The sequence below is a fragment of the Anabrus simplex genome, chromosome 8 (genome assembly GCF_040414725.1).
Source record: "Anabrus simplex isolate iqAnaSimp1 chromosome 8, ASM4041472v1, whole genome shotgun sequence".
Classification (NCBI taxonomy): domain Eukaryota; kingdom Metazoa; phylum Arthropoda; class Insecta; order Orthoptera; family Tettigoniidae; genus Anabrus; species Anabrus simplex.
In genome coordinates, this window is record NC_090272.1 from 65,484,602 (window position 1) to 65,606,497 (window position 121,896).

General features: G+C 40.5%; 1 protein-coding gene and 2 non-coding genes across 3 annotated transcripts; 1 reads left to right on the forward strand and 2 right to left on the reverse strand.

The window, feature by feature from the left end:
* The first annotated feature begins 57,883 nt into the window (after window positions 1-57,883).
* Window positions 57,884-121,576, forward strand: LOC136879128 (probable phosphite transport system-binding protein PtxB). Its single transcript, XM_068228920.1, has 6 exons — window positions 57,884-58,132; window positions 77,524-77,725; window positions 100,463-100,613; window positions 102,350-102,489; window positions 103,250-103,435; window positions 121,115-121,576. Exons 2-6 carry the CDS (start codon window positions 77,533-77,535, stop codon window positions 121,294-121,296), a joined length of 852 nt encoding a protein of 283 aa, XP_068085021.1. The 5' UTR covers window positions 57,884-58,132; window positions 77,524-77,532; the 3' UTR covers window positions 121,297-121,576.
* LOC137501924 (U4 spliceosomal RNA) lies at window positions 86,370-86,510 on the reverse strand. The gene has a single exon (XR_011018684.1). It is a non-coding gene; the product is annotated as a U4 spliceosomal RNA (small nuclear RNA).
* LOC136879429 (U4 spliceosomal RNA) lies at window positions 96,119-96,259 on the reverse strand. The gene has a single exon (XR_010860925.1). It is a non-coding gene; the product is annotated as a U4 spliceosomal RNA (small nuclear RNA).
* Window positions 121,577-121,896: the final 320 nt, after the last annotated feature.

The window sequence follows — 121,896 nt, forward strand, 5'->3', positions numbered from 1 at the left end:
ATCTTATTCCTCTTCCCACAAACGAGTATTTGTCCTAATTTGTGCTCTTGAACTCCAACTCTTTCTTCATATTATGATTCTCCCTACTTTTAAAAACTCCATTCTGGCTTATTCGTTTACTAATGTCATTCCACGCCACCTCTCCACTAACATCTCGAAACATACTGCTAAATTGCAAACTGTCCTGGAACCATTAATATTCTAAGCTGTATGTTTCATCGAGATTCTAGTAGACAACACCACAACTATCCCTTGTCCGTGGTCACCGAAGTTGAGAACCTCCTGATGAGCAAGAGATATGCACAAGAAAAAATGTGAAGTTAATGTTACATGCCAGCCCTTTGGTAGCCCCGTGGTAGCTCCTTTCGGTACTTCCTGGAAGGGGCTAGTGAGACAGATGACCGGGGATCTCTCAGACGGCCTGGGAGGTGCGGCCGGCCTTTCCATGTATTGTTCTCGTTGGCTGAGTTTCTGGATGAAGCAACGAGAATGTTCCGCCTCTAGCCAAATCGCGAATATTCTGGTACGTATCATACGAGCTATAAAAAGGACGCTAACCGCGGACAGTCGGTCAGTGTTGGAGTCCGTGATGGAGTCAGTATGAAATTCACTTTGGCAGATGTGCAGAAATACCGGACGCCACGACTGTGTTTTGCTAGTGGCACCTACGTTTCGCCTCCCCCCCCCCCTCCCGAAAAAAATCTTTTTTTCCGTTTTTTTCATATTCATTCTTGTACTTCCCATGAATCTGCAACAAAACCCATATGTCATATGAGTTGACATCACTGAACAAATGCCATGATCTTCTCGAAAATAATTAACTGCGAGACCAAAGAGAACTTGCTTTTCTCTGCACAAGACCATCTATGTATATCGATGAACGAGAGACTTAGCATTAACAATAGTGGGTAGTCGATGTGCGTAACGCATTTAGCCCTCTTCTGTTACAGAAGCAGAGCTTTTGGCGGAAGAATTGAGAACTAATTACTTCACTGTCATATGTAGTCAATATACCGCCGTCCGAGACAAACGACCAGGCAAGAATTAGATCATTGTCTATGATCAGGATCTTGAGTTTTGTAAAACAAAGTTGAGAGAAGCGATTACAGTGAATAGTCCTACTATAGCTCTTTAATATTTTTGGACCGTTTAAATGTCAAGATTAGAAAAAAAAAATTATCGCGGTCAACGCTATGTAGCGCAACTCGATTATTTATAGGTATCAGGTTGGTAGGATTCTTGCTGGCTCCTAAACTTTTGGACTGTCTCCTCAATTCAGAGAACATTTCTGCACCCCTGCACTGTGGGACTCAGTGTTAGAGTCAGTGTTGGAATCGGAGCTGGATTCAGTGTGTTAGAGTTCGGTGGCTGGGCTGAGGGCGACAGAGGTGTTGGCTCTCGCTAGTGCCCCACCGAGGTCTGTAAAGGCCCCCATACACGATCAAACAGTTTGCGGAACAAAGGATTTATGCAACGTCCTGTTTGCGCAAACTTGATACATACACGTTGCAATGATTTATGCAAACCTCAGTTCATATTGGACATTTAAATGCTTACCTTTTCATTAATTTCCTCCATTTCCTTGTCATCTTCATTGATATTGTCCATTGTGAATATTTCCTGCATTTGAGTCTCCTGGTCCCTCAGAAAATCTATATCGGTGAAATACCATAAATTGGGTACATACACATCTTTACTTCCTGCACCGGATTTTTTGCTGCTATTGAGTTTCTTAAGTTCTCTACGGTACGAAGTACGAAAAGTATTATTTTTGGTACGCATTAGGGCCTTATCTATTTGGGATCAATCTCCTTCATCTTCTCTACCAGTTTCTCATACGCTGTATCCTTCATATTCCTATTTTTTATACACCCCATTCTTCACTTTCCACAGTTCAGGTAACTTGCGATAAACTGAGATCAACTCACGTCAGAAATCTTTATTAACGTTTTTTGTTGACGCCAAACTAAACTGGACTTAGATGCAGAAAAGGTCTTCACACGGTCAACTGTCGTCAAACACTGTCATAGACGTTCACACCGCGTGTCAAGAGAGAGTGTTGCGCAAATTATTTCGGTCTGTTTGTTTCAAACAGTTGTGCAACTAGTCCGCCTGTGCCATACACCATCAGAATGTTTGTGCAAAACACTTTGCTGCGCAAGTTGCTTGACCGTAAACGGGCCCCTTAAGAGGAGCTGTGGTGGTTGTTGCGTTGGAGCGTCTAGTGAGTAGCTGGACTGAAGACGGCGTACGGGACAGAAGACTGTGTAGAGAGTACTGTGTGTGAGTACGTAATGGAGTGAGTCAGCGATGAAAGCAGATATCTTGAGTGTAATTGGAACTGTGTTAATAGTCGTTTTATGAGTAGTACTGTTCTGCTGTTTAGCACTGTTGAACTGGTGATGTTTAGTTGTTCACTGTATGTGACCAAGGAACAGTCATCGTATGTTCTGCGCCCAGTAGCCTGCGTTCAAACCTAGCTGTCTGCACGCAGCTGCTGTGTGAGGTGACAACTTGGTGAAGTGAAAGTAAGGTGAATCTGAGAATAGGATTGGCCCTTCTCAGGTAATTCCAACGAGCGGGACCGCCTGCTGTGTGAATAGAACATAGACTTATAAATAGAGAGCAATTAGTGACTGTGACCATTCATGGTTGAGTCTGTGTACGTTTATTGGGTCATCCTGAAATAAATTAGAGTGATAAAATAGACTGCTGGCCCCGTGGTGTAGGGGTAGCGTGCCTGCCTCTTACCCGGAGGCCCCAGGTTCGATTCCCGGCCAGGTCAGGGATTTTCACCTGGACCCGAGAGCTGGTTCGAGGTCCACTCAGCCTACGTGATTAGAATTGAGGAACTATCCGACGGTGAGATTGCGGCCTCGGTCACGAAAGCCAAGATTAATGGCCGAAAGGATTCGTCGTGCTAACCACACGACACCTTGTAATCTGCAGACCTTCGGGCTGAGCAGCGGTCGCTTGGTAGGCCAAGGCCCTTCAAGGGCTGTAGTGCCATGGGGGGGGGGGGATAAAACAGACGGTGTTTTAATCTAACAGTAACATTAAATGTAAACTGTTACTGCCTTAACACTCGCTGTCATACCAAAAGTCTTAAACCAAGAAAGATCAGTTCGAATGTCGGCTATTATTGTAATATTGTACGACATGATGTTTTCCTCTTACGACTGATGCCACGTGATCCTGTAGGGCATGTTGTAGAAAACTCATGAAATATCTTCAGAATTTATACGACGACTGGCCTCTATACCAGACGAAATGTGTTCAGACACGTATTCTGGGCCCGTATGCCTCCATTTCCGGAAAGGATCAGGGTACTGAGAGGAAAGGGCAGGTGCTAGGATTCATTTCTCCTTTTATGAGGGCAGCGGAAAGAATTCAAGAGAAAAAAGTTAACGCTGTTTGGATGAAGGTATATTATGTCTAAAAGCAAATACATGCTTAGCCCCATGTAGCCAGTGAGCTAGGGGAGAATAAGAGTGATTTTGGGAGATATCATGTTCGAGTACAGAGGATATCATCTTTTCAACTACACTAAGCTGTTCTCTAAAGATATTTGTAACTGAGTAAAAACTGGTTTATGCTTGAATTTTAGGGACATGAATAAGCTTCATTAAATCTATGCGCAGAATCTACACCCCGCTCTTCTATCGAAACCGGTCCTTAAACAAGAGTAAAAACACAAACATACAGCAGACAGTCATACAAAACCGTTGTATATACTACTACTAACTGCCCTGATAGGCGTTGGCGTACAAAGCGATCGCTGCCCAGCCCGAAGACCTGCAGATTACGAGGTGACGCAATGTCAGCACGACGAATCCTCTTGATTTTGATTTTCTAGATCGGGGTCGCCATCTCATCGTCAGATAGCTCCTCAATTGTAATCAATAAACATGTAGGCTGAGTGGACCTCGAGCCAGCATTCAGACCCAAGAAAAAATCCCTGACCTGGCTGCCAATCGAACCGGGAGGCACGCTATTCCTAGACCGCGTGGTTGTCAATAATAATAATAATAATAATAATAATAATAATAATAATAATAATAATAATAATAATAATAATAATTTCACCAGGGTTACACCTTCCCCGGCCAGTTAAACTTCGCGCCTTTTCTAAGGCCATGTATGTAAACAAACTTGAACTGGAGTACTACAAGATACTTTGGTCTTCAACTGTTAGATGTCTCTATCATCGGTTTAATTGCTCCCTCTAGCGGGATGAACTCTAATTATTTCATAATGGAATGTTTATTTTTGCAGTTGGAAAACCTTAGGGTTTGAGGATTGTTTTGTTTATGTATCGAAGTTGTCAACACTTCAGCTGGTTCCTTCTCCAGTCGTAATCAACCTATCAGAAACTTGTAAATATTTTCTCTAGCCAATTAAAATTGGATGTGTGTGTACAGGAATCCAGCCTATCAGTGAAGAGTTCTGGAAGCTTCCCCCTATACTATAAAATCCGGGCGCTTTAGGGCCATATTGCTCCAGTGTGAGGAGAGTGAATTGACGTGAACCAGGAGGCAGGGGCGCGGGATGCGTGAGGAAGGCCCAGAGACTCAAGGTAATGGCAGAATTTTCATAGATATGTGATAGCTCCTGCGGATAGAGTGAGGAGAAGGTTTCAACCTCTTTTATGTAACGTAAATTTAAACGTAAATTTACGAATAAGTTTGGATGGTGCCTTTAAAAGTAGGAAAGATCACAATATGAAGATAAAGTTGGAATTCAAGAGGAAAAATTTGGGTAAGTATTCGTCTATAGGAAGGGGAGTTAGGGATTGGAATAACTTACCAAGGGAGATGTTCAATAAATTTCCAATTTCTTTGCAATCATTTAAGAAAAGGCTAGGAAAACAACAGATAGGGAATCTGCCACCTGGGCGACTGCCCTAAATGCAGATCAGTAGTGATTGAATTGAAAATTCCCTCCTGGGAAATATGTAATGTAAGGGAACAAAGAGCGATTACTCTCTGTTGGTTCCCATTCAACTTGGCATGGGGTGACTGTTTTTTTAAACCTCTAAAATTCTTAAAACATTTTGACATTAATGTTTCTTATTTAGTCCCCCCGGCGTAGAATAGGATTATCCTCTGTATCGTTGGGCCATAAGCCCACTTAGGGTTTTAACTATATCTATAAGATGTGTTTCGCCTCCTAGTCTTTTGTTTATGGCCAGTCATGTTCAAACTTTTCTTTTTACACTAAGGCCACTTAGTATGGGCAATTACGCCCCTGTACATTTATTGGTGTGTGTAGAATTTTTCTGGTGTTAGTTTCCCTTTAGGAACGGTGAACTCTATAATTGCTTAGCAATAGATAAGCCCATATCGGGGCAACGGTGTGTAAATTCTTCAATTGAAGGCAACCGATAGGTTGTCAGGTGGAACTTAAGTGCACCATAAGAGAATTGAGCCTCTCCGTGGCTGGACTATGAGAAAGTTGCAGCGTAGACTCCTACAAAGTGTATTTTCCTGGAACATTTCTTGCTCATAAAATTTTGTATCTGGCAAGAGCAATTGAGCTCTTTTCTGTTTGTAATTCTCTCAAGTTTTTGTATCTGATATTCGGACTTCTAAGTCCACTATATTGTTAGTGCTGACGAGCTCATTAATATTGTTGTTATTCATTCAGATTTTCTATTTTCCAGTGTAAAACTCAGAAAAAAGAGGAAAGAAATACAATTTCGAAATTTGTTGTGTTAAGTTCTGCTCAAGTTAATTCCTTATCCAGCCATTCAAACAAGGCACTTTCCAATCCTCTCTGAGCCACAGAAACCCCGGAATAATAATAATAATAATAATAATAATAATAATAATAATAATAATAATAATAACTGAAAAGATAGCCGTTCGAACAGAAATAGGAAATTACAGTTTGCCGAGTAAGGTGACTTCTTAGGGGAACGTTCCACAGCAGTACGTCTGTGAGTAGTGTTCGTTGCCGCGTACCATTTTATCACGAGTACTTCCTGATTCACGAAATGTATTGGCCAATCTGTGAATCGAACTTCGACTCGGAAGTTGAATATCAGGAAATCTCTTGAAATAATCACCGTACAACACGAGTCGATTCTGTACACTCGTACGAATAGTTGATAAAACTAAGAAGTGCCATAAATATGTATTTTTTCTTCTATTTCCAATTTAAAAAAAGCAACTTGTGACAACATTTAGAATATACAGTTTTTCAATATTTACTTTATTATTTCAGAATGTGTTGATTGTTGTATGTTTTCATTTAGATAAAGCATCTTCAATCCTCAGACTGGAAAATGTATTTTTTTTACAATTGGCTTTTCGCCGCGCCGACACAGATAGGCGGCGATGGGATAGGAAAGGATTAGGTGTGGGAAGGAAGCGGCCATGGCCTTAATTTTGGTACAGTCCCAGCATTTTTCTGGTGAAAATGGGAAACCACAAAAAAACTTCAGGGCTGCCAACAGTGGGGTTCGAACCCACTGTCTCCCGAAAGCGCACAGCTGAGATTTTCCCATACCTTTGGGGTCGCAGGTGTGTACTGTGTCGAGCATGAGGATTCTTCTCTGTCGTAATTTTTATATTGTTTCTCTGGGTAGTAGATGGTGGTGGTGATGATCATTATTACTGTCATTTTAAGGGGCCTAACATCTAAGTCATCAGCCCCTGATGTCATGAAATGAATTTATACATTAAAATTTACACACTGAAAAAATTGAAAATGTACATTAATTTAAAATAATCAGCGGATTTGATACAAAATATTCTATTTTCATTAAAAATGATTAAAATGTTAATTAATGTGTAATAAAATTCAATAAAGCATTGTCTCGAGAGTAAAATGTGTACGTAGTGTAAAAGAAAATTGAAAACATAAACAGGGTGGATAAAAAATACAATTAAATGATAAAAGACAAAGAAAATTTTAAAATAATGTCCACCTCTGTGGTGTAGTGGTTAGTGTGATTATCTGCCACCGCCGGAGGTCCGGGTTCGATTCCCACCTCAGCCATCCTAGAAGTGGTTTTCCGTGGTTTCCCAGTTCTCCTGCAGGCAAATGCCGGGATGGTACCTAACTTAAGGCCACGGTCGCTTCCTTGCCCCTTCCTTGTATATCCCTTCCAAACTTCCCAACCCCCCACAAGGCCCCTGTTCAGCACAGTAGGTGAGGCCACCTGGGCGAGGTACTGGTCCTCCCCCAGCTGTATCCACCGACCCAATGTCTCACGCTCCAGGACACTACCCTTGAGGCGGTAGAGGTGGTATCCCCCGCTGAATCCGAGTCAAAAACCAACCCTGGAGGGTAAACAGATTTAGAAATAAAGAAAATGTAATTGAAAATAAATTTGTAAAGTAAATTTTCAATCAAAGAAAAGTTAAAATATAACTAGAATAATGTTTTACTGTAAAGATTCATCTCATTTCACATCAACTCTGTACAGAAGCGGGACAAGGATTCCGTATACACATTTTGAAGAACTTGAAAAATGTACTTCAAAAACATTAAGAATTTCGCATGTCGTTACTAACTGAAAACAACTTTCTACAACATGGGAAGGACATAACCAATTGTACTGTATATTGGCATACTTCACATGTAATGCAAATGTTGGAAGTTACACAATCTAATTATACGGCAATATAAAAATAACGCCACTCCTCTAGAGGAATTTGGCGCATTTACTATTATTTTAAATAAAAATGGCAGCACATAAATATCAAAGAATATCAGCTCGATCTCCGAAGACCAGAAACTGGCAGGTGAGAACAGAGATGGATAACAGACCAAGTTCTGCTCTGGTTGACTGAGGAATGGCTCAAGTTCCCGTGAGAACGGAAATTCAATTAAGAGCGGAGAAGATCTAATACATACAGTATATACGAGAGTACAGTACCGTGTTGATTAGCTTGTTGGTTCATGTGACCAGAAGTATAGTCGGAAACTTTCTTAGTCAGAAGCTTATTTATTTGGAGTACTACCTACAGGGTGATTCACAACGAATAAACGCTACTTATCTTACTGTTCTGGAGACGTTATTGTCTAATCGTATTGGAGAATTTTACTACGGAGGATTTGAAGTAGAAAATTAAAAGTCTAGGAACGACATGCCAATAAGGACCTAAAAATAAAACTGAGAAATGCGAAAGGTCCAAAACCGGTGTAGAAAATTTTGCAAGCCTTCGTTGAATAGGTTTAATTTAATAGAAGTAATGTCTAACTATTTACAGTTGTCAAATAAGACTCTGTAACCTACAGTTTGACTCTCCAGGGTGTAACACCTCACACTGAGGGATTTAGTTAGCAGTGACAACCTAAGGATGGCATATTTTGGTCTCTTCCAGACAGACATTACTTATGGGCTGTTATTATGGGGGTATCCTTCTTACGTATATAATATTCTTCTAACGCAGAAAAGGTTGTCCGCACAATGTGTACGGCTGGTGCAGTTGACCATTGTCGACCTCTGTTCATTAAGCTAAAAATATTGACAATTATACATTTGTATATCTCTGTCTCTTTGACATTATGTTAAAAGCAACAAAAAATAATTCAGTACTAAGGAAAATATTCACCTTCATGATACTCGGGGCAAAGTAGACTATGACACCCCAATTCATAGGCTGGCAAAAACTGCTCACTCACATGAAATCAGTTGTTAAGATTATTTAATAAATACGCAATTTTAAAAGGAAATTGTATGATTGGTTAATAGAAAATCCATTTTACAATATCTCTGAATTCTTAGAAATTCATAATGTTTTAATAAAAAGTGCTTTTACATTTGGCCTTGTTAATATTAAGTACTAAATTATTATCAGTTGACGAAGCCTATTTCATTGTAGGCCTATACGATCAATGGCAAATACAGATTCTTGATTCTTGATCACATCAGTGTGTTTGATCTCTTCATATCATTGCCCATAAAATCTAATTTCGTGTGGCTATTTCTAGTCGAGTGCAGCCGTTGTAAGGCAGACCCTCCGATGAGGGTGGGCGGCATCTGCCATGTGAGGTAACTGCGTGTAATTGTGGTGGAGGATGGTGTTATGTGTGGTGTGTGAGTTGCAGGGATGTTGGGGACAGCACAAACACCCAGCCCCCGGGCCATTGGAATTAACCAATGAAGGTTAAAATCCCCGACCCGGCCGGGAATCGAACCCGGGACCCTCTGAACCGAAGGCCAGTACGCTGACCATTCAGCCAACGAGTCGGACATCATTGCCCATTAAATCGCGTCAATGCATTCAGGAGATATTCTTAAACAACCCCTGCATCTTCGATAGTCTTTTTAAAACAGTGTTGAACAGCGATGTGTACTTCACCCTGCCAACCATTTTCTCATCCATAATTCTCTTTCCCAGTTTCCTCACAAACTGTTTCTACAAACTGTGTACGCAGAAATCTTCACGGCCTTATAATTAGTTTACAATTCATCGGCCCATTGTGATCACTTGGCACTAGACACGGCACTTAGTTGTAATATGATGGTGGTGATTATTGTTTTACGAGGAAGTACAACTGAACAACCATCCTCTAATAGAACTAAGGAAAAATGAAGAGATCTAATTCTTCAAAAAATGAAGGTATCGGTAAAAGAAAGTGAAGAGCCGTGAAAGAGACGTGAAAATGAAAGACTCCCTAGCCCTCGTAAACCTAATACCGTCCAGGGTCAGAAGAGAACAGGAGTTAACCAAGGGAGGTGAAACAGGCAAGATTAAAGTGAGAAGACAGGCATACATAAGGGGAACAATGCCAGGCTCAGCTAGGGTACCGTGCTTTCCACCCACGCTCCCAAGTTGAGAGCCCCCTTTTTAGTCCCCTCTTACGACAGGTAGGGGGTGCCGTGAATGTTATTCTTCCGCCCACGGCTACGGAGGGGGTAGTTGTAGTGTGAACGCTTTTCTCCTACCGCAAGTTCTACAATTTGCTGTACGTCGCACCAACACAGATAGGTACGAAGGTCGATCAAATATAAACGGGATTTTTGTACCTGAACACCAACAGTTGGTGGGACTCGCCCTGCGCTTCTGTTATGCTTAGTCGGGACCGTTAGGAGTGGGGAGAGCATGTTGTTAGATATTTCCCGCCGTTTCGTCAGTAACGCTCACGATGTCGGAGCAATAGGTGCACCCCTCGATTGCGCAACGCTTAATTATAAAATTTATTGCTCGTGAAGGAGTTACAGCGGCGGAAATTTGCCAGAGATTGACTGCACAGTTCGGTGATCAAACATTGTCAACGACGCGTGGGTTTACCTGGCATAAAAAGTTCAAGGAACGACAAGAACGTGTGGAAAATCAGCAACACGATCGCCGTCCTCGGACCAGCATTACAGACGAAAACATTCGTGCGGTTAAAGACATTATTGACGACAGTATCAGAAATTGCAGAACAAGTCGCAATCAGTTATGGGATCTGTCAAGCAATCATCACAAACGACCGACAGTTTCGTAAAGTGTGTTCCAGATGGGTCCCTCGCCTTTTGACCGAAAATAGGAACTTGAGACTTTTGGAGGTCTGTCAGAGGCTTACAGCAAGGTTTGCAGAAGAAGGTGATGCATTTTTGAGTCGGGTCGTCACCTGTTACGAAACATGAGTCCACCACTACACTCCCAAATCCAAAGAAGCCAATAAGAATGGTGGAGAAAAGGGGAGGCAGCACCAGTGAAAGCCAAGACTTGACTGGCAGCTGGCAAGGTTCTTGCAACCGTTCTTTTTTGGATCGGCGAAACATTTTGCTGATTGATTTTTTGCATGAGCGACGCACAATCAATGCTGCTTACTACTGCGAGCTGTTGAACAAGGCGAGGGTTGCTTATCGCCGCAAAAGACAAGACCAACCTATTCGACAAGTCATCCTCCTCCACGATAATGCGCGGCCCCATACGGCAGCTCTAATTGTCTCCAAGCTACAGGAAATGCACTGGACTACACTTGATCATTCCCCTTACAGACCGGACTTATCGCCCTGCGATTTCCATTTGTCCGGGCCGTTTAAAGAAGGTCTAGGAGGGCGGAAGCGAAGCGTGGAAGACTTCGTGCACAACTGGCTGGTGACACGACCCTGTTCTTACGACGAGGGCATCAAAAAGCTGCCCATACGCTGGAAAAAATGCATTTCCAAAGCAGGAAACTATGTGGAAAAAGAAATGTAATTGCCTTGTGTTTTTCAATAAATGAAATTAATTTTTTTAAATCCCGTTTATATTTGATTCCCCTTCGTATTATGGTGACGATGCGATAGGAAAGTGCTAGGAGTGGGAAGGAAATGGTGTTGATTATTGTTTTAAGATGAAGTCCAACTAGGCAACCATCCTCTCTATAACACTAATCAGAGAGAGAGAGAGAGAGAAAAAATGGAACGGATCCGACATTTCGGGAAATGAAGATATCGGCCAAAGAAAGACAAGGGCCACGAAGGGCGTGAAAATGAAAGACTCCCTAGGCCTCGAATGCTCTAGTAGCGTCGGGGTCGGAAAACAACAAGAGTTGACCAAGGGAGGTCGGATAGGATAGATGAAAGTAAGGAGCCTGGCACAAGTAAGTGGAGGCAATGTCAGAACTCAGTTAAGGGTCCCGTGGTCGCCAACCCACGCTCCTAAGTTCAGAGCCCCTGGGGCCCCTTGTAGACGCCTCTTACGACAGACAGGGGATACCGTGGGTGTTATTCTAACCCCACCTCCAACGCCACCCACATGAGGGCCTCTGGACCAAAGGCTAACACGCTAAACATTTAGCTATGGAGTTCGACATTATTGAGCTGTGAGGGATATTGAAAATACAGACGACCACTTGACTCCCGGCTCTGCTCAAGACATTCAAAAGACGTCGAACGTTGGGAAATACTGAAGAAATCTCTTTTTTTTTTTTCCGTCCGAATCTGATCGGAAAATAGAATATCATTGAATGAGTGTTAAATGATTTACCGCCTCTTTTATTTCCGTAACATAAATTGTATCGTATGCACGAAATTACCTGCTAAACTATGCCAGTAAAAGTCGCCTAGTTATTACTACATTTCGCTGTATTAGAATAAATTATTTGACAACTGCGGTCAGTGGCGCAGCCAGATTTTTTTTTTTTTTTTTTTTTTTTTTTGAAAGTTGAAAACATTTCTTAGCAGACAAAATAGAGGTCCCCATACTACAGAAAATGTAAAATTAAGCAATTTCCTCATTTGTGCCGAAAATTGAAGGGTTAAAGGGACCGGAAATATTTCAAATTGTGAGTTTTGAAGAGCTAGCTATCAAACTAAAAAAAAAACAAATTATCACAATCACTTCCAGCCTAAATGCAGTTCTGGAAAAACTGCCTAAAATCGCTTGTTTCTTTACTCGTTTTCGGTTTTATTCAAATCCTAGCCAAATTAAGTTACTGTACTTACATAATTCTTTCTGTAATGTGTTCCTTTGTTTAATATCCTCAGGTGGATTATGAACTTTTGTAAAATGTCCATAGCGAATGTAGTTATAAGGGCTTAAATGAAACTCTAAATTGACTCACATTAGCACTCGTAGTGGTGCTTTAAACAATGCATTGACTCACAGTAGCGCTCGTAGTGGTGCTTTAAACAATGCATTGTCTCACAGTAGCGCTCGTAGTGGTGCTGTAAACAATGCATTGACTCACATTAGCGCTCGTAGTGGTGCTTTAAACAATGCATTGACTCACGTTAGCGCTCGTAGTGGTGCTTTAAATAATGCATTGTCTCACAGTAGCGCTCGTAGTGGTGCTTTAAACAATGCATTGACTCACGTTAGCGCTCGTAGTGGTGCTTTAAACAATGCATTGACTCACAGTAGCGCTCGTAGTGGTAAAAAAAGGCAAACTGCTAATCTAATCGACCGGATAACGATGATTAAGGAAAGGATTGTAATTTTTAGGAATAAATAATACATTCCCACACTTTATTATATTTTATTTACCTAAAATTGTAGCTCATATCCCTAGGATGTTTTCAACATTGATTTGCTTGCCTGAAGGGACTGCGGATTTTTTTAAGACCACTCATTTTTAAGTCTCCGACAGAGAAATAATTAGCACCCGACAACGACGGTTGTGTTGTGCGCGGAAAGTGACAGTATCGCCAAACGGTATTGCTTACTTTCCTTAAATTATGCTACATATCGATCAATGTGATGATTGACTGACTGATGCTTTAGCGTCATTAAGCAAGAGAATAGACATTGCAAGAAAACCTTTTTATGGTACACTACTACTAAAAAAAATGTCACCGGGCGAGTTGGCCGTGCGATTAGAGTCGCGCAGCTGTGAGCTTGCATCCGGGAGATAGTGGGTTCGAATCCCACTGTCAGCAGCACTGAAGATGGTTTTTCGTGTTTTCCCATTTTACACCAGGCTGGGACTGTGTCTTAATTAAGGCCACGGCCGCTTCCTTCCCACTCCGAGGCCTTCCCTATCGCATCGTCGCCATAAGACCTATCTGTGTCGGTGCGACGTAAAGCACATAGCAAAAAAATGTCATTCCTCCTCTGAAGGGGGAGGCGGGCCTCCTAGACGTTGACGCAGTATCTCAGGACAGAAGATTCGTAGTGAAGGTGAGAGGGCTGGCGGCCGTGGCCTATACTAGGAAGTGTCAAGTGTCCCAGCATTCACCTTAGTGCAGGAGAATGGAAAACCACGCAAACCATTCTCAGGACAGCCGACGATGCTGACCAATCTCACTCCATCTCCCGAATACAGAGGCGTAGATCGACGGTAGAGCCGCGGCTATCCCTTCTCTGTTCAGTCGGTCGGTCGGTCGGAGTGCAGAGCTGTTGGACCACTTGTAGGCCGAAGACCATTATGCAGCCGCCGACGGTACATATCAGGGATATGCATGTGAAAAGCATTTTATTCTTAAACTGCAACTAAGTTCCTATGCTAATGAAAATCCACAGCCTGTTTCCAGTCATTCAACCAGGTCAGGAATGGAGTGAATGAGGCCCCATCTAGCGGCGAGTATAGGAATTGTGCCGGATGCCGAAACCTGTTGCACTCGTCTGGGGCAATGATTAATGACTGACAGATGAAATGTTAATGGGGAGTGTTGATGGAATGAAATATGACAGGAAAAACCGGAGTACCTGGAGAAAAACCTGTCCCACCTCCGCTTTGTCCAGCACAAATGTCACATGGAGTGACCGGGATTTGAACCACCCAGCGGTGAGAGGCCGGCGCGCTGCCGGCTGAGCCACGGAGGCTCTCCTATGCTAATATTTGTTTGAAAACTGTAGAATTTCTTTAAAAGTGAAAGATCTTTCTTACACTTGTCTTCTGCAAAAATTAACCATTACTTGAAAAAAAAGGAAATATCTACCAGTAAGGGGTGCTTATTCCCTTTAGCCCCTCCCAATAGTTTAATAAAATATCAAATTATTGAACTGAAAAACTTTAATTGTAATCGGTTTTAAGAACTGACTGCTTCATATTCAATTCAATAGTTTAATAACAAAGATTTGGAGGCCGTAGTTGAGACGTGTACCACTTGAACTTCTCTCAATGGATACTTCAGAAACTAACCTGTTCTTTTCCATTTCTTTTCAGAAACACAAGCGGGTTGGAAGTTCTACGCGACAACAATTACTCCGGGAAGGTCGACCACTGGATATTGAACTCCTCGGATATTTTTCATACTGATGGTTGGTAAATAATCAATTTATTACATTCCTTCTGGCTGTTATTAATTTCTCCTTCTTTCACCATATTTCTCATATTTTGGTGGACTGTGTGCACATCTGGGCATGGTTCTGTTTTACCATTTGATGCCCTTCCTGACAGCAACCCTATGTATTCACTTTTGCGTGTTTCTATTATAGTTGTCGGTGTTATGTGTTTATAAAGAAGTGTGTGTTGCAGATACACAAACACCCAGTCATCGAACCTGAGGAATTATTCGGACGCTGTAAAATCCTCGACCCGGCCGGGAAACGGACTTGCGTCCGCTGAATAGAAGGCCGCGACGCAGACCATCCAAACAACAAACTGGACTGAAAGTTATAAATCTGAAACAATATACAAACATCAGAGCCTCCGTGGCTCAGATGGCTGCGCGTCGGCCTCTCGCCGCTGGGTTCTGTAGTTCAAATCCCGGCCACTCCATCTGAGATTTGTGCTGGACAAAGCGGAGGCGAGACAAGTTTTTCTCCGGGTACTCCGGTTTTTCCTGCCATCTTTCATTCCTTTCATTCCAGTAACACTCTCCACTATCATTTCATTTCATCTGTCAGTCATTAATCATTGCCTCAGAGGAGTGCGACAGGCTTCGGCAGCCGACACAATTCTTATCCTCGCCGCAAGATGGGGCCTTCATTCGTTCCATCCCTGACCCGGTCATTGACTGGAAAACATGTTAAAGGTTTTCATACAAACATCACTTAATCGTAAGGAAAGGAGTAGCAGCCTTGTGTAAACGAGAGTTTCTGGAAGTTAAACTTCACTCGGAAGAACGCCACTTCGATATCCCATCAGAAAATTCAGTCTTTTAAGAATAGGCATATAACTTTGTGGTCCGTTTAGATCAGGGCCATCCAAACAGCGCTCCCCGAGCGCTAGCGCTCTGGCCGCGCTCTAAGCCAGCGCTCCGAGCGCTTTGGGGGAAGGTGGTTTCGGTAGTGGTGGGAGGAGCTTGGCTGTCTGAGCGAGCAGCCAATCCCTCAGTCGCTAGTCTAGTCCAATACGCTTTGTTGACAATGTGTAACTAAATCAGTTTCGCAGTTGTCATGACTGAACATCATACAAAGAAAAGGAGTAGTGAAGCAACAGCCTTGAAAGCAGAATGGGAAATTTCATTTTTCTATGCAGGTAATAAATGGCATGCCAAATGTTTAGTGTGCCGCTAAGATTTAATGTTTAAAAAACACAATTTGGAACGGCATTACAGTGCCAACCACAGGGATGATTACGGTGATTTGACAGACGCCAGTCGCCAATCGAAATTGGAAGAACTGAAAGAAAATTTCAAGCAGCACTGTTCTGCAGGTATTATTGTTTTAATTTGAAAATGCTTGTTTACAAATGGGAATGAAGAAATGATTGAATTATCCGAAGAACACTAAAATTGTGACTTGCCGCATTTTTGTCTGACAGGAGATAGAGGAAAGTGAGGTCGGTGGAGCAAGCTACAAATATTCGCTGCGAATCGCCAAAGCTGGGAAACCCTTCACAGAAGGGAACGTAATCAAGGAGTGCCTTAATGGATGTGGCGGCATGTATTTGTCCTATGGAGCTAGTTGAGAAATTTGACAAAATCTCTCTTTCTCCTCAAACTGTTGCTCGCAGAATAGACGATATGGCCGTTAATATTGAACAGCAGTTAATGGAGAAGGCAGCAAATTTTGTATCCTTTTCCATCGCCCTCGGCGAATCAACCGACACAGGTCAGCTCGTTATTTTCATCCGAAGGGTGGATGACGATCTTCGGGTCACCGAGAATTTCGTAGACTTGGTAGCTCTCAAAGACACCGCTGCCAGTTTTGATATTTTCCAAACTGTGGAGGATGCTTTTGAGTCAATGGGATTAAAATGGGAGGGGTTCCCGAGCGTAACGACGGATGGAGCTCCTGCTTTACTCGGTATACGCACGGGGTTCCTCCGCTATGTAAAATTAAAAATGGCTGAGAGCGGCAGTACCCTAATGGCGGCGATCCATTGCTTGATACAGCAGGAGGCAACCTGTGTAAAAGTCGCCAAGCTTAATTAAACACGTAATGGGAGCAGTTGTGCGAATGGTAAATTTTCTTCGCTCCCATGGACTCACGCACCGTCAATTCAGAGTTCTTGGATGACATTGAAGCAGAGTATCCGAATATCCCCTACCATGCAGAAATAAGATGGCTGAGCGAGGCGAAGGTTCTTCATCGTGTTTTTTGCTTGTGGAACGCAATATATACCTTTTGTTACATGAATTCCTTTTGCGTGATCCTAAGTGGATGGCGGACTTGGCATTTTTAACTGACATTACTGCCCATCTGAATACTTTGAACACATCGCTTCAGGGCGAAAAGCACAATATCTGCGATTTGGTGGGGAAAAATGCAAGCGTTCAAAAGAAAATTGATTTTGTGGGAAAACCAGTTGCGTGCAAGGAACATAGGACATTTTCCATTGCTTGAAACAGTGAAAGAAGGTGTCGACTTTGATGAGTACTTGCAGGTAATTCGCCAATGACAAGAAGATTTTGAAAAGAAATTTTCAGAATTATCAGAACTCCAAGCGGTGTTAGATGTATTTGTTCGACCATTTTCTCTCAGTGCAGAGTGCTCCACAGGTATTTCAATTAGACTTGATTGAACTGCAGTGAAATGTTCGTCTTAAAGACCACTCTCTAATGTCACGAAGTTTAAAAGAATTTTACAGCGGCTTTCTGCAAGAAGAATACCCCCCTTTCGTATAAACGTGCATGTGAAGTTCTGTCAATGTTCGGCTCAACGTACATTTGGGATCCTTTCTTTTCGGTTAAGTTTACCAACAGTAAACATCGTGCAGCGATGAGCGATAGAAACTTGCGCAATTGTTTAAGAATAGCTGTACCCAATCTGGAGAAAAGTCACTCAAGGTCTGTATTATCTGTTCGTATTGGTAAAATTTTGTTGAATTTTCCTCTAAGAGATGTTCAGATTTCAGTTTTGAAATCACACTATTCTTTACTTAACACTTGATTTCGTTTCCTGCATATTCCATACATCGGGACCGGGCGAGTTGGCCGTGCGTGTAGAGGCGCGCGGCTGTGAGCTTGCATGCGGGAGATAGTAGGTTCGAATCCCACTATCGGCAGCCCTGAAAATGGTTTTCCGTGATTTCCCATTTTCACACCAGGCAAATGCTGGGGCTGTACCTTAATTAAGGCCACGGCCGCTTCCTTCCAACTCCTAGGACTTTCCTATCCCATCGTCGCCATAAGACCTATCTGTGTCGGTGCGACGTAAAGCCCATAGCAAAAAAAAACATACATCGGAATACCTTTCGATTTGTATATGCGGTATATTTGTTATGGCAAAACAGCCCTATCAATTTGATGTCAACAAACCCACAAAAGCCATCGGCCGCACGACTGTACGTACGGATCTAGTCAGCACGGTCCGAACATCGTCCGTCTGTATCAGGTCTCCTCGCTGCCACCCTGTAGTGGTGGTAGGGGAAGGAGCGCTTGTCTGACTGCCCAGTGCTCCCCGAGCGCGGGCGCGCTCTCGGAGCGCAATTGCTGGATGGCCCTTCAGGTAAGATGGAAAACAAAATTATTTTATTTTCGGTTGGTTAAGCTTTACAAACAATACATAAAACCCAACCCCGTGGCACTACAGCCCTTGAAGGGCCTTGGCCTACAAAGCGACCACTGCTCAGCCCGAAGGCCTGCAGATTACGAGGTGCCGTGTGGTCAGCACGACGAATCCTCTCTGCCGTTATTCTTGGCTTTCGAGACCGGGGCCGCTATCTCACCGTCAGATAGCTTCTCAATTCTAATCACGTAGGCTGAGTGGACCTCGAACCAGCCCTCAGGTCCAGGTAAAAATCCCTGACCTGGCCGGGAATCAAACCCGGGGCCTCCGGGTAAGAGGCAGGCACGCTACCCCTGCACTACGGGGCCGGCTCAAACAATAAATAATTATATTTTTTTCAGTAATGTTTTAACTTCTGACACATAGTTTCCATATCATTAATTAGGCATACAGAAATCTGAAATAAGTGGGCAGGGGCGTGATAGCTGAGTGGTATAGTCTCACCAAGGTGGCCGCGGTTTGAGTCCCGGCCAATGCATCTGGGATTACTGAAGTGTGGTTCACGTAAAACTGGGAATCCCATGGATATGATTAGGGCAATTTTGCTCATCAGTCCGTCTATTTGAAACCATGGGAAGCAGGGCTGTCGACAGTGGTGTTCGAACCCACCATTTACCAAATGCAACTTTTCAGCTAGACAACTCTTACCAGGCAACTAACTCGAATAATGTTAATAATGTTTTAACTGGTCCCATTCACTGCTCTTACGGTAACCAACTTACCAGGTGGACTTTGTTTTCAAAAGTGAACAAGTTTTGATGCTCATTACCCAGTTTTCTAAACTGGTAGAATAATTATTACAATAATTACAATAATTATTATTGTTCGGTAAATCCTGCATTTCATGCTCTTGGCTAGTTATTTTGAATTTAAAAGTTGACTGACTGCAAATTAGCATCTATTTACATTTGTGATTCTTGATTTTTACTCCAACTTGGCAGGTTCGATCCTGGCTCAGTCCGGTGGTATTTGAAGGTGCTCAAATACGTCAGCCTCGTGTCGGTAGATTTACTGGCACGTAAAAGAACTCCTGCGGGACTAAATTCTGGCACCTCGGCGTTTCCGAAAACCGTAAAAGAGTAGTTGGTGGGACGTAAAACAAATAACATTATTATTATGATTTTTACTCCTGTTTGTTCGTCTTCTTCTTCTAAAACGAGTTCTTTAACTTTCACTCCTAGATACGTGAAATTCAGAACTCTTCAATATGTAGCAAAGTGCATAAGTAAGTGTTTTAAAAATGTACAGTCAAAATCTACGTGGTAAATTTCCTAGGTTGTGAAAGTCCATTGTCCGTCAAAGGTATGAGAGAGGATTTCTTGGAAGAAGAAATATAGTTATATTTTTCAATTTCCAGCAAAACAAATTCATTTTTAAGACGAAAAACATAGAATGCCTAATGTTTCTTTTGTGAGTACTGTTCGAATTTATTTTATTTATTATCCATGAAAATGCCCTACTTTGTCTAGCATGTTAGGGCTGTAGGTTATAACTAGTTAAGTACAAAGTTATAATACAAAATGTTTGAAGTGAGTGATTACACACACAAATTAACTAAACTGGGAGAAAAGAAAAACTGTTTTTTTTGTTTTTTTTTTTTTTGCTATTTGTTTTACGTCGCACCGACACAGATAGGTCTTATGGCGACGATGGGAGAGGAAAGGTCTAGGAGTGGGAAGGAAGCGGCCGTGGCCTTAATTAAGGTACAGCCCCAGCATTTGCCTGGTGTGAAAATGGGAAACCACGGAAAACCATCTTCAGGGCTGCCGATAGTGGGGTAAAACTGTTCTTAAATTGTTTCTAAAGTAAACTGCATGAACTTTAAAAAAAATAATTCAAACAACAGATCTTGTGAAACATCCTAAAAACAGGTTTGACTAACATTACTGTAGAATATGCTGAATGGTCAGCATGTATGCCTTCCTTTCAGAGGGTATTTCAGTGCTCACCAATCCTCTATCCCTTAGTTTCCGTGCTCCATCTCTCTGAGATATAAAGTAGATGTTCATTTTAGCCATTACCAAAAAAATTAACCGGGCAATTTGGCCGTGCGGTTAGGGGCGCGCAGCTGTGAGCTTGAATCCGGGAGATAGTGGGTTCGGAACCCACTCTCAGCAGCCCCGAATATGGTTTTCCGTGATTTTCCGTTTTCACACCAAACAAATGTTGGGGATGTACCTTAATTAAGACTACGGCCGCTTCCTTCCCACTCCTAGGCCTTTCCTATCCCATCGTCACCCCAAGACCTATTTTTGTCGGTGGGACGTAAAACAAATTGCAAGAAAATTACGCATATGCGTCAAATTCTCACAAACCGAGAAACTCTCAAATATAAGATAATGGTCCGTACTATGTCAGCTATTCTGAGGAGATCTGACTGAAGAGTCGGATACATGCGGTCGATATGATGTACTTTCTGGTGCCTGGGTCTGCGAGTGTGGTGTTCGACCCACTTCCTGTATCCGGTCGGCATTCCTCAGACCACAGTCACCCAGCGAGCAGACACAGACGAGCACGATCAGACAACTAAGTAGAAAAGAGAAAGATAACTTGTCTCTAAGAATAAGACATCCTAAAATAGTGCTAGAGGATTTAACGACAATTCAATTGCTGGGGTATCAGAGATTTACTATGAAAAGGATTGTTAGGTTTTTTTTTTTTTTATCTGGTTTACGCCGAACCGACACAGATAGGTTTTATGGCGACGATGGGAGAGGAAAGGCCTAGGAGTGGGAAGGAAGCGACCGTGGTCTTATATTAAGGTACAGCCGCAGCATTTGCCTGGTCTGAAAATGGGAAACTACGCAATTCCATCTTCAGGGCTGCCGACAGTGGGGTTCGAACCCACTATCTCCCGAATGCAAGCTCACAGCTGCGCGCCCCTAACCGCGGGGCCAACTCGCTCAATTATTATTATTATTATTATTATTATTATTATTAGTAGTAGTAGTAGTAGTAGTAGTAGTAGTAGTAGTAGTAGTAGTAGTATCATTTAATCTGTTTATCGTCCAGGGTTAGTTTTTCCCTCGGACTCAGTGAGAGATCCCACCTCCATCGCCTCAAGGCCAGTGTCCTGAAGCGTGAGATAGGCCCTATTTGGTCTGGGATACAACCGGGGATGAGGACCTGTATCATGCCCAGGCGGCCTCCCACGCTAGTCTGAACAGGAGCCTTGTGGGTAATGGGAAGATTGGAACGGATAGGTAAGGAAGAGGGACGGAAACTGCCGTGGTCTTAACGTAGGTACCATCCCGGCAATTGTCTGGAGAAGAAGTGACAAACCACGAAAAACCACTTCGAGTATGATTGAGGTGGGAATCGAACCCCCTCTACTTAGTTGACCACCCGAGGGTGAGTCAACCCCGTTCCAGTCTTCGTACCACTTTTCAAATTACGTGGCAGAACCGGCAATCGAACCCGGGCCTCGAGAGGTAGTAGCTAATCACACTAACCACTACACCACAGAAGCAGAACTTTTTTAAATAATACACACTATTAAAGACAATCCAATTTTAAAATGTTGCAAAATTATTTAAGTATATTTACTAATATACAGTACCGAATATCCCATAAATACTTCTTCGATGTATCTTTAGCTTTTGAGGTAATTCCCATCTACATATTTCTCTCGGATCATTTTTGATTCTTTACAGTATTTTAGTATGGTTTTTTTTTTGTAGTTGCTTTACGTCGCACCGACACAGATAGGTCTTATGGCGACGATATTTTAGTATGTGTGCCATTCCATATCTTTATTGCTATAAAATGCATCGACATTCTTCACTGTTTTGTTTGTCTTGTGACTTTTTTCTTGTGTACTCCCATCAGCCACTAAATTATCCCTCTCATTTCTCTTTTTTCTTAAAATTTCAGTCCTTATTGCCGCCCTGGCTCATTTTAGATTTGGTCTGGGATTTGAAACCTAATGCGGTTCCTGACACTGCGTGGTTCTTGAGATGTAAATCTCAACCCAGGATCGATCGGGATTTGAATCTCGGCCTTCCGGGAGGGAGGCTAGCAGATAATAACGCTCCCACGATCTTGGGATCAGGATATCGACACTCTACCACTGATCCATAGAGGGTTTACTTTCCGTAAGCCAACGACGCAGAGTTGTCTTCTCTGAACATCCAACGTCAGCATGCACTCTCCCCTTGTAGGTGTGCTTAGCAGTATACATGCACGGGATCCGCTGTCAGTCGTAACAGGCATGTAACCCCATGAGCTCGCAATCTATTGTTCCCAGCTCACTCTGGCATTGGTTCCCCTTCCTTTTGTCGGGCTCCTCACTTTCATTTTCTTATTCGATATCTATTGTTCTCTTGCGACTCCACGACCAATGTAGCTCTTACAAAGAGCACTAGGAAATTTTTGTAATACGCAGAAACGGTTGCCTGGACACCCCTGTTATGGCGAGGGATGAAAAGAGGGGTGAAAACCGGTCTAGAAGACAGCATTGCGCGACCTTCACACCAGTTGTTACCAAGCAGTGGGATTGAAAGTAAGTTAAGATGTCAGTGTGGTCTAAAGGTGAATATCGCGCAATTATCCGCTACAATTTTGCTCGTGGATTAACTGTTGACCAGTGCCTGGAGAAAATAACTCCTGTGCTGGGGAAAGACTGTCCACATCGGACAACAATTTTCCACTGCTACAAAGAGTTCCAGAGGGGAAATTTCGGGGTTGAAGACGATCCTCGTTCTGGGCGACCGTCTGAATCAGTGACTGAGGAAACCATTGAAGCTGTGAGGAAAATGTTGCAGCAAGAGAGGCGGTTGGCATATCGGCAGGTAGAAGAGACCCTCCACATCCCTACACCAGCTATTCATTTAATTCTACACGACCATCTCCATGGTAGAAAGGTTTGTTCCCTTTGTGTGCCCCATTCACTTTCAGAGGAACAAAGGGCACATCGAGTGAAATGGTGCCGAAAAATGCTAAAACAGTTTGAAATTGGGACTTGGCATAACGTCAATAGCATCGTTACAGGTGACGAAACTTGGCTTTATTATTACGATATCCCAACAAAATCCCAGAACAAGGTGTGGCTGTTTGAAGATGAGGGTACTCCTGTGACTGTGCGAAAGTCAAGGTCAGTGAAGAAAAGGATGATTGCAGTATTCTTCACTAAACGGGGCATCCTGACTCGGGTTGTGCTAGAAACACAAAGGACAGTTACTGCGAAATGGTACCGTGAGACTTGTCTGCCTCAGGTCATCCAGGCTCTCAAGCCGCTCCGTCCAAGGTCACGGCTCAACACTTGGCTCTTTCATCACGACAGTGCTCCAGCATATCGTGCTATTGTAACAATGGATTTTCTTGCCAGATCAGGGTTGACTGTGCTTGATTACCCTCCATACAGTCCTGATCTTGCCCCATGTGACTTCGCACTCTTCCCAGAAGTGAAGATGAAGCTCAAAGGGCGGCGTTTTGCTCAGACGAGGAGCTTCTGGCAGCATGGGATCAAGAGTTTGAAAATGTAACCGAAGAAATGTGGCAGAGTTGGTTCAGTGACTGGTTTCGACGTATGGAGAAGTGAATTGAGTGTGGTGAAAATTATTTTGAAAAAGTCTAAAGCGTTCACTCACATTGCAGAACTTTCCTAGTGCCCTTTATATAACTGGGTAGACTGGGCAGATGCCCAGGGGCTCACGAGGTTTGCGGGCGCAAAGAAAGGAGAAATTTTAAATTAAATCGAACAGCGAGTTTAGTGAAACCGGGTTTTTTAATGAACTGTCGATCAAATACAGTTAACGTAGTTGTGAATACTGCCCAGTACAGGTCTACTTTAAATTTCCATGGAACTTGAAACATAAAAATGCACCGAGGAAGTTGTCCGTGCGGTTAAGGTCGCGCAGCTGTGAGCTTGCATTCGGGAGATAGTGGGTTCGAACACCACCGTCGGCAGTCCTGAAGATGGTTTTCCGTGGTTTCCGATGTTCACACCTGGAAAAGGCAAATGCTGGGGCTGTACCTTAATTAAGGCCACTGCCACTTCCTTCCCATTCCTGGCCCTTTCCTATCCCATCGTCACCATAAGCCCTAGCTGTGTCGGAGCGACGTAAATCAAATTGTAAAAATATCATAGAATGCACGGATTTACAGTATAAACAAATTAAAAATACATTAAACGTAATAACAATTGAATATTATAGAATTAACGGAATTAATAAACAAACCAAGATAACATTTACGAGTGGAGATTATTATTATTATTATTATTATTATTATTATTATTATTATTATTATTATTATTATTATTATTTCAGCAACCTACCGGATTAGCTCAGCGGTGGGGCCGTGGGCAATTAATCCGAACTCAGCCGTTCTTGAATGATTTTCCATTTCACCTCCAGGCTAATGCCGGAACGGTGCATTTTTTAAGGGCCATAGTTGCTTCATTCCCAAATTCCTACTTTAAAAACATCCTTTCTTTCTTCACCTAAATCCAAATTAGTGGTCGCCTCTTATATTGCAGGAATGAGAGGTCCGCCTTGGTAGCTGAGTCGTTAGCGTGCTGGAATTCGGACACAAGGCTCCCGGATTCGATTCCTAGTTGGGTCAAGGGATTTTTACCTCGAATGGAAGACTTTCTTCGCTCGGCGACTGGGTACTTGTATGTGTCTCGCCTTTTATTTCAGCCTTCTCACCGCTCTCCATTGGAGGGTTAAGGAAGAAATCCCTCCCTAACCAAAGCATGGAATTAGCATATATCGTTCATTAATGAATGGGGTGGGGTGGGCGGGGGTGGGGGTGGGGAATTTCAGAGTCTGCCCAGGGCGGTATCAGGTTTGTGGGGTCTGGGCTGTCTTTTTCATTTTCACACCCTTCGCTGCCCTTTCTTTTGCCAATGTCCTCATTTTCGAAAAGGTGGGAATTCTTCCTTTTTACCTCTGATATTGTTAAGAGAGGATGGTTACTTAGTTGTACTTCCTCACAAGGCAATAATCACTCCCACCACCAATTTGCACTTCTTCTATCTTACTTAACCACTCTCCCTTGGTTTACTCCTTGGTCACTTTCCATTCCAGCATTAGTCTCAGCCTTCCCTTCGGCGTGGCCAAATCACGTCACTCTGCCTATCTTTATTCTGTCCTGAAACTTCACCGTCCCAATCGTTTCCAGTATTTCTGTGTTTTCTTTAGGACCCTTCCTTGTTTACCTCGGTGCGATTCTCAAAAACTCCACTTCAACTTCCGGGACCCAACTTTCCTCTCTGGATGCTATAGTACTCTCTCTTCGTCTCCTTCTTCCTCATGTTTGTCCCATTTAATTATATGGCCTATTATACAAATCTGTGTTTTAGGATTATTGATGTTTCGCTATTTGAAAAGAGTTGACTCATGTAACACTAGGACAAGTTTTTGTGCAGGTTGATCTCGCAAAACGAAACGAAGGTCTTGATTTTGCGCTGCGTCCGGTCGATAGTTTTCACCGACCGGTAATTGACGGGTCGGTGGGACTTTCGTCCGTTTGCATTGCTTACCAAACATCGCCAGAAACGGACTACTGTACTACCACAATGCACCACTCTAATTGATTCAGCAGGCAGGTAAGGTACATTCTAGTTTATTATATGCAACATACCGAATGAAACTCAAATAAGCTGATAATAAGAGTTACCATTCCTTTTAGAAAACATATTTTTCAACTTGAGCAATAGATTATGAACACTTTGAGTCCTAGTCTTATTTATGTCAAGTGGCCCCTAGGTCTGGCCATATTTGATAGCGGTTTCTTTTTTTAAGTTGCTGGGTTTTTGTTTATTAACATTAAGTAATACAACTTTTCTATCATTTCTCCTCTCCTTACCTAAAATTTCCGAAAAAAAATGATCTTGTTTGATAGCATCTTAAAAACATATCTGGTACATGTCCAAATATCAAAATCAAGAAGTTTTCTATTTATTACCTTAAATAATAATAAAAAATGTATTTATTAATTTATTTATTTATTTATTTATTTATTTATTTATTTATTTATTTATTTATTTATTTATTTATTTATTTATTTATTTTTGATACTGTTGCAGCTACAATTTACCAACCACCTCTAAAGTAGCTGGGTCATCACTAGAAGCAGTCGTTCTTTTAAAGAGGAATAAATATCGATCCATTATCGGTAATTACGATTTCGTCACGTTTGCTGTTGAAACGTTCGGACCATGGTGTTTGGAAGCAAAGAACTTCGTCTCTGAAATCGGGACACTGCTACAGGACATCACAGATGTTTCCCAGGATACCGAGTATCTCCTGCAGCGCATCAGCATTGCTATGAACTGCAAGTGTCATCGGGACGTTCCTCTCCTTTCTTGGAAGGAATGTTTTATTGTTAAGTATTATATTGTTAATTGATTTATTAATGAATAATGTTAATAAATTGCCATAATTTTAATTTATACCGTTATGAGGGTTACGTGCCAGAAGCGACCGTGCCGGATGCGATCACGCCAAAATCGTGCCATTAGCGACCGAGTGGATGAAGCATCATGCCGTATGCGACCAATGTCACTCAATCAGTCAGTCACCATTGACCGGTATTTACGGCAGTAGCTGCTTATAGGAGTGGTTCAAGTGACATTGCACTTAGTGCTGGTACTTCGCAGTAAATTCTTCAAAAGCAACTTACGAAGATGCTGCTCTGTCATTTCTGTTTCCCGAAAATCCAGGGACTGATCCTGATGATCCCCAAGGACTGTATTTGCAGATAAGGTACCTGTAAAACAAACATAATCTTCGTTCAAATGTATATGAACCTGTTTTATTCTAGTATTCAGTATAGAATTACCTGTGTGTACATTTTCCCGCTACATTTTTAGGGTTTTGATCTTGCATTATTTATGATCCATCTATGTTTTCTCTGGGGAAGGAATATCCCTGTTTATGGCATTCCAAATTAAACAATAAACTGATTTCGTTTTCAAGGATGAGTTCGTGAGTTGATTTTATATACAACATTTGTGTGTGATACTGTATTAAAACTTCCATCATATAAATGTATTCATAAATTATTATTTATAAACCTTTCACTGAATCGTTAGGGTTGTTCTCCGTGAAGGCTTTTATAGGCTGTATTTGCCGACAACTAATTCCGTATACTCAATTAAATGTTGTGCAAGGTTTGCGGTTATAGTAATTCGCTATTTGAATAGAATTTGAACAGAACAAAGTACATTTTCATTCCATACCCGGTAAGCAGTGCTATACATTTTTGGCGTGTTTTCTATCATTTTCTAGTTCCGATTTAGCTTACCTTACCTTGGATGATGACAAAGTGTAACGGTTCAAATCCCGTTACAAGATGATATCTGTATTTTTATTATTGTATGATTTTATCTGTATTTTATTATTATTATTATTATTATTATTATTATTATTATTATTATTATTATTATTATTATGTCAGTATTATTATTATGTTATCTGTGATATTGTACTATTATTGTAATTATCCGTTTTATTCAATTTTGCAATTGCCTGTTGCTTGCAAGATTGCACTTAGATGTATGCATATATACGTATGTGTAGTATAACACTCAATACCTGTACAGTGAGAATTGTTGTATACATCAGAGATTGGAAGTGACGTTGTTATATTGCGACACCACTGGCGATTCTGCCAAGTCATCGCCGCGCCTTGGCTACGTCATCGTATTTATTTAGATATGCGCGCACGGAGTCGATCGCCGCGGGGCTATTTCACCACTGTATGTAATATCTGTCGCGTAGGTGGGAGTATGTCATTGTTATTTCTGGAGATTACGTAGCTGTGTCAACCAACGTCTATATAAGGTGGGGCCATATTGTAGCGTCAGTCATTACTTATACGGATGCAGTACAGTGAAGTAGTCTACTAGATCAAGAGGCCTTAAGTGGTCAGCCAACCAGTGTGAACGAGAGATGGAGAAGACTCAGTGAGCCATTAATTATTGGTCATTGAGAGAGTGAGACCAAATGGTTGGTCCGTCACTTAGTGGAAGACGCGGATGCAAGGCTTACCAAGGAGTCAGAGAGGGCAACCCTGGACCTGCCAAGAGGTCATACCATATTGACTTACAAAGAAGTCAGATGATATGGAGAAGAAGCAGTCTCAAGGATGTATCACCACGTTAGGCGTGACACATCTACAGTAAACACCAGAGCAATGGATTACGTCGTAATTACACTCAAAGTGTTAAAGGTACAGTCAAGTGAATCAGTGAGGGAGATATTTCGTATAAATTGTTAAATGTCCGGTCAAGAAGAATTCAAATTCATGCCTAGTTTCTATAAGTTGCAATGTCATAATTTCACATTCTCATCTGTTTTATCGCAACAAGACTCACTATTTTTTGATATATTATTTAAAGAATATATATTGTTCTATCAAACGAATTCATAGTTTCATTTCATTGACAGTAAAATATCTTAACCTCAAAATTAATGGGGAAACCGAACGCCAATCTCCTTTTCCCAGAACTTATATGGTATGTTATCAAAAGTAAGCTTATTACCCCACACCCTAGAGATGGTCAAGAGTCTCATTCTATTATTGCTGTACTGAGTGACAGCTGGCGCCCTTCAAATAACGTATGTGTAAGTAAGCAGGTAACAAGTAAGTGTGAGTACAAGGTCAGACGAGTGTGTATTTTATTTAATGAATGTTAATTTTCAGATTTTCCATTTTAAATGCAGATATTCAGATTTTGCAATATAAATGCAGTTTTAAATATATATATGTTTCAAAAGTTAGTCAGCAGTTTAGGAACATGTTTACAAAAGCTTATTAACATGAAAACTGGATTATCAACACTGGTGGCTTCCGGCCCTCCACGTCCTATCCATTTCCCTGGCAATTCATCGTTCAGATGGTTACGAACGGGTAAAGTCGAATGTGGTGTAGCTCCATCCTGTTGCAACCACATCGTCAAACGATCGTGCAAGGGCACATCCTCCAGCAGCAGTGGGAGTTCCTGACGCAGAAAGTGCAGGTAGCGTGGGCCAGTCCAATGGTCCTCAAAGAAATAAAGTCCAATGAGACGATCCCCCAAGATTCCACACCAAACATTCACTCCTGAGCCAATACCGCACTCGTATCCCGGAAAAAAGGATAAAAGAGAGAATTAATACGGGAAAAGCGAGGAAACGAGTGCACGAATAACACGAGGTCCGGCGATCGCGATAGGGAAAGGCGATCGCATTATCAGCCTTGAACTGGAGATCATTCCTTTAATAATAGTGTAAGCTATAGTGGGACAGAACTGGAACTGGATGTTGTGTGTTGCAAGAAGTTGGAGTTTGGAAATGTAAAAGGTTTTTTTTTTTTTTTTTTTTTTAAATTCAACATATCTGAAGGATTTTATTTTGTTTGTAACATTTTGAGAAATGAAGAAATAAGAACTCTGGACTCTACTGGAATTATTTTATGTAACTGCAAGAAATATTAATTTAAATATGTGTGTAATAATTTTTCTTTTAGGCAGTAAGCAAGAAATGTTGAACTGTATGTACATTGAGAGATGCAAGAAGTATTTTGATTCAAAAATTATGTAACTAGTAAAATGTAATTTAAGAAAACCTCAAGATTGGATTGTTAACATTGCAAGAGTGATAAAGTGATCTGTATATCATGATGTAACTGGTGACATTTAAAAAATGTAAAGGTGCTTTAATTTGAAACAGCCTATACCACACGCGCGTTTATGGATGTTCAAATAAGTGATGTAATTTCTCTAGCGTCAGTAGCCAGGAAATGACCATATATGGTCACCGAGCTCGATAGCTGCAGTCGCTTAAGTGCGGCCAGTATCCAGTATTCGGGAGATAGTAGGTTCGAACCCCACTGTCGGCAGCCCTGAAGATGGTTTTCCGTGGTTTCCCATTTTCACACCAGGCAAATGCTGGGGCTGTACCTTAATTAAGGCCACGGCCGCTTCCTTCCCAGTCTTAGCCCTTTCCTGTCCCATCGTCGCCATAAGACATATCTGTGTCGGTGCGACGTAAAGCCAATAGCATATATGGTCATGCGAATCTATTGGCGAACGAGAATCTAGTGGAAATTGTTTCTTATTGGTTAATTGTAATCGAGCCATATCCGGTCTTCTTGCCGGCTTTGGAAAAATGATGCGTATGCTCGGCGTCATTTTCCATCCGACCGCCCTAGCGAGCGTTCGCGCTCGAGGGCTACCCTCGGGAACTCCCTGCCTTTCCGAGGTAAGTGTTATTTCAGTGCTATTTTCATGTTATTATCAATGTTTTCTGATTTCGTTTGATTTAATTTAACTCCTTTGCGTTTCGGTATTTTCTTGCTTTATGTAATTTTCAAAGTTTAATATTCAACGTGTCTGAGTTTGCCCTAGATTCTCGCTCTCGTAATTTAAAGTCTTTCTCCTGTCTTTTAATCAACTACCCTTTCATTTGTGTTTTGGTTTCGTAATTATTCCGTTTGTCAAATGTGTAAAGTATCTGCTGCTCTGTTATGTAACTTAATCTCTTGTAAATTCTTTTTATTTGTTATTTTAATATAATTGAGATAGAGGATGCTTCATCTAAGTCTTTTCTCCCCCATAACGTCATACGTTCCCATGGACCTCATAAGGGCTTCCCGCACCTTCCACTATCCTGTCTTAGTTGTCATTTTTAGGCCTGTAAGTGTTCCCTGTATTTGGTTTAATATTGCGTATCGTAGGATACTTGTCACGTTTCGATATGAATACTCCGCCTCTGCGTTATTTACAATTTCCTTAGTCATATTATTAAGTATTATATGATTTATTACTGGTATTATTATTATTATTATTATTATTATTATTATTATTATTATTATTATTATTATTATTATTATTATTATTATTGGTGTAGCCGTAATTGTCCCGAAAGCGGTTACAATACTAACGGACTAACGCAACTATAAATCAAAAGCAAATTCGCATACAAATTCCCAATTTATTGAAAGAGTAAATTAAGAGGAGAAAATCGATCAATGGAACAATAATAATGTTATTTATTTTACGTCCCACTAACTACTTTTTAAGGTCTTCGGAGACGCCGAGGTGCCGGAATTTAGTCCCGCAGGAGTTCTTTTACGTGCCTGTAAATCTACCGACACGAGGCTGTCGTATTTGAGCACCTTCAAATACCACCGGACTGAGCCAGGATCGAACCTGCCAAGTTGGGGTTAGAAGGCCAGAGCCTTAACCGTCTGAGCCACTCAGCCCGGCGATCAATGGAACATGCAAGTAGGATATTGAATATGAAATGTTAAAAAGAAATGCATTAACACAGAGTTTTCCTCGGCCGAGCTTCCCACCACATTGCGGACGGTAATAAAGCTCAAATTAAAACGTTCAATTACACAATACTTTCATGCTTCTCTCTCCATTCTTCCCAAGAAACCCACACAGTCGATGTTCACTCATTTATACTGTTACTCTTAGTTCATTATAGCATTCATTAGATGACCCATCAGGAAGGAATAAAATTCACGCGTCAAAGAGGTCAAAGGGGACCGAGAAAATCAGTTATGAACCTCCATGGCTGAAAGCCACGAGATGCGCACATCAAATGTCAAGTAAGCAGAAGAATAAGAAAAAGAAAACCGAGAATGAGAAATAAAATGCCGGCCATCAAAAATAATTCAGATACAAGGCCCGGTCAGGTACGAGCAAAAATGGAGGAGCAATATTAAAAAGTCATCACATGAATTAATAAGGGCAAAATATACATAATATAGTGCGGCTTCTGCTCCGTCCAATCCATACACACACCCACGCACGCACAACCAACCAGCAGAACATAATAATAAATATGTGGCGCGAGGCCATCGGCCTGTCCAAAGGACAATTTCACACACAACGGTCTCTTCATCACGTCGGGTTACCAAAACAGACTGCCTCAATATAAGGGATAGTATTCCGTAGAAACGAGAAGCAACAAACACGAGGTTCATGCAATAGGCAAACTAAGACACACGAGGTGTACAAGGTCACAGTCCGTACAGATACAATTATACAGGTTCTGACACGAATGATCAGCACTCATGTAATCGAAGAATAAATGTAGAGGCACATAAATTCAAAGCACTGCGACCGTACATCAGATAGGCAAATAACTCGCCCAACACATCAACACACAACACACATAACCGTGCGCTCAAGGACAGAACAGCCAAAGTATTTGGAACAGCACGCATCAACAGGTAAAATAAAAATGAACGTACCAAACAGATAAAATAAAATGCACGTACCTGAGAAATATAAAGGAACAATTTAAATAGTCAGATAGGGATAATCATAGTTTAAATCTGCTAAAAACCTTCTGATAGGTCAGAAAAGCGGTCTCGTTTAGTGTAGAGTCCATCTTGTAGTTTTTACTCCTAGATTCCATTGAAAAAACAAGGAATAACTATCATTACATCATTACGACAGGCAGCAAGGCCTGGAAATTAAAAATGGCGTAGCACTGCCATCTGACGACAAATCTCGGAAATATTGACTTTTGTAAAGTAACTGAATCAAGCATAAGAAGGACAGATATAGCCTACAGGTTCGACTACGAACCAGAACACGAGTAATGAATAACGTGCCATGAAAAATGGCGCACTCCCCATCGTACCTGATGGGCCGCCTGTCGCACCCAGTGAGGATTGTCCGAACTCCAATAGCGCATGTTGTGGCGATTGACGTTCCCATTATTGTGGAAGCTCGATTCGTCCGAGAACAAGATATGCGATACGAATGATGCATCATTGTCCAGCCTGCCTAATAGCCACCGACAGAACTCCATTCGAGCTTCGATATCCCGCCCATGGAGTTCTTGATGTAGCTCAAGATGGTATGGGAGAAATTTATGTTCATGCTGTATTCGCCAGACGGACGGCTGGCTGGTATTCACCTGTCGTGCAATTGCCTTTGTACTGATGTGTGGATTATTACAAGCTGCCTCCAGAATGGCTCTTCTGTTTCATCCGATGTAACGGAGGTATCGCGGACTGGTAGCTGGTTGGAAATCACGCCTGTTATCCTAAGCGTCTTTCAACACGGCGGAATGTCGTATCAGGCGGGTGTCGCCTGGCGGGATACCGTTCCTGATACAGACGTAGTGCCTCGCACGCGTTTTGCCTTGCTTCCCCATGAATGAGGAGCATGTCAACGTATTCCTCTGTGGAAAACATGCCGAATGGTAGCAGATATCACAGTACATTCAGGCCCTAACCAGCGGAGTATGCGCAGGGCAAAAGATGAATAACAGCGTAATTCTACTATTTGAATGTGGCAAACGTGGGTCTGTGTTTGTTTGTTTGTTTGTTTCTTTCTTTCTTTCTTTCTTTCTTTCTTTCTTTCTTTCTTTCTTAATCTGCTTACCCTCCAGGGTTGGCTCTTTCCCTCGGACTCAGCGAGGGATCCCACCTCTACCGCCTCAAGGGCAGTGTCCTGGAGCGTGAGACATGTGGTCGGGGGATACAACTGGGAGGATGACCAGTCACTACACTGTTACCTAGTTTTATGCATTGATTCCCCTCTTCGTTACATCCGGTCACGAGGCACGAAACATGAACATAGTCACATAGTAAAAGGACATTGCTACATGGTTTCAAGGAGTCATGTTTTGCGAACGGATGGTACAACATTTTGCTAGAATTCAAAATCGTGTGCATAATATGTTCACTGAACAATAGTACCATACAGTACGCCTGCAGGGGAATAGCACCTCTATAACCATGTGCACGTTAGTTGGGCTGCAGCAAACGATATTGGAAGGGGCTGCTGAATCACACTGTATAAGTATCCTCATAAAAATAATTCATCACTTTCTTCACTTCTTTTCACCCACCCGTCCCCCTTCAGTGAATTTTCCGAAAACAAAAAAATACGTTTCTCTCCATTTTTAAATAAGGTTCCAAATAAAAAATGTCATGTCTGTAACATCTTCAGTTTTTGAAATATACGTATCCTCATAAAAAGAATTCAACGATTTTTCAGTCCTTTTTACAATCCCCCTTAAGTGAATTTTCCGAAAACAAAAATTACGTTTTTACTTATTTTTAAAGAAGATTCCAAATACCAATTTTACGTCTTTAAACGGTTAAGTTTTGAGATATAGACACACTCATTTTTAAAATTCACCTCCTTAGCGACGAAATATCCAAAAATTCTCCCTTAGTAAGCACCTAAACTGTGTTTTACTGGGACCTTGAACATTTTCTCTTGGTCTACTGTTAATAGGCTGGACACATCTGAGGAGCTTGAATAACAGGCATGACAATACATTCTTAATACGAAGATTTTCACGACCACTAAATGACATAATAATACTGTCGTATATATAAACAAGTTTTCTTTATTGCACTTCACTTCGTACCAAGAGAAAAACATAGTGATGTCAAAGAAGATACAAAGAATTCACACACAGAGAAAATAAGGGCATCGTTAATCCTCCACATCCTCCCCACCCTGGTCGATCTCCAATGGTACGACCAGCTGTACCGGTCGGGTGATCTCCGTTCCATCTCTGAGTCGGAGGACGGGAGTCCTCGCCTTCCCGTCACGGCCAGGTCTCACTCCAGTGATGCGAGCTCGTTGCCATATGTGACGTGGACGCAGATCGTCTTGAAGCAGGACGACATCCCCCTTCCGGCACTTCGTCGATCTTCTGTTTGGTTGCCGCACCTCGTGGAAACTTCTTAGGGCGAGAAGGTACTCCTCCACAAATACTTAATTTTGGGATTTTAGGTCGCGTAATGTTAATAATTTGCTAACACGTTTCGACTGCGACCAGGATCGTCTTTAGAGCAATAACAAATAATGTATTGGCAGCTGTCACTCCATAGTAACTAGACTCAAGGCAGAGAGACCCTGTTAGAAATATAGTTCATTCCAGGGCCTCCAGAGTCGAGGAGAAAGATGTTGATGCGTAAACTAAGGAGGGTAGCCAAGATCTCACTCAGGATTTGGCCGTCACATTTCTTAAAATTATTCGGGTGTTTAGCAATTTCTATCGCCTCACGAATGAGTCTAGGTATAAAATGTTTTTCTTTATAAATGACAGAAGTTGCATCAAAAATCATTTCATGGGCATAATGTATGGCATGTTCTACCAGAGCAGACTACTCTGGCTGGCAAAGACCTAAGTGCCTGGGATGTTTTTTAACCATCGCTGCTACCTTGATGCAACTTCTGTGATTTACAAAGAGAAACATTTTATAACTAGATTCATTCGTGAGGCGATAAAATTATTGCTGAACACCCGAATAATTTTAACGAAGGTGACGGCTATATACTGAGGAGATCATGGCTACGCTCTATAGTTAACTCGTCAACATCTTTCTCCGTGACTCTGGAGGCCCTGGAATGAACTATATTTCTAACAGGATCTCTCTCTATCTTGAGTCTGGTTACTATGGAGTGTCAGTTGCCAATACATTATTTGTTATCTATATATTTTTTTAAAATGAAAACTAAAGTCAGTCAGTCCGGCCATTCTATCCGGTCGATTTCCTTCATTTTTTTAATTGAGAGATATTCATGCTCAGATTTGTCCTCAGGTACTACAAATCACTTAACTTCCGCCTTCCTCAAATTATTGGATTTTTTCAGTTTTTTGTCTCTTTGAAGCAATCATATCTTTGGTTCTAATTGAAGTACGCAGTTCGTTTTGGCCTAAGAACACTCATGAATCAAGCGCTTTCTTTTGAGGAATTAACTACTTAAATTGGTAGATTCTGAGATAAGCTATGAGTATATTTGTCACCATGACGAAGATCTCTGAAGGACTTTTTAAACAGTTCGGCGCGTAGTGTTGTTCCAAGGAACGTTTAATTCAATTTCTTTGAGTGATGTATTTTCAAGTGTTTTGTTGACATAATATTACATTCTATTACCAGAGCAGATCATGTGCTTTATTTCATTAACTCGAAACTTTGCAAATACATCTGTGAGGATAGTAACGAACAACACCATACATTGCGGGCGGAGCCAGCGGGAAAATGCTAGTTGCTCTGAAGACGATCCTAGTCACAGGATCGAAACGCGGCAGCAAATTATTAACATTACGCGACCTAATATCCTCAAATTAAGTATTATTATGACAATACATTCTGTTGGCGTTACTGTTAACAGGGATGATGTCCCTGAGTAACTTTAATAAGTGATATTGTTAATACGGACAATGTTGAAAAATGTTCTGACTTTTGAATTCAATGTTGTTGTGTGAAAGGAAATTTAAAGATGAAACTTAATTACATAATTAAAGTGTGATATGTAGTGTGCTTAAATGCTGGCAAGCATTAAACAATCACCGGGCGAGTTGGCCGTGAGGTTAGGGGCGCGCAGCTGTGAGCTTGCATCCGATGATAGTGGGTTCGAATCCCACTGTCGGAAGCCCTGTAGCTGGTTTTCCGTGGTTTCCCATTTTCACACCAGAAAAATTCTGGGGCTGTACCTTCATTGAGGCCACGGCCGCTTCCTTCCCATTCCTAGGCCTTTCCTATCCCATCGTCGCCATAAGACCTATCTGTGTCGGTGCGACGTGAAGCAAATAGCAGTACACAGTAATAGCAGTACGTATTAAACAATCTCATTTTGTTATATTTTTTGCTATGAAGAGTTTATTTATTTGAGAAATCACACATGCCCAGTAACTTTCAGTCCACATATCACACTTTTTTGAAGACTTATTTTTTCAAAAATGATTAAAATTATTACAAAAGATCCGATAAATAATTGATATGAAAACCTGACACAAACTCAAAACATTAGAAGCTGTAGACAGTTTTTTCCACTTTTCTCAAAACTAGTAATAGTGGACATGTGTGTTTTCTCCAAGGTCCACTCAGCCGACGTGATTACACTATTTTTTGTATTTGTTTTTTTTTACGTCGCACCGACACAGATAGGTCTTACGGCGACGATGGGACAGGAAAGGGCTAGGAGTGGGAAGGAAGCGGCCGTGGCCTTAATTAAGGTACAGCCCCAGCATTTGCCTGGTGTGAAAATGGGAAACCACGGAAAACCATTTTCAGGGCTGCCGACAGTGGGGTTCGAACCTACTATCTCCCGAATACTGGATACTGGCCGCACTTAAGCGACTGCAGCTATCGAGCTCGGTGACGTGATTACAATTGAAGAGCCATCTGACGGTAAGATGGCGGCCTCGGTCTAGAAAGCCAAGAATAACGGCCGAGGGATCCGTCGTGCTGACCACAGGACACCTCGTAATCTGTAAGTCTTCGGGCTGAGCAGCCGTCGCTTGGTAGGCCAAGGCCCTTCGAGGGCTGTTGCGCCATGGGGTTTCACATGAAAGACGTATGACGCCAAGAAGCTGCAATAAACCTAACACAGTAAATGGTATAGCTGCAATGAGGGGTACTTTAGGTAAGAAGAAAGTGAGATCGCAGATCTCGAAGTCCGTACAACTTCAGACCACCTTTGTTACACGGGAGTGAAAACTCAGTTAATGAATGTCATATTATAACTCCCCCAATGCTTTGCTGACTGACAATTTATGGTATATCTGTATATGTTGATATCGGTATCTATACTACTATATAAGAGCCTATAAGTTTGTTTGTATGTAAGGGGTAATCTCAGAAACTGCTGAACCGATTATGACTTTTTTTTCACCATTTGAAAGATAATATCATTCCGGTCAAAATAATCTATGTAACATCCCAGAGTAGGGAAGGTTCCCACGATAAGCGAGACTGAAGAATAAATGGCAGCAATAACAAATCTGAAAGTCTCTAATTTTTCACGTAAAAACGACATAACTAATGTATTTCAACTATTCATGAGATATTTTTTGGGCTTATGCCGTGTAATTAATTATAAAAACACACTCAACGCGTTTCGAAAGGAACCTTGCCTTTCTTCATCAGGAGACAGAGAAATGAAACGACGCATGACAGGTTGCTAGAAGAAAGCAACAAGGAACTTAAAATGCTGCCCTAAGATGTAAACGGGACGCCATTTTAGTCCCAGATAGAGACAACGAATGGCAGCAGTAAAGCATTACTCTCTAATGGTTCTGATCTGATAATAGGTAGCCATGATTCACTGAGGTTGTAGCCTGTACCGCGGTTGAAATTATCTGGGTGTTTACGTATTTCAACCGCCTCCCTGATAATTCTTGGGCGATATTGCTTTATACGGGCAAGAACATCCACTTCTTGGAACAAAACATCATGACCAGGTGTTAAGGCATGATCAGCAATAGCTGATTTATCAGGTTGGTTGAGTCTGATACATCTGGTATGTTCTTTGATGCGAGTACATACCGTTCTTGAAGTCTGACCAATATAAACCTTGCCACAAGTACAGGGAACTTAGTAGATACCAGGTTGTTGCAATTTAGGCAAACTATCCTTAATTGATGTTCCAAAAACAGTTCGTACATGGTACCTACGTAAGATTTTGACAATACGATCCATCGTATTATGTATGTAAGGTAGGTAAGCAGTTCCTTTTACATCTTTTTCCTTAACAGACGTCCGATTATGTGTTGATTTAAGAACCGTTGAGATCAAACCTCTGCTGTAACCGTTGCTCTCAAAGGTGGTTCTCAAGGTGTTAATTTCCTCTTGTAGAGCTGACACTTCACAAATCCTCCTGGCCCTGGTAGTCTGAGTTTTAAGGATACCATATTTCTGGGCAGGGTGATGGTGAGAATCTGCGTGGAGATATCTATTGGTGTGTGTAGGCTTACGATAAACGCTGTGTCCTAAGGATCCATCCTCTTTCTTGGTGACGAGAACATCTAAAAACGGTATTTTGCCGCCAGATTCCATTTCCATGGTGAAACAAATGGAAGAGTGCTGGCGATTAAGGTGATCCTGAAAGTGACTAAGATTGTCTTCACCTTCCGTCCATACGACGAACGTATCATCCACATAACGCCACCAGATCTTCGGTTTGCAAGGTGCCGACGAAAAAGCTTTCTCTTCGAAGTTTTCCATGAAGAAATTAGCCACAACAGGAGAGAGATGACTTCCCATGGCCACGCCATCTGTCTGTTCATAATATTTCCCATTCCATAGAAAGTAGGAGGAGGTCATCCAGTGGTAGAAAAGCCTTGCGATCTCTTCAGTGAAAATATCATTAATGAGAGACATAACACCATCAACAGGTACTTTTGTAAACAGAGACACCACGTCGAGACTCACCAAGATATCGCCTGGCTGAAGTGGTATAGTTTTTAACTTCTCAATGAAATGTGTGGAATCCTTAATATAGGAAGGGGTGTTACCCAGGTGTGGTTGAAGTAGACTACCTAAATATTTAGAAATGGCATATGTCGGGGAACCAATCGTACTCACAATAGGCCTAAGAGGAACACCTTCCTTATGTATTTTGGGAAGCCCATATAGTCTCGGAGGAATAGCATTCCCTGGAAGGAGACTCTTCGCTGTATCTTCTGGAATAGAAGATTGCTTGACCAATTTGAGGGTCGCATTTGAGTAGCGAGTTGTGGGATCACGACTGTTAATCCTGTATATGGGATCAGCTAACAAAGACAAGATCTTGTTGTCATAATCATCCTTATCCATCACCACTATCGCGTTACCCTTGTCAGCGGGGAGAACGATTATATCAGAATTGACCCTTAGATCTTTTAGCGCCTGGATTTTACCTTGTTTTAAGTTGGACTTAGGTGGATTAGCGGTCTTGAGAACTCTGGAACATTCTTGTCTAACTTCTTCAGGTGTGAGGATATGTACCAAGGATTCTATAGATGTAATAAGTTCATCATCATCATCATCATAATCAGTTTTCCACTCCAGTTGCCCGGGTGTGGTTTACGAGCACATTCCACTTCTGTCTGTCCATGTACCACTCTTCTCTCAAGACGACATCCCAGCTGACTCCTCTTGTTCCTATGTCCTCTTCAACTTGGTCCAGCCATCTCTTCCTAGGTCTTCCTATCGGTCGTTTTCCGGCCACGACTGTGTGTAGCCATTGTTTTGCTGTACTTCCATCGTCCAATCGTTTGACATGGCCAAACCATTTCAAACGGGCCCTTGTCACTTTTTCATTCAGGGATGGGTACGCACCAGCTTCCTCCCTTATTCTTTCATCCTTACCCTGTCCCTTTTTGTCTTCTGTACCATAGTACGTAGGAACTTCATTTCTGCGGCTTGTAGTTTGCTATCCACTTGTTGGGTTGTTGTGCAGGTTTCTAGGCCATATGTTAGTATGGGGGTGAAGTATGATTGGAATAGAATCTGCTTTGATCTTAAGGGAACTTCTTCGTTCCAGAGGAGGTTCCGAACTTGATGGTAAAACTGAGCTGATTTTTTAATACGGTTGTTAATATCATGCTGTATTCTGTTATCACTTGAAATGATGCACCCAAGATATTTATATTGGTCTACTGTTTCCAGCTGTGTACCTTCCAGCATTATTTTTCCTTTCTTCTTCTGCCTGTTGACATAGTAAGTATTTTCTCAAATATTTTCAAACCATGAGACAATAAAGTGATCCCTCTATAATTGCTACATTTCTTCCGGCTTCCTTTTTTGAAGAGAGGCATTATTATTCCCTTTTTCCAATCATCTGGGACTTTCCTATCCTTCCATATTGCATTAATTACTCTATGAAGCCACTGTATTCCTATTGCACCAGTTGCTTTGATCATATCTGCACTGACTTCATCAAATCCTGTTGATCTTTCTTTGGGCATACTATTAAGGGCAGTCTCTACTTTCTTCCATGTTGGCGGGCTCTCTTGGTCAGGCTCATCATTGCAGCTTAAACTGACCTGCATGGTTACATCATTGGAGTCTTTCCCAGTACAGTTGTATAAATTATCAAAATAGAATTTCATGATCTTCCTTATTTCTGTCTCTTCCCTGACTATGTTACCATCTGGTTCCTCTATTGCTGTTATGTATTCATTGTCTCTTCTTATATTTCGTATTGTTCGGTAAAGTAGTTTAGAATTAGCTTTGCTGTCTTGCTCTAGTTTATCCGTGAAATCAGTCCAAGCTTTCTGTTTTTCTTCGGCCACAATTTTCTTTACTCGTAGCTTCTGATCTCTGTATTTCTGCTGCAGTTCGTTTACTCTAGATTCATTCCTTTGACTTCCTTTTTGCATTTCTTTGTCTCTGGCTTTCCTGGTTTCATTTTTCGCTTTCACAGCAATCTTCACCCGATCGTTCCACCAAGGAGTTTCTTTTGCCTTCATTTTGCTATTAGTTTTACCACAAACTTCTACTGCAGCTCCGACAATGCTTTCTTTGAATCTAGTCCACTCGATGTTGCTTTCTTGTAGTGCATCTGATGGTAATTTATTGGTCACTTTTTTGTGTATTCAGCTTGTTTCTCTGCCTTCTTTAGCTCCCATGTCTTGATTTTTGGATTCCTGTATTTCTGAGGTCTGTAAATTTTAATGTACTTTATTGTTGCGAGGAGAAGTCTGTGGTCACTGTCCAGGATTTCACTTGGTATAACTCTGACATCACATATGGTCTTTCCTGCTTCATTGTCTGATATAAAATAATCTATCAGAGTTTTAGTATCTCCATTCCAACTGTATCTTGTTAGTTTATGACTTAGCTGCTTCTGAAACCAACTGTTGTTTATTCTCAAGCCATTCCTTACACATAGATCTAGAAGACTTTCTCCTTCTGGGTTCCTGTCTCCATAACCATGTGGACCTAGTACATTTTCATATCCAAGCCTGTCTGATCCAACTTGAGCATTTAGATCTCCCATTACTATGATATTTTCCTCTCTTTCTATAGCTTCTTCTAAATCAGTTCGGAATTGTTATTTTTCCTCTTCGTTACACCCAGTCTGTGGGGCATACACCTGGACTACTGTCAGCACACTCTTGTTAAGAGAGATGTTCAACTTAATAATTCTTTCATTAACATATATTACCTCACTGATGACATCAATGTCCTCTCTTAATATAAAACCTACACCATTTTTGGCTTCTGTTTTGTTTCCATTCCAATGTAGTTTGTATCCTTTTCTTAGCTTTCTTGTTCCTCTTCCCTTCCACTTTGCCTCACTCAGGCCAAGAATACAGAGGTTCCTCCTTTCCATCATATCTGTCAACTCCTCGCTTCTGCCAGTCAGGGTCAGGATATTTAATGTTCCAATTCTGTGTTTTGGACTCTTTCTTTTGGGCTTCTTCTCAAAACATCGTACTTGAACATCAGCCTTACGGTCATCATACGTTGCAGATGTTTGAGAAGATGTGTCTATCCGGTATTTGTTTTGCGACCCGAGGCTCGTTTTGTAGTTGAAAGCAATCGATATAACCCTTCAGTTGACTTGCTAAGCTTAACACTGCTGGGGATTTTCTGTCAGGGGTATTCTCCCTTAGCCTTTGGCAGTCCCCTACCTCACTGCAAGGCAGCAGCTGATGAATTGCTGTGTCATTTCCTACACAAGGGTCACATCAAACCTTCTAGGGGAAACTCCTCTACCCGTAGCTGTTGGTCATCCCCTAGTTTGTCGGGTTTGGTATCGGCCGCCCAACCCTCGGCCAGACAGTCGCAGGTAGTACCGTCTACTGTCGCATATGGTAGCAGGATCTCTCCTGACCTGACATTTGTAATAAGTTCCTCAATTGGAATTCTTCTAGGCGCTATAGCAAAGTTTAGACCTTTAGCGAGAACTGCCTGTTGGGTTTCATTCAAAGGCATACTGGACAAATTTACAACAACTTTGTTGGCATTAGGTCTAATTGCATGTGGTTTCTGCATCGGACATAACCTTTCATATTTGGAAATAAGCCTGCCCCTTACCTGATCTAGTGTGTTGTTGCCTTGCACTGCAATTATACGATTCCTCATTTACGAAGTTTGAGAGGCGTAGATGCAGCTGAAGCAACTCCTTCGAGATTAAATCCAACTCCTTAGGCGTCTTCTGTATCCCCTCTATCAATAACGCCTTGCTTGTACGACGATAGATACACATAGCTTTTGGTGTTCTGAAGGTATGCTTAAACATAACAAAATTTGGTAGTATATCGCGGTTCCGGCATCTTAGGAGAAAAGTGAGAGAGGAAATAAGACACACCTTCTTGCGTCGTAATCTACCAAATTTAGACATTGATCGAAAAACGTCCTCCCCATAGAGGTTTCTAATATTATCATTTAGACTTTCACGGCCCGTGTAACTGTTCATGAGGTGTTTGGGCTTATGCCGTGTAATTAATTATAAAAACACACTCAACGCGTTTCGAAAGGAACCTTGCCTTTCTTCATCAGGAGACAGAGAAATGAAACGACGCATGACAGGTTGCTAGAAGAAAGCAACAAGGAACTTAAAATGCTGCCCTAAGATGTAAACGGGACGCCATTTTAGTCCCAGATAGAGACAACGAATGGCAACAGTAAAGCATTACTCTCTAATGGTTCTGATCTGATAATAGGTAGCCATGATTCACTGAGGTTGTAGCCTGTACCGCGGTTGAAATTATCTGGGTGTTTACGTATTTCAACCGCCTCCCTGATAATTCTTGGGCGATATTGCTTTATACGGGCAAGAACATCCACTTCTTGGAACAAAACATCATGACCAGGTGTTAAGGCATGATCAGCAATAGCTGATTTATCAGGTTGGTTGAGTCTGATACATCTGGTATGTTCTTTGATGCGAGTACATACCGTTCTTGAAGTCTGACCAATACAAACCTTGCCAAAAGTACAGGGAACTTAGTAGATACCAGGTTGTTGCAATTTAGGCAAACTATCCTTAATTGATGTTCCAAAAACTGTTCGTACATGGTACCTACGTAAGACGTCCGATTATGTGTTGATTTAAGAACCGTTGAGATCAAAGCTCTGCTGTGACCGTTGCTCTCAAAGGTGGTTCTCAAGGTGTTAATTTCCTCTTGTAGAGCTGACACTTCAAAAATCCTCCTGGCCCTGGAGTCAGAGTTTTAAGGATACCATGTTTCTGAGCAGGGCGATGGTGATAATCTGCGTGGAGATATCTATTGGTGTGTGTAGGCTTATGATAAACGCTGTGTCCTAAGGATCCATCCTCCTTCTTGGTGACGAGAACATCTAAAAACGGTATTTTGCCGTCAGATTCCATTTCCATGGTGAAACAAATGGAAGGGTGCTGATAATAATGTAGTTCAAATTTGGCAAGATTATGCCTGGTTCCTTCATAGGCTACTTACTATCACGCTATATTTTAAATGGGGTATATAGTGATAGAAAATGTGAAGTTAGAGGAAAACGTACGCTTGCAACCCTTAAAATTGAATACGCTTCCTACTGGTCTATTGAGCTATGTAGCCCACCAAGCAGTGGCGGCGCGTGACTTTCATCACTGGGGGTTCAAAAGAAGAAAAAATTGCCTCCCCCCAACCTCTCCTCTCCCCATCTCCGCCAGCTTCTCTTTCGTCGTGGGCCGTAACCTCCTAAACTAAGATGACATACGTTCTAGAAATGTGATCAAATACGAGAGGAGCAGAAAATACGGTAGGCCTACATGCCGAGTTTTACCACATGCAAAATAAGAAATAACTGCTTCATTGAAGTCCGCAGAGTCTCGAACAAAGTTCCTTTCAATTGACAACATAGCAAGAGCAATAAGTCTATCCTCGGTCATTGCGCCTCGCTAGAAAGTCTTTATTCTCTTCAGGGTAGAGAAACGCCTTTCTGCTTCCGATGTCATGGGAATAGTAACAACTATATTTAAAAGTTTTCATTGGTATAACCTTGCCGCTATTCTTTGCCTCAATGATTTTTGAGTTAAGTTTCTCTCCAAAAGGTAATTATTCCAAAGAAGGCAAATTTATAGATGTTTAGTAAGTAATGATATATTTGGCACAAGATATTAATTAGAATTTGACAGTTTAATGTGACTTTTGGTAGTAACGATGCTTTTCAACACTAGCGCTAGTTACGTGCACTATTCTCTGTTGCCTAGTCAAATTCCCGTAAGGCCAACAGATGTCAGGCACATAGCCCAGCCCCAACAACACGACTAGCTAGTCTTGAGACAGTGGCCTATTGCGCATGCGTAAAGAACAGAGATCCGTTTCTGCGATATCCTGGTCTTGCCTTAGTGCTGGCTTTCGTCCCCCCGCACCACGCCACTCCCTTCGCCTATGTACGGACGGAGAGTTCGCCTTTGCAAGGGGGTTCATTCAAGACAAGTATCCAGCCACAGACCTTGCGCAGCTCACATGAATTGAAAGCCAGTACTAGTATATTACGGATAGAGGGACTTAGCAAGAGCTTCGAGATTGACAAGGGAGTTATGAAAATTACGTAGTTGAGTACAATTTGATATCAACTGGAGGTTCATTGCTCCATTGCGCTATACCAGAAACCGCCACTGCCACCAAGTATACAAAAAATTCGATTTCTCAGAAAAACGTTTATATACATTTTCTTCTCACCACTAATACTTTTTTTTTTTTTTTTTTTTTGGTGGGGGGTTGTTTTTCTGTGTTTTGATGCATGCTCGTCTCCTTTCTCCCAGTAAATCTACTGACACGAGGTTGAGGTATTTGAGCACCTTCAAATACCACCGGACTGAGCCAGGATCGAACCTGCCAAGTTGGGGTTCAAAAGGCCATCGCCTCAGCCGTCTGAGCCACTAAGCACGGCACTTAACTTACTATCGCAGTGTATTTTAAAGGGGCCCCTTGTAGGAAAATAAAATGTGAAACAAGTCATAGGAAAGTGTACGCCTAAAACCCGTAAAAATGAATACCTCTCCTAAACGGTCAGTCCTATTAAATGCATTCTGGAGATGGTGGGTTCGAATCTCATCGTCGGCAGCCCTGAAGATAGTTTTCCGAGGTTTCCCATTTTCAAACTAGGCAAATTCTGAGGCTGTACCTTAATTACGGCCACGGCCACTACTTTCTCAATCCTTGGGCCGCCGAAAACCGTCGATGTGGTAGTACGACGTTAAACCACTAACAAAAAAATGACCTATTAAATAATGGAGTCAGCGAGTAAAACTTTTGTGACTGACTGTAGACAACGAGGCGCGTCATTATAATAAAAACTCCCCGAATCGACTGTGGCAGGCAGTAGGCAAGAGGGCCTGCCATTTCACTGAAAAATCTCCAACCCGAACTTCACATGAAAAACGACGTATGGGGACCTCCCCGTCGTGTTTCTCGGGTAACATTAAGAGCTATGCAATTTAATAAAATCTTACATCATGTACACTACTTCACTTATTCTGTATGAATGTAGAACTTCGTAGCGAAGCACAGGTAAATCAACTAGTATGTAGATTGTACAGTCTCTCAAGAAAACAATGAGCGCCTGGTATTATATAAATTCCTCGCAGGTACACTTTTTTCAGAAACAATTGAACCTATAGCACATAGGTTTGTTGTCGGTATCCACAGGGTTTGTGTCTACACGGAAAGTGAATTATTTAAAAAAAGTCTGATTAAATATGAAACAAAAATACTATGCGTCGTTCGGTTGTTTTTTTTTTTGAGCGACTATGCATATGTTCTGTTTTTTTTTTTTTTTGCTATTTTCTTTACGTCGCACCGACACAGATAGGTCTTATGGCGATGATGGGATAGGAAAGGCTTAGGAATGGGAAGGAAGCGGCCGTGGCCTTAATTAAGGTACAGACCCAGCATTTGGCTGGTGTGAAAATGGAAACCCACAGAAAACCATCTTCAGGGCAGTCGACAGTGGGGTTCGAACCCACTAACTCGCGGATGCGAACTTACAGCTGCGCGCTCCTAACCGCACGGCCAACTCGCCCGGTTATACACATGTTGCCATAAGTTAAATAAATAACGGAATATCTTGTGCGTAAGCTATGGAAGTGACATTAGCAAGGCGTAGGGGTATTTGTAAGTATAGGCTTAAGAGCACTGGTTGAAACTGATCGTTGGTCAAGCGCAGATTATTATTATTATTATTATTATTATTATTATTATTATTATTATTATTAGGAGTGTTTGAAGAGCCTTCTGATTACGCTTACCTTGGGGATCGAAACATGACCAGCCCGATCAATCAATCAATCAATTAATCAATCAATCAATCGATCAATCAATCAATCAATCAATCACTACTGATCTGCATTTAGGGCAGTCGCCCAGGTGGCAGATTCCCTATCTGTTGTTTTCCTAGCCTTTTCTTAAATGATTGCAAAGAAATTGGAAAATTATTGAACATCTCCCTTGGTAAGTTATTCCAATCCCTAATCCCCTTCCTATAAACGAATATTTGCCCCAATTTGTCCTCTTATATTCTAACTTTATCTTTCCTGCTTTTAAAGACACCACTCAAACTTATTCGTCTACTTATGCCCTCTCACGCCATCTCTCCTCTGACAGCTCGTAACATACCAATTAATCGAGCAGCTCGTCTCCTTTCTCCCAAATCTTCCCAGCCCAAACTTTGCAACATTTTTGTAACGCTACTCTTTTGTCGGAAATCACCCATAACAAATCGAGCTGCTTTTCTTTGGATTTTTTCCAGTTCTTGGATCAAGTGATCCTGGTGAGGGTCCCATACACTGGAACCATACTCTAGTTGGGGTCTTAACAGAGACTTATATGCCCTCTCCTTTACATCCTTACTACAACCCCTAAATACCCTCATAACCATGTGCAGAGATCTGTATCCTTTATTTACAATCATATTGATCTGATTAAACCTATGAAGATATTTCCTTGTACTAACACCTAGGTACTTACATCCCCAAAGGGAACTTTCACCCCATCAACGCAGTAATTAAAACTGAGAGGACTTTTCCTATTTGTAAAACTCACAACCTGACTTTTAACCCCGTTTATCATCATACCATTGCCTACTGTCCATCTCACAATATTATCGAGGTAATTTTGCAGTTGCTCACAATCTTGTAACTTACTTATTACTCCGTGCAGAATAACGTCATCTGCAAAAAGCCTTATCTCTGATTCCACTTCTTTACACATATCACTGATATATATATAAGAAAATATAAAGGTCCAATAATACTGCCTTGATGAATTCCCCTCTTAATTACTACAAGGACAAATAAAGCTTCGCCTACTCTAATTCCCTGAGTTATATTTTCTAGAAACATAGCCATCCATTCAGTCACTCTTTTGTCGAGTCCAAATGCACTCATTTTTCCCAGTAGTCTCCCATGATCTACCCTATCAAATGCCTTAGATAGGTCAATCGCGATACAGTCCAATTGACCTCCTGAATCCAAGATATTTGCTATATCTTGCTGGAATCCTACAAGTTGAGCTTCAGTGGAATAACCTTTCCTAAACCCAAACTGCCTTCTATCAAACCAGTTATTAATTTCGCAAACATGTCTCATATAATCAGAAAGAATGCTTTCCCAAAGCTTACATGCAATGCATGCCAAACTGACTGGCCCTTTCCTTTATACACAGGGGCTACTATAGCAACTCTCCATTCATTTGATATAGCTCCTTCAAGCAAACAATAATCAAATAAGTACTTCAGATATGGGACTATATCACAAACCATTGTCTTTAGTATATCCCCCGAAATCTTATCAATTCCAGCTGCTTTCCTAGTTTTCAACTTTTGTAGCTTACTGTAAATGCCATCGCTTCGCACTGACCAGCTGAGGCAACAATGGTGAACAGAGTGCAACGCAGCTTAGTATTGATACCTGGTAGCCTTCACACGTTACATGAGCAAGATAAGATGTTACGTGGTCTTCACCAGAGGGCAGCACCTTCCATTCTCAGTTTTATGCAATGTGAAACAATAGCAAATTAGCGAAACAACAGGCGTGCACATCAAGTGGTGGTGTAATAGTATAGATTAGTCATAAAATAATATTATATTTCTGTAAGCGGCGATTACTGACGCACCGCCACTAGGTATTCGTTATGAAGAAGAAAAAGGTATAAGATAGGAATGAAACTAAACATACGGACCAGTTTCAGCGATGGGGTTATGTGAAGCGAGTGGAGGAGGATAAGTTACATTGGGAAGTAATCAACTCGACCGTGCAGGATAAAAGAATTAAGGAGAGACCTACGGGATGATGGTTAGACTTGGTATTAAAGATTTTAAAGTAAGAAACACAGAGTTCGCTAGTATTATATTGCCGCATGGCCATGGTCGATCCCCTAAGGCGACCTGCGCGTCTATGAAGATGCGGGCCTTCCTAAGATGATTTATAATGTTGAAAACGACACAAATAGAGGATTATGTCGGTGCTTTGTTCATTGAAGGAGCCTTGCTGACTAAACGATGAAAGACGCAACATTCTATAATGAATATGTGTGTGTGTATGTATTGAGCCCATTGTATGCTATTATTATTATTAGTATTATTAACAAATACATCGCAATTGGGAAATATATCGGTGGCAATGATGGAAAGAAAATATTACAAGAAATACTACCCTACTAGTTTAAAATTCTAAATCCAACATCATCCTACACAAATTGACACACAACTTAAGTACAGTATTTCTAGTACTTAACACTGCGACTGTACATATGTTCCTTAGTGCACAAAACATGCGCAAGAATTCATCATCAATACTTCAGTTTTCCCACAGCTTAAGTCTGGATATTATGTACACATTCAGTGACCAGTCTTTACCTAAGTCATGCAGCTGGCCGGTATGTGGTTCAAGGCTGACGTTATGAAACTCGCTACGGCATTACTACTCCATGAAGGTACGGCACTACCATTCTTGCGAGCCAGTACATGCGTTTTTCAGAACCGACTGCAAGCTGCAGATTTTTCAGTCACCATGAGATTGATTTCGACTCAACAAGCACCCATAAGGGCACGAAAGAACATGGACAATGTCTCATTTTGTCTAGAAAAATCGCCAGAAAATACGCTGATACACTGATTAAAGAAAATAAACAATCCCAGAATGTTGAGAAAATAATTCGAATAAATAGTCTAGAAAATAACATACATACATACATACATACATACATACATACATACATACATACATACATACATACAGTACATACATACATACATACATACATACATACATACATACATACATACATACATACATACATACATACATTCTCATTTCAGACTGTTATGCCTTTCAGCGTCCAGTCTGCAAGCCTCTGTGAATTTATCAAACGTCGCCACAATCCTCTATTTGCAACTAGTGCTGTGGCCACAGTTAGTTCTACACCCCTTATCTTTAGATCATTAGAAACTGAGTCTAACCGTCGTCGTCTTGGGTCCCTCTACTTTTCTTACCATCCATAGCAGAGTCCATTATTCTCCTAGGTAACCTGTCCTCCTCCATTCGCCTCACATGACCCCACTACCGCAGCCGGCTTATGCGTACAGCTACATCCATCGAATTCATTCCTAAATTAGCCTTTATCTCCTCATTCCGCGTACCCTCCTGCCATTGTTCCCTCCTGTTTGTACCAACAGTAATTCTCACTACGGTACTTTCATGTCTGTTACTTCTAACTTACGAATAAGATATCCTGAGTCCACCCAGCTTTCGCTCCCGTAAAGCAAAGTTGGTCTGAAAACAGACCGATGTAAAGATAGTTTCGTCTGGGAGCTGACTTCCTTTTTACAGAATACTGTTGATCGCAACTGCGAGCTCACTGCATTAGCTTTACTACATCTTGATTCAATCTCACTTACTATATTACCATCCTGGGAGAACACACGACCTAAATACTCGAAATTATCTACCTGTTCCAGCTATGTATCACCAATCTGACATTCAATTCTGTTGAATTTCTTACCTTTCTTACCTACTGACATAAATTTAGTCTTCGAAAGGCTAATTTTCATTGCACCTATTTTCATGTCGCAGGATATTAGACTGCAGGCTTTCGGCACAATTTGCCATTAAGACCAAGTCGTCAGCATAGGCCAGACTGCTTACTACATTTCCACCTAACTGAATCCCTCCCTGCCAATTCATACCTTTCAACAGATGATCCACGTAAACTACGAACAGCAAGGGTGAAAGATTACAGCCTTATCTAACCCCTATTAGTACCCTGAACCAAGAACTCATTCTACCATCAATTCTCACTGAAGCCCAATTGTCAACATAAATGCCTTTGATTGATTTTAATAATCTTTTGCTAGTTGCTTTACGTCGCGCCGACACAGATAGGTCTTATGGCGACGATGGAACAGGGAAGGGCTGGGAGTGGGAAGGAAGCGGTCGTGGCCTTAATGAAGGTACAGCCCCAGCATTTGCCTGGTGTGAAAATGGGAAACCACGGAAAACCATTTTCAAGGGCTGCCGACAGTGTAACAATTTGATGACTACCAAATAAATAATAATAATAAAATAAGAATATATAAATAAAATTACTCAAAACTTAATAAAATTAATAAACATAATGAACCGAAATGTCCGTAGTATGGGCGCCAGAGTTCACCAGAATGGATCCCTCGAATTTAGATAAGAGCATGATAAACTTTATATCCCAGGGCGTGTACATAATGCTGCGTACTGGTACATCTGCTGCAGGCCTTACCTTACCTCCTGAAAACGACTAAATAGGTAGGAACTGCACCTAGGTTCATCAATAACTACACTGCTTCTAAAGTAGCTAACTATATTCTTAACAAAATCCGTGCATGAGCACCTCATCAACACACAAAATTATACAACACATAAAATATTGCTGGAAGACTCCATATTTACAACAACAACAATAATGAAAATCGTGGGAAAACGAAAGCGAGAACTAAGCTACCATTTGTAGACAGTCCGATGAACAATGTACATGTATGAAGATAAATACCCTTCACTGTCTCTATATCAATTCGACTTACCGATTCTCATAATCGGCAGTTATCACATCACACAGATACTGTACCTTGTAATACTGTGTTCACATATTTTAACACTTGTTGTAAAGATATATACACACGTCTGTCGATCCTCAACATAAATTATGGAAGGTCTTTCACCAACACATAAGGCCAGACCTCCACAAGTACTACAATACTTAATGCATACGCCCTCCACAATTTGTTGATCAGCCACTTTCCACGAACATAACAAGACTACGTTCCATGAACGTTTGAAGTCCAGTCCATTGCAGCCAGGTCACTCCAGTACCGTGTATCAGCACCACTTCCTTCCCGTACAGTGTCAGTTGTCGTTCCTTCATGCAGTGTTACTGCTTGTGGTTGTAGTAGTTCCCTTCCGCTGTGATGTCGGAGTATATAAAGACTTCGGCATTCCCCTTCCTCTCAGATGATACGTCTGGATTGGTCCTTGCCCGCCAATCATGAGTGATCTCTAGTCACGACCAAGCCCCGAACTCATACTTGTTCTCAAGACAATAACAAACGCTCGGGTATATCACATGAGTCATACAATTTTTCCTAGTACCACAACAAGCTCATCACCTCAGACTGGGATATATACATGACTAATAGAACTTCCCGACGACAACAACAAATACATCTCATAAGAAACTAGGGTAACCACATGACTCATCCAAATTACCAGAGTCCAAGATAGCAATGTTTTCCCACTCGTGCAAAACAAATTACTCATACCGACATATATGGTTACCTTCCAGCTTACAAATATAAATGGCAAAATATACAAATGAAATACTGATAATAATAATAATAATAATAATAATAATAATAATAATAATAAATCGAATACTGACAATGATATCTCTAACTTCTACATATAATTCGGGGGTGTGATATATGTACTATCACAACAGTGGGGTTCGAACCTACTATACCCCGAATACTGGATACTGGCCGCACTTCAGCGATTGCAGCTATCGAGCTCGGTGATTTTAATAATCTACCTTTAATTCCATAGTCCCCCAGTATGGCAAACATCTTATCCCTCGGTACCCTGTCATATGCTTTCTCTAGCTCTACGAAACATAAATACAACTGTCTATTCCTCTCGTAGCATTTTTCGATTACCTACCGCATACGGAAAATCTGATTCTGATCCTCTGTGGTCTGAAACCACACTGGTTTTCATCCAACTTCCTCTCAACTACTGATCGCACCCTCCCTTCCAAGATGCCAGTGAATACTTTGCCTGGTATACTAATCAATGAGATACCTCGACAGTTGTTGCAATACTTCAATCCTTCCTGTTCCCTTGCTTATAGATAGGTGCAGTTACTGCTTTTGTCCAATCTGAAGGCACCTTACCAACACTTCATGCTAATTTTACTACTCTATGAAGCCATTTCATCCCTGCCTTCCCACTATACTTCACCATTTCAGGTCGAATTTCATCTATTCCTGCTGCTTTATGACAATGGAGTTTATTTACCATCCTTTCCACTTCCTCAAGCATAATTTCACCAACATCATTTTCCTCCTCCACATGCGCTTGGATGTTCGCAACACCACCAGGAAGATTTCCTTTTACATTGAGAAGATGTTCAAAATATTCCCTCCACCTCTCCAGTGATTCCCTGGGGTCTATTATGAGTTCACCTGAATTACTCAGAACACTGCTCATTTCTTTTCTCCCTCCCTTCCTAAGATTCTTTATTACTGTCCAGAAAGATTTCCCTGCTGCTTGACCTAGCCTTTCCAGGTTATTACCAAAATCTTCCCACGACTTCTTTTTCGATTCAACAACTATTTGTTTCGCTCTGTTTCTTTCATCTACGTACAAGTCCCTGTCTGCCGCGGCCCTTGTTTGGAGCCATTTCTGATAAGCCTTCTTTTTATGTTTACAAGCTGCTCTCACTTCAACATTCCACCAAGATGTTCGCCTTTTCCCATCTTTACAAACAGTTGTTCCTAGGCATTCCCTTGCTGTTTCTACTACAGCATCCCTGTATGTCACCCATTCTCTTTCTACATCCAGAACCTGCTTACTGTCTACTGTTCGAAACTTCTCACTAATCATATCCATGTACTTCTGTCTAATTTCCTCGTCCTGGAGATTTTCTACCCTTATTCGTTTGCAGACAGATTTTACTTTCTCTATCCTAGGCCTAGAGATACTTAGTTCACTACAGATCAGATAATGGTCTGTATCATTGAAAAATCCCCGGAAAACTCGTACATTCCTAAAAGAGTTGCTGAATTCGAAGTCGGTTAAGATATAGTCTATTGTGGATCTGGTACCCCTAGCCTCCCATGTGTAGCTGTGTATGCTTGAAAAATGTTTTCGTAACTACTAAACCCAAACTAGCACACAAGTCCAGCAAACGCTTCACATTCGCATTACCTTCCATATCTTCCCCATATTTACCAATCACCCTTTCATATCCTTCAGTTCTCGTATTTCCAACTCTTGCATTGAAATCGACCATTAGCACTATCCTATCCTTGCTGTTGACCCTGACTACGATGTCACTCAATGCTTCATAAAACTTGTCAACTTCATTCTCATCTGCACCCTCACATGGTGAATACACTGAGACAATTCTCGTCCTAATTCCTCCAACTGCCAAATCTACCCACATCATTCGCTCATTTTTGTGCCTAACAGAAACTATGTTGCGTGCAATGGTATTCCTGATAAATAGCCCTACTCCATACTCTGCCCTCCCCTTTCTAACGCCCGTTAAGTACACTTTATAATCTCCTATCTCTTCCTCGTTATCTCCCCTTACCCGAATATCACTTACTCCTAGTACATCCAAATGCATCCTCTTTGCTGACTCAGCTAGTTCTACTTTCTTTCTTCCATAAGCCCCATTGATATTGATAGCTCCCCATCGAATTCCATTTCGTTCGCCAAGTTGTTTCCAAGGAGTCCCTCGCCTGTCAAATGAGAGTGGAACTCCGTTACTAACCATAGGTCCGAGACTTGCTTAAAATGTTCTGAGCTCGGTAAATTCATGAAGCAGGATGCTACGCTACTTACACATAGTCCAAGTGAGGATCTCTCCTCTAACGGGTTATGGACTACGGTGGATTATATAGTCCTAGCCTCCTGAGCACAAGGAGGGCCATGACTCAGAATATGTCCGAGATGCCCACTCCCATTCCATAGCAACTGGTATCCCGACTCTCAGGACCACTTACTAGGCCACTCAGCCGTTGCCCATGGTTCACGAACTAGGACGTGACTACAGTAACCCACACCATGAACCATCTAGAAAATAATAATAATAATAATAATAATAATAATAATAATAATAATAATAATAATAATAATAATAATAATAATAATAATAATAATAGTAATAATAATAATAATAATGGTTTTACGTACCATAACACCGGGCGAGTTGGCCGTGCGGTTAGGGGCGTGCAGCTGTGAGCTTGCACTCGGGAGATAGGGGTTCGAACCCCACTGTCGGCAGCCCTGAAGATGGTTTTCCGTGGTTGCCCATTTCACACCAGGCAAATGCTGGGGCTGTACCTTAATTAAGGCCACGGATGCTTCCTTCCCACTCAAAGCCCTTCCCTGTCCTATCGTCAACATAAGACGTATCTATGTCGGTGCAATGCAAAGCAAATTGTAAAACAAGAAGAAGAAGAAGAACGTACCATAAGTACCTTTACGGTTTTTGGAGACGCCGAGGAGTCTAAATTTCATCCCGCAAGAGTTCTTTTACGTGCCAGTAAATCTACCGTCACGCGGCTGACGTATTTGAGCACCTTAAAATACCACCAAACTGAGCCGAGATCGAACCCCCAACTTAGTGGTGGATAAGTTACATTTGGAAATAATCAAGTCGACCATGCAGGATAAAAGAATTAAGGAGAGACTTACGGGATGATGGCTAGATTTGGTATTTAAAGATTTTAAAGTAAGAATCACAGAGTTAGTTCCACTCTCTGAACTACTCATCCCGGCAAAATTAGAATAAGCGGCCACCACAAACATTTCGAAAAGGAAAACCTTCCGAAAAATACGTATTTTTAACTGAGATGCACGAAAGTGCGTCATGGTATACAAGTACATGAACTGAATTTCTGACCTTGAAGAATTCTTTGAATTCCTCTTCTTACTCTTCTGCGGATTCTGGATGAATTCATCGCTGTCAGAAAGAAGAAACGTCAGTGTCCTACAGCCATTTTCTAAACTCTGCTAGACAATCGGCAATTCCTCTTCATTTTATGTGAATAAATCCTTTCACCTGGGGGAGATATTAGTCCTTATCAGATTATCCAGTTGAACAGGGTATCTTCCTTTGGCTTACTGATTTCATTCTATTCTCCCCATACCAAAGAGCGACTTCTCTAACGAGAATACCTTTTCACTGTCATCCTGCTCGTCCACCGTCAATACATGTTATTACCGTGAACGACCCCTTCCCTCAAATTGAGGCTGTAGTTGTTTAGTGCCTCCAACTCTCTGATGAACAACGACAAAATCTCGATCACTGGAGCGTCTTCGGTTGGAAAAACGTTCGTTCCGCCCTTGCTCTATTACATCTTTATTCACCATAAATGAAAATAGTATCACTTATTTCATGATTTGATAAAGCCATTTCGCCTGTACTCAGAGGTCGTCTGCAGGATGTAGTGCACCGACCTCGAGACACATTGACCTAGAACATTGCACAGCCCTGAGGGGAGGGCGACCTGGGGATATTACAGCTGTGTTGACGTTCTATTTTGCAGAGGGGAGTATCCAGTGCCTACTGATTTCACAAAAACATAGACGAAGTTTCGTGATTTGTTTCCTCCTATGCTAATTAAGATAGGAGTAACATTTTTGAAGATGTTTGCTTAGAATACCATCTTCCACCACCAGTTAAAATGACGCACCTTATTTCATTTACATCCTGTATAGCATTGTTTCACATTTGTATACCTAATCTATTTTAAAGAATCTTTTAGTTGCTATTTCTTGAACCTAAATGCCCTTTTAGCCTGTATTTCTTGCATATTGCTGCCTTTTAAATAATAATGTTATTAGCTTTACGTCCGACTACTTTTACAGGTTTCGAAGTCGCCGAGGTGCCGGAATGTAGTCCCGCAGGAGTTATTTTACGTGCCAGTAAATCTGCCAACACGAGGCTGACATATCTGAGCACCTTCAAATACCACCGGACTGAGCCAGGATCGAACCTGCCAAGTTGAGGTCAGAAAACTAACGCCTCAACCGTCTGAGCCACTCAGCCCGGCTTGCTGCCTTTTTTATGTGCAAATTCCTTATATTTGAGTGCCTTTTCACCTGCCTATTTTATACATCTTTAGTACTTACAAATCTGCCCCTTAGTTATAATAGTACAGAAAACATAGACGAGAAACTGGATATACGGCAGTGCTCTGTCAAATCATTCATTGGTTCTTGCAACAATGTAAGCCTTAATTTGTCAATAAATCTTGAACTAATTTCAATCATCTTATTTCAAATGATCTTGTATTTCCGATACCCTTCCTCTTCCAAAAGAATTAGTTTGTACCTAATGATAAGATGGCACAGATTCATTGCCTTCTTTTCACTAACATACAATAAATGCGTAGTTCGTGATTGTATTTTGTGAAATATTGTCACTTCTAAAAACAAATTTGGAATAATTTCAATTCAATGCCTGATTTTTACACTTAAACTAAAACTAACTCCTCTTTCCTGTAAAGTTATGGTTTTGTGACCTGCGCCTCTTTCCCTCAGTGGTAGCTAAATTCTTGTCGCCGATGGAACAACGAGGTACTTGTGCAAATCGTGCTTCGAATATAGCGCGGGAGACTGTGGAGTGCGAACACGTGCTGTTCACTCTGATATCACTCCAGTGTTGTCTTTCAAGTGACCTTTGTTGGGGAATTTTATCACAAATCTTAAACAGCTGGGAGCGTTCAACTGGAAGTCAGACGATGCAGACGAGGACTGTCTTTACCTGAAGCCCTACAAGTCTCCACGGTAGTGTTCACGTGCAGGAGAACTGTGTTGACAGACGCGGAAACTTGGCAGAGCTGACAACCGGTTATGGCATAACCAACACAACCTGAGTAGCCGAGCAAGACAGTGTGACTCAACAGTAGATCAAGAACTCTAACATCAGCTCAAGGAAAAGGTAAACTAATGAATTTTAATATGATAGAGATACATTATTTATTGTTTCTCGTTGGAATCTGAATGCATTGCAAACCGGGCACGTACATATTCAGAAAGACAAACCTTACTGCAGGCACTGCATGTCATGAAGTGTGCGAACTGTAGATTACATTATCGATACTGAATCCTAATGTTATCGAACTCAGAAGGCTAACAATAGGAGTCTTGTCAGGATGACCTAGTTCGATTCCAAGTTAATGAGATTTGATTTGCAATATAGATATCGTGCTTTCTTGTCATGTTAGAGGTTCTAGGTTCGAGACAGGTATAGGAAGAACATTTTAGACCTAAAGAAAACGGAATTTGTGACAATGCCAGAAAACTTATTGAACTTGCCGTATATGATTTCACTATTATTTATTCCCGTAAATATAGACGCTCTTGCAAGAGAAAGAAAGGGATTAATGATTATTTCCCTTTAAAAGTTTTCTTTAACCTGCTAATAGTTACGGTAGGTACCGGTACTTACACGGATCCCGTAGTTAAGTGCCGGGATTCTACCCTTGCCATTTTGAGCACGATAGTCTATTAATCAACTGGTATTATGTTCTCATCAACGAGACTCTTTACACGGAGTGTCTCAGTTTCTATTCAAGTACATTTATCTTCGTTGTATCTGTGTCAGATACCGGCGACTGCAAGAGATTAGGGTGGGGCAGATGGTGCCCTCAAAATTATCGGTTTTTAAGTCTTGTTGTAAATGAACATTGTTTCAAAATATATCATGTAAAAATATGCGCCAAAATTCACCCAATGAAAAGGCAGGCATTTTCTATTATTTGTATCACTCTCAAGTCACTAACGTATTTGAAAATTATTGTAGGTTCTGAAGATGTCGAAGTATTTTATCAGACTCAAAGCAGGAATGCCTTCACTCTTTTCTAAGTTTTAGCATTGTACATGATTGGACCAGAGAATACTCTCCAGTTTTAGAAATAGCGGGCATTTTATCAGGCCACGGGAGGGATCAAATACGTCACGGGACATTGCCACCGTGTGGACGAGGCGAGCGCTCGTTACGCCCACCCAACCACCAGACTCGAAATGCGCATAAAATAAATTTAGATTTTACTATATCATGTTAAACAATGGAATAGAAACGAATTGGCATTCAGTCGTTTACTGTTTTCTGTTGCTTTTTCATTTCGTACCATACCGTTCACATGTAAATCGAATCTGTTCCACCAGAACTACAAAACGAGCAATTTGCTTGTCGGCTCTGATCTGATAGGAGGGGTAATGTTCTCTTTACCGTGCCGCTGGTCACTTTTTAACCGCAAGTCAGATCAGTTCTATGCTGCAGTCATGGACTGTACAAGAGACATACCGGTATGCTCATATGAAGTGTTACTAACCCATAACTCTTTTCTCAGCTATATTTTAATTGAAAATCCGCTAAATTCCGAGAAATTACGCCTTAAAGCAAAATAGCATATAACAGCTTTTTTAAAATAGAGGAAATTAACTCAACACACACCACTTTCAGAACAGGTCACCATCTTCTCATCCCTGCACTATATTCTCTGAAGCAGATGTGCTGGTTTGAGATCTTGTGGTTTCATATGAAGCCACATGGTACCATCCTGTTTCAAAATATATGTAGGCAGTTCATAATCACTGCAACACGTGTTCACTCGTTTTAATCCTGCTCTTATGCTACCCTAAGCAATAGTGGGAGACATTCTTTCTCGCAGAGATGTTTTTAACAAATTCAATTGGCTGAGAGCTCTTTCAGCATCAGCATTGCACCAATATTCTAACTCTTTGGTACTCTTTCGGAGCAGCCAAAGAAACTTTCTGTAACACTGTTACACTGTTGGGCAATCAATGTTGCAGTTCAGTAGCAAAGCACGTAAGGAAATTTTCACATCTAACTTTCTTCGAAAGTTATTTTCACTTTTTACAGAACTGTTTTCATTGCTTTTGATAAGTTCGGAAAGAAAGACTTCAACCTTATAGCCAAGATATATTTTAGGAGATTAATATTTACTAATATCACTTGTATCCTGGAATTCTGACAATACTGCTAATTAGCACAATGAGCTCATTTAAAAGCTTAAACTGGTCTACAGATTCAACTGGAATGATTTCTTTACTGTCCAACGTTCTTCCAAACAGAGTTTCAGAAAAACAAGATAAAGCTTAATAATAATAATAATAATAATAATAATAATAATAATAATAATAATAATATGGCTATAGACAGACAATATAATAGAGAGATACTAAACGTCAAGGTATTGCGAGGAGCAAACATAGACTCTGATCATTACCTGATCATTTGTCAAGGCTAATTTTCAACCCTTGAGAAGAACAGCAAAACCCCCAAGGAACTGTACAATACCCAAGTTCAACACTCTGCGACTACGTGATGAAAACTGCGCCTTTCAAGATACACTCAGGAAGAATAGCAGAAAAAAAGGTGGCCAGCCCTACAGAAAGCTCTTCTGGATGCCACTCATGAAACTATCTCCACTACATCCAATAAAGGCAAGCACCTTTGGTGGACAAGGGAGTGTGACCAGGCCATAGAGGAAAGGCATAGAGCCTAGATCAGGTGGAACCAGCACAAGAATGAAGCCAACCATGTGGCCTTCATCACGCAAAGAAAGGCAACAGCAAACACCATGCGCAGAGCCAAGAGGAATTACCTACGAACCCTGCTGCAACAAACAGAAGAAGGTTTCCAGAGAAATAACTAAGAGACCTGTACAAGGGACTCAAGGAACAGGCGACCCAGTATACTGCCCCTACCTTACTTCTTTGTGGGCAGGACAGGAAGATTCAACTGAACAACAGGGACTGCACCAATATTCTTGCAGATTATTTCCAGAAGCTCCTCAACACAGAAGAACCTAGTGAAAGACTAATCTTCCATGAGCCTTCAACCAGTAACCCTGATTCTCAACCACCCGACAGGAAAGAAATAGAAGATATAATCAAGAACCTAAGGAATAACAGGGCCTTAGGTGAAGATGGTACAGTGGCAGAGATGTGGAACTACGCAGACGAACAGTTGCTGCAGAGCATCCACCAGATCTTAAAAGATATTTGGACAACAGAGACCTTACAGGAACAATGGACATCAGCTGTGATACACCCACTCCACAAGAAGGGAAGCAAGACAGAATTCAATACTTACAGAGGTATCTTCTTATTACAGGTCACCTACAAGATTCTTTCGGCAGCCCTGTTAGCTAGAGTCACCAGCCAACTAGACTCTCAATTAGGTGAATATCTGACTGGCTTCTGGGTTAATAGATCTTGCCCAGAGCAGATACAAAATCTCAAGACCATCCTCACCTATAAGAGTCGAAGACGACATCCCTGGGTAGTTGTCCTAGTGGATTTCAAGAAAGCGTATGACTCAGTGGACAGAGAGACCCTTATCTTCACCCTGCAACCTTAACGAGAAGAACTTAAAATTAGTTCAGACACTTTAAAGAACACCATTTCTAAGGTCAAGTTCAGAGGTGAACTATCTGAGAGCTTCTTCATCAGGACAGGAGTCAGGCAATGAAATGGACTCTCTTGCATTCTCTTCAGCTGCATCCTGCAGAAGATCATAAGGGAATGGATAGAAACATTACCATCAGGAGCAGGACTGAAGCTAGGGTACAAGAAAGACAACCTTAATGTCTCATGCATAGCTTTTGCCGATGACCTCACCATACCAACGGTATAGAGGAAGCTACCCTCCACCTCCAGAGCCTTCATACTATCGCGGCTAGGACTGGCTTCAAGATCAACATCAGGAAGACTGAATTCATGAACATTATCAAGGAAGCCCCTTCCACAATACCACTAGAAGACACCACCATAAGAAAGGTGCTGGCAGTCAAGTACCTAGAAGAGTGGATGTCTGCAAACCAGAGTGAGAACCTGTCACCATATCACCACCTGACGGTAGAGTATAAGCTCGGAAATGTATGTCCACCCTCCTTAGCTCCATCTCTTGATGGGGGGTCGGGGATGAGGTGATAAGAATTATATGGCATGTTTTACGGCCGGATGCCCTTCCTGACCCAACCTCATTTGAGGAGCTTAAGATGAAATGAATGATGATCAATGAAAATGGGTAAGGAGGTGGAAGGAATGAGCTGCGGCACATGAAGAGGAAATGTCCTGGCATTTGCCTGGAAGTGAAAATGTGAAACCACAGAAAACCATTCTCAGGACAGCTGACAGTGAGGTTTAACCCTCGCATTTCCTGAATGCAGAGCTTGGCTCAAAAGCCATAGTGGGTCAACACACACGACCACTCTGGTCGGTAGTATAAGCTCTGAAATGTGTTGTGGAATAAAACTTGTGACTGGAAATAGTTTTAATTATTTGATAATGGAAACACTGCTAATTTTATTGGACTAATTTTGTTTGTGGGTTACTGTAGTCACGTCCTAGTTCGTGAACCATGGGCAACGGCTGAGTGGCCTAGTAAGTGGTCCTGAGAGTCGGGATACCAGTTGCTATGGAATGGGAGTGGGCATCTCGGACATATTCTGAGTCGTGGCCCTCCTTGTGCTCAGGCGGCTAGGACTATACAATTCACCGGTGGTCCATAACCCGTTAGAGGAGAGATCCTCACTTGGACTATGTGCAAGTAGGGCAGCATCCTGCTTCATGAATTTACCGAGCTCAGAACACTTTAAGCAAGCCTCGGACCTATGGGAGTAATGGAGTCCCACTCCCATTTGACAGGCGAGGGACTCCTTGGAAACAACTTGGCGAACGAAATGGAATTCGATGGGGAGCTATCAATATTAATGGGGCTTATGGAAGAAAGAAGGTAGAACTGGCTGAGTCAGCAAAGAGGATGCATCTGGTTGTGCTAGGAATAAGTGATATTCTGGTAAGGGGAGATAAAGAGGAAGAGATAGGAGATTATAAAGAGTACTTGACGGGTGTTAGAAAGGGAAGGGCAGAGTCTGGGGTAGGGCTCTGTCTCAGGAATACCATTGCACGCAACATAGCTTCTGTCAGGCACGTAAATGAGCAAATGATGTGGGTAGATTTGGCAGTGAGAGGAATTAGGACAAGAATTGTGTCCGTGTATTCACCATGTGAGGGTGCAGATGAGGATGAAGTTGACAAGTTTTATGAAGCATTGAGTGACATCGTGGTCAGGGTCAACAGCAAGGATAGAATAGTGCTAATGGGCGATTTCAATGCAAGAGTTGGGAATAGAACTGAAGGATACGAAAGGGTGATTGGTAAATGTGGGGAAGATATGGAAGCTAATGGGAATGGGAAGCGTTTGCTGGACTTCTGTGCTAGTATGGGTTTAGCTGCACCAAATACATTCTTCAAGCATAAGGCTATTCACCGCTACACATGGGAGGCCATGGGTACCAGATCCATAATAGACTATATCTTAACAGACTTTGAATTCAGGAAATCTGTTAGGAATGTACGAGTTTTTCGCGGATTTTTCAATGATACAGACCATTATCTGATCTGTAGTGAACTAAGTATCTCTAGGCCTAGGGTAGAGAAAGTGAAATCTGTCTGCAAACGAATAAGGGTAGAAAATCTCCAGGACAAGGAAATTAGACAGAAGTACATGGATATGATTAGTGAGAAGTTTCGAACAGTAGACAGTAAGCAGGTTCAGGATATAGAAAGTGAATGGGTGGCATACAGGGATGCTGTAGTAGAAACAGCAAGGGAATGCCTAGGAACAACTGTGTGTAAAGATGGGAATGATGAAGTGAGAGCAGCCTGTAAATGTAAAAAGAAGGCTTATCAGAAATGGCTCCAAACAAGGGCCGAGGCAGACAGGGATTTGTACGTAGATGAAAGAAACAGAGCGAAACAAATAGCTGTTGAATCCAAAAAGAAGTCATGGGAAGATTTTGGTAATAACCTGGAAAGGCTAGGTCAAGCAGCAGGGAAACCTTTCTGGACAGTAATAAAGAATCTTAGGAAGGGAGGGAAAAAGGAAATGAACAGTGTTTTGAGTCATTCAGGTGAACTCATAATAGATCTCAGGGAATCACTGGAGAGGTGGAGGGAATATTTTGAACATCTTCTCAATGTAAAAGGAAATCATCCTGGTGGTGTTGCAAACAGCGAAGCTCAGGGGGAGGAGGAAAATGATGTTGGTGAAATTATGCTTGAGGAAGTGGAAAGGATAGTAAATAAACTCCATTGTCATAAGGCAGCAGAAATAGATGAAATTAGACCTGAAATGGTGAAGTATAGTGGGAAGGCAGGGATGAAATGGCTTCATAGAGTAGTAAGATTAGCATGGAGTGTTGGTAAGGTACCTTCAGATTGGACAAAAGCAGTAATTGCACCTATCTATAAGCAAGGGAACAGGAAGGATTGCAACTATCGAGGTATCTCATTGATTAGTATACCAGGCAAAGTATTCACTGGCATCTTGGATGGGAGGGTGCGATCAGTAGTTGAGAGGAAGTTGGATGAAAACCAGTGTGGTTTCAGACCACAGAGAGGCTGTCAGGATCAGATTTTCAGAATGCGCCAGGTAATTGAAAAATGCTACGAGAGGAATAGGCAGTTGTGTTTATGTTTCGTAGATCTAGAGAAAGCATATGACAGGGTACCGAGGAAAAAGATGTTCGCCATACTGGAGGACTATGGAATTAAAGGTAGATTATTAAAATCAATCAAAGGCATTTATGTTGACAATTGGGCTTCAGTGAGAATTGATGGTAGAATGAGTTCTTGGTTCAGGGTACTTACAGGAGTTAGACAAGGCTGTAATATTTCACCTTTGCTGTTCGTAGTTTACATGGATCATCTGCTGAAAGGTATAAAATGGCAGGGAGGGATTCAGTTAGGTGGAAATGTAGTAAGCAGTTTGGCCTATGCTGATGACTTGGTTTTAATGGCAGACTGTGCCGAAAGCCTGCAGTCTAATATCTTGGAACTTGAAAATAGGTGCAATGAGTATGGTATGAAAATTAGCCTCTCGAAGACTAAATTGATGTCAGTAGGTAAGAAATTCAACAGAATTGAATGTCAGATTGGTAATACAAAGCTAGAACAGGTCGATAATTTCAAGTATTTAGGTTGTGTGTTCTCCCAGGATGGTAATATAGTAAGTGAGATAGAATCAAGGTGTAGTAAAGCTAATGCAGTGAGCTCGCAGTTGCAATCAGCAGTATTCTGTAAGAAGGAAGTCAGCTCCCAGATGAAACTATCTTTACATCGGTCTGTTTTCAGACCAACTTTGCTTTACGGGAGCGAAAGCTGGGTGGACTCAGGATATCTTATTTATAAGTTAGAAGTAACAGACATGAAAGTAGCGAGAATGATTGCTGGTACACACAGGTGGGAACAATGGCAGGAGGGTACTTGGAATGAGGAGATAAAGGCTAATTTAGGAATGAACTCGATGGATGAAACTGTAAGCATAAACCGGCTTCGGTGGTGGGGTCATGTGAGGCGAATGGAGGAGGATAGGTTACCTAGGAGAATAATGGACTCTGTTATGGAGGGTAAGAGAAGTAGAGGGAGACCAAGATGATGATGGTTAGACTCAGTTTCTAACGATTTAAAAATAAGAGGTATAGAACTAAGTGAAGCCACAACACTACTGTAGTTGCAAATCGAGAATTGTGGCGACATTTAGTAAATTCTCAGAGGTTTGCAGACTGAATGCTGAAAGGCATAACAGTCTATAATGATAATGTATGTATGTTATTTATTTACATTTTTGGTTTACAATTATTTTGTTGATTACTTTCTTTAAACTACATGTAGCAATAATTTCTCAGCATTGAAATGGAACCTCATAAAGCTAACAAAGAAGCAGAGGGCATATAAGTCTCTGGTAAGACCCCAACTAGAGTATGGTTCCAGTGTATGGGACCCTCACAAGGATTACTTGATTCAAGAACTGGAAAAAATCCAAAGAAAAGCAGCTCAATTTGTTTTGGGTGATTTCCGACAAAAGAGTGGAGTTACAAAAATGTTGCAAAGTTTGGGCTGGGAGGACTTGGGAGAAAGGAGACAAGCTGTCAGTGGAGAGATGGCATGGAATGACATAAGTTTAAGTAGTGTCTTTAAAAGTAGGAAAGATCACAATATGAAGATAAAGCTGGAATTCAAGAGGACAAATTGAGGCAAATATTTGTTTATATGAAGGGGAGTTAGGGATTGGAATAACTTACCAAGGGAGATGTCTAATAAAATTTCAATTCCTTTGCAATCATTTAAGAAAAGGCTAGGAAAATAACAGATAGGGAATCTTCCACCTTTGCGACTGTACTAAATGCAGAACAGTAGTGATTGATTGAAATAGTATGTAGTTCCAGAACGTCTAAATTAAACTGCTTCCAAAAAATCACAATGAATCGAGGAATAGTCCCTTAAGTTTCTACCATTAATCATCAATTTAACGTGATTGTCGAGGAACATGCTTTACCCCGCATTATATCTTAACCGCGGTAAATAGAAAATGACCTACAGGCTTCAGAAGATTTGGAAAAAATGCAATTCAGAAAACTGTTCTCAGGATGGAACGTGGTAATTATGTAAATTATGCGTGAATTATTATGTGAATAGTCTGAAGTATGTATCATATCTGTAAAAAAAAAAAAAAAAAAAAAAAATCTGTGAAATATATTTGAATGTATGTGTAAATTTTCTCTTATTGTAATTATTTAATTTCCTGTTACATCATCTGTAATTGGGTTACCCTGTAGATGAAAAGTAAATATATTCTATTCTAGTAGGCTGTAAGAGAACACAAATTTATGAAAGACACTGAACCTAAAAAACACACATTCAACATTCTATTCTTCACATGATCAAATTATGTCTACTTTGTCATATATTATCATCTTAAAAGATCTCAGATATATAATGACTAGGGCCTGGATTTATATATACTAAAAACTCCGTAAATATGCATGCTCATATGCACTAAAAACTCCGTAAATATGCACGAAAATATGCCCTAAAAATAAAATAAAATACAATTACCACATGCATTATTTAATTTTAACTCAGTGTTAAATTGATAAACATGTTTAATTCCTTGCAAAATGATGCATGTCAGTAAGCTCCAACAGTTTTTCAATGTTTTCAGGAGTCAGTAACTTTCTGTTGTTGGCCAGAATTAATTTATACGCTGAAAATGATCATTCTACGTCAACGGACATACATGGGTAATACTTGAACACTGGCGCTGACTGCTTGGAACATTCTTCTGGCAAAAATTTAGGCATTTTTACAGATTAATCAGGTGAAACACTGCAGCAGACAAAGAGCAAGTTAACAGATGGACGCACTCGTTTAAGCAAATCTTGGGAGGCTACTGTAGAGGAGAAGGAAAGAGTAATGTCAGAAAGAAGGAAATAGCTATTGTGAAAAGCGTCATTATACGTCTACCTGCTTGTATTGCGACACTGAAAGCTTTTTCCTTGATCAGGGAAAGCTTCTCATGTTGCCAAAGGATGTACAACATACAAAGTTCATTAAATTTTTGATTTCGTTCAGAAATCTTAGACAATTAAGCACACATAAGGGAAAAAATGTCTGTATATGCACTAATGCTCAAAATATGCAGTAACATTCAAAATATGCATTTGCATATGCGCATATGCATTTTTTTAAATCCAGGCCCTAGTAATGACGTACAAAGCACATTCAACATGGTCACAAGCAACCAGCTTTGGATATAGAGGATATCCCAATCTTACACAATTACATATCAACAGCTCACAACTGGTTAAATTATACCAACTTATTTAAGGGAGGTTCTCTCCTAACCACAAATGTAATACTCATAAGAAGACAACACATCAGTAAATGGCAAGAACTTTCATACCAGTGTACATTGGTTTTTAAAGTGGACAATTTCAGCCCTATTTTACTGAATATGACTGAGTCGGTGATTTGAATCCAAGTTTTTCACAGACTCTGTTCAAACATTTGACCAATTCGTGTATATCTGTCTGACATAACAGATCCTGTACAGTTTTCTCACCAAATGGTGATAAGTGCTATTGTGATTATTAACATTTAGACATAGATCTGTGCATGTGAATTTTGATTCAAAAATGCTATGTGTAAACTGCTGCAACTAGTATGTGGAGATGTGAAAGTGAATCTCGAACAAACTCAGATATATGATGAGGACGTTAACATGTGTTATTATCACCATAATTTAAAATTGTACATATTTTAAATAGTGTAATATTTTTAATTTAATGTAGGCCTTATTGCTGTCTTGATATATTTATGTTTATGATACATTTAACAGCTGCAGATGATCCCAACAGAGGATCGAAACTAATCCTGCAGTCATAATGGACTTTTAATCCTAAATACATATAATTAACACTACCGGTATATAAGTATTGATTAGGTGGAGAACCCCAAACCTACAATTGTGAACTATGTCCACTTTATCATTCACAGAGTACTTTTTTCCATTTTGTGATATCACAGCACCTGCACCGAACTCAAGACTTAACTAGGAGATTGCCTGTGGTATGCATACACGCAGGAAAATGACAGGGAATCAGACGATACTGGCGAACTGTTGAATGACACAGCAGGAGAGAAAATCTCATTATCTGCTGCTGTGGAAATGGCTGATTTGTAGATCAACTTCTTTAATAAATTTAAGAACCATCAAATCTCATACTAAGGAAATTGCAGATTTGAAGAAACAAACACAGGTCATGTCTTACTTTTATTCAAAATAACAGCTTAACCCTTTCACTCCGGCATAGCAAGTATGGTGGCGTGACCCTCTGGACATGAGCAGCAAGTGGCTCACCAACCCCTCTGTACAGAATACTCTTCTCGCTTCGCTCTCCCTTCTGCAGTCGTCCTGTGACATAAAGAGAGGACAGGCAGAGTTTAAAAGTATTTTATTTCATTTGAAATGTACATTCGGTGAAATTCTTATGATTATATTTTTAGAACTTTACACTCTGCTAGCATTGTCTACTAAACTTTTCAATCCGGAATCAGCTGCATCGAACTTACGTTTCTTTGGATTCAAGTTCTCCTTTTTCTAATTTTGTTTTCTGCTCGATGGTTTATGGCCAACTTGAGTAGAAAACGTGCCTGAAATAGAAGGTGTGATTGAAGTGTGATTGAAGCAGAATCAGATGACAAATAACTCATCATCATCTTCTTCAAAGCCACTACCCAATAGGGGGGCAAGAGCTTCCTCTGCAGTACATGTTTCCTCTGTCATCAGGACTTTCACAATTTCAAAGCAATTGAAAGCTAAGTCAAGAAGCACAAGCACGTCAGTTCTGGGAAGCAATTAGGCGCAAAGTGAGTAGCATATCAGACACATTCCTTCTGTCTTCGAACTAGTTACTCCTGTCATCTGGTGATCATAGCCTTAACTATCGACTCCAAAGACAGTCACGAGAGACCTCCAAAGCAGTCTATCATAGTGAAACAGAAAACAGCCAAAAGACACACGACTTCTACAGCAGTCAACCGGCTATGAGGCACGGCTCCAGCACGACTGCTACAGCAGTCGACCGGAATGAAAGGGTTAATTACTGTACTGTAGTGTCTATGGATGGTTCAAAGGTTTTAATGCTTGTACTGTCATTTAATTTTTTGTTTAAACTAATGTTCCATTATCTGTGATTTTCTATTTTCCATGTAACCCCCTGACATTTATTTGCCTGGATAACTGAGGCTCCTAATGGATACAATATGGTTATTTTTTGCAGGTAAACAAGGTTTTCACTATAAATATTTTAGGTCATTGAAAGAGTGAAAGATGAAGGAGTAGCCTAATCAATGCCCAAAAGCAGATATACCTCGAAGCCAGAAATGTTCATTTTAAGGGTTTTTTTAATTACTATAATACCTGTACAGAATAGAGAAGCCCATAATACAGACTTTTCTCCTTGACCTTGTTGAAGAAAATATATTGATAGAAACAACAGATTGCTACCACACAACATTACATATACAAGATCAACACAGTAAAGATTTAAACTCTGTTCATGGAAGCTGTGGAGTGGCAGTGGCACCTTCTGCACAAGCAACATCATAGTTTGCTGGTCCAATGAATAGCCAGGGTCCGTCTTCTTCTGAATGGTGTCTTGTGCGACCTTATTTCACAGGTTCCATGAAGAGAGTATAGGTTAAAAATTTTGCGCGGCCATTCACTCACAGACTTATCCTTCCACATACACTAGTACTATTTCATGTTGGTTTTTTCTCTTGTTTTCATAACACCTTTGCATTTCATAGGAAGAGGAATTAGGTATTGGAATAATTTACCAAGGGAGATGTTCAATGAATTTGTGACTTCTTTAACATAATTTAAGAAAAGACTAGGAATATGATTGATTGGGAATCTGACATCTGGGCAACAGCCCTAAACACATTTTTTTGTTAAATGAGTGAATGAATTCTTAATCTTAATATGAATAAAGAATGGCATGAATGAGTATTGAAACCTGCCCACCTCTGTGGTGTAGTGGTTAGTGTGATAGCTGCCACCTCTGGTGGCCCGGGTTCAATTCCCGGCTCTGCCACGAAGTTTGAAAGTGGTATGAAGGCTGGAACGGAGTTCACTCAGCCTCGGCAGGTCAACTGAGTAGAGGGGGTTCGATTCCCTCCTCAGCCAACCTTGAAGTGGTTTTCCATGGTTTCCCACTTCTCTTCCAGGCAAATGCCAGGATGGTACTTAACTTAAGGCCATGGCCGCTTCCTTCCCTCCTCCTTGTCTCTCCTTCCAATCTTCCCATCCTTCACAAGGCCCCTGTTCAGCATAGCAGGTGAGGTCGTCTGGGCAAGGTACTGGTCCTTCTTCCCAGTTTTACCCCCAACCCAAAGTCTCATGCTCCAGGACACTGCCCTTGAGAGGGTAGAGGTGGGATCCCTCCAAGAGCTTGAGGGGAAAACCAAGCCTGAAGGGTAAACAGATTAAGAAAGAAAGAAAGAAAGAAAGGGAAAAAAAAGAAGAGTATTGAAACCTAGTTGAAATTATTGGAATTAGGAAACAGTGCATTCACCTCCTCCTTTCACCTCTATGAACAGAACAGTAGGATGAGGAAATTTGGAGAATTGATGAGAGAGTTAATAATAAGAATCATATGACCTCAGCTACCATGTGCAGGTATTATGATTTCACACCATTTTGGCTGCCTGCTTGTTAATTTCAATGCTTTGTTTAACTCTACCAGATGGTGGAGAAATGGATCTCTTACATGCTGACATCATACGATATGAAGTGCCGAATGATCTTTTCTCTATCCTTCTAAAATCTGACTACCTTTGCTGGGTTTGATCCCATGATCTTGAGATCTGGGTGCCAACGCCAGGGGCATAATGTTAGGGCCTGCAATGCAGGCAGGCCCAGGCCTTTAAGGGGCCCCGCAGACTCCTTGCAAAAAATAATATGTATCTCGTCTAATGTCGCTCTGGACGGAAATGATCAGTGCGGTTTTGTAAAATCAGTCGAAACAGTTATTTGCCTTTTATCATCATCATCATCAAGAACGTTTTCATTCCCCTCCCTGAGGGGGAGGGGCTGGCCACCTAGAGGGTAATGGCTTCTCTCTGGCCAGGAGATTCGAGTGGGGTCTGAAGGAATGAAGGATTCGGGAGATGGGTAATTGGATGTGTGGTATAGGAGGGGGAAAGGCTATTCGGCCTCTTGGGAGGGTATTAGGCACTTTATTAAATTTCAACAGCATTTGATTTTAGTTTTATTCACATTTTAATGTATGCAAGATAATTCATTTGCTTTTTACAATTTTTACATAGAGGAATTGCCACATGGTCGCACCTAGCTTTATTGTACTGAATGCAACACAGCACATCTGTAAACAATTCTTGCCCTTGCTGTCTCTTGCAACACTGCGGCATACTCCTCACAAAAACCTGCATAAAATTGTTGTTGTGTAGTGCACTTGAAATTGCATTATGCACAAATTTTGGTGAATATTTTTCGACAATGTACTATGGTACTATGGTGTAGTAACAATCGCTCAACTTGGTTTTGACTTCTCTCAGCGAGAAGTTAATAATAGATTAGGCTTATCAGTAGTGCGGTTTGATATCTTTCAAACTTTATTTGAACAGTTTTTGATTTAATTTTGTTCTTTCTTTTCCTTTTGTAATCAAATAAATTATTATAACCAAGACTTCGGTATCGATTACAGAGTATAGTTCTGTAATTAATGAAAAATGAAACCAATTAAATTTAAGTACAAAAACCTAAGTGTTCGTGGTTGGCAGCTCAGCAGTTCAGCCATTAAACTATGGATGTAGTCAAATAAAACCTATTAAACATTATTTTTTAATAAACTTATGATAATGAATAATCCCTCTGTTTATGTAACTTGACAATATATTGCATTACTTCCACCTGCTGTAATTACATTTATATTAGTTATTCATAGGTTTTTACATTTTATTTGAGGGGGCCCGAATTTTTATTTTGGCAGGCAGGCCCTTATCGCATACATTACGCCCCTGGCTGACACTCTACTATTCATCCCCAGAGGGAGCTGGTGAGAGAGGTGAATGGCCCCTGCAAGAAATTTTTATATCTGCTTCTATATAATATAGGATTAAAACACAAAAGTTTTTGATAGGCAAGACCTTAATTAAGTTACATTGTATGTCTGGTGTGAAAATGGGAAACCATCTTCAGGCCTGTTGACAGGGAACTGGGCAAAGGGCAGTACAGTAAGTGCTAAGGTACGGTAACTCTATCATTCCTTAGACTGCTTCTATTGTACAAATGTTAATATTAGATCTTAGTAATTATACTTTAATTTTAAATCAGGTGCCTGATTTAACCTTGAGGAGGTACAATGACTGATGATGCCTTCTATGAAAGGCGAAACATGTCTCACATTCATAAGGTAACAATGATCGATTCCTAATTGTATAAAATTTTAATGTATTGAATAGGTGGTTAAATAATAAATTCATTAACATCTTACAAGAACTCTATCATTGCCGTACACCAGAATCACCATCACCTTTACTTTTGTTAAGAAGGAAGCCATATTTTCTAGTTTTGACTCAGTTATATAAATGTAACTTAAAAGTCTGTCAAACACACAAGTTAAATATAAAATACACTATACAGTACCTGTTTACTTTGATCATATTGTTCTTGTTCTGAAGTTTAATGTAAGATTTTTTAATGAACCGGTACTGCAATCGGAATATCAAATAATTTACTTGTATCATATGACACTCATGCATGCGTACACCACACACTGTACAATACAACAAACCAAACCAAACCAAACCAAACCCCATGGCACTACAGCCCTTGAAGGGCCTTGGCCTACCAAGCGACCGCTGCTCAGCTCGCAGGCCTGCAGATTACGGGGTGTCGTGTGGTCAGCACGACGTATTCTCTTGGCCGTTATTCTTGGCTTTCTAGATCGGGGTCGCTATCTCACCGTCAGATAGCTCCTCAATTCTAATCACATAGGCTGAGTGGACGTCAAACCAGCCCTCAGGTCCAGGTAAAAATCCCTGACCTGGCCAGGAATCAAACCCGGGGCCTCCGGGTGAGAGGCAGGCATGCTACCCCTACACCACGGGTACAATACAACACCTGCAAAAAATACATGCTATTACACAAAGAATAACATGTTTCGTTCTATAAGAACATCCTCAGATTCTATCAAATCACTTAAATCATGCCTATAAATGCACAACGTTGTTTATATTGCATCAGCTTGTCAATGATTGAGAGTTTGGTGATAATATGAACCAGTAGAGTAGCCAGGGTCAACCGAAGAGGGGTTTTATGGTTACAAAATGATGACAAAACATAATGAAGGTGCTTGAGGTGAATTATTACTATGAGATAAGATCATTAACACTAGAAGGAGTGTTGTGTTATCCTCACCTGTGAACCATGTGACCTTGCCATAGTAGGGAAGCTTGCGCATCTCGATGAAGCAGATAGCCGAACCGTAGATGCAACCATATCGGAGGGGTAGCTGTCGCAAGCCCAGATTAACGAATAGCTTTGCAAGTTATAAGGGTGGCAGTCTGGTTGGTTGACTGACAAGGCCTAGTAATAGTATTTACCATGGCTTAGTTGGGTTGATACTGCTACATGGCTGAATGCAAGAGGAAACTACAGCTGTAACTAACTCCCGATGTCATGCAGCTCTTTCTGTATGAATGAATGATGTACTGATGATGGCTGCTTCCTGGGTAAAATATTCTGTAGGTAAAATAGCCTCCCCTTCAGACGTCTGGGTGAGGACTACATGAGAAGGGGGAATTATCAGGAAGATGGATACGACATTCTGCGAGTCGGAACACAAAAATGGCAAGAAGTCAACACAATTGTAACACTTATGACACTTTTCTTGAATTAAAAATAGAAGTTCATGTAGAGGTTCTTGAGCACTCTTGCTGTAGACTGATGATGACATGGACATACGTCGAAACCGGTCCCATAACATATTAAATATGTCGCTACATTAATTCGTGCAACAATATTATTGAATTGAATAGGTGGAACATCTTTCTCTTTTTAGCATTGTAATTAGATGGATAGATTAGCGTTAGATGAAGTTGGTATAAGTGAAATACATTGGCAAGAAGAGCAGGATTTTTTGTCAGACAACTGCAGAATTATCAACATAAAATCTCACCGGGGAAATGCAGGAGTTGGTTTAATAAAGAACCAGAGGACTCATACTGCTCGCAGCATTTGTTATAAATAGCTTAGATATTGCAAGCTGTCCACTTCATGGCCGTATAATATAATATAATATAATATAATATAATATAATATAATATAATATAATATAATATAATATAATATAATATAATATAATATAATATGCCGCAGTTCGTTGTCAGAATTCATACATACTGACGTCATCATGCCGTTTGTTTGGTAAAAATCTACCCCTATATTCGCTTTTGTATCCTGCAGTTCTTGATGTAAAGCTTGGTATTGTGTCGTAGAAGGCAATGGTATTCTTAATCGCAGTTGTTCTAAATAGAACGGTTGTCTTGTGAGCTCATAGGTTAGTCTCGAAGGAGCATTTTTGCCAGACAGAGAACTTTTTTTATAATACATGGCCTTCACTCTTTTTAGTGCAGCTAGCTTATACTTTGATAGGTGTTCCCAGAAAATGTCTAAGGCGTATGTCATGATGGGATGTGTTTGTATGTAGACTTTTTTCTCTTAGCAGCATGTAAGTTATCACTATCAGGAATGCTCTGCCATATGTTGAATATATTTGGAAGCTGAGAAAGGTTAGAGAATCAAAAAGTATCTAGCAAGGGATAGTATTCTTCCATGATCAGAGGAAATGCATAGTCTCTGGTTTGACATGGCTGCATGTAATGTCATCACTAAGGATGAAGATTATATATATCAGAATATTAATGAAAATGTTAGCCGCTTACAAACCTGCTAAGTACAGCATGTATTGTGGGTTAGGGTAACCCTACATCTGCAATTTTTGGAGTGACCATTTAACGATTTAAATTTATGATTACTCAAATTTGGCTGAACTTAGAGACCTATCAATGTCTCATGATTCACTGGCGGGTAATTCCGGAGAGAATAAAACAAAAATGAAGCAAATCAGTCCAGTAGAATGGATCGACGGATTTGCCAAAGCTGTTTCTGGTAAACTCTTTTAATATGTAGATAAGAAAATAGGGCAGCGGGTAAGCTACTAGGACCATCATAGTGAATGAATTATTGTTGTCAAGACAAGGTAGACACCAACCCAATGCCTACCACAATAGTGCAGGTCTATATGCCTACTAGTTCAGCGGATGATGAAGAAATTAAAAGAATACTTGTATGAAGAGAGAGAAGATTTAATGCATTATGTAAAAGTAAAGATAATCTAATTGTGCTATTTTTTTAAATTCTTTTTTTGCTAGTTGTTTTACGTCGCACCGACACAAATAGGTCTTATGGCGACGATGGGACAGGAAAGGCCTAGGAATGGGAAGGAAGCGACTGTGGCCTTAATTAAGGTACAGCCCCAGCATTTGCCTGGTGTGAAAATGGGGAACCACGGAAAACCATCTTCAGGGCTGCCGGCAGTGGGGTTCGAACCCACTATCTTCTGGATGCGAGCTCACAGCTGCGTGCTCCTAATCTAATTGTGATGGGAGACTGGAGTGCAGGGGTAGGCCAAGAAAGAGAAGGTAGTACAGTCAGAGAATTTGGATTTGGACAAAGGAATGAAAGAGGAAATTGGCTGGTTGAATTTGCACCGGTCATAATTTATTCCTTGGCAATACTTGGTTCCAACACCAGAAACGACATCTGTGTAAGTTAACGAGACCTGGAGACATTGAAAGGTATTAAATAGAGTTCATTATATTAGGCAGAGATTAAGAAACCAGGTGTTGGATTGCAGTACTTTTCCAGGAGCAGATGTGGACTCTGACCACAACTTGTTGGTCATGAAATGCCACCCTAAAACTGAAGAAATTGAAGAAATGCAAACAGATGGGATGTAGATAAGTTGAAAGAAAAGAGTCTGTGGGATCGTTTCAAGGAAAGTGTTGTAGAAGGACTAAATTAAAGACTGAAGGAAACACAATAGAGCAAGAATGGATGTTCATGAAGAATGAGATCAGTAAGGCTGCTAAAGAAAGGTTAGGATAAAAGAATGATCAACTAAAAATCAATGGATAACTCAGGAGATTCTAGACCTGATTGACGAATGACGAAAGTAAAAGAATGAAAAAAATGAGGAGGACAGAAAGGAATACAGGTGATTAAAAAATGAAGTGCATAATAAGAAAGTGCCAGACACCTTAGCAAAAATGGCTGATAGAGAAGTGCAAGGATGGTGAAGATTGATGCTACATCAGGAAATCAAGGAAACGTTTGGAGAAATGAAAACCAGGTGTATGAATATTAAGAGCTCAGATGGAAACCCACTTCTAGGAAAAGAAGACAAAGCAGAAAGATGGCAGGAACACATCCAACAGTTGAATCAATGTAAGGAAATTAGATAATATGGTTTTGGAAGAAGAAGAGGCTGCTGATGCTGATGAAATGGCAGAGCCAATTTTGAGGTGGGGATTCGACAGAGCTTTTAGAGACCTAAATAGGAACAGGGCACCTGGAATTGATGACATACCCTCAGAATTACTGACTGCCTTAGGAGGAACCACCATGGCAAGGTTATTTCATTTAGTGTGCAAGACGTATGATACAGGAGAAGTGCCATCCGATTTTTGGCAGAATGTTGTTATACCTATTCCCGATCTTCTCCCTACTCAGTTTCAGCTTGTATTTCCATTTTTCTGTAAATAATATGGGTTAACATTTTTCAGGCAAGAGATAATAAACCAATTGTTACCAGTCAGCACACAGTAGCAGGATCCTTTAAAAGGAATTTTGTTTTCTTTTTCTAGGACTGCAAGATGACAGCTAAGAAACCCAGGTTACGATTTATCACATACATGTGTCCAAGTCATCCAGTTGAGCTTTATGAACTCTTCATGCATTACATTGAAGAAGAAGTTGGCTGTGAGGCAACTTTAATGTACGAGTCTCGAAGTTCTGGACCTTTAACAGACCGGAGTGACCCATTTACTGATGACCTTGTGGATATTGGTAAGTAGTATTACGAAAAAAGAGTATTATTTTCACTATATTTATTATTTGAACAGCTAAGATTAGATATTTTAAAACCTTTAAGATTTCCAAGCCATATTATTTTTCTAGGAGCCTCCGTGGCTCAGACGGCAGCGCATCGGCCTCTCACCGCTGGATACCGTGGTTCAAATCCCGGTGACTCCATGTGAGATTTGTGCTGGACAAAGTGGAGGCGGGACAGTTTTTCTCCGGGTACTCCGGTTTTCCCCGTCATCTTTCATTCCAGCAACACTCTCCATTATCATTTCATAGCATTTATCACTCATTAATAAATCACCTTGGGAGTGGCGACCGCATTGTAATAATAGACTATATATGTTTCATTCATTACATCCCTGACCCGGTCAATGACTGGAAAACAGGTTGTAGGTTTTCATTTTCATTACTTTTCTAAAGTCTCATTTGAGATATTTAAATCTGTACCTAAAGCAAGAATGAAATGCGTAACTTACACTTTTGAAAACCAAATACAAAATTAATAGAAACAAATCCAAAACAAAAGAGATGGAGTGTAGTAGATTAATGTAAGGTGAATATAATACAAAAGTAGGAAATTAAATAATTAAGCAAGTAGAAGAATTTAGCTACCAGTGCCTAGAAAATAAAATAACCAATGATGGAATGAGCAAGCAGGACATGAAATTACAAAGAAAACCTTCATGAAAAAGGAAACTCTACTCACCACAAACATAAATACCCGTATACATGTTAGCGTTAGTAACTTTCTGATTGCTGATGACCTTGCAGATATTTATGTTGCTTGTGGAAGAGTTTATTTTAAGGGCAAACTCCATGTTTATTTTTTGGTTCTGTTCAAAATGTCTTCAATTTTTTTCTAAATTACCAGGTAGTACCAAGGTTTTATTTGCATTGTGAATGTGTTTATTTGTTTTCCATTGATCTCAATTCCTTTATCAACTTCATCATGATATTCAAAACATAGCTTCAGAGTATAAGTTAAAAAGGACAGGAGATAGCATTAGTGGTGATTAGGGGGAGCGAGGGGAGCAGCCCCCCCCCCCCTCACTTTGTGGAGGAAACATTACATTTTTGTTCCATTTTAGCCGTCTGAAACTAAGAATTATTATTAAAACAAGCAATTTGTACAAGCCCTGCTGTCTTATCAGATGATTGTTTCCTTTATTTTTTTAAATTATTAACAAAATTATTAGCAAAAATATACACAAAATGTCGTTTGTCGCAGGTAACTGATTTGTATAGCGCCACAGCATGTAGTGGACACTTCGCATGTGCTGTGAGGAAGGGTAGCAGGGGTTTAGTGTATAGTCAAATACTAAATTATTTTTAATTGTACAATCATGCCGTGCTTCTATTTAACACGTTGAGTGCCAAGCAAGTAGTCAAGTTTTTGAGCTTCACGTCCCCATATGGGGTCGTACATTCGTTCTAATTTGGGTGCGCAGTAAGTATGTGCTTCGAAGCTGTATAAAGTCTCTTTCTGCCATCTGTTGGTCGTATATTTAAGTACATGCATAGTCCACCTTCCATTCGTCAATTCCTGTTTTGGCGCAACCCCATATGGGTACGTCAAGAGTGCTCTGTAGGGTGACAAAATTATTGTCTATCTCGCGCACGAATTGTTTATGTAAGTGTGCACTGCTGTGAAATTCCTTGTCTTTTTTAAGTCTCTATGAGTAAATCGAGCAGTAAAAGACTTATTGCAGATAGTCTGGACGATATATACAAGTCGGACAATGATGATATAGACGAAGTATATAGTTACAGTAATTTTTTTTTTTTGCTAGGGGCTTTACGTCACACCGACACAGATAGGTCTTATGGCGACGATGGGAGGAAAGGCCTAGAAGTTGGAAGGAAGTGGCCGTGGCCTTAATTAAGGTACAGCCCCAGCATTTGCCTGGTGTGAAAATATGAAACCACGTAAAACCATCTTCAGGGCTGCCGATAGTAGGATTCGAACCTACTATCTCCAGGATGCAAGCTCACAGCCGCGCGCCTCTACGCTCACGGCCAACTCGCTCGGTTACAGTAATTTTGAACCCAGTACAGAGCAAATAGCAATCTCGCATGTGCATCCACATTGAAGAATTAAAATCTTCAGCATACACTTCCCTACTGTACTCCAGGTTTCCAAGCCAGCTGTTGCAACAATTATGAGTGTCTTCAACGATATAGTCATTGGTTCCCATGTTGCACAATCATCACTGCTAGGTTCTCTTAACCAAATTAAAAGTTATACAAACATAATTATATACTTATTCAATATTCCATAACTACTAATTCTTCTTATAATATTATTCTCTTACATCCTAATTTACCAAATTCAGATGATTTTCACTACTTTATATAACATTTTATATGAAAATTTCCTAACTTCAATTCGGAAGATCATCATTTACAAACATTTCCTGACCTAAAATCATGGATCATACATTTTTACGGCTCCAGTATGAACAAGCTAACACGCCTTTCATAATCAATGGCATATAGTGCGTCCCTCCAAAGGAAAAGGTAAGTATGACCAAGCATCGGGACAGTAACTACTGTATAAGTGCGACCCCATATGGGGGCGCGTATATGTGTACAATTCGTAATGACCAATACGACCCCATATGGGGTCGCAATATTTGACCTAATATACATAATAAGTTAACCTAGTGTATCATAAATATTTCCTCATTTGCTTGGTTAAGCCTGTGAACGCTTTGGCACCAGGGAATAACTCGATCTTATTAGCTCACGGCACTAGACGGCAATCCTATGAATTTTGGTCTGGCACTCAATGTGTTAATTGTAATACATGCATAATATTGTTCCTTTGGTGACAGTTTTATTGTATAGTATTGAATCAAAATTTCAAAAAACTATTATTACTGCACTTAAGTTGGTAAACTGTCAAGCTTTACCTCTCTGTCAAAATTGGACCGGAGAGCATCAAAAGACTTACCATTTTGTGCTTTTATTTCACTCTTGATGTTTTTCCCCTCCCCTCCTCGTTATATCCCACAAACCCGGATAATTTTTGTTGTCCATACATTTTACCCCCTCCCCTCCCCCACTTCTAATTCCAATCGCTGCTACTGGGAGACAGGATATATTTATTGACTCACAGCTATACAGTTTCTTGATGATGTTGACATATTTACTGCTTCAGAAGACATACAAAAACACATGTTTAAATTTGTCAGAAACTTTCAATATTCAATGATGCAAGCGAAGACAGATTTTTTTGTTGGTCAAGACACTTTTGAACTAAATTGGATCGACACGAGGATGTCCCTCTTACCAAACCAAGTTTCACTGAACTTTTCCTCTATTTTTCTCTGTAATTAAGAGTATAAAATTCTTAAAAACATTTTCAGGGCATGATTCATTAGATTTATCAGCCTTTAATCACCACATCGTTTAGAATTTGGTTTCTTTAATAGGCTGATAAAAGGACTGATAAATCTGCCAATATTATGAATGCTGTTCCTTCACAATTAAAATGGAAGTATTTCAGGTGCTGTACCCATATCTTAAATCTGGTTGTGGAGAAAACATAAATGGCTTCAAAAAAATTGTAACAAATTCAAAACTATTGTTGCTCGTTTCAGATCACTTGCAGCTACAGGAAAATTAATGGCTTTCTAGGGCAATACCGAAATCTCTAATCCAAAAGATTGATACAGGATGTACTACTACTAAATGTTTTCATTCCTCCCCTGAAGAGGGGGGGTGGGGGGCTCTTAGACAGTGACGCCATCTCTCAGACCAGGAGATTTGTAATGGATAAGAAGATGTGAGATGAAGGTGAGAGAGTTGGCGGCCGTAGCCTGTCTTAGGAACTGTCTTGGCATTCGCCTTAGTGCAGGAGAATGGAAAACCACAGAAAGCCACAGGTGGAAATTCACTATTTTTATGTTACAAGATATATGCAAGATACATGATGCAGAGTCAAAAGCTTGATTTTGCTGACAAATCAGAACTTGCCCGTTCTTTCAGCGAAAGAATTGCAGATTTTTTTTCTGAACTTCCAAGATTAGCAGCTAATAGTACTAACTGATACAGGACGTAGGCAGACAAAATTTGTACAGAAGAGTGATTCAGAAGGTAGAGCTATAGAACCTAAATCTGGTTTTTAATTAATAATTAAATTTATTTTGTACATACATTTGGCTGCAAGAAAGAAATCACTACTAGGTCTATAGTTCTTGCATATTTCATTATTCTTAAAACTTCAAGTTTCTGTTAAGCAGTTGCCTCAACTTTTCTCTCTCTCTCTTTTTTTTCTTTTTCTTTTGGTTTTAATGTCTTACTAACACATCAAAGATTTTCGACGACACAAGGATAGAAAAGGGCTAGGATGGGAAGGTACCCCAGCAGTCGTACCTACCCGCAAATGGTCCAACAATATCGGAGGTCGTTCGTAGCCATGCTGTTGTGACTAGAATAGGACAGAGACATATCGGTAGGATGCTTATTATTTCACAGTAACATACATTAAAACATTACTACACGTTTTTGTTATTATTAATGGTTGTTTTTGTTAGGATAGTTCCGCAGTTGTCTGGTGTGAAAATGGGAAACCATGGTAAACTATGTTCAAGGCTGCCGACGGTGGGGATTCAAACCCAGCATCTTCCGAATGCAAGCTCACAGCTACGCGACCCTAACCTCATGGCCAAATTGCTCAGTGACTGTTCTTTAAACAGTTATTTACGCATTTCTTTTGCATTAATGAATTATGAATTATTGTATTTAGAAGAAAGATCACTTTTATGTATTTCTCCATGGATGAATTAACGGTCGATTGCACAATAGACTGGAAATCTGTGAGTTTAACTTATTCCAGGTGTAGCCAGATACTTTTGGGGTGGCTGTTCTGGTAGGCTGGTGTATCATGCTGGTATCTACTCTTGGAAGGGAGAAGTCACAACCTGCTACAGGAGCTTCTTCGCTATCGGTCCTCTGCTACCGTGACAATCATGTTCACTACCAACCACTGCGACTCACAGTTTGCTGTACGGTACCGGGAAGTGTTGTTACCTGCCCACAAACGGTCCAATAATATCGGAGCTCGATCGTAGTCATGCTGTTGTGACTAGAATAGGACAGAGACATATCGGTAGGGTGCTTATTATTTCACAGTAACATACATGAACACTAAAACGTTACTACACGTTTTTGTTATTATTAATGGTTGTTTTTGTTAGGATAGCTAAATTATTCCAACTTAAATGTTGCTTTTGATACTGTAACTAAACATTTTATCTGACGAATATAATCAATGAACATTTTTACACGACCGACTTGAAGCATCGCACTAGAAGCGAAGCGAGGGATCCAGTCGACCGTGATTTTTAATTCACAACCCTGGATATTTTTTAAAAAGTCAGATGTTTTGAAATGTCATATCATAGGACGTTAACTTGTCAGACTATTACGCAAGACTTGCACATAAAAGGCTTCCATATTTCACATGGCTATAAAAATAACCAGAGATCTAGAACACATGCTATGGAGACAACTTGTCAAAATATTACAAAAATACACCACAATCATAAAACAATCTTGGTAGATTCAATCCTGGATCAGTCTGGTGGTACCTATATGAAGCCTCGTGTCGGTAGATTTACTGGTACGTTGAGGAACTCCAGCAGGATAAAATTCTGCCACCTCAGCGTCTCCAAAAACTGGACCTGGGACGTAAAACAAATAACATTATTATTTATTGAAGATAATAAAAATATATTCACCACCAGTCTGCCATTGCCGCATCAGATAATAAGACCGGCATCCTCTTTGGTCTCGACATCACTGAAGACCACAGCAGGTCGTGGTAACATGGGCTGCGAGCTTCACCAGTCTGTCTGTCTTCAGTGTCTTGGCTATGTGATGCTCATTAGTTCCATCTAGAGATGGTCGATAAACACCCTGCTACTTTGTCACAGATAGTGACAAAATATCGTTTAAGTTGTGGGTACTTGGCTCACATTCACAGAGCTATGCTATCTGCTGTAGCTCAAGGACTATATCCGTTTTTCATTTACATGTTACCTATGGCGATGTTAAAAGCGTTAAATCATACATTTTATTATAGTGCATTTATAAGCACCTATCTAGCAACTCTGTATGTCACCAGCTCGTGTTTCATTTGAAACGCAAATCAAACAGGGCAGTCCTCAGCTGGCGAATGAAGCATGTTTGAATACATCATATTGTTTCGAGAAGTGCTTGTCCGATTTTCAAAATAATCATGGTGTTGAATTTGTAATATTTGTAGATTTAAGACTATGTGTACAAAATAGTGTGCTACCATTTAAAAAAACAAAGTTAGTGAATGAGTGAATAGGAGTATGCCCATCCCCTAGCTCTGGATTATCCGGAATTAAGGGAAAGAGCACACTTTTCTTGCAATTTCTTCATTTTTGATACATGCCTTACATTTTACATTTTCCTCTTATATTTGTTTAATTATACTAAATATAATTTGTTTTGTCTTAGACGTTAGCAATGCTATATTCTCTAGGACAACATGTATCTTACTTTAACTTATTTATATACTTAAAGCAAAAATGATCATTATCAAACATACAATATAACTGCTCACCTCATGGCACACTAACGAAAAACACACACTTCTACTTCACAGCAGAAATAATTTAAATCATTATAAATACCCACTTTCCAGCTGATGCTACATATTATGTCAGACCTTTTCAGGCAAGACACTAAAGCGCCTTCACAGGCATTTAAAGAACCTTTTCAGGTGTATCACACTGTTCCAATGTTTGCTTAAATGTCACCATGTATCTTACCTTTACTACTTTTGGTCCAAGTATTTGTTTAGTTAGTGCTAAACTCTTTTCATTTCTTTCTGCCACATACTTCTTAAAATACAAAAAAATCTTTGCCATTCTTCCTGGGGTGATCCATTCTTTATTTAACAATTTAGCTATTATATAAAATTCCTTCTCTCCATCTACTTTTAATTTATATTCATCACCAAAATATTTAGTTCTCAGTGCATTAGTTTCCCTACATATACTCAATAGATGAGCCTCTTCCATTATTTCTCTACAGAATAAACAATGATTTACATTATGGTTCTCTCTCAGCCCCTTATTTTTATATATATCCCCATTAGCCACCACACTACACCTCTTAGTTTATTTGGGAGTCTTTCTTTTCTTATTGACATATTTTGAATAATTCCACAAAATTCTGCTAGTGTTCTTTTGGTTTCACATTCTGCCCTAATCATCTGTTTCTCTATGTCCCTCACTCTAATCATTACCTTTTTGATGAATCTCTTCCTCTTTACTGTTCATCTCTTTATCCCAGTATTCTCCCATTCCTATTCTGTCTAGCATATTTTTCACTTTCGACACCCAATAATCATCATCTAGGTGTTTCATCTGGTGTTGGTATGCTAGGTTCAATATTTCCCTCTCCCCTTCTTAACCAATATTTTACTACTTTCCTACTTACCATATATCTGTTTGGATGTTGATCTGTCTGTTAGGTCATCAGCCCAGAGGCTGGTTTGATCCTCAAATAGCACCACCAAAGGCTATGCAGTTTTAGGGAAACTGCAAAAACCAATAGCAGAGCCCAAATGAGGCGTACTAGGCAAGATGAGGAGTGAGGTAGTTTGCCCTTGCTTTCTTCACTGGACCAGAAGGTGCCACTGCAGCGTGACTGATCCTATGAGCAACACCTTTCATAACACTCAGACACTAGTTGTGCCCCAAATGTCATTACTCAGCACCACCCATACCCCAGCAGCTTCCATATTGTCACAGCCATGGATGAGACTTGCTTGCCGCACTCATTCGTCAGTCTCTTTAGTGTCTGTTTTTTTGTTAGTTGCTTTATGTCGCATCAACACAGATAGGTCTTATAGCGAGGATGGGACAGGGAAGGCCTAGGAATGGGAAGGAAGCGGCCGTGGCCTTAATTAAGGTACAGCCCTAGCATTTGCCTGGTGTGAAAATGGGAAACCACGGAAAACCATCTTCAGGGCTGCCGACAGTGGGATTCGAACCCACTATCTCCCGGATGCGAGCTCACAGCTGCGCGCTCCTAAGCCCACGGTCTACTCGCCCGATTTAGTGTCTGTTAGATTGTTAGTGCGTAGTCAAATACTAAATTATTGTAATTGTATAATCACACCGTACTTCTTTTTAATTGTAATGCATGTGTGATATTGTACCTTTGGTGAAAGATTTATTGTATAGTATTGATTCAAAATTTCAAAAAAAAAAAACTATTATTACCGCACTTAAATTGGTAACCTGTCAACCTTTACCTCTCTGTCGAAATTCGCTCCGAGAGCAAAAGCTTTTCTTTTCTTCAGTCAGTTCCGCTATATCCCACAAACCCAGGTACTGTTTGTTGTCTGTATATTTTTTAACCCGCACTTTTAATTCCCAATCGCCGCTACTGTACATTCGTACTGTAAATATAAATAATTGGTATCCTGAAAACTCAACATGGGTATCACATTCCGTTGCTGCACATTATGTTAACAACCTTTTCCGTACGCATTGTGGGAGCTTTAAAAGTTGAATACCACTCACCTCGCTATCACTGTGGAATGTCTATGAAGCACAATTTTGTTTATATATTATGTTAGTTCCCGTAGGAACTTTCAAAAATTGCCGTAGCCAACGGTATTTCACATTGACTAGGCGGGGTATTGGTATAAGTTTTCAACTAGCAATAATCGCACCTCGGATAAACCTCATTGGTTACGATATTGCCACTGCGCAAAGCTAACGAAAAATGGGATTCGGCATCTCTTATATCCATTTGAGTAACCTATATCTACGAGTAGTTTGAGATATATTCCAATGTCTCAAGAAAAATATTGAATTTTATACTGCAAATACACTCTTGCCGATGCATCAGGACTGCAACCCTCAGAAGCATTACAACATGGTGGACTGCCTGAGCCACGTCACCGCAGTCGCAATGAGGGCTGGAAATTTTTCCCCACTTGTGGAGCCAGAAGTTGCATCTTCCAAGACTGGTCTGCACCTTGTTCAACGAAGCCCAGATACTTCTTGGCAAGTTGAACCCAAGGGTCAGATATCAATCCTAGCTGGTCAGGGTTTGAAGCAGCCCACTCTTCCCTCTAGGCATTATTCATGTTGTACTGTGATTCAACCAGCCTCTTTCCTAGTTGCCATGATGGATGTCGAGATTTTAATCTTCCATGCTTCTGAGGGTTGCAGTCCTGATGCATCGGCAAGAGTGTATTTGCAGTACACTTTAACCATTCCTTCTTCAGAGCAGTTAGCCTTCGAAGGTGAGGAGGATGGATGGATGTTAGTTAATACTGGCAGCCATTTAAGTCGTGTGGATTTGAGTGTGCCAGACACTGTCCTCATGGTATCATTCAGCTGGACATCAACTTTTCCTGTGTGTGTGCTGTTGATCCATACAGGGTATACTAGGGCAAGAGCTGTTGTTCGGAGGACATTAGCATTTGTTCCCCAACTAGTGCCACTGAGTTTGTGAAGGATGTTGTTACGTGTTTTAACCTTTGCTGCTGTTCTCCAGAGGTGTTCTTTATATGTCAAAGAGCGATCCAGCGCAATACCCAAGTATTTTAGATGAGCACAATATTTTAGCTGTTGGCCTCTGAATTGACTTTTGGGATGTAATGGGCTCTCCTGTTGTCTAGATGGAAGGTACTAATCTCTGTTTTGTTTACATTGGGTTTCAATTGCCAGGTGTTGAAGTATCTATCCATTTTTAGGAGATCTTCTGCGAGAATGGCTTCAGCGGTCTCAAAGTCTGTGGACTGTGCTGTTAAGGCTATGTCGTCAGCATATATAAACTTTCAGCACGCTGTAAATGGAAGATCTACCGTGTTGAGATTGAAGAGAAGTGGAGCAAGAACAGAACCCTGCAGCAATCCATCATTTAATCTGTAGGATCTGCTTCTATTTCCATTGAGATGTACTTGAATTAGGCAATTGCATAGCATGTTGTTGAGCAAGGGAGCAAGTGGTGGCAAAAGGGGCTCTGGTTAAGACGCAGCAGGTCGTTATGCTACTTAGGTTCCAAAATGGGTAAAATATAAATATGTAAATAAATTCAATGTTAATCTTATACCAGTTGTATAGTATTATTAGAAGTAATTTCACATACCGTACTGTATATGAGTTGACTATGTTTGTAAGATATTATAAGTAGAATTTTGTAAACAATATAAATTTATTAAGGATGATGTGTGTGTTTAATAGAAAAAATTATTAGCGTAAATTGTATAATATTGTATTCTAGGAAAATTTTCTTCGTCTCCTGTTAATTTAAAATTTAGTGCTTGACAATAATGTATTTTAGTGTACCATTTGCCACCGAGGTAGACACCTCATTTGCAAATAAAGAGATTTTGATTTTTGATTTGATTTGGGTCTTGCAAGGGATAATTTTCAGGAACTTCAGGATCATCCCTTTTTGCCAGACTGCATCATAGGCTGATGATAAATCCACAAACACAGCAACCGTTTTAATTTTTGCTGGAAAGCCCTGCTCAGTATGGCTGGTTAGTGCCAGAACCTGATCGCAACAGCTCCTCTAACAACTGCTCAACTGTAATGTGCTGAAGTACTGGGGCTGAGATTCGGTTATAGATCAATCTTTCTAGTAGTTTGTAGCAGATACTCAGTAGAGCAATAGGTCAATAATCTTCCGCATTACAGCCACTTTTCGTGGGCTTCACAACAGCAACTACTTCAGTTAGAAGAGGTGGGAGCCTTCTTTTCATTAGGATGTCACTAAAGAATTTAGCAAGCCATTCCATAGTTCTAGGACCACTGTGCGTCAGAAATTTGGGATGGATAGCATCCAAGCCTGCTGCTTTCCCCGATTTTGTTTCCTTCAAAGCAGCTGAGATCTCTGCAACAGAAAAATCCTCGGAGAACTGCGAGTTTGTTTCAGCTCTGGACAGTTCTATCTTAAGCTCGTTTAGGATTTGCCTTGTTTCATCCCTTTTTGTGTCTGCTGATGCTCTGATTAAGCCAACAATTCTGTTTGCTATATGTTCCGCCTTTATTTTAGAGTTCTTGCTGTGGTAATTAGGGGCACTACTGCCCAGCTTCCTAAGGAGGGACCATGCTTTTCTGCTGGAGTGTTGGAAGTTAATACTAGACGTCAATGTATGCCATTTTTCCTTCCTGGCAGAGTCTAAGCAATGCAGTAATTCATCAGCGACTTCCGTTTGATTGCTGCGTTGGTATTCTTCGTACAGCTCATTGCACCTCTGGGTTGGTGATGCCGGTTTCGAGCGCCACGTCATCCAGTTCATTGTCCGTGCTTTGTTGATTGCCACACACAGCTGCTGACTCGGATCTACTGTCGTCACTCACTAGTTCGCAGGCCTTCCGAATAGCTGACACATCAGGGCAACGCTCCAGGTTGTGTAGCTGACTAACAGTCCATATCCAGCTCCAAAAATCGCCCACTGTTATAAGCCTGTTTCCACAGAGAAATGTTTTTAGCACTGAATTCCGCGCCTTCCCTTGATGAAAACGTAATGTTCGCATATTTCCATTTCACCTTGATCCAATTCTTTTTTAATCCATATTTCTGGGCCCTTCAAGCTCTTCGCACTTTCCAAAATTTTTTGAGCCTTCAAACTAGATACCATACATACTTTCACTGGTCTTCCCATATTCCTCCCTAATCTAAAGGCACTATCAATATCACTCTCATTACATTCTACCTTCAAATTCTCTCTGATTAAGAAAAGTATTCTCTTTAACATATCATTAAAGTTCTCTTTTTCTGTTTCTACCAGCCCGTAGATTATTATGTTTCTCTTCCTATCTTCCTTCACTTGCGTCTTTTGCTTTCTTCATGGTTCCTTAGTCTTTCTTCTAGATCCAGGACTACCGTCCTCATTTCATCAAACTCGTTTTTGTTCTGCAGTACGCTCTCTTTGATATCCTTAAGTTCTGTTTGTATGAAAGTCTTCAAATCCTTGAATTCATTTTTCTGTTCCAATAACATTTCCTTGGTCTTCTCTGCTTGGCATTCTTGCATGACCTCCTTGAGCTTCTCAATATCTTCCCATGACAGCCCAGGGCCCGGATTTAGTTCCACTCCACCGATCACTAGTAGCACCATCACCACCACTAATGAAAATACCATTTGCGTGATGTTGAAGCTATTTTTCACCATTTGAGTTGATTTCACTTTCCATCTGCCCTGCCATCTGCCTATAGCACACTTGTATTGATCAATTGAAACTCCCATGTTAGCAAACTCCTATACTTTTCACGCGCTCAGCACACCACGTCCTTTCACCTCGCAAGCTGAATTGCAACTGAACAAAGTTAGTACGGTACCATCATCTCAGAAAATATTAACGCCATAAAACAGTACTGTAAGTCGGATTATTCGCCCTTTGATAGCATTACTGAAAGTGAAAACAAAATATCAATATCTTTAACCGTTCACCAGTGGCATATGCTGGGATCAAGACGTGGGCTACACTAGACTTACGGTAGGTTACCCCTTTTCGATAGTTGGTTTGGTGAATGTCAAGCCCTATGATTTCTGAGCTGCAGCCAATAGCCAACAGACTAGCCTGCTGTATTGTCAATGCTGTTTCACAAGCTACTCCCCTGGCCTCTACTACTGTCAATAATCAGCACTTGATCAGTAGAGGTAGTAGCCTAAGGTTTAGCAAATTAATGTCCGGCTTTGTGGTGAAATGGATAGAATGCTTGCCTTTGGTCTGATGGGCCCGGTTCAATTCTCAGTATCAACCCCCTCGTACTCTTAATTCCCCTGATGTGGGAACTGGGTATTCATCATTTTATCTTCATTAGGTCACCACCAAGCCTATACAGATGCCATGCACCATTATTATTATTATTATATTTTTTTGATTCGTTGTGCCCAGCTGTGGAGCGCGTTTGAACTTATTTTGCACAATGTTTCTTCTTCTTTTCTTCCCAATATCTCTTCATTTTTTCACTGTGTTCCTTTCTGCGTGTTTCTGTCCAGCCTGTATTTTTTCTTGTTGGTTTCTCTGCAAATTTATGTTTGTTTACTAAGCTTCTAAATTTCATTCTATCTTGAATGGTTTCGTCCTCGATACCCATTTTTTGTAGATCTTCATGTATTTCTGCTAACCAATTGTTGCGGATTTTCAGGGTTAGAGCTAGATTTAGAATTTTCTTTGTCAGCCTGTTGTTATCCATTCTGTGTAGGTGTCCGTAGAATTTTAGTCGTCTCTTTCTGATGGTATCTGTGATTTTTTCTGTGAATTGAAAAATTTCGTGTGGTTTCTTTTTCATCCAAATTCCATTTTCGAACTTTGGTCCTAGGATTTTTCTGAGAATTTTCCTCTCTTGTTTCTCAATGCTTTTCATTTGTGACCTGCCGCCAATGATCAGTGTTTCAGATGCATAAAGTGCCTCTGGTTTGATGACTGTATTGTAGTGTCGTAATTTTGCATTTTTTGATATACATCTTTTGTTGTATCTGTTCCATGTGATTTTGTAAGCCCTTTGCAGTTTAGCAGTTCTTTCTTTGTTAGCTTCCTGATTTAACCCTGCTGGCTGAATAATTTCACCTAGATACTTGAATTTGTCTACTTGGGAAATTATTCCACAATTGGTGATTAATGGTTGATTGTCGAATCTTGATTTAGTTCCTTCCATAAACTGCGTCTTTTCAAATGAAATTTGAAGTCCGGTTTTTGCGGCTATTTCATTCAATTTTTCTATGGATTGGATTGCTTCTTGTCTGTTGTTCGAAAGGATCGCAAGGTCATCTGCGAAAGCTAAGCAGTCAAGGTGAATTTTGTCTTTAAGAAGTCTGCCAATGTTTATACCTTTAGTTTCTTTTCTCCATTCACGAATCACTTTTTCCAAAACTAAATTGAATAGTAGTGGGGATAGTCCATCTCCCTGTCGGACGCCAGTTCTGATTTCGAACGGTTCAGAAATTTCTCCCAAGAACTTAACTTTTGATGTTGTGTTGGTCAGAGTTTGTTTAATCAATTCCCTCGTTTTCCTGTCGACTTGAAATTCCTCTAGTATGTTGAACAGGGTCTGCCGATCTATGGAATCATACGCTTTTTTGAAGTCAACAAAGGTGATTACTGTTTGTTTGGTTTTGCGAATCTGTAGTATGGTTTTTAGGTTTAGGATTTGTTCTGCGCAGGATCTCCCTTTTCGGAATCCAGCCTGATAATCTCCGATCAGGTGGTCTGTTTGTTTCTCTAATCTATTAAGTAGAGCTTTAGAGAAGATTTTATATACGAGTGAGAGGAGAGAAATTCCTCTGTAGTTATTAATATCTGATTTGTCTCCTTTCTTGTGAAGTGGGTGAATCAATGCACATTTCCAATCCTCCGGAATTTCTTCAGAAAACCAAATGTCCTGTAAGATTTTTTGAATACTCTGGGCCAGTTTGTCACCACCAATTTTCAACATTTCAGCGATTATTCCATCTTCTCCTGGTGCTTTGTTGTCTTTTAAATCTCTGATTATTTGTTTGACTTCTTGTAATGTGGGGGGTTCTGAATCTGGATTAGGTGTTGGTTTTTCATAGGTGAATTGTTCCTTTGGAGATTCACAGTTTAAAAGGTCCATGAAATGGTTTGCTAGGAGTTCACAATTTCCCTTATTACTTGTTTCTAAAGTCCCATCTGTACGTTTGAAACAGAGACTAGGTGCCTGGTAATTGGATAATTCTTCTCTGAATGTTCTGTAGAAGTTCCGTGTATTGTTTTTCTTGAAATCTTCTTCTATTTCTACCAGTCTGTTTTGATCATATTTTCGTTTTTCAGATCTGATGATTTTTGAGGTTTGTTTCTGTGTTTTGAAGAATTCATCACGATTTTGATCAGTTTTATGGGAACTCCAGTTTAGCCAGGACCTAATTCTGACTTCTATGGCCTTGTCACAGGTGTCATTCCACCACCTGTGTTTGCGTTTCCTTGGGGGATTGCTGATGTTTTGTGAAGCTTTCAAGAGTGTGTCCTTGAGTTCTAGCCAGTTTGAAGGAGCATCGTTGCAGATATTCGCAAGGAAATTGTCTGAGTTCTGTCTCAGAAATTCAGGGTCGATTCTTGGGTTTCTGATTGTTTTGGTTTTCTTCCTGTTGGGTTGAAACTTTACTTTAACAAGAGATAGGTGGTGGTCGGAGTCAATAATTCCCTTTTTGACTTTAACGTTCATAATTTCTTTTTGGTTTTTCTTGGAAATAGCCACATGGTCTAGTTGAAATTCTCCTAAATGCATGTTCGGGGATCTCCATGTCATTTTCTTTTGTGGAAGTGCCAGGAAATGGGTTGACATCAATTTCAGATCGAAATTCTCGCAGAGGCCAATTAAACGTTCTCCATTTTTATTGGTTCTTTTGTGAGCAGGGTAAAGTCCTACAGTGGTCCTAAATTTCTTCTCTTTGCCAATTTGTGCATTGAAGTCCCCCAGCAGAATTTTGACATGATGTTTTGGAATTTTGGCTGTAGTTTCTTCTAGTAATTCCCAGAAGTCATCTACCTTCTGTGGGTCTTTTTGATTGTAATTGTTTGTAGGTGCATGTGCATTGATTAGTGTATAAGCTTTGTTTCCTGATTTGATTGTCATTAGCGAAATTCTTTCAGAAGGAGATGCAAAGTATAATACCGAATTTGTGATATTTTTTCTCACTGCAAAACCAGTGCCAAATTGTAATATTTTGTTAGGGAGGAGGGTAGCTGGTTTACCTTTATAAATTCTATAGTTTCCTGATTCAAAATGATTTTCGTCACTGTACCTAGTTTCTTGGAGTGCCAGAATTTGGATGTTGAGTTGGTCTAATGTGTCTGTTAAGTGCTTCAACTTTCCAATTTTGCGAAGCGTGTTGATGTTTAAAGTGCCAATAAAATGTTCTTCCTTTGGGCGAAGAGATTTGGGAAGCTCCGATACATTCCCGCATGATGTTCTCGGTCCCCCAGAATCCGATGACCGAGAAAACCTAGTATGAATACTAGGGCCTGGGGTAGTAGTATCATTAACTGACGTTGCCATCATGCTAGTAAGTTGAAGATAATGGGGAGATTGATCTTTGTCAATCTCATAGTTACAACTAAGGTATTGAGCCTCAGAGGTTGCCTCAAGATGTTTTCTGGCTGTGCCTGTTTTTGGTCCGCGAGAGGTATTTTATTTCCCTCAAGCCCTCCGGACAAGTCCGGCGAGCCCCCCGATCCGCCACCTGGGACGCGCCCGATAGGGGAACAGGCAAAATTAAAATTTTGAATTTTACAACATAACTAGCAGTCGTACCCATCATTCACTAGTTTATTAGCTTTCTTCTCAGGAGATCAGTGGTGGTTTCCGACTCATGATCACAGGTTCGATACCAACCAACCAAAGAAAACACTAAACCTGAAAGAATGCATTTCATTTTAGCAGATTTACCTATAAAAAGAAAACTGTTACCCCTATAACAGTAGCCCAGCATTGTCTTTCTACAAGGATGCAGGAGCAAAAGGGAGTGAATGCCAGCACTCTGTTATCTGAGTATGAGGTGAGGAAGTATATACGATGAGGAATGCATGTGTCAGTTCGGAAACTTCCGGAGAACTTTGAGTCTTTGAGCTATCTCTCCTTCGTTAACAGTTGCGATCTGACAGACCGAAGTCTAGCACACCTTTGCCCCCGGTCCCCTCTCCTATCGGACGTTCAGCAACAAGCCGTGCGAGGCAAGGGGAGGGGAGAGGGACAGAGTGCCTGGGCTGCAATATCTTTCTCCTATGCCTTGCACTCAGACATACGAGCAACATTTTATCTCATCACGTTCAAGTTTTGTAAATGGAACAATGTGTCAGATGCTTACATTATAATGCGCTCTAGATTTCCGTCGTTCCCATTTGAGGTTTGGGACTGATAGCCTTGGTAGCCTTCAGTATATTTGAGGTGGACAACTTAGCTGAATAACCCTGTATATGGGAGGAATCAAGTTCATACATTTCTTATTTGTTGCTAGTGACGAAACTATGAATATAATATGCCTCAATTTTTCAGTTCAATTTTCTTCAATCCACTTGGGTATTGCAATGTAGGTGTGTAACTAACTGTACATACGTACCGTAACTAAGGTTAAGAGAGTACCAATCCCTGTTGTATGTAGTACTTGTACGGTGAACACTCGTCATAAGGTTAGTCATTTTATTTTGAAACCTACATTAGCAGTAGCGGCGATTAGGTGGGGCTGGGGGGGGGGGGGCACTTTGTGGAGAAAATATTACATTTTTATTCAATTTTAGCTGACTGAAGCTAGGAATTGTAGGAATTACTAAAAAAAAAAAATTATACAAGCCCTGATGCCTTGTCAGGTAATTCATTATTTTCTTTAATTATTAGCGGAAACAAGCACAAAATACCATTCGTACCGGCTAACTGATTTCTAAAACGCCACAGCAAGTAGTGGAGACTTTGCATATGCTGTGAGGAAGGGTAACAGGTTTTTTTTTTTTTTTTTTTTTTTTTTTTTTTGCCACGGTCATGGACACTGAGGTGTGATTTACCCGCTTGCCGCACTCATTCGTCAGTCTCTTTAGTGTCTGTTTTTTTGTTAGTTGCTTTATGTCGCATCAACACAGATAGGTCTTATAGCGAGGATGGGACAGGAAAGGCCTAGGAATGGGAAGGAAGCGGCCGTGGCCTTAATTAAGGTACAGCCCTAGCATTTGCCTGGTGTGAAAATGGGAAACCACGGAAAACCATCTTCAGGGCTGCCGACAGTGGGATTCGAACCCACTATCTCCCGGATGCGAGCTCACAGCTGCGCGCTCCTAAGCCCACGGTCTACTCGCCCGATTTAGTGTCTGTTAGATTGTTAGTGCGTAGTCAAATACTAAATTATTGTAATTGTATAATCACACCGTACTTCTTTTTAATTGTAATGCATGTGTGATATTGTACCTTTGGTGAAAGATTTATTGTATAGTATTGATTCAAAATTTCAAAAAAAAAAAACTATTATTACCGCACTTAAATTGGTAACCTGTCAACCTTTACCTCTCTGTCGAAATTCGCTCCGAGAGCAAAAGCTTTTCTTTTCTTCAGTCAGTTCCGCTATATCCCACAAACCCAGGTACTGTTTGTTGTCTGTATATTTTTTAACCCGCACTTTTAATTCCCAATCGCCGCTACTGTACATTCGTACTGTAAATATAAATAATTGGTATCCCGAAAACTCAACATGGGTATCACATTCCGTTGCTGCACATTATGTTAACCAAAGAGGATAGAATAGATGTTAACAACCTTTTCCGTACGCATTGTGGGAGCTTTAAAAGTTGAATACCACTCACCTCGCTATCACTGTGGAATGTCTATGAAGCACAATTTTGTTTATATATTATGTTAGTTCCCGTAGGAACTTTCAAAAATTGCCGTAGCCAACGGTATTTCACATTGACTAGGCGGGGTATTGGTATAAGTTTTCAACTAGCAATAATCGCACCTCGGATAAACCTCATTGGTTACGATATTGCCACTGCGCAAAGCTAACGAAAAATGGGATTCGGCATCTCTTATATCCATTTGAGTAACCTATATCTACGAGTAGTTTGAGATATATTCCAATGTCTCAAGAAAAATATTGAATTTTATACAAAAATCAACACAGTATACTATAGACAGAAATATTTGACGACAAATCGCTATAAACCTTTTCACTACTTATTTTAAATTATTGAGGATTAAGTATTTTTTATATCGTCATTGAACGACACTTGTACAAAGAAACGGAAGAGGAACTGCAGTGACGTCATTAAATCCAGACATAACTAAGCTATAGCCTACCTGATAGGTTATGTGTGTCGCGTTATATTAAGATGGCAGTGACTACCCCATTGGGCTTCATGATTGAATTGTCGGCGTCTAAGCTTTCGATCCCCGGGCCTCATGTTCGATTCGTGGTTGGGTCGAAGGTTTTAAATCATAAACAGGGCCTGAGTGTTCGTGTTTTCCTAATATGTTTGCAATTTATACACACACTAAAACTATCCACTGCCATATCGCGGCCGACTGGATCCCTCACTGCGGTAAGGAGCTAGCTAGAGCGACGCATCAAGTCGGCCGTGACCACATTAACGCGCAGTTTCTCATTCACAGCAGATGTTGCCCGCCCTCGTCGGAGGGTCTGCCTTAACAAGGGCTAGAAATAGCCACACGAAATTATTTAGTAGTCCCATAGGCAACGCCTTCGTCTGTCAGCCGAAGAACTGGGTTCGATTACCGGCTCATTTGGGGACTTTAATCCTTGTCTCAGGCAGTGACGGTTTGTGTCTGTGAAGAGCTAGTTGGGAAAATGCTGGTAATATATTTTTTCTCACTTACCATAATCATTCAACTCACCTATTCCAAACATTACTTTTATTGCCAAGAAGCCAGCTTGAATGAAACAATTTCTGCTGAATTGGAGAGGAGCAAAACCACGACAATTCGATACAAAGATTATAGCCTTTTCTGAAATTATTTCAAAGAACTTAGACATTTTTTCCCCTAATTCTTTCTTATCCTCATCTTCCCAATGTGAAAATGGTGTTTTTAATAAATAACGCAGTACCCTATATCAAACAAGATTCATATTTAAAACAGCATAGCTCTAAAGCATCTAGGAGGTACAACTGAACTGGCTCTAAAGAAGGGAGCCTGCTCCAGACCACACTGAAAAAAGAAATGTACATATCTCTCATTTACTTCACCACGCGTATGTCTGCAGCACAAACTGTAGCGGGTGATGTAGCCCTTGATTATTAATGCTATTTTTCATCTGCCAGAAATCTGCAGGGAGGGGGGCAAAAGTTATTTTGTTTAGTGTTCAGCATTAACCAAAATGATTTGCATTATTCCATTATTTATTAGGCCAGTTTACATTCTTTTGCCCCAGTTATCTGGTTAGAAATTAAATACCGGTAATGCTGATTAAAAAAATTAATGAAAAATTACTTTTCAGGCTTACTCCTCATGCCTTGCTTAGATGGATTTGAAGTGTTTGTTGTGATGGCCACTGACATGGCACAGTGCTGACGAGAAATACCAGTTGTCTATTGGCTTCACCAGAGTTGATGTCTTCTAATGGTGATCCATTTACATACCGTACAGCCTGCAGCATGACATCTCCCAGTGTAGTGATGTCCAGGGAAAGTCTCTGCTTACTTTTTCTCACTTTTCATCCCGTTAACAAAACTGAATCCTTGTTCACAAGTTACTGTTGTTACTGCAACATACGCGACTCTGCAGAAAACTTTCTTCAGCTCAACAAACCGCTCACTTTCCATACTAGGTCCAGAATTTGCATCTACAGCAATAGATATCTCATTAGGCATCATTAGCTTAGAGAAATACTTCCTTTAAAGAAGTAATTAAGTTTACTCTGTTTTATTATGAGGTGGACAACATACAATCAAATCACTCAGTCTTCATGAATTAAACGAGTTGGAAAGGTACCTTAGGATGTTAGTTTAGTATGAAGAGCTATTTCAAACAAGTCTATGGACTCATGATCTGAACACTACACAAGAAAAATAAAACTTGCACTGAATACAATCTTATAAATTGAGAATACTCTTGTAACTTGAAGTTCAAACAATAAATCACATGTGTAATACAAGAAGTTCAACAATAATTAGCAGACTAACTTTGAAAGGACGAAGTATGTGCTGAATGAGAGTGTGAGAGAGAGAGAGAGAGAGATAGCAGAAGAAAGCCAAAAACTCGGGTCTATGTACTGGCACGGGGACAGACTTGCTTTCAGGTGTGTTCAAGGTCACTTTCGAGGGAGGGTTGAAAACATTTAGTAGTAGTTATTTTGGCAGTTTTTCTTCTTTCATCTGCTTGATGTGTCCAAACCACCTCAGTATGTTCCGTTTCAGTTTGTTGTTTAGTTTTTGCACATTTAGGTCTTTATGTATGTCTTCATTTCTCATTCCTTCCTTCCTTACCTTCTGTACGATACACCTCAGGAATTTAATTTCAGCTGCCTGTACTCTACTCTCATCTCTCTGAGTCATTATACGTAAGTAATATCCCTTGTACATTACATCTTTAGCCTTCATTGGTACATTCTTATTCCATATTAATCTCAATACCTGGAGGTAAATGGCACTCCCTAGTAGTATGTTTGTCCAACCCTTGTCCATTATCTTGGCAACATGGGTGATGATGATGATTTCTCGGTAGTTATTGCACATCTTCTTATTTACGGTACTTTCTTGAATTTTGGTATTATAACCCCGTTTCCCAATCCTTGGGCACTTTTTGCTTTCTCCATACACACTTGAATATTCTGTAAGTCCACTGGAGTCCTACTGGTCCTGCAGCTTATCATTTCTATGGCTACTTCATCTATTCCACAGCTTTTCTAATTTTCATCCTTTTAACTTCCCATCCTTACTACAACTCCTAAATACCCTCATAACCATATGAAGATATTTGTAACCTTTATTTACAACCACATTTATGTGATTATCGCAGTGAAGATCTTTCTTTATATTAACACTAGATACTTATCTTTATATTAACACTAGATACTTACACCAGTCCCGATGAGGTACTTTCACTCTGTCAACACAGTAAAAGTGAGGGGACTTTCCCTCTTGGTGAAACTTACAACCTGACTCTTCACCCTGTTTATCAGCATACCATTGCAAGCCATCCACCTCACAACTTTGTCAAAGTCTTTCTGACGTTGCACGCTACTTCCTGTACAGTATAACATCATCTGCAGTTCTTTACTCATCATCATCATCATCATCATCTTTGCATTTTCCCACTCATGTGGAATCTGCCTTCTGGCAATATTTCCTCCACTTCAATCAATCCATGTCATCCCTACAGCTGAGTTTTGTGAGTTGCATATCATCTCTCACTCAGTCCAGCCAATGTGTTCAAGGTCACCCATGAGGTCGGCAATCCCCCATATTCAGTTGAAGGGTAGTCTTTGCAAATCAGGGTTGATCAAAGTTTTCTTTTTCATAAGATGTTCTTCTTTTACCAAACAGGATATAGCTATCAACAAGGATGAGAAGGTCCACCTATCCAATACTCAATGGACTCATATGTAACCACAACGTATTTCATTAATGCTTCAAGATATACCATTAGTGTTATATTAGGTGTTGGTGTTTTCAAGTTACATTTAATGTTCTTTTACATTTATAATTTAAGGCTGAAGATGACCCAATACAAGGGTTGAAACTAGTCCTGATGTAATAAATAATATTAACATATTATATACAGTATTGAATAGGTGGTAGGTGGACCTTGTCATCCTTGTTGATAGTGATATATCATCAATATGGACCAAAATGAAGTTCATTTCATATGAAACAGGATATAGCTGTACAAATGTTCCATTTCCCTTAGGGATTCGGCTCTTGACATTATGTCCCATAAATTGTAGAACTACATTCTGGAGGAACGTCAGTATATTTTCCACCATGTGTTCTAATGGTTCACAGACTTTAATGTACACTCTTTTGCTCACAGCTACTTAAAAAATAAAAAGTAAAATAGATTTTAGCTGCTAATAAGCATTCACAAAGGCAGCTAGTTTACCAAGACAGAAGTTTACTGACAGAACGCAGAAGATATCAATCATCTTCATCATCATCTTGTACAGTTTTCAATCATCTCTTATTTTATGAAAGACACAACTGTCTTATGTATACATTTACCATCCATTTATATTTCTTCTCTGTTACAGGTTTCATGAGCTCGTCGTCTTATGTAAAACTACTAGACAGTAAGAACAAATTTGCAGAACTCTTACCAGTTGCAGCTGTATTTGATCATCCAAAAAACAATAAGGGCGAGAAAGGTTACTTTGCTGACATCATTATACATGTAGATGGAAGGTGAGCCCACCAAGGAACACTAAACTTATTTATGACTATATTCTTTACTTGTTTGTCTCTACCATTATTTCTACTAGCCTATTGGGCACTTTTTCTCTTTCTGTGCTTGTCTCATGTTGTAAATCTTCTACCATCAATATAAGCCTTTATCCTTTTGTTCCCTCCCTTGTCTCGTGTTTATCTGTCTTTCATTTAATCTACATTTCCCACAAGATTGAAGATCTGTCAGGACACTTTTCAGTAAATATGGTTGTTTGCCCTCCTGAGAAACAGCTGGAAAGCAGAAATGAGCTTGTTGGATGCTGAGAAGAAATGGATGTAGAAGAATTGAGATTGATGGAGAAATAGTCCATGTGTGTAAAGACAGCATGAAGTTGCAGAGGCTGTCCTTCTGTCCATGTCCCTTTGTGTTTCCATGATTGCCCTTTTTGCTTCCTTCTGTTGCTCACTTTTCCTGCATTAACTTGTCTTTGTAAGCAACGGAAAGGAACACACAGTGGCAAAAAGCACAATTTATAACTGATAGGTTCTTCAGTCTGCTGAAACTAATTTTGAGTAATAAATTTATAAACTACCTACAAAAGTAAACATATGGTAACAGTATTATGCCTGAAAAAGAAGCAACTTAATGGATGCAGAGTGGCCACAAGTGGCCACGACTGGTCCTTGGTCCAACAGCTCTGCACTCCGACCGGCCAACCGGGCAGAGGGAGACGGGACAGGGCTAGACCTCATGGCTGGCCCCCATGGCTGGCCCCAACAGTCGGCTGTCCTGAGAATGGTTTTCCATGGTTTTTCATTCTCCTGCACTAAGACGAATGCCAAGACAGTTCCTTGTATAGGCCACGGCCGCCAACCCTTTCACCTTCTCCGAGCATCTCCTCCACCATCACAAATCTCCCGGCCTTGTGAGGCGGCATCACCATTTAAGAGGCCCGTCTTCAGAGGAGGAATTAAAACGTCGTAGTGTTGTTGTTGTTGTTGTTGTTGGGTATTTAGCCCGAAGGCTGGTATGATCCTCCACAGCTGTCATAAATAGTCTAGGCGTCACTGAAGAGGCGTACTAGGCAAATGAGGAGTGGGGTAGTTTCCCGTTGCTTTGGTGTAAAGTCAGCGGCTGCAGAGTAGGCTTCGGCCTACAAGTGGCCACGGCTGGTCCATGGTCTGACAGCTCTGCACTCCAACCGACCAACTGAGCAGAGGAGGGGTGGCCGCAGCTCTGCCATGGCTCTACAGCTCTGCATTCGGGAGACAGAGAGGGACTGGTCCCCACCGTTGGCTGTCCTGAGAATGGTTTTCCATTCTGCTGCACTAAGATGAATGCCAGGACAATTCCCAATATAGGCCACGGCCACCAACCCCTTCATTTTTCCGAACATCTCTTTCACCGTATCACATCTCCCACCTGAGAGATGGCATTAACATCTATTTATGTTTAATAGCAGTAGTAGTAGGGTGTAAACAGGACCTGTTAGACGGGCAGGAGAACAGGTAGCCTCCCCTTCTACTGTATAGGCGAGGCCTGTTCACATGCAGGACGTTTCAAAGAAAATCCAGCTATAACTACTTTTGCCATGTTTCTCCTTTTTAGAAATACTGATTACTTTAGCGACATGGTAATAAAAAGAATCACTTTTGCCTTGTAATTTAGACCTTCTGTATCATCTAAGTTAATTCTTGAAACAAGTTCTAAAAAATAAGAAAGTTATTATGCATATCTACTTAACTGATTGCAGGAAACACGTGAAAGAATTCCTTGACCTTCGAGGATGTCGGTGGGCCTATAGTGATGAAAGTTCTCTAAGTGGCAACACAATAGTTCTAAAAACTTTAAAGGAACTAGGAGAGAATGCATCCTTCTTTGGAAACACACTAAGTAAGTATTGGTATATGTATGTGTAGTAGCCTAATATTTAAGGTAAGTATCTCAAAGATGCAGGTTCCTACAAGGAATTCTGTATAACAAATTAAAGCAAGCTTGAAGGTTTAGGCTCTATGTGACTATTAATCTTAAGCCAGCAATGTACAGTTTTACATAGAATCCATACCATACCATTGCAGTTAGACATCTCTATTTTTGATTGTTATTACCATTGTCTTGCTTTTCTTTCACACTGATTTTTATTTTACATCATTCAATCTTTCCATTTCCCTACTGCATCAAATTCTTTCCTCAAAACATATCACCTTCCACTCTTTCTACAGATTTTCCTTTTATTTAGCTTTTTCATTCACGTGTCATTCCACCATTGTGTCTCCTCACTTTTCCTGATATTCTGCCACACATTTTTTGTACGGTATTGTCAACAAACCTACTTTTGTGAGAGAGCAATAGGAAACTACCTCACTGTCTAGTATCTCTCTTCAGTGATGACTAGGCCATCTGTGACAGCTAACAGCAAGAGCTGTTGAGGATCTAACCAACAGGCTGAGTACTCAACACACATTCATAAAAAATCTAATTCCTTGGCTGACGTCACACCCACGACTTAGGGATCAGGATTGTTGTGCTAGGACACTCTCATAGACCACAGCAGCTTCTCAATGTTCATTTTACATGTTGTTGTTTACAGGGATTATTATATGTCCCATAAATTTTATGTTATATATTCATAACTGCATGGTTTAATTTTCAGAATCTGGGTCCCATCTAAACTCTGTTCAGATGGTCCTCACCAAACAAGCTGAAGCAGCAGCAGTGGATGCAAATACTCTGGCTTACAACAAGAAGTACTTGCAAGATGGAGGCAAGGATATTTTAGTGCTGGATAGCTTAGGACCACTGCCACCATATCCCATAGTCATCAATAGCAGACTGAAAGGTGGATTGTCATTTCATATACATGTTACATTTTTAAATGTTGACTGCTAATGACTGTAACTCACTACAGCAAACTCTCGATTATCCAGGTTAATGTGGACCTGAGATTACAAGGAATGACTGAAAAACATGCATAATCCAAAATACACATGTTCTTACTGGAAACTGTGCATTTACTATGTTTACAAAACATATTACATATCACATTTGAAAGCCCACTATTACTTATGCATAGCTCACCAGAAACTGACAACTTATTTACCAAATGACATCTAAAAACACACTGTATTTCATATGACTTGCTTTCAGTTTACTTTCAGAAAATAATCATCCAGTTTTTTTCTGTTTCTGTTTTTAATTCACATTTTTCTTGACGACAGTCCTCATTTTCCGGAAAAACTTTGGTATAGTCAAACAGATTTTGTTCTGCGTACTACAGTAACAGATTAATGCATTCCCAAATCCCGGTTCATAGGCATCGCTATTTAACCACTCACAGATAGTTAAAACAACAGGTTTACTTTCATCTGTCATCTTCCTAGCACATGTAAACCATCCGAAACTTCAGCAGCAACAAGAATGTGATACAGGTTAACATTCATTGTCAATTAATCATTTTAAAGGCTATTATTGAGATCTGTCAGCAGCTAGAAAAGTACGATCAACAATGCACTTCTCCTTCTTTCACTTCGTATCAACACAGAGCAAGAATTCTGGAGGGAACTGTCCAAGAGAAAACTTCAATCTTTTCCTTTTATTATCGGCTTTAAGGGTGTTGGAAATGATCTACATTTAGCTCCTAGGGAAATGGTCTGGCAAAGATATAGACAGGAAAACAGCCGTGGATAGGTTATGAAGTTAGTCACGGCATTCGCCTGAAGGTAAAATGGGAAACAAGGGAAAATATTTCATGGAAGATAGACAGTGGGAATGGTGCTCGTAACATCTTACGGTAGAAAAATGTGAGTTACATGCACGATAATACATTCTAAGTGAAAACATTTGTTCTAATTAGAACATAACACAGTACTTCAGACTTTGTTTTATATTTTTTTAAATCGCCGAACTATGTACAGAAAATCCACACCTGGATAATTGGGAGTTTGCTGTATTTAACACCACTATTATGCTAAGAGTAGTTTCATGTTCTTAATAATTGGGAAAGATCATTATTTAAGCTATGTCATCATCCTGTATCCTGTTAGAGCTGCTTAGAGAAATACAGGAGGGTGGAGGGAGAGGAGTTTTTGATGTAGAATACCTGGATGGTCCCTATAGGAAAATGCATGTGACAATTTCATAAAAGATTTGAAATGCTAATAACTTTGATGAGGGGAGAGTAGTTCCTTGAGAGGAACAGGCAGATGTGTTTGGAAGATAGTTTGAAGAAATACTCTGTTACAATCTGTTTCTAACTTCAAATACCTAGGAAGTATCATTTTAAAAGATAACACAATAAACCAAGAAATACTTAATAAGACTTTGAAAGCTTCTCAATTTTATTTTCAAGTGAGAAATTTACTCTGAAATGATAATGTACCGGGCGGTACACCTCCACTCCGCTAATTTAAAATGTGCGCCAGTTGAAACTCCTCTGCTGGAGGAAGTCTGAACTTTATCTACGCTATTAATTCTCTACTTTCTCTGAAGATGTCACCACATGGAAAACTTTGAGTTTTGAACTGTGTCATTTGTGATGTGTTTTTGTTTCGCTTGAAGTAAGAAGTGTGAACTTTCTCTTCTAGAGGACACTACTGAAGATCAACAATAGTGCAACCTAGTGCGAAGTCAAAGAACTATTTTGTTGGAGAAATTTTTATTTCAAATGTTTGTCTTTGCTAAATTTTTTTTCAGTTATTGTTTAAGTTGGCTGTATACCCCTCTCTTTCCCCTTGTTTTGCATTTAACCAACCCTGAATTTCTTTGAGTTATTTCCGACCAATCCGATGTATCTTCCCCCAACTTGGATATGTTTCTGTACCCGAGCCAATAAAACGTTTGTGGGAGGGTGTTTTCATTCCCCTAACGCCTAGAACCTTCCGCGAGAGGATATAAACTGCTGATTTTAGGGTCTCCGGGCCACTTCTGTTCCATCTTTCAGTGTATAAAGTACATAGCAGGAGGCGGGAAGCGCCTCTCTCCTCGGCAGCGGTCATCAATAAGGTAATGGCCGATTAATAAATTCTTTCTTTGCTAGCTCAGCAGTTTAACTCTCGGGGCAGGTGCGAAGCGTTCCTCCATGTAACCTTTTCCTAAAATGTAACGATCTTTTCTTCTATTCTCTTTTAAGCTGCATATTGGGATAGAGAGTGTTAACCCTCTCGAGCTCCCACTCACATTGTCTTGAGGTGAACTTATTTTCTCAACCTATTCTTCGTTAATGTAAAACAAATTGCTCTTTTCTAAAGTCACCTCGGTAGTATGGGATTAGCCCTTGCATTAGTGGCCTAGAGCCAGATTAGGTTTTTAAAGACAAGTGTATTAGGAGTGCAAGATCGCCTCCTCTCAAATTGTTATTTTAGAGGTCATGTAATTGCCCATTTTTATTTAATAGACCTCAGTAGGTTGGGTATTTTACCCCTGTGTCTATGTCCAGTGAGGACAACTTGAAGGTGGAGTTTGGTGTGGCCTGGGAGAGGCTTAAATTTTGAGAGCGAGTGGCTCTTTTGAAAATTGAGTGTTGTATGCCTCGTGGAGGCTTTTCTGTGTAATTTGGAGCAAGGGCTCCTAGGTATGAATGGGGTTTTCTGCCCCTCTGTTAAAACTCGTGTTTGGGGTAAAACTGAGCTGATTGCCCAAGCAGTGTAAAATCAGGGCGCGAAGCCCAATTCCTGTAAATATTGTAACTACCCTTTTGATTTGCTACTTTGTACCTGCCATGCTTGTTATTTCTTGTTTTTGAAAAGAAAATATAACCTTGTTAAATTTTAAATTAATTTTGCTTTCGTAGCTGGAGACCTATTCACACCCGCACCTTCTTTCACCTCTACCTACCACGGAAAACTCCGTAACAAGTGGTAGCAGAGCGTGGTTGAATGGGTCTCAATTTAGCTCCTTTTGACGGCTAAACATTGTTTGTTCCGAACTCTAACTATTTTCCCAGTTGCTGGAATTTTTTGAGTTTTTCAAAATTGTTCTGTCACCATGCCCGGCCCTCGCGATGTTCTCCATCTTAACTATTTGCGCAAGGAGGAGTTGATCTATGAATTGACTATTAGAAATGTACAATCTGGAGGCACGGTTGCAGTAGACACAAACAAGCTTAGAGAGTCCCTAGATTTGCCCATTTCCATCCCCAATTTGGGAGAGAAAGAAATTGACGACTCTCTTTCCACGATCACGGAGAATATTACTGGGCTAGCTTCTGTAGTTAGTTTTTTTGATGAAAATGATCCTTCTCCTAATCAAATTAAGCGTGTGCAAGCTAGGCTATATCATTTTTCGAATAGGGTTAACGATCTGTTGTCTCTAAAGTTGAATGACGTTCAGAAGAAGGAAGCTAGTACGCTGCTTGAAAATATGTCTGAATTATCTAGCAAGGTCACTCAATTGTTAACAGGGGAGGTTCCTCCCAAAAGCGATCTACCCACCACTGTGAATGCAGGTAGTGAGGAAGCGCCTCCCAAGGGAGAAGTTAATAGGATAACCGTTGCTGCTCAAACTATCCCTGCCCCATTGGACAACGAATCTGAACGTCGTGTATCATTGAGTAACATCCGTTCTGAATTAACTTCCTTGCCATTGAAACCTTTACCTACTATGTCACCCGGGTTTAGCAGCTTGCCTCATCCATTGGCAATGTTGCTCAGAGGTATCTCTAAGTTTTCCGTTAATACCACCAGTGATGTAATTTCTTTTTTAAGATTTCTAGTTGAATTTCAGGATCATGCCCTTGTGTTTTCTCTTTCTCCATGTCAAATTTTGCAAATTATCTATCCGTATGCTATTGGTATTCTCTCAGATAAAATCGTAAGAGCCATTGCCGAGCAATCATCTATTGAGGATTTCCATGCCCATTTGCTAGCTAACTTCATCCCGGCTAGGGCCAGGTCTTCCCTTATTCAGAAGTACTATTACCGTGTACAACGCTTGGATGAAAACTTGGCTGATTTCATACAGGACATTAAGTTTTATACTAGGGTGTTTGCTCTGCACTTCCCTGAGGACCAGATTGTACAAGCCATTGTAGAAGGCATTTCACCATCTTATAGGTCATATTTGTGTTTCGCGGCATGCCCGCAGACTTTCTCTGAACTTGAAGCGTTGGCCGTCTCAGCGGAAGGAGTTAGGTACGCTGATTCTTTGCGTGTGGCAAAAGAACCCCCTCCTTCGTTCAGTAATACTCGGCCTCCACCTCGCCGACCAGTCACACCCCGTAAATGTTATGCTTGCGGGTCGTCTGACCATCTTCGCAATAAATGCCCATTGGTCAAAACTAGTAGGGCAAATAATGGAGCTGGATCAGCACAAGGCTGTTTTAAATGTGGGGCTTTCTCACATATTGCAAAGAATTGTCCCAATTCAAATAGCACCCCCTCCTGCTCAACTTCTGGTGCAAATTCCACCTATGCCAATAATAAAAAGTGACTAGTGGCTTCGGCTGAGTCGACTAATCCATCTTCCCGAGACTCAGCCCCGGGTAAACAGGTTGTAAATTCAGGGAACGAGCAATTTTCAAATTCATCTTTTGAAGGTCCCAAAGAGTGTCTTAGGATTGCGGCGGATTCCCCCGCACCGGTCCCCTTTCTCAAAATTGAGTTAAATAACGAGCCTATAACAGCTCTCTTAGATTCAGGTAGTGTTTGTTCTATTATTTCGGCTGACTGGTATTCAAAATTGAAATCTGTTTGTAAGCTTCCTAACTATTGTTTGTCGGCGATCCAATACGTTTCTGCTAATTCCTCTCCATTAGAAATTCTCGGTTCCTTATATGTCAAAATTCGTATTTTTCAATTCACATGGAAAGTTAAATTGTTTGTGGCCAAGCATTTGTCTTGCCCCATTATATTGGGAGCGGACTTTATTTCTCACACTGGTCTTGTGCTCGATCTTCAGAGTAGGTCTTGCACTTTCAAATTTGCCTCTAATTGTAATATCCCTCTATTAAAGTGTAATTCTGCATCATGTTCTTCTATTTCGCCTACCCAGGATGAGATGTTGTTAGACCTTAGACATCTACCTGAGGAGCAGGCTGATAGTATTCGCAAATTGTGTCAGTCGTTTCCCGAGGTGTTCTCTGATACTCTTGGTGTTACTGACCTTATTGAATACAAAATTGAGGTCACGGATTCGATTCCTGTCCGTTTTCCACCTTATAGGCTATCTCCACCTAAAATGAAGGCTCTAAAAGAAATCATCGATCAGATGTTGAAGGACGGTATTATTAGGCCCTCTAAGTCAGCGTATTCTTCGCCTATTTTTTTAGTCCCGAAACCCCAAGGAGGCTTCAGGCCTGTCATTGATTACAGGGCTCTCAATCGGAAGGTGGTGTTACAATCTGTGCCCCTTCCCGACCTTCATTCTTGTTTTTCATGGTTTCGTAAGGCCAAGTTCTTTACTATCTTGGACTTGAATCAGGCCTATAATCAAATTCCCCTTGCCGAAGAGTCTAAACATCTTACAGCGTTTGCCACGGACTGGAATTTATATGAATACAACCGCGTGCCTTTCGGGCTCCCCACGGGAGCAGTTGTACTCACTAGGCTACTAGATAGGGTCTTCTCCGACATCAAATTTGAGTACTTATATCACTACTTGGATGATGTCGTCGTATTTTCAGAGACTTTTGAAGAACATCTAGATCATCTGCGAGAAGTTCTCGATCGCCTTCGTAAGGCTGGGTTAACTGTTAAGTTGTCCAAGGTTGCCTTTGCTAAGCCCTCTATGTCTTTCCTAGGGCATATTGTGTCACCGGATGGTGTAGCAGTCGATCATTCTAGAACACAGGCCATCCGTGATTTTAAACCTCCCAAGGACATTAAAGGTATCGCCAGGTTCATTGGTATGGTGAATTTCTTCAGGAAGTTTATTCCTAACTTCGCTAATAGAGCGGCGCCCTTAAACCTTCTTCGTAGGAAAGGCATCAAATTCGAGTGGGGACCTTCTCAACAAGCCGCTTTTGAAGACCTTAAATTAGCTCTTTGTAATGCCCCTGTACTTGCTATGCCTAATTTCTCGAAGAAATTCATTGTCCAAACCGACGCATCGTCGTCAGCGGTAGCTGCAGTCCTTCTTCAAGAGACTGAACTAGGGAGGCGCCCCATCGCCTATGCGTCTAGGACAGTGTCGGCTCAAGAAGCCAAGTATTCCATCTATGAGCTCGAAGGTTTGGCAGTCTTATTCGCCTTAGAGAAGTTCCGTCTCTATCTGGAACATGTCAAATTCGACCTGGAGACAGATAATCAAGCCTTAAGCTGGGTTTTAGGTAGGCCGCGTCGTACTGGTCGTATAGCCCGTTGGGCCATCCGTATTTCTGCCTTCCAGTTTGATGTTAGACATATCAGAGGTACCGAAAATGTTGTTGCTGATGGACTCAGCCGTATGTTTTCTAACGACGTCGAGACCCACGAACCGGTCGACAGTTCATCACCTTCCGAGTCCATACTATCTAAGGTTAATGCCATCCTAACAGATGCTCCCATGCTCTTTAGGGATATTGCGAAATACCAACGTGAAGATCCGACGCTGGCTCCGATAATGGAAACCCTTTCTTCTGGGGAACATGTCGTCCCTTATGTTCTGAGGAATGGTGTTTTATGTTGCCCTTCGAGGCATGACAAGATGATGAAGGTTGTCGTTCCAGCTGTCCTTGTGCCTATGATCTTCAAATACTATCATGAGACCCCATTGGGGGGGCATCTGGGAATATTTAAAACTCGTGAAAAGATTCGTGAAATGTTCATCTGGAAAGGTATGGACGGTGAAATCCGTGAACTAGTAAAGGCTTGTAAATCCCGTTTGCTTAGTAAACCGACCATGTCCACCAAGGTAGGCCTCTTGTCTTCTCAGCAAGCGTCGCGCCCCATGGAACGCCTGTATATTGATTATGTAGAACCCTTTCCCCAGTCAAAGGGTAATGCTAACAAGTTCATCTTTGTATGCGTAGATGGGTTTACCAGATTTTCTTGGTTATTTCCGACTAAGCTGGCTACCGCTCAGTCTACCATTACTTGCTTAAATTCTATTTTTGCTTCTTTTGGTCCGTGCCAATATATTGTATCTGATAATGCTAAGGCTTTTACATCTAATTTATTTCGTAAATTCTGTTTTGACTTATCCATCTCTCATGTAACTACTTCTGCTTATTACCCTCAACCATCTCTGGCTGAACGGGTTAATCGTAATCTCAGGTCCGCACTTATTGCCTATCATCATGATGATCATTCCAGGTGGGACACGTCCCTGCATTGGTTAGCTTTTGCTTTGAATTCGGCAGTTCATGAATCACATAAATTTACTCCAGCTTCTTTGATGTTCAAATTTGTTCCCAACACGCCGCTCTCTAACCTCTGGTCTCTGAGTGACATTCTACCCGAGACAATAGATCCGGATAACATTAAAGATCTTTGGAAGAAGGCTAAAGCCAATCTTAAGGTATCTCATGAAAAGGTTAGGGAAAAGTATGATCGTGGACGGAGACCCACCACTTTGAAGGTAGGTGACCAGGTGATGGTCAAGAATTTTTTTCCCGCGGGCAAGCTTGCCCCCAGATTTCATGGGCCATGCATCATTCTCGATTTTCTTACGCCGGTTACATTGTTAGTAAGCAATCCAGCCACCGAGAGGATATTTAGGGTTCACCTGTCCCAGGTGAAACCGGTGTAAATTTTGTGTCAACTTGCTTCATATAATTTGATAGGAATATGAAGGTTATATTTTTTTTTGAGTTCTACTCTTAAGGCATTCTGCTCCTTCTATTTTATTTTATATGTTAGCATTTCTGTGAAACCTCCCCCGATTTGTTAAACTGCCATCCTGTCCTTGCCACGGCCATTACCACGCTCCCGTCTCCTGCTCCACTACACACAGTGGCTGGCTTAGATGAAATGCCATGGATATCTGCACGCCGCTGGCCCCTCAATCTCTCTACATGCCTGTGCCCTCAAAAGAAACATGATGGTCCAACACAATTCTGCCGCCTAGCTTTAATGTTTCAGTGCCCCCGCAGCCGCGCGGCGCTGTGCCACGGCTGGGTTCGAGGACGGGCCCCCTCGGCCCCAGCGAGGACGACATGTGCACGGCGAGCCGGAGCTCTCCTCCCGGCCTAGGCTGATGTGCGGCGCACGACCTGCTACATGCCCGCAGCCTGTATATGTTCACCGCGGGCGCGGCGTGTTTCAACACCTCTGCTCCCCTCATAGTGCGGGCGAGCGGTATCTCAGGGTACTTGAGGGGTCCGAGCGGCCTCCTTTGGACGCAAGCTGCAACGGCCGGTCTGGCCATCCAACTTCATCAACCTCAACTACATGGACAGTTACGATAAGCAATGACTACACTTGGGAATTCAACAGCAATATTTGGTGGACATTGCAAAATTTTTCATCACTTTTAAGTATTAAAAGTTTATCCTCAGAATTCTACTTCTACAAACTTAAAAACTATTCTTCATCCGCAACAACAAAATTTTGAAACTTAATCAAACCAAATTAAGAAAATCTTATAAATTTTTTTGGGCAATTAATCTCCATATCTACATCAAAACTTGGACCTTGTTTTCAAACAATTTCATGTGTCACCCCGGGAGGAACTTTTGGGGGGGGAGGTCTGTACCGGGCGGTACACCTCCACTCCGCTAATTTAAAATGTGCGCCAGTTGAAACTCCTCTGCTGGAGGAAGTCTGAACTTTATCTACGCTATTAATTCTCTACTTTCTCTGAAGATGTCACCACATGGAAAACTTTGAGTTTTGAACTGTGTCATTTGTGATGTGTTTTTGTTTCGCTTGAAGTAAGAAGTGTGAACTTTCTCTTCTAGAGGACACTACTGAAGATCAACAATAGTGCAACCTAGTGCGAAGTCAAAGAACTATTTTGTTGGAGAAATTTTTATTTCAAATGTTTGTCTTTGCTAAAATTTTTTTCAGTTATTGTTTAAGTTGGCTGTATACCCCTCTCTTTCCCCTTGTTTTGCATTTAACCAACCCTGAATTTCTTTGAGTTATTTCCGACCAATCCGATGTATCTTCCCCCAACTTGGATATGTTTCTGTACCCGAGCCAATAAAAAGTTTGTGGGAGGGTGTTTTCATTCCCCTAACGCCTAGAACCTTCCGCGAGAGGATATAAACTGCTGATTTTAGGGTCTCCGGGCCACTTCTGTTCCATCTTTCAGTGTATAAAGTACATAGCAGGAGGCGGGAAGCGCCTCTTTCCTCGGCAGCGGTCATCAATAAGGTAATGGCCGATTAATAAATTCTTTCTTTGCTAGCTCAGCAGTTTAACTCTCGGGGCGGGTGCGAAGCGTTCCTCCATGTAACCTTTTCCTAAAATGTAACGATCTTTTCTTCTATTCTCTTTTAAGCTGCATATTGGGATAGAGAGTGTTAACCCTCTCGAGCTCCCACTCACATTGTCTTGAGGTGAACTTATTTTCTCAACCTATTCTTCGTTAATGTAAAACAAATTGCTCTTTTCTAAAGTCACCTCGGTAGTATGGGATTAGCCCTTGCATTAGTGGCCTAGAGCCAGATTAGGTTTTTAAAGACAAGTGTATTAGGAGTGCAAGATCGCCTCCTCTCAAATTGTTATTTTAGAGGTCATGTAATTGCCCATTTTTATTTAATAGACCTCAGTAGGTTGGGTATTTTACCCCTGTGTCTATGTCCAGTGAGGACAACTTGAAGGTGGAGTTTGGTGTGGCCTGGGAGAGGCTTAAATTTTGAGAGCGAGTGGCTCTTTTGAAAATTGAGTGTTGTATGCCTCGTGGAGGCTTTTCTGTGTAATTTGGAGCAAGGGCTCCTAGGTATGAATGGGGTTTTCTGCCCCTCTGTTAAAACTCGTGTTTGGGGTAAAACTGAGCTGATTGCCCAAGCAGTGTAAAATCAGGGCGCGAAGCCCAATTCCTGTAAATATTGTAACTACCCTTTTGATTTGCTACTTTGTACCTGCCATGCTTGTTATTTCTTTGTTTTTGAAAAGAAAATATAACCTTGTTAAATTTTAAATTAATTTTGCTTTCGTAGCTGGAGACCTATTCACACCCGCACCTTCTTTCACCTCTACCTACCACGGAAAACTCCGTAACAGATAAAATAATCCAAAAAAGAAAAATTGACCATGTTTCATACCTACTTCATTCCAATTCTCACATATGGACTCCAAACATGTACCCTACATAACAAGGCTAACAGTAAAATCCATCAACGGTAATGAAATTTGTGAGAACAATGAACCACAAGACCAGGAAGGACAGGATTAGAAAGGAAGCAAACAGGAAGGAGGCTGGCATCAAAATACCTGTTACAAAGCTTTTAGGAAGATGCAGGCTAAAATGATTTGGAGAGAAATTAGGCTGAAATGGTTCGGCCACATCAAAAGAATGGGACAAGAAAGATTACCAAGAAGAGCTCTGGAATGGACAGAATCTGGAAAAAGACCAATTGGAAGACCTGAACAAGTGGAGGATGACGTAAATTGGAGAGGACTAAAGTGGCAGACAGTGATGAATGATAGAATGTGGGGAAAAAAGAGAAGATTGGAAGAGGCTCTGTGAAAGACCTGCATAAGCAGAAACGTTATCAGGAAGAAGAAGAAGAAGAAGAAGAAGAAGAAGAAGAAGAAGAAGAAGACAAGGATGGTCAGAACAAGAACTGCAAAGAATTACTTTGAGCAAGAAGTGAAAGGGGAGAGGCCAGTAGGGAGGCGAAGAAATTGATGGCTAGACACAGTGAAATCAGAAGTCAGCAAGAGGAATATCAAGCAGGAGGAGATAGAGGAACAGAAACAATACTTTTGTAGGAAGAAGTGGCAAGCGCTTATACACCACACCTGGGAAACTGGAGCTGGAAAATGATTATGATGATTCAGTGGTGAAATCCTCCCCAGTAGAAACAGCTAAATATGAGAGAGCACAAGTGATTGAAGAAGGGATACCTGAACCAACAGTTAATGAGATAAGAACAACCCTAGAAGCCCTCAAAAGCAACAAGACTTAAGAGTGGTAGTGTTATCAATGTAGAGGTGTTTCAGTATGGAGGTGAAGCAGTGGTTGAAGCACTGAGGCAGCTTGTTACAGAAATCTGGTCAACTGAGGAGGTTCCAGAAGAATGGAGGAAAGCAGTTGTGAACCCAATTTAAAAAGAAAAAAAAAAATAGCAGACTACGAAGGAATCTTACTGGGGGAGATAGGCTATGAAGTCTTCTCCTCTCTGATACTCGGTTGTCTGAAACCATTGCTTGGAGGGATTGTAGGCTCATATTAACATGGCTAAATGGTTAGCATACTGGCCTTTGGTCACAGGGTTCCCTGGTTTGATTGCCGGCTGGGTCGGGAATTTTAACCATAATTGGTTAATTCCGCTGGGTGTATGTGTCGTCTTCATAATTATTTCATCATCACAATGCGCAGGTCACCTATGGATGTCAAACCAATAAAAAGACCTGCATTTGGCAAACCAAACTTGTCCTCAGACATTCCCGGCATTAAAGGTCATTTCATTTTCAACATGGCATACTTCTGAACATTCAACCATTGAACATATCTTTACACTAAAACAATTTATGGAAGTTTTATGAGATCAGTAAAGATTTACATCCCATATTCATCAATTTCCAGCAGGCATATGGCAGCATTTATCGGCCAACGTTGTGGAAGATAATACAGGAGTTTGGGATCCCCATAAAGTATATTAGCTTGATTGAAGCCTGTTACTCTGAATTAAGCTGTCAAGTACAGTTTGTGAATCAACTGTCACCACCCTTCACAGTTAGAAACGGGTCGCAACAGGGCGATCCTCAGCCAGCAATCTTATTTAATATTGTGCTAGAGAAAGTGAGACATTCAACTAACCATAATAGGGAGATGGGGTTGGTTTGTTGGTTGGTTGGAACTGAGACAATCCAAGCATTTACAGATGGTGTGATTATGGTTGAAACCCTGAATGAGATGATGGTAGACACATCTCAATTTCTACTCGAAGCAAGCACGGTAGGACTGCTGGGCAGTGACAAGAAGACAAAGTACAGTGAAACTTCGTTAAGACATTTCTGCAGGGGACAACAAAAAAGAACTTGTTAAGCGAGAAAACGTACCACTGAATATATCCATAAAAACTATCCAACAGGGGTATGCAAACACTAGATATGATTTTTTCCGACACAAGGGCATTTTATGCTGTGTATCCACGGGTAAAGTGAAAACTATATGTACCATTTCTAAAGATGAGAATATTAAAAGGTGTGGCTCAAGAGAACAAATATGAAAACCTTTTTCACTGGGGCTTATAAAACAACAAGTGCACTGAAGGGTGTGAAAAACATCAAGCAACAAATATGAAAACATGTGCAGGGGACCAATAAAAATACCAAACTATTATTGCAGATCATACTCTTTCTAAAACAAATGTTAGTAGAAGTCTTTTATTTTGGACCAGTGGGTTATTAACCCTTAAATTGGCAGAGAAAAATAATTTTGTGTACAAATAGTTTTATACTTTTTATTGCATATATTTATGCTAAGGAATGTGGGGAAAATATTTAAAAAAATTTTTGAATTCCTTAAACCCACTTTCTTGTATGTGCCATTTTTGGCACATTGCTAAGTTGTAGATAATATAACCACTGTTTTGTGTGTGCCAAAAATGGCACATTGCTGAGTATTAGAGAAAATAAGGTAGAGGGAAAAATCAATAAATTTTAGTCAATCATATACTATATTTAAGAACTTCATCGTAGTAGAATTAATTTTATTAAACATTGTAATACTTTACATAATCAAAAAACATAAAACATAAACCCAAAACAAGGTATATGCCAAATTTTGCCTAAAAAGCACTGTATACAGTAGTTTTTAGTCTGGAATTTTATATTCACTGTTTCATCTTTTCATCTTTTTTCATCTTTTTCACAACTTACAACTTACTATTTCACTGTTAATTTTACAATTTCACAATTTATTGTGAAATCCTACGAAGCAATTACTGTTTTCCTTTAAACATAATCTTACTTCGCACTTACTGCACTGGATTACTGATTTTCCTTTCACACAATATCTACACCTCCCTCTCGTTGTATAAACTGGGAAGTGTGCAACAAAGTCATGACGGACATCTTCTGATGGTCTTGGATCTGATGGCTCCTTTATTGTCTTCTCTGGGAGGTTCATTTTTTTCATATTTCTTCCATTTTCTCTCATTCTGTTACATTTCAGAAGACACTGATATATTTCGTATCAAAACTCTTTCAGTGTCATCTTGTTTTTGAGACCATTCAGGCGTAGTTCTCTCCTCTGTAACAACCAGGCATTATTGAGGCAGATGTCTATCAACTGTGCAAAAATCTGAAGATACCAACGTTTTGTTTTGAGCCAAATTCTATAGAGTGCAACTAGCATGCCTGCAATGTCAACACCACCCATATGGATGTTATATTCTTTCACAACATTTGGGCAATCTACTTCAACTCTTTGTTTCAGTTCTTTTGAGTATCTCTTTACTTTACTGACAGGGTAAGCATCAGCAAAAGAGCTTATGATAGTCAGAGGCTTATTGTCTTGCCATCGAACAATGTTAATTTTTTCCTCTTCTGAAACAATCTGACTGATGGATCCTCTCCCCCTTTCCTTTAGCTCTTTCTGATCAGGCAAGTTGTAACTTTGTGTTCTGTAGCTGCCTATTACTCCAAGGCTGAAAATCCCAAATTCATTTCTCAGGTAGTGAATCAAATCTGAGGTGAAATAATTATCGAAGTACACTATTGATAAAGGACTATCGACAATAGATTTACATAGTGCTATCACAACTTTTCCTCCAAGACCAAATTGAGACACCTTTTTACTAAAAGTGTACCCAAGGAATGTATTCTCACCGCCATACAACACAAAATCATATACGATTCCACTGATGCCAGCCAAAACAAACATTTTGAAACCCCACTTCTTAGGTTTTTTCGGACAATACTGCTTTCTAGAACCTGCTTTCCTTCCTTTGTATGGAATGATCATTTCATCAATTGAGAAACGCTATTCTTGGGGAATAGATAAACATCCCTGTCTAATAATATCACAGACTGGTCGAACTTTAAAGTATCTGTCATCATTCACATCCTCATTGTTCACAAAATGTATGAACCGTCTTATCTGTTGGTATCGCTTTAGAGACATGATATCAGCTACTCCTGAATACCGAAATTTGTGAGACCAGTAGTCAGTGTAAGAAGGCATTGAAACTATGCCCATCAATATTTCGATTGCAATAATGTCACATATTTCTTCTTTGGTAACACCGATTGATTTGCCTCTATTTTATACCGAATAAAGATTGGTATTATAAACAATCAAGTCCACCAAAGTATCAGAGAAAAATGTTTTAAAATATTCGAAAGGAGTTTTGATTGTATCAGGAATTTGCAGGTCCCTGCGTACAAAGTCTGGTTTATCAGTTAAAGACCCAGGTCTCCATTTGTATTTATCTTTGGGTACAGTCCTTGATTTTATTTTTCTGGTAGTTTTCACTATGCACTGTTGTTTTTTTCTTAGATCTTTCACAGATTTGTTAGCATTGTCTTTGGATGTATGGGACATTTTGTTAGCAGGTTGATATCCAGCAGGCGGTGTGAAACTTCTTCGTTTTTTTGATAATGATCCAGTTAGTTTTATGCTGTTAGAAGTAATAGTGCAATTTGGCTCAACACTTTCATTGTTGTTACTTTTTACTGAACGTGTTATCATACCTGAAGTAGGAGGTGATTCCTTGGATGAATTAGAAACTTGTGCAAAGTCTGAAGCCAGTAAACCTGGATGATTAGAGATAGGCACACTTTCCGTGGATTCGGCTAACGACAATTCATCAGTATGAATAATGTTGGCAGCAAATGGAGAAATAACAGCTTCAGGACCTGTCTCACAACAAGATGCAACGGTCTCAGCACTACAACCAGCAGCCACCAGGCCAGAATCACCAATACTTCTACTCAGTTCACTTCCCATGATATTGTGAGGAGATGGAACCACTACTGGAATCGAATTGTCACAAAATGTATCTTCCCCAAATTCTGTGGGTTCATTTATTTTTGAAGCAATACCATCTGTTGTGTCCAAAAAGTCATATTTATCAAAACTGTCAAGCATTTCCACAAGCTCGTCTGGAAGAAATGGTGGAGGTGAACTCACATTGGCACTATCAGATTCACAGTCACTTGCAGTCTCCTTATGGGCATCTTCCAAAAAATAATGAAGTTCATCCTTTTCTTCGTCATCAAGATCTGAACCAATGTCCGATGATCCTGGCTCAGGAATTAACGCCATTATTCTCCTTGTGCGATGGGAAAATGCCTCATTTTCTTCCTAAAATTGAAATGAGTATTGTATAGTAAATGTTACATAAAATATGTAACTTATAATATATGGTTTCTGTCACAGAAAATTGAATAAAAAAGGTTTGAAACAGAGGAGCTATATTGAACATTTCAGAAAATTCTAAAACTTACAGGTATTACTGAATATTTGGCACTGTGCCATTTCTGGCACACTTGTACAAATAGCAGCTCTCTCGTAAATTTGGTAATGTGCCAAAAATGGCGCGCTATAATTCAAATTATAACTACTCTAATTTAGTGTTTAGAAGAAAATAACAAGCATTAGCCAAAATTCTAAACCTTCTTGCTTATAATTTGACATCTGGAAACTATTGTTTTAGCTCTACGAACACGATTTGAAACATATATTTACCTGCTGTCTAGGGTGACCGCGCTTTCTCTCCGCCATGTTCACTCAAAGTAGATGCAGTACACAGTTGCACCGGCAGATGGAGACATAACTCTTTCCATGTGCTGTAGAATGTCCGACAAATACATAGTCTTAAGGAAATATGCAAAGCTTGACTTGATGATTTGATAATATTTTTTAAATATTAGTGTGCAAAAAATGGCACATCGTCAAGTTAAGGGTTAAACATTATTTACTGGTTACTCTCTTAGTCAGTGCATGGGAGGTGCAACTTTTACTGCCATTTTGAATAAACTTTAACCAACTAGAGTGAAGAGTCGAAACTCCACGGTTTGAATTCAACATTTGCAATCTCTGTGCACTGTAAGATGCGGACGCCAGTCAGATTTGACAGATTTAAATTTTGTCTTCATTAGTAAAGAATTTCACGACTTTTTCTGTATAGGCTATCACAAGACAAATATGCACCATGCTAGTCAATTTCACATGATTACGTTCCTAATCCATATATAGGCTACTGCACGTAGCGACAAATATTTGCTACTCTTCACTGTACCACTCAGCACAAAATAAATTTCTAACTTCTGAATGGAATGCAAAATACAAGCACAAATAGACTCACTGTGTTATTCAGCAATCTCACAGCTAACTGGCAAGCAAAACTGAACATTCCTGAGGTTAACGGCTTGCTCCCCGAAGGTGCAACTTATCCTGTGAAGTTCACAAATTTAAGGCCTTTTTCCATAATCACCCAACTGTGGCGATGGCTCTTACCTGAGTTGGAAATCATGTTTCATTCACGTGGGATAACATTTTCAGGGCTAGGAAAAGTGAGATCGTACTAAGCAGTAATAGCAAAAATTCGTGACATGATTAAGTAATACTTTTATATAGATTTAATACGATGAGAATTGGGACTTCGAATTTACGATGTACGAAGTCGAAAAACATGTTAATGAGGAACGCACCAACGAGGTTTCACTGTATATGATGTTATCTCATCAAACTGATTTGGGTCCCATCAATATCGATGACCAGAATTCTGAAAGAGTCGAAATATTCAAATAGCTGGGTTCAGTATTGGTGAATAAAAGTGGGGTCGAGAAGAAAGAACAATGAATGTGAATCGTGTTTATTCATCATCATGAATTCCTTCCAACAAGCTGGGTGGGATGTTTTAGGATGATGTATCTCTATTAGTTACAGTCTTGGTGTGCTGCTTCTCTCTCCAGAGCACCCCATGTTTCTCCTTTCTTCTCTAATCTTAGTCTAACCTTCATTTTCTAGGGCACCTAAATAGTCTTCGTCCCGGAATGATCTTCTCAAAATACTGCCTTTGAATTCAAGTCAGCTGCATCCGCTTAACGTGTCCTAGCCATTTCAACATTGCAACACTCAGCCTTTCTCCCATGGGTAGGCTGACTTGTAGGTTTCTTTATATCTCTTCTTCTTCATCCATTCCCTTTTCCAGATTCTCTCTGGGTAGGGTAGTGTACCAAAGCCCTCCATCTTATTTCTTATTTCTTTACATCTGATCATTCTTAATTCTGTCTTTCCTTGTTTTCTGTACAGCTGGTCTAAGGAACATCATTTTGCAAACTTACAGTTGACTTTCTTCTCTTTTATGTGTGATGCAACTCTCCAGACTATATGTCAGGACGGGCAGCATATAAATTTTACATTGTAACCCTAAAATCTTCTACTGTACGACCAGCTATTCATGCATGACAGGGTCACGCTACTGTGTTTTTAGTTCATTTCAGTTTGTGATGTTCACTTTACCAGTAATTCTATTTTACAGATGATATGAAGAAAAAGCTGACTCAAGCATTTATGAAGATATCTGACAACAAATTATGGAGCTCCCAATTGAAGAAATATGGACTATCGAAGTTCGTACCAAATTGTTTAGAGGTATACGAGATGGAGAGAGACATACAAAGTGCAGTGAAAAACATGCATCTTGGACCTCGGTACTATTAACAGGGTTTTGATGCTGATGCTTGTTGTTTTGCTGATGATGCTTGTTGTTTTAAGGGGCCTAACATCGAAGGTCATCAGCCCCTTAACAGGGTTTTATTGTACAAGATTCCAGTCCAGCACTCAACAAGCTGTTTGTGAATGTTTACCACAAAGTGTTCTCGACTATGCATGACACCGGTATCAAATAAACTTTGTTTAAATATCTTTACTCGATGTTGAATTCTTACTTTTATACAAATAAAGGAGATTATAAAGTACTGGTGACAGATATTCCAATTCATTTTGATGTGGGCAGATAGAAACTTAGAGGATGATAGTTACACTCAGTTTCTAATTATTTCAAGGTAAGAAGCATTCAAGCAAATGAGGTCACGCCATTATTTGTAAACAGAGCCTTTTGAAAATGCCTAGTTCATTCGCAGAGGGCTGTATGCTGAAAGGCAAAAATGTATTGTAGGCCTACATAAGAATGTTAAGGTATGCATTTAACAAAACAAATGACTGCTTTGGGCATTCACTTGTCCAACTACAAATCCATTAATTATAATAGGCGCCAGGAAATGTTCTCCGCAGTGCCTACGTGCTGCTACATAAGGGAGC

Bases quoted from the DNA above. Each gene is read 5' to 3' on its own strand.
- LOC136879128 (XM_068228920.1), top strand. From the start codon at position 77,533: ATGACAGCTAAGAAACCCAGGTTACGATTTATCACATACATGTGTCCA. The intron at 77,726-100,462 runs GTAAGTAGTATT...TCTCTGTTACAG, and splicing joins TGATGACCTTGTGGATATTG to GTTTCATGAGCTCGTCGTCT. The intron at 102,490-103,249 runs GTAAGTATTGGT...TTTAATTTTCAG, and splicing joins CTTCTTTGGAAACACACTAA to AATCTGGGTCCCATCTAAAC.